At 40.9% G+C, this 121,896-nt stretch overlaps 3 protein-coding genes across 17 annotated transcripts; 2 read left to right on the forward strand and 1 right to left on the reverse strand.

Annotated features, from left to right (window-relative positions):
- Positions 1–15,371: 15,371 nt before the first annotated feature.
- atp11c (ATPase phospholipid transporting 11C) lies at positions 15,372–71,089 on the forward strand. Of its 12 annotated transcripts, none has more exons than XR_009769149.1 (32): positions 15,373–15,954; positions 36,753–36,872; positions 39,791–39,880; positions 42,855–43,007; positions 43,109–43,189; positions 44,638–44,745; positions 45,456–45,584; positions 46,560–46,648; positions 47,068–47,118; positions 47,499–47,563; positions 47,642–47,723; positions 47,814–47,964; positions 48,692–48,889; positions 50,794–50,964; positions 52,949–53,160; positions 53,238–53,309; positions 53,395–53,468; positions 53,621–53,724; positions 53,817–53,998; positions 55,165–55,431; positions 56,016–56,190; positions 56,697–56,799; positions 56,881–57,026; positions 57,109–57,168; positions 58,248–58,375; positions 58,746–58,881; positions 58,961–59,026; positions 59,115–59,218; positions 59,292–59,445; positions 65,553–65,702; positions 67,484–67,515; positions 68,031–68,087. XR_009769149.1 is itself a non-coding variant. In XM_061685046.1 (32 exons), the coding sequence occupies exons 1-30, from the start codon at positions 15,928–15,930 to the stop codon at positions 65,696–65,698; spliced, it is 3,603 nt and encodes a 1,200-aa protein (XP_061541030.1). In that variant the 5' UTR covers positions 15,373–15,927; the 3' UTR covers positions 65,699–65,702; positions 67,484–67,515; positions 68,031–68,087. The 12 variants fall into 12 exon arrangements, 10 of the variants coding, with proteins under 10 accessions (XP_061541027.1, XP_061541030.1, XP_061541028.1 ...); XM_061685046.1 differs by having other exon boundaries at positions 65,594–65,702; XR_009769150.1 differs by lacking the exons at positions 67,484–67,515; positions 68,031–68,087 and adding an exon at positions 60,548–62,394 and having other exon boundaries at positions 65,594–65,618.
- Positions 71,090–74,060: 2,971 nt separating this feature from the next.
- Positions 74,061–113,574, forward strand: mcf2a (MCF.2 cell line derived transforming sequence a). Of its 4 annotated transcripts, none has more exons than XM_061685406.1 (30): positions 74,061–74,390; positions 83,204–83,272; positions 83,375–83,489; positions 86,511–86,601; positions 90,301–90,420; positions 91,336–91,452; positions 91,719–91,868; positions 93,047–93,171; positions 93,259–93,373; positions 94,137–94,271; positions 94,404–94,595; positions 95,601–95,792; positions 95,878–96,049; positions 96,956–97,032; positions 97,104–97,189; positions 99,079–99,145; positions 99,225–99,340; positions 99,561–99,630; positions 99,735–99,827; positions 99,917–100,009; positions 100,669–100,794; positions 100,890–101,111; positions 101,608–101,700; positions 101,782–101,860; positions 103,663–103,726; positions 107,802–107,902; positions 108,180–108,286; positions 109,195–109,307; positions 110,074–110,240; positions 111,028–113,574. In XM_061685406.1, the coding sequence occupies exons 1-29, from the start codon at positions 74,279–74,281 to the stop codon at positions 110,237–110,239; spliced, it is 3,378 nt and encodes a 1,125-aa protein (XP_061541390.1). In that variant the 5' UTR covers positions 74,061–74,278; the 3' UTR covers position 110,240; positions 111,028–113,574. The 4 variants fall into 4 exon arrangements, with proteins under 4 accessions (XP_061541390.1, XP_061541393.1, XP_061541392.1 ...); XM_061685409.1 differs by having other exon boundaries at positions 110,074–110,177; positions 111,028–113,573; XM_061685408.1 differs by having other exon boundaries at positions 94,137–94,256; positions 111,028–113,573.
- Positions 113,575–114,644: 1,070 nt separating this feature from the next.
- f9a (coagulation factor IXa) lies at positions 114,645–121,309 on the reverse strand. Its single transcript, XM_061686597.1, has 8 exons — positions 121,204–121,309; positions 120,927–121,096; positions 120,789–120,813; positions 118,713–118,826; positions 117,525–117,659; positions 117,317–117,453; positions 116,405–116,528; positions 114,645–115,246 (listed from the first exon to the last, which is right to left on the reverse strand). The coding sequence occupies exons 1-8, from the start codon at positions 121,307–121,309 to the stop codon at positions 114,645–114,647; spliced, it is 1,413 nt and encodes a 470-aa protein (XP_061542581.1).
- Between the last annotated feature and the right edge of the window lie 587 nt (positions 121,310–121,896).

Raw genomic sequence — 121,896 nt, forward strand, 5'->3', positions numbered from 1 at the left:
TACTGCAGCTTAGTTGCGAAGGTTTTCTGAGTTTCGTCCTTAAAGCTGTAAAGTATGTCCGTATGTATTATAGTGCCTCCTGGTGGCCAAGGCATTCAGCACTCAGTTTTTCCCAACCTTGATTAAGGTCTTGACGTTAACTAACAAAGACTAAAAATATCCAGTTGATGGCGCGGGTAGTAATCATCAGTCTCTCTTATGAGTTGGTTTGTGCAAAAAAATTGGGTCAAGGTGTCAAAGAATTGGACATACAGTATAAACTGAAGGCTTGTCCACATGTAACCCGCTACCGGCACCAACGATTCGGGCCGCACGTGTGCAGTGTGTCGCGGCTTATTTTCAACTGTGACGTGTTTTGAGGTGTCAAAGATGAGCCTCCGGGTGGACCTATCTATACACACACGCACGCACGAACACACGCACACACCGTGAATGGTAGCAGCTGTTGGATTGTTTGTACACAGATGCGTGCATGCTTGATGATAATTGCCTCGCAGCTGCACTCAGGAGTCGGAACTGGGATCTTTTTTTTCTTCTTTCTTTTAAGCCCTCTCGTTAGCTCGGGGCAGGAATGTGGGAAACGGCAATCATCTAGTAACTCAATTAAGGACCACCGACCTGGCCTCCCCACCACACACACACTCATGCTACTGCTACCTTACACCTATCTGCCAACAGGGACATGACAGTGTCTTTATTAAAGCATTGTGGCCTTTGCAACATCTTTCCTGGCCTGGGGGGCCTTCAGAGTTTAACCAAGGTCATGACTGGATGGATTTTTGAAGTAATGAAGCAGGGTACACATACACTGATAATCAGGACAAATTTGACATCTCCCATCTTGTGATTTAATGCCCCCCCCCCCCTCCTATTATACTAAATCAAACAAAATAATCAAACTATCTATCTCAAGGCAGCTAAGGCCCGATTGTTGGGTGACTAAAAAATTATAGTGACGGATTATCCATTGGTCTGGGGTGTGTTAAAAGTGATTTTTCCTTCCTGAACTGCTGGGAAAATGGTCATGGTCGATCATCGTTGAGTAGTGTAAAAACACACAGATAATCAGTCCAAATTTGAAAAATGCTCCCCCGTTGCAAACAACGTTAGCAAAGGTCTAAGGTTTGGTGAAGTGTTTTCAACTGCATTGGAGTTGCCAGACAAGATAACAACAGAAAAGCTAGCTTCTTCTATTTCTTCTTCTACTACTATTCTTCCCGGATGTCCTGTGGTGCCATGCTGCCTCTCACAGGTCAGTCTCGGTACTACAACAGATATGGTTGGATATGTGTGTGTGTGTGTGTGTGTGTGTGTGTGCGCGTGTGTGCACTCTACACACTATAAAAGCAGTAAGAACAGCGGAAGTGATATTTTTCCTCATCATGTGGGGTCTCTCTCATTTTAATATTCAGTTAAAATGTTAAAAATCTATGAAATTGAATAAATGAATAAGAGGCTGTTCGTAGGAGTTGTCATTTTCACAGCACAGTCTTTGCACACAAGATTGGATGGGTGACATATACACACACAAAAACAGCACTTTTACACTTTATTTTATTACAGTTTTAAAATAGTAAGTAACAAAGAAGGAACCCGCTACCTTTAGAGGTGATGAAATGGATTGTGCTAATGTAAGGTAATGCATCAGAATACTCGGGGAACGATGACAGGCAACAATCAAGGTGCTCAATTAAGTGTGTAACGCTTAGGACGTCAATTACCAGCTGATTGATGAGGCCAAATGATCCAACTCATTTTCTCCACGCGGTGTGAAAATGAGAAGGAAATTTTATTGATGAATGATTTGAATTTGCAGCCATAGCCCATCGCTTATGTGCATTTTTTTTCTTAGCGATAGCGTGGGAGACAAATTCTGGAATATTTTAAAGAATCCGAGATAAAATGGCAAAAAAGAAATACACCCAATGGGTTTAAACCATATTTTAGGCATTGTGTAAAAGTAGTTAATGTATCAGCTGAGTTGTATTTCTTTTCTTTAATTCCATTGATGGCCGTGATGTTCATGCGGCCCACCAACAAAAGCCCAAACAATGTTTGAAGAGCGGCTTGAGAGCAGTTTGGACTAAAGCTATGGAGTTTTTTTATTCTGCGCATGTTGTCAATGTGTAGTGGGATAATTGAAGCGATCCTCCATGATGGGATCTTTTTATACGGAGCATAATTCCCTCTGTATTCAGGCATTATCATGGTGTCAGTACAAGCACAAAGACACAATAAGGTCAATATAATGAAACCTCAAAACAATATGGTGTTTTGCGCCCGAGAAAAAAAGGGAGCCGGACCAAATTGTGTGCTGAGGTTTTATTGAGACCTTTACAAAATGAGCATCATCATCATGTAATAAAAGTGTGGTTAAAATACAAGCGAAATTTTCTTTCACAAACAAATGCTTTGCTGACAAATTCAAAAGGTAATTTCAAAACCTTTGAAATGAAAATTTTAGGGCTTTAGTTTCATGTAGAAAAAAGTAAAATGTTTAGCTCTAAGCCTGTTGGGCTTGACAGAAATTTGAAATGGAAAAAGTCAAAGTCCACAAATCTTTTATGACAACATTTTGAAGTTAATTGCCACAATAGTCCAAACAATGCTTCGTTTTTATGTTATTATATCAACAGAAACATACATTTATGACATCGCTGCAATATAGCCTGAGTTTAACAGAAAATAAAAACTGAATAAAGAGTCAAAATGCACAAAAACATTCAGACCGTTTAGACCATTTAAAAAGGTTTAGTTCATATTTAGTGCAGTGATTACTCCAAAATAAATCTTACCTAATATTTCATTATACTGTAATAACATACCTTTATGTCATATTTGCAATATAGGCTGTTGGATTAAACAGGAAATAAGAATTGGAGTCAAAGTGCCCAAATAATTTCACACCACTTATAAAGGTTGATTTGGATTGTATTGCAGGAATACGCCAAATAAAGCTTAGTTACTATGTGATTACAGTGTACTGTTTTAATATAATTCATGCCATTGCTGTAATATCACCTGTTGAGTTTAACATAAAATGAGTTACAAAAAGAACAAAATGGCATCTAGACCACATAAAGGTTTATTTGAATTTCAATAATCTAAAAAGCTTAGTTATTATGTTATTATAATCCAATAACATACATTAAGTCATGTAACTACAATCTTAGCTAAAATCAACCTTCCTAAGTTATCTAAATAGTCTAAAATGATTTGTGCATTTAGACTGTTAATTATTCCTGAATTCCATTTTTTTTTTTATTAAACTCAGCATCTGCGTCTGGAAAAAAAAAAGACATCAGTTTATCCGCTTTTTTTCCCATTAGCGATTTGACAAACAGCCCTTTTATAACAGGCCCATATCATTCTGCTTGACTTTCCCCCTCCGAGGCTGAATTCAGTTATTGATTGCCTGTTCAGTTTCACTTGGAAAAGGTTGATAAAAGGAGGTTTTCACTTTCTCAATTCGATGTGACAGCTCCCCAACAAGAATAATGGACGGAGCCCATTCACAGGCAAATCAAGCTAATGCAGCGTGCCACCGCACTCTCAATGGAGAAGTCACAGTCCTTCCCGGCCCATTCCATCACAAGCCCCCCCTCTCTTCACAAGCCATCAAAGTTAACCCAACTCCTCCGAGAGACAACATTGCTCTTTGTGCACGCCGCTCACTCGCCAACAAACGGATAAATAGTTCCGTAAACGTGTACCGAGTCACAGCAGAGAGAAAAAGTCCCAACGCATAATCGGTTTGCTTTCGCTGTAATCTGCTTTCATTGCGCTTCGAGTTTGGTTTGTTTTCCACCTGTTGCTTTTTTATAGGAAATAATGGGAATAGTGTGTTAAATGCGCAATGTTTTTTTTGTCTAAACATATAAGTGTAAAAAAAATGAGTAAACAAAATAAAACACTATTAAATGACAGAAGTGTAAGATAATGATTTCTGTTAACCACTCATATTAGCATCTGAAGAACCCTCGCCATTTGCAAATTTTCCTCTTCACATATTTTTGAGGGTGAATCTATCCTCTGTTATTCAATGAAAAACTCCCCTATTTGCTGTTTTTAGGCGGTAGACAAAAAAAAAGAAAAACATATTGAATGCCAAAAGATGATGACTTTGCATAGCCGCGGTTTGGCATTTGCAAAATTTGCCCATTTGTCCATTTTTTTTGAGGGGCAGGGGGGGACAGTGGCCGAATGCGTCGGTGCCGTCGCCGAGGCAGTGGGCTACGTGTGCGTTAAGTAAAACTGGATTGTAATGCAAAAAAGATTGGGGATCGGCAATAAGTCTAAGTTCATCCAGTGAGGTCGGTGAGTCATGATAAAAATGAGCACCAATCAACAACCTTTGTTGTTCCTTTGAGAATGAGACCATAATTGTTAAGATATATACCATTGGTTATAACCCTTTAAGCACTGTATATTTGAACAGATGTGATGCATGTAGACAGATAGTTACAATACTCGCAGGCATATATTCTTTATCCTCTGCGAAGAATATTAGGGCATTTTACTGGGGACCTATTTCTGTACGTCTTGTGTTATACTGCCCCCAGGGCCCACAGGCCAATGAAAAGGGTAGTCAAACCCATGAGGCTAATTGAATGGTAGACAGACAAGCAAATTACTGATAAAACTCCACTTTAAGACTCATCACACAGGTTTGTGTACTATATCGTGAATGTGAACTTGACATAAATACATACTGTGTATTGCAGGGGTGTCAAACTCATTTTTGTCGTGGGCCACACAGGTTTCCCTCAGAGGGCCGTTATGAATGTGAAACCAAAAACATGTTTGATCACCTCATCATATTATTACATGCACACAACAAAATGATGGTTAACTAGTTTTGAAATCAGAAGTCAAATATAATATTTGTTCAACTGCTTTTCAAGTTACCATAAAAGGTGTTTGGTAACAAAACTTGTCATATTTAATAAATAATAATGTTGAGATATTGCCAAAAAAAATGGCAATATCTCAACATTATTATTTATTAAATATGACAATTTAAAATTTCGGTAGCGATTTTAGCAAGAATCGTGGAACTTGACGCACATGATTTGCCTTTGCGGGCCACATAAAATGATGTGGCGGGCCAGATCTGGCCCGCAGGCCTTGTGTTTGACACCTGAGGTGTATCGTGTCATCCAGAATAATAAATTGTCATAAAAGTGCTAGATCGGCATGAGTCACACATGCTTCGCTAATCCCTTTACAGTGTAGAAAACAGTCACTGTGGGTGTGTAAGCATGCACAATGACTGTGCATTTTTATTTAAGGCAACATCATCCAAACCCAGGCATCCTACTACATCTGAGGCACCGTGGACAATTCCACTTATCTAGAATGTAGCATCCAAATTGGATTCATTAGGGGAGTTTTTTTGGTCAACAACATAAACAAACTCGAGAACTTTACAAGGTGTCGTCCGTCTTGGGTCAGGAGACCACAGAAGTCTCATTCACGTTTGACTTTGCACGTCTTTGTTGTTAGCGTCTATTCTGGCTTTTCAGGTGAAAGAAAAGGGGGAGATTAACATGACTTTGCTTTATCCGCCGCATACAGTCCTCAAAACCATAAAACACGTCCCAAAGGCGACTCGGCCCCCGCTCTGAATGTGCACTTGTTCTTGCTCTCAATTCAGCTTTCAGCCCCCTCTAAGGAGACAAGGCCCAATCACAATATTGTCAAGGCTCTGTTGGTTTTCTGGTTCAAATCCTTGTTCACGCTGTTTGCTGAGTACTCATCTGCTGTGACAGCCTTCAGACAAACACTGATTCCTGAAAGAGGTCTCCCACAACCAGATCTTTCCTGCTGGGCAGTGGCTAAAACGCTTCTTTCTCTCCCCATCAAGTGGAACCCGGCCTATTGAGCCGGGCCCTGGGATCTCTCCATTGAGGTGGGCTACGGGCCAGTGCTTCGCCCCTCCTCGCCCTGGGCCACCCTCATTCTACAGGGACACCTGTACCCCCGAAACACCATCGTGGGAACCTCCCCGCGGGCCTTTGCCACCTGAGATCCGTCGGGAGTCAAAGGATGCCAGCTTGACCCGGCTCTTGGAACTTTGTTTACTGGCAAACGCTCACACAGATTGAAGCCAAGGGGATTAAGCACGCTGCCCACCGAGTGACGCGGCTGAACGGCACTGAACTAACGTGCGGTGTGCAGGATAGTGCAACTGGTTTTCATGAGTGGCCACCCGTTGGCCACTAGTTTTGCTGCAATTTTAAATGTTAACTGCAGGCAAACAGGCAGCACGGTGGCCGACTGGTTAGAGCGTCAGCCTCACAGTTCTGAGGACCCGGGTTCAATCCCTGGCCCCGACTGTGTGGAGTTTGCATGTTCTCCCCGTGCCTGCGTGGGTTTTCTCCGGGCACTCCGGTTTCCTCCCACATCCCAAAAACATGCATTAATTGGAGACTCTAAATTGCCCGTAGGCATGACTGTGAGTGCGAATGGTTGTCTGTTTGTATTTGCCCTGCGATTGGCTGGCAACCAGTTCAGGGTGTACCCCGCCTCCTGCCCGATGACAGCTGGGATAGGCTCCAGCACGCCCGCGACCCTAGTGAGGATAAGCGGCTCAGAAAATGGATGGATGGATGCAGGCAAACACTTGAGCTTTCACAACAAAATTGATGTTTGGGAATACGAAGTGAGATCTAGTCATAACTGTAACAAAACAGTCTATACAGTACATATATAGTGTTGTACAATCATACTTAAAGCCCCTTTTAACTGAAATTGAATGTCGTCTAAATTCCACACAAATAATATTGTTGTGCTAAATTTGAATGATTAAAAGAATTGTCAGGTCCATAAAATGAGTCTTCAAAATCATAGAAAAATCACGCCATTCTCTCAGCTCTCACACACTGTGGGTGTGTCCGCAAACGGTCAATTGTCAATCAACTACCACTACTACGATGACTTAAAAAAATGGATCCTAATTTGTCTAACATCTTTCTTTCCTACACATAATTACATGATAGAGCCATAAAAATATTTCCGCTTAAAGCCTGAACTGGCTGGAATATATCCCACACCACGACAACGAGTCAGTCAATGCAGCCCGGAGCACCAGTCACACGCTTGCTGTCACGTCGGACTGTTTTATTTCAACAACAACAAAAATCCCCCTCCTCACTACTGGGCCTTTCTCTGCTTGACATGCGCACACTCACGGCCACAACAGCGGACGATCCGAAATGGAGCTGCATTTTTGGGTTGTAGGCACAGTTGGCTAGCTAACTGCACGTCGAAACTGCGCCCGATAACCGATGATGAAGGCACCCAAGTTCTATAGTATAGTGGGGGAGGGGCGCCTTATACAGGATGCCCAAGTGCATTACTGGGCCCTGTTTTATATTTTCTTTTTTTTGTGATTTATTTAAATGTTTAGGATTACGATACAGTGTCACTGATGGTGTAGTGGTACACTCGCCTGACTTTGGTGCAGGCAGCGTGGGTTCAGTTCCCACTCAGTGACGGTGTGAATGTGAGTGCGAATGGTTGTCCGTGTCTATATGTGCCCTGTGACTGACTGGCGACCAGTTCAGGGTGTAGTCCGCCTTTCGCCCGAAGTCAGCTGGTATAGGCTCCAGCGTCCTGCGACTCTAACCAGGATAAGCGGTGTTGAAAATGGATGGATGGATTACGATACAGTAAGGCCAACCGAGGTTGAGATCTTGATTGACTGATTGATTGAGATGTTGGGGAGCTGGGGGAAACGGAAAATAATTAAAACTGCTATTGCATATCATGGACAGTACAAATGAATTGTTACTTTTATAGTTTTGTACTATAAAGTAAGTCTATTTCAGTCTGCACTGTATACTCAAGTAAAGTAGTTGAATCAATGCTTCTACTTTCAGTATTAGTTTACAAAAGCATCTGTACTTTATTCTCTGTACTTTCTTCTCAAAAATATTTTGGCATAAAAAGCCTTACAGATTTACTATTATGCGTAATCAAGGAGTCAAACAGAACAGGTTAAAAGAACAAAAATATATATCTGTACTTCTGCTTAAGTAGACAGTGTGAGTACTATTGCCAGTTCTGCAGTTGTATAACATTTGGATGGAAAGCTCACATCTCAGGGCACCCGGGTTCTCGCTGGGGCTACGCGGCCCCTCTCAATCTCCATGACACGCTGCAGAAAAATGGCAGCAATTAATCAACATTCATGGACCGTTTACTCGAGCTCCCCTTTGTGCGAGGCGGCAGGGTCTAATCCAGACAGAGACCAGGCTGTTCTGCAGCAGCGCAGACTGCGTCACTCCAGCTTTTGTGCGAGAAACCCATCAACTGGTGTTTCAGGGAAGTCTCCCCCCACTGAGAGCCTAACCTCCTCACCCCCTTCTTCCCCTTCCCCTCCCTCTTAGCCTCTTCCTCTCGTGCCCTCTCAGTACTCAGGGCAGGAAGCGCTGTCTCTTAGAGGAGGCCATCCATCCATCCATCTATCCTTCCTCTCCCAGTCCAATTGACAGCCATGTATGAAGAAGACATCTGTCCATATTTGAGCACATTTTGCTGCAAATGATCCCACCCTCCATCTATCCCCACCCATGCCGCTTCTCAATGTCCTGACACTTGGCCCGCATAATAACCTGCCAATTCTTTGGCGCGCAGAAGAAGCGCGTTTAATTGCCGCCTGCGTTTCGAGCTCCCCCACCCCTACAATTGCACAATCGGTTACGGCGGGGATGCGTTTCTGCACGTCTTGATGTTTGCCCCAATTTAGGGCACTTTTCATACACTTGTGTGACTGTGGCTCGCCCTTTTCACAGCATGCAAATTTGGCACATTTGGCTTGAAATGGCGCGTAATTGCCCATATTGAAATCTACACCTTTCTCCAAGAAGGTTCCTGCCAGTTAGTTCTCATTAACCCTAAGGCGTGCAAAAAAAAAAAAAAAAAAAATCTAATTGCGTCACGTCGCAGCATAAATACCATCTGTATCATCTGTGTTAAAAGCAGGGAAATTGGGGATGAAATGGATGCAGACCCGCGCCCCACAGAAAAAAATAAAATAAATCGGTGCAGAGTAAGACATTTGTTTTCCAACAAAATTACATTTGGAAATGTATATATGTTGTTACAAGTAACCATAACACGTTATGAAGCCATTCTGTCTTTTCTGTGACACACGTTGGCTTCAGAGTTGTTCTAAAATTTCTAATTTTGAAATGTTAAATTTAGGAAATAATATAAAGCAGTGATTCGTATTTCCCATTTCATGGCACCAGAACTTTCCACTTGCGTTTGGGAGATTTAAAGTGTTTTTGCCAAATGTTTAAATCAAGGTTGAACTTTTTGGGTATACTTACAAACAGTGTTTGGCACAAATATAAAACTGCTCATCATCACAAGAACGCCGTACCTGCACTGGAGCATGGTGGTGGCAGCATCATGCTTTGGCGCTGTTTATCTTCAGCTGGAACTTGGGCCTTAGTGACAGTTAAGGAGAGAATTATGAATAGTTCCAAATACAAGTCAGTGTTGGCACAAAACCTTCAGGCTTCTGCGAGAAAGAAATCAAATGTCTGGAAAAGCCTACCAGAACATCTGAACTTAATTTGGGCTTAATCAAAGGCACTTTAAATGGTGGCAGTTGTGTGCCAACTCCCATTTCACATGAGTTTGAATGTGATTGGTTAATTCGGAATACAGCCACATTCCCAGTTACAAGAGGGTGTGCATACTTGTGCAACCACATTCGTTTTTACTCCCCCTCTCAAAAAGATGCTTTTTTTTTTCAATTGAGTTGTACAGGTTGTAGGTCACATTAATGGTGAAAAAAAGTTTTTTTTGTCTCACAAAAACCTGGTATTTGAACAGGGGTGTGTAGACATTTTATACCCACTGTATACTTTGTGTCCTTTTTGTTTGGAGATGTGTCATAAGATTTGTCTAACAAAAAATACCACAAACCCAATGCCCAGTTAGTCCTTTTGGAAGTGTCTGCGACATGACCAGGCAGCCTTGCGCTCTTCTTTGCACAACGTAAGTGTCCATCACAGAGACGGAAGTTTTATCTGGTGTAACATCACACAACACAGCATCACAACTCCAAATTGGAGCTTTTGGAGCGCTGGATTTTTAGATATATATTTGTTTCTAATACACACTAGTGTATGCTGTGTGATTCATTAAACAAAAAACACAATGTAGTAAGTGTAGCCCAATTAGTTAAAAGGTCATGTCCAAAAAAAAAAAAAAAAAAAAAAGGAATGGTGTGTCGATCTCGACATGCGATCACCACTAAAGTGTTTTCCGCTCCTTCCTTTCCTTTTATCCCACCGTGTTGAACGTTATAGTGAAAGAAAGCAAAATTAGTCGATAGTGAAAGTCCCTGTGAAGCTGAAGTGCTGGCCCGAGCCCACTCCAGACAATGCCTTACAAGATACTGTTTAAATTCATATCCACTCCTCCTTTCTTTGAGGGGACACCTTAACAAACCGCTGACCCACTGATACACAATTAGAAGTGATGCGGCAGTTAAGGCGACAAGCAACTCTGTTTAACAGACAGTCTTTGACCCTCCGCCATTGAATAAATATAATGCCCCCAATGAGAGTAAGACACTGGATTGGAGTGAAAAGGGAGCCGGGGACAATTTTAAGCTAAGTAGTTAAAAGACCTTTATGGAGTATAACGCCATTATCCCCGCTGAATAAAAATAGGATTTAGTGTTTTTTTCCACTTAATTTAAATCAAAAGAGTCCCCACCTTACATATTGCACTGGTAATGTAATGGAGAGAGCGCCACAAAAAAGGCTTTGTGGCTCTGACACCTCCTATAGTTGGACCATGTTGTCCTGCAAGCAAAGGGAGAGAAAGAGATTTTCTTCCCGGCGTTGCTATCTACAAACACATTCTAATTGATGCTGCTGCATTCCTTCACTGGATGCATTCAGTGAATAACGAGCCTCGGACTGAATACCCATGAATTGGTCCCCAATAAGCAAAGCAGTAAAGCCTTTCGGGCCCCCTGTCCCTCAATCTCCCCACTCTGCTGTTGCAGCCAGCGAGCAGCACCTCCCCTCCTGAAAAAAAAAAAAAAAAAAACTTCACCAAAAGCTCTTCTCTTAGTTTTACCGCCCATTAAAGCATGACCATTGTGCGGGGATGCAGCCCACAAAGGCTGTCAATCTCTCCGGGTGCTCCGAAAAGCTTGGACTCACATCGACTGGAGTGACGGACCAACCCCCACGCTCCCGACCTACCCCCACCACCTCCTTCACCCCGCCGTACCCCTGAAAATCCTCTCCCAGAAACTTCTCAGCTAACTATCCTCCACCGCTACCGCCACCCCACTCTCTCCCTTGCTCGCTCGCTCTCTCCAGGCCCAGCGCACAAAGCATCAATCTGTCTTCGGCCTCAGCACCCTTGGCCCTTTGTCCCATGTGCAGGTGCCTCTGAAAGCGCCCACGGTCGCCCCGGCCTCCGCGCACGCCACGCCTAGACCGCGGACAGGAACTGCTGACAAAGGCCCAGTGTGGGAATGAGGGATGCGTGCCGGGCGGGAAAGGGAAGGAGGGGGCAGAGGGCTCCTCTAAGACAGATGGCTGGGGAAGTCTCCCAACTCCTCCACAGAGGCTGTCAGTTTAAATTCACAAGTACAACGGAGACACACGAGGGAGAGCCAGAGAGGGAATGCCCACCAAATTCGACTGCCAGTGTGCACTTTAAATCAACAGCCGAGGCCCCGTTTTATGTTATTTGACAAACTTCTATTCTATACATGCTTTTTGCATATGATTCAATGCAAAACGTGACTGACAAAAACGTTGCTTATCCGTGTATGTTCAAATTTGGTCAATTTCATATTTTTGGTCAAATCGATACTATTGGTCTGTCCACACGTCGTCTGATATTTTGGTGTATTACTAACCAATTGAAACTGTTAAAAATAGCTTGAGAACAAATCTATTAACTCTTGAACACTTGAACTATTTGTTACTGTGCAGGAGCCGTGCGGCATTGTGTCACCTCAAGATTGGAAGTCTGGATTTTTAACAATAATGTGTGAAAATAGTTAGGTCAGATACACTTGAGTAATCCGGTTTTGATAAAAATTGATAGCTGTAACGCTTCGGTGTAGAAGGAAGTGGTCAGCCGCGAAGGTAAGCTGCATGCAGATTCATTTTAGCCAGTTACACTGCTTAGTCAGCTCATGGTTTTAACACATTTTAAAAATAGTTCGGGAAGGTGATGTGACCACAGCCATTTTTTTTTTCATCCAAGTTCTCCGTGCAGCCCCACCACACCGCGACCCTTGCGGCCAGCGACGGCGTGGCGTGAGCCACTTCGGCGGCCAGCACGATGCTGTCCCCTCGGTTGGCCTGGTTTGAAGTTTTTTTTTTTTCATGTACAATCAATTATAACTATATATAAACGGTGATACAACTTACCCGACGACTGAGCGAAAACGGTGATGTGACGTATGCAGTGGTTTTCCAAGCTCAGCCATGTTGACATCTCAGCTCAAGAGAGAAAGGATTTGGTCATCTCTCAGTCTTGAGAGAGAGAGAGAGAGAGAGAGAGAGAGAGAGAGAGAGAGATAGAGAGAGAGAGAGAGAGAGAGAGAGAGAGAGAGAGAGAAAGATGACCAAATCCTTTTGTTGCTAACCGGAGTTAAATAATCCTGCCAAGAAACTACAATAGTCTCCTTTTGCAAGAGACTGCATGTGTCCCTGTGAGCCTCTGTGTACGCAGTCGGCGTGTGCAAATGATTGACAGGTCATGCGTCCTGTGAATACGCTATCTCATTGGCTATTCTTGTCCCACCGTGTCAAGTTTTTAAATAACAATTAAAATTAAATTACAGTCATTAGATAGGGCCAGAGAGGAATGATTTATCAAAAGATTATTTTAATAATGTTCTCCTGTCAGGTCACAGAGACAGTTTTAACATATGTGGCAAAATGTGTTTATTTAAACTGCAAACTTCGGCTTTTAAGGCTTTTTTTTCTGGTCGGGGGGGGGGGGGGGGAGTTAGCCGGCTGGCACAGGTGACATATTCTACCATTTCAACCAATGACAGTGTAATAAATGAGTGATTTTAGCATATTAAATAAGCAATTGAACTTGATTTTGGGGTGGTGTTGTGTTGATGTTAGGTACATGATAGCAATATAAGGTATTATACCGATGATGTTGTTGTTTGGTAACTAAAACAAGATGGTATTTTATTTGTATTTATTTTTTAATTTCCTGAAAAATAGCCATTTTGGAGATTCGATTCCGCCGGACAATGATGATATATATATATATATATATATATATTTTTTTTTTTACATGATTGTATGTGTTAAGGCTGCACGGTGGTATAGTGGTTAGCATATCTGCCTCACAATTCTGGGATGGGGGATTCAAATCACGGGTTTGCGTTTTTCTTTCCCATGCTTGTGTAAGTTTTCTGCGCGTGCTCCAGCTTCCCGCCTTACAAACACATGCATGCTAGGCTGAAGGATTAAACGTGTTTATTTGTCATTCCAATAGACGCCAGCAATAAATAATTAAATAGTCCAATGATGGATGGATGGATGGATGGATGGATGGATGGATGGATGGATGAACTGTTTATTAATCACCCAGACAAGAAACCAGATTGGTATTTTTTTTTCGAGGCAAGGTATAAAAGGATATAGTTTAATTTTAAATTATTCAGTATTAGAAATGTGAGCAAACACATATTTACTGTGGGCTAATGACATCCCACAATTCATACAGCTATAATGAGCCACACTACATAAAAAAATATATTCAACAAGAAATATTTTGTGCTATTAATCGCATAAAATTATTTATGAAATATCTGTAGCTTTGTAGCCTTTCTTGCCTGTGGTTTATTCTCCATGCAACAAGTTGAGGGAGTGCGTTATTTGTGTTGATCGACCGCCATCTCGTGGACAAGAACTTCAATTGCAGCTATTTATGGCACAACTGACAGTCTCCACTTTACGACCGTCTCAACATACGCAGTTTTGACGTTACGAAAGGTGCGCAATGATCTGTGTGAATAGGCATAAGTATAAATCGCCACGATGCGTAAGAAGAGACCAATGGTTGTTTGTTTATATGTGCCCAGCGATTGGCTGGCGACCAGTTCAGGGTGTACCCCGCCTCTCGCTCCACTCGGCTCCAACACGCCCGCGGTAAGGAGTGTGCAAAATGGATGGATGGACACTTCGGTTCGTAAGAACGACGTAAAGCGAGGACACACTGTATTAGGACTTAAAACGCATAATCGGCTCACTCACCCAAGCCGTTTTATTATTATAATAATATTCATAATCATCATCATAGCTTATAAAGATATATGTAGTGTTACACACTTGTATGTTATTTCCCACTTTACAACAAATACAACAAAAACAAAATAGCCAGCTAAAATTAACTGTCGTAAAACATTATGTTGTTTGTGTTCCCTGGCTACTTGTTGTCCTGGACCAGGACACTCTTGCTTTCCTGGTTGAACAATTTCAAACAAACAAACAAATAAATAAATGAATACATACAACTCAGCGTTTCTGTCGTGTGGACACTGGGTGGCAGTAGATGGTAACATTAAAGATTGTACGACTGCGTCAATTTGGAGGGATTGGTGGATTTTGTCTGAGTGAATTTGTTTGTCTAAAATAAATGGGGAGACTTACTAATTTAAATGGAAGTGAATTATTTCAACGGTGCAGCGCGGTTGCCTTGTAATTGTCATGTCTTGCATGTTCTTCCCCGTGCTGTTTGTCGATATGGGCCCTGTGACTGACTGGCGACCATTCCGCGATCCTAATGATTGAACAGACGATTTCAACAGCAAACAGAAATGTCGCAGATCTATCTTATTTCCTCAAATGATTGTGTGTATCCTATCCACTTGACAAACAAACAAGAGTCACGTGCAAATTGCTGCATGTAGGTGACAATTTTACATTCAACATCGACCAAAACTTTTAACACCCGAAATGCAATATTAACATCCATTCAGTATCATTTGTGTATGATGATTACATCCATTGCCATTGGGTTTAAAACAGTACTGCATATATATATACACACACACACACGCACGCGCACGCGCACGCGCACACACACACACACACACGCGCTCTCACGCTCTCTCTCTCTGTCTCTGTCTCTCTCTCTGTCTCTCGGTCTCTGTCTCTCTCTGTAAACGCCTGAAAGGTGTGAGACGCGTGACGGCATATATACGAAGCGTAACAAAGGTTCCGTGAATCATGGCGTCACATTGAAGCTCACGCACACATGGACGAGTTGGAAGTGGATTGCGGAAGCGCCTTTTGTCGTCCGCAAGACCACATTACCCAGAGCGCACCGGGGGACAAAGTTGCCGCACCTTCAGTCGGGAGGGGCGAGCTATCTTTTTACTGGAAGAAGACGCTGCCACCTCTCAGTCAGTCAGTCGGTCAGTCAGTGAGACTTCTTTCCGAGGGCGGCGACGCCACCGGAACGCGTCACCGGTTGTAATCACAAGTTAAACGACTCAAGTGGCAATTTCCGGTATCACTGTGAGGCAGGCGAAGAGGCGAGCTTACCGGGATCCTCGCAGCAGCAACAGGGCGCCCGAGGCAGCCAGCGAGATGTCCGTGTCGGCTCCAGCCTGGAGCCTCGAAGGGAAAAAGCGCGACGGCCGAACCGCGACGCCGAGCCTCCTGGCCGGCCGAGGATGCGAATGGTGACGAGGCGGCGGAGTCCACGACTACGACCCGAACAGAGAGGATGTAGCGTCGCCGTCGCGGCTTTTCCGACTAACGTCCGTAGAATAGAGGATAGATAGTGAAGCTAGCTAACGTTTACATGTAAACTTGCTCGCGGAGGAGCGGAGGGGGAACTGTGGAACCGAAGCCGCCGGCGTGGGAGTCTCTTCGGGGCAGGAGAGTTTTAGAAATCAAGATGCTACGAAGAAGCCTCAACCGACTGGTATGTATCAACGTGTGACTGACACGCACACGCACGCACGCACGCACGGTTAGCTCGTGACCCCCCCCCCCCCCCCAGTTTGGTTTTGACGGCAAACTAGCATTAACTGCTGTTTGCTCGCACACAGCGGAGCAGCTGTTGATCTCAATCGGACGTAATTGAGCCCCTTTGGCGGCTGCCTAACTGTGGGCAAGTTCACCCGAGTCAGGAAGTCACGACGCATTGGAAGTTAACACCCCTTTTCCTACTTTAAGGTCGCACACGGGCAAGGGATTCCATCAGCTGTCTTTGCTAAGATGCGCTGGAGTTACAAAGTTTTGTTTCATACATAACACAACTGGTGTGATTTAAAAGCCAAAAACTTGCTTCAGTTTTGGCTCATTTGCCCGAAGGACATTCGTCCACAAGTTTTGTGGTTTATAAAGGCTAGTACAGAGAAAGAGTGGACTCTGTTCTTCCACCAGAAAAAAACGTTTATATTTAGTCCCCCCCCCCTCCCCACCCCCTCGTTCTTCAGTAATCAGGTGGACAGCATGGGTTGGTTTCAGTCAAAACACCAAATCGTGTCAAGCAAAACAGTGACTGACAATCTGATGCTTACCTGTTTTTTTTTTTTGCTATTGTGACACCTCAAATTATTAAACAACACAAACATGAGTGAAAAGGGGCTTTTGATAGCAAATTTGATCGCAAAATAATTATTTATTTAGAGATAAGCAGATAAGCGCTGACACACTGCATGGCTTGACTGTGGCTTTTTTACATAGCTTTCCTCATTCACACCATCAACTGTCATCTTTACTCATGATCGCGACACACACTTTCTACTACCTACTGCAAAACATATTCTGTTTATACCATAACTATACATACTCTGTTCGAGTGTGAGAGATGCCTTAACTTGTCCGACTTTCAATGTTAGCATTTCTCTTCCTAATAATTGTTGTGACAAGTGAATATCCACTGCGTAATCTTTCTGTTCTACTCAAATGGTATGCTGATCTCAAATCCAAAGCGATGCAATGCTGCAATCTACAGGTGTTTGTTCGGGATTACTGTGGTATTCTGAACCTAAAATTTTCCAGATAAGATGGGCAAAACCCTCTTCCGTGCCTACCCGTTGAAAAACGTACTTGACAAATATATTCGTCAGTGGTAGTAAAACGGATGGGTTCCAAACAGTTGACGAATATAAACGTCCACGGCAGTGAATGAGTTTACAGGGGTTCACTAATTTTCCGTCATTTGTAACTCTTAACAAATTCTTAAAATAGTTGGAGGCGTTAGGACTGAGGAACATTTCTGATAATGGCTTGCCTTCATCGCTAAACTTATGTGTTGTTCTTTTTGTCTTGATATTTATAGTGTTTTTACACTTGTTTGACAATTAAGGGTGTTTAAACATTGCCTGAGTGTAGAGTTAAAACTTTTTGTCATGTTGGTGACGATTTGACCATGGAACAAATGGATTCAATTTCCATGATTTCCTAGGGGAAAAAAATGTTTCCAAATCTGAAGAAATTGGAGGTCAACCAGCGTTCTGGAATGAAATGTATTCAATCAAAGGTTCTGTCGATATCCAGCAGTTTGCTTAAATTTTTTGTGAACCATCGACCTCTAAGCACTTTATCCAGAACTCTTTGCTGCTTGACTGTCTTACTCAAAAACACATTGCACCTGTTTAAAAGTTCCGACTCTCGCTTCCTATCAGTTAAAGCTTGTTTCTGGCGTTGGAGCAGGCAACCTCACTGACATTTTGGAAGCGATAGTTTCTAACGCTGCCGGAGAAAACAAAATGCGACTTTTAGGCAGCGTTCCCGATGTATTGAAACCTACGAGAGGGTGCTGCAGTGTGACGGTGCGTCGGATGCTTTACATGGAGTGCTAAAGAGCAGCTTTGGATATTTTATTGCGTAGCCTTTTGTTCAACCATTGCTTTAATTGCCCTCCCCATGCTTGTAATCAGTCATGAGAGGGCTGCTTATGTGTGCAAGGCTAAAGCTAAGCCGCCTTTTTATCATCCTCTCATGCACCAGGAACCTGTTGTCACCAGCGGGCTGAATCGTGCGGTGTCTGAGAACGAGGATAGGTGATATAATAATGATAGCTTCTGACCCTCCTCCTGACCTCTCTCGAATCTTGCCAGGTCAGCTGAATGCGCTCCTTGTGGAGAGAATTGCTGCTGTACTTTCCCCTCGCCGTGAGCTGTAAATAATATTTGTCAAGAGACCTCAGACATGGATGCACACAGGGCTGTTATCTCGGGCTCCTAAATCTCACCACCCGGTGCTTACCCACGGGAAGGAGAAAGGATGAGGGTGGTGTTGGGGGGTACGTAAGTGCCTCTACTAAAAGCATCAGAGGAGGCATGCTGTGTCTTCACTTGACTTTCACTCCTTGATTCCCTTTGCCACCAAACCTTTTTCCTTTCAATAAACGTTAAGGATGGCTTCGAGAATGACAGGGCTGGTTTTTTTCTTTTTCTTCTTCTTCGCCAGGCAGTCAAAGGGGGGAAGCTCCAGAGGTTGTAATGCTCTGAAGGGAATGCAAAATCCCACAGTTGCCTTTGATGTTGGTTCAAGCACTCGAAGGCAGCACTGTGTTCTCGGAGAGGTGGAGCCTGGCGGAAATGCGATAGTAGTTCATTGCGGGGAAACCCGGAGTGATTGCACGGAGAACATGCGAAAACACACGACTGTGGTAAATCCAAGGTCAAATGCACTCTCTTTTAGGAGGCTTTATTTTTTATATGAAATCATCATCATTCAATTAATCTATTGCATAATCATAAAAAAGTTTATTCATATGGATTGGTATTTGGATACATTTACTTGATCTACTGCTGTTTTAAAAAAAAAAAAAAATATATATATATATATATATATATATATATATATATATATATATATATATTTTCAATGGATGGATCGCTGAATGTCCTAAACTCTTTCAATGCAGGTGATGAACTGACAAATTGAGTTGCCGTAGCATGGATATTGCTAAACTTCCCTCATCTGATGTGAACTTCCTCTTTAGACCAACTAGTTGAATCAAAGAGGAGTGACCATCACTAGTTTTAAGTAATTCTTAACGGCCACACAAGTCTAAGTAAGTTAACTAGGGCTGCAATGATTATTTTAATAACTTGAATAATTTGATAAAAAAAAAAAAAAAAAAGTCAAAGAAAAATCTATGCCTCAATGCTTCGCAGTGATCATTTTCCCACACGGACTAATGTTACTGCAGAATCAGGTAGTAGGATGGCGCTACGGCACCAAGCCAGAAGAAAAAAATGCATAAAAGTCAGAGAATGTCCGTAGTTTGGGATCATTTCACACTAAAAAAAAAAAAAAGAAGACAACAAAGTGCAACGCGTCTAATGCAATGCAGAACTGGCTTACACGACTCCAGGTCTAACAATTGCTGACACAAAATAACGTAAATGTCCTTAGATAATGTAGTATAACCTGCACAGCTAGTTATAAAGTATTGTAATACATCCAGGTTATCAAGGACAGACAGCCTAGCTGCTGGTGCACTTTTAATCGCTTTATTGAACAAACTGTCACAAAATACGTACGTCCATACACTAACGGCACGGCTGCAACTGGCACCCAATGACTCATGTCACATGGTTAACAGCCAGTTGACAGCCAGCCGCCAACCTGAGTTCACAATGGCCAACTGTACACTCTAATCCGTTGACTAACAAGTCACTCACCAGGCCAAGCTCCACCTTTTAAAGCGACACACATTCCAAGGCACAGATACTACAGTGTACCATGTGAGGACGGTCATCCCCAACTGGACAAAAATAATACTTCCATGTGATATGCATATTTTGTATTTAATGCAAAATAAATTTTTATGCGATTAGACAAATAGTCGATGGAATAATCAGGAGAATAATTGATTCTAAAAATATCCGATAGCTGGCCAGTCCTCGTCCAAATTTTCAAATGGGGCCGACTGTCACGTTCGGTTAAAAAAAAAAAAAAAAAAAATTATCTATCCATCTATTTATTTATTTATTTATTTTCAAAGATAAATTAAAGGTCCAGTATGCAGTTTTCAAACTGCTAGCAAGATGTATATTTAGCCTCAGCCACTCTCTACCCCAGCCCCCTCACGTCTCTGCCCAAAGAAACACCCCCAGCTCACTAATGCGTGTGCCAAACACAAATTATTACAGGTTTGATGTTGTATTTTTTGGAATGTACAATCAATCAAAAATATGATTTGATCAACTCACCTGACGACCTGATGAGAACAGTGACGTCACTGTTTATTTGTATTTCGGCGCCGGTGGTTTTCCAAGCCCAGCACTATGCAACTGTTATATATGTTTACCGTTGATTTGAAGTGGACAATTGTCCATTTCCTTCTTTTTAACTTTTGTTGCTAACCAGAGTTAAATAATCCAGCTAAGAAAATATAGTAGCATCATTTTGTGCCAAGGCTGCTCTGTCCGCCCCTGCGAGGCTGTGTGTGTGAGTACACATGACTGACACGTCATTATGTCACGCCTCCTGTCTCCACAGGCTCTGAATGGCTATTGTCCCACAGTGCCCCAGTTGTAAAATTATAATTAAAATTAGAGGTATTAGAGTCTACTGTCAGGTAAGGCTATGCATAAGCCGGTAGTGACTCAGATTGGGATTCGAGTGGACATTAAAACGCGATAAGTGAATCTGATTTTACTGACTCGAATAAGAACAAATCTTAGAATATCATACTACTTTACTCTGCCAAGAGCTGCAACAGTGCCACGCCGCATTCACGTCAAAAAATCCAAAATATTTCACGGTTTTTAGCGTGTGTTTACAACCGGCGCCATTTTAACTTACTGTGCATAGTTTCTGCACCATGTGGCTTTGGTCTGGGTGGCTGCAGTGGGGACGGCAATGAAGTCTATAACCCCCCACCGAGAAGATGATCTCAGTGGAATCAGGTGTCCTCTAGCCAATCCTGATCAGCTGCACGGATATTCATGGCAGCGCCACAACGAAAGCTGGAAACGAGCCATTGCGGTAGGGGGCGACCACGGCAGAATGAATGGGAGAAAGTTGATCCAATGCAGCATGGCAGATGATCCGAGCTAGCCGGCTACCCACCTAGCTAACTAGAAAGGATGCAGCTTGTCCCAGGCAGCAAGGATTTATGACACCGACAGGCGCAAAACCAACCTGGGTGGTTTTACCTTTTGCCACAGAAAGGCGACGGAACCTGGTTAAAGTAACCATAATTTTATGTTCAACAAACTCCTGGCATGTGAAATCCTCTAAAATCAAATAATTATGTTAGGCACCTCCTCCTTTGTCAGCAAGCAGAGGAAGCAGTCATACTTACCGTACACATCTTCATTTGTTCCAGTCCCTTTCTCACTACATTGCTGTGAAGCAACTTGCACACAGGTCACACGCAAACAAATTTTTGCATAGTGAGCTGATTGACACACACAAGTCATGCGTTTGTCCCGTATCACTCAGAGTGACCTCTTGGGCACTGTTATAGAGCAGAAACCTTTTTTTGCACCATTGACCAGTTTCATCGAAGAATCCAAACGTACGTACGCTGCTATGATCGATTGGCTGCCACAAGACGTCATGATAGCGGCAAGCACCAATCAGAGGAAAGCTGTTTTCCATATTTATATTAAGAATAACAGTGAGTCCATCAGAGCAAAGCTTATTTACTGTACATATCGAATATTAATGAGAAATCCGGCCAACTGAAGGGGGCACGGTGGCCGACTGGTTAGAGCATCAATTCTGAGGACTCGGGTTCAATCCCCAGCCCTGCCTGTGTGGCGTTTGCATGTTCTCCCCGTGCCTGCGTGGGTTTTCTCCAGGCACTCCGGTTTCTTCCCACATCCCAAAAACATGCATGAATTGGAGACTCTAAATTGCCCGTAGGTGTGACTGTGAGTGCGAATGGTTGTTTGTTTGTATGTGCCCTGCGATTGGCTGGCAACCAGTTCAGGGTGTACCCCGCCTCCTGCCCAATGACAGCTGGGATAGGCTCCAGCACGCCTGCGACCCTAGTGAGGATAAGCGGCTCAGAAAATGGATGGATGGATGGACGGACAGCTGAACTGCCAGGTGTTAAAAGACCAACTAGAATAGATTGAAGAATGGAATTCTGGGCATTTCCAACCCAAATTAACTTGCAAACCTAATGAAAGGACATCAGATTATGAAAAAAAAAAAAATTGATGGCATTGGACCTTTAATTTTATGCTATTATATACTGTCGCGACCCCTGCAGTTAGTGTTACGACTGTCTCCGAGACCCTGCCCATATGTGAATGTGACTGCAAGAGCGAGTGTTTAGATGTGATTAGAGCGAGTCTCTATGGCCAGTGCAACAGACAACTAAGTGGAGAGTGAGTGAGCGAGCCTGTGTTTGGAGACGGAAGCGAGCACAGCGACTTGACAACTGGAAAAAATATAGTGTGCACAGGTGAATTAACCTAATTTATTAAAATAAAATACATTCAGAGTCTAATGATCAATAAAATATAGAATTTGAGAAACTCCTACTTAAAAGAGATTCTCTTTTTTTTTTTTTTCCCCTCCCCTAAGTTGCTGTGCTATCTGTGACTCTTTCATGTGCTTGTGTGGGAAGCTAGTCTGTCTTGTCTAGCATCTCTCAGAAACACGTTGGGAATACTTTATTGACAGATGTGAGACAATCGTCCTTGAACAGAGTTGTCTCTTTGGTGAGCAGTTAAATTGTGAGTGTGGCTGAAGGCCACACACACATGCCGTGCGTGGTGCACAAGGGCCCATGTGATTTATTAGTGCCTTTTTGATCTTGCACTGTGAGTTAGCCGGCTGGTCGGCCTGCAAAAATCGCTCATTTGTTTCCCCTCCCTTCCTCCCACTTTGCGATCGCTTGCACTTGGCTACAGAGCACATCTGCAACAAACGGGAAGAAAATGTAATGTTATGGACCACAGGCAGTGTGAATGGCTGATTGTGCAGTGATGAAATATAGCGGTGGGCAGCCTCGACTCAACCCAGAACCTTGAGTGAAACCAGTGGGTGGATCTTTATCTTACTTGGATGGGCGTAAAAGAGGACCGTCTGTAGCTTTTTAAAAAAATGTTGTTGTTTTTTTTCTTCTATCCTGTGGCAGTCATCCATTACTGTTCAAAAAGTGAGGTTGAATTCTCAGTTTGTATGTCTTAATAATTCAGATATCTTCATTTATTTTGAATCATCTTGTCCATGGTTCCTCCTCCTGACCCGCCTGCCAGGCTTGTGGCACTCCAAATGCATCCTCATCATCCATATATGCATAAAGGCTCCTCCAGAGACTTTCTACTCCTCTCAGAGTGGTGTGAAGAGAATATAGAGACGTCTGTGTCTGCTTGAGACGTTGCTCATCATCCCCCACTTTTTGTTTTATTGTCACTTGAACTTGTAGGGTGTCCTGTGAGAAGAGATGTGGAACCGAAATGTCAATATGAGGATTTAATGAGCGTGTGGGAGATAGGAGTATGCCCCTCTCCTATGCACACACAAAACAGATAGTCAACACACCCTTTAAGCAACAGCCGACAATGATTATCGCCATCGTAAACTTACACCCGGGCAGGCAGTGTTGCGCCGTCAAGCCAAGTGCCATTTTAAGGTAGTCACACTTCATTGAGGGGAAACGATCTAAAAAAATATATATATATTCATCAGAGTTCATTGAACTTGAGCTGATTTCCTCAATTAGTGTCTCTGCATTGTCTACATATGAGTTATGGACAAGAAATAACAGAACATAGAGCTGGCTACATTATTATTAAAAACGATATAATGAATATTTTGGATGATAGCCACTATTTATCTGTTTTTACTATTAATTGACTTTTGTTCAGGGATTTATCTTCGAACCCATACACAAGAAGGGGGAAAGTGACAGGTTTAAGAACCTTCATCTTAAGTAGCTGAATGTGGCAATTTGTCACATACAGAAATAGTCCGGAGAGCACAGGCACTCGGCTAGAAAAAACATACTCCATTTATGGCCACACTACTTTAAATTCTCTTTAATTATAGATTAAAGTGTGACTAGACTGTAGCTTGAAGTCTCCTCACTTTTGCGCAAACGGGAACTTTTCCTCCCCGAGAACCGAGAATGTTTTCTCACTTTTGTCAGTTTCTCTTTAATTCCCAGGAAGCGTGTCAAGAGGGTGGCAGGAGAAGTCATACTAATTCCCAAACCAGGCCTGAAGCCCGCAGAAATGAATGCTTTAAAAAAACAAAACAAAAAAAACTTGTTAAAAGATAATTTGCCAGTGAATATAAAACCTTCCAGCTGAAACCTCAACTACATTGTCCCTTCGTTTGTTCTAGGCAGCTATTTAGTCTACGCTTCTATTTCAGGAACAGCATGCCTTCAGTCAAAGAACGCAAACACAGGCCCCTGTGAGCACACCATACTTTTCTTGTAGTTTAAGATGATGCACAACTTGTATGCTTTTCAATATCACAACTTTCTTTACAAATTATTCATTTTCTTTGAATCTTTTCCTCACTGGTATCACGGGTGAGTTGGAGCCTATCCAAGCTGACTTTGAGCGAGAGGCAGGGTACCCCCTTGACTGGTCACCAGCCAATCGTGGGGCACATAAGAAAGCTTTCTCATTCACACTCAAAACAAACAGTAGAAAGTCTAAGGTCCATTTCGTGACGGAAGTCAACTTCAGATTTGTTGGATTTCAAACCAAGGTCCATTTCGTGACGGAAGTCAACTTCAGATTTGTTGGATTTCAAACCATTTTTCCCATATAACATTTTGAAAATTGCCTTTATTTGGTGGTGGCATCACACACAAAAAAACAAAAGACAGAAAGCCAAAGAAAAAAATGAAACAAATTTGTAGATTTAATCCTTGAAATAATTACCCAGATGAATCTAAATTATTTCGTTTTTTGAGGAATACAGTGGACCGGATAGGATAGGCACTGGGCCGGACCTTGAAGAGCGAAAATCTGTGGATAAATGTCACCCATTATGTTTGCATTGGAGGGGGAAAAAATAAAAATTAAAACCCCACCAAAATTCTTGACTAAACAGGGATAAACAGCCAATAATAATTTTTGGAGTTGGTTTGCACCATCAAAAGAAAATAAAACATGAAAGGGGGCTTTGGGGGAAGGGGGAAAAAAAAATCTGCAACTAGGCGAAGCCGCAAGTGCCGAACTATGAAAATGTGGGGGTCTGCTGTATTTTCCTTGTAGTTCTTAAAGATTGTGACCTATCCGCCATTATTTTCATAAAGACTTGCCTATTCGCGATTTTCTGTAACATGGCAAAAAAAGTCATAATTTTTATTTTTTTTCTGTGGCAAAATATTGTCTACGTTTGATATTTATTGTATTGGAGCGTCTATTTATTTGAGACATTGAAATGTTACGGTCGTCCGTAACCACTTCAAAAAACAAAACAACCAGTTGTCCGCACAACCAAGCTTCAGCAGTGGAAGGCAGAAGGTCGTTTTGTGGTGGAAGTTCCATCTACACACATGCTCACTCGCTCCGCTTCCAGCCCGACACTCGCGCATCCAATCACTAATTTAAAAGAAACTGCGTTAGACAAACAGCGGCAGAGGATAAATAAGATTGCGTCACGGATGGCTGCTGTGGCCACTTTGGCTCACAATAGTTTTGCCAAACTAGGACTAAACATGGCGTCAAACCAGTTGAATCCGCAATAACAGTTCAGTGCAACATAACTAAACCTATCTATAACTGCCAGTTTGCGTTGTCACTGCATGAATCCAGCGTTTTCGGGTCAGTAAAGTGCTAACCATTCAAGCGCTAACTGCTACATTGCCTAGTACCATTACTGTAACTCTTGTGCTTTGCTCTCCAATCAAAGTTCACTGTTTTACTAACGGACTACACCGCTACAATAATTCATCGTCATCAGAATTGGTAACATACTTACTGTGCAATGTGTATTTGCATGCTTAGCTGTAAACTGTTTACTGTACAGCAATGTTTGAAGATGTTTGAAATGCTTTTAAAGTGTTTCGTGATCATAGTTTGTGGTACATTTATGATGTAAACTATTAATATAGACAATTATAATCACTTTTAGATTAGATTTTATTTGCGGATATTTTCTATTTGCGCTCTGACTCGATCCTTATCCCTTGTGAATAGCAGGTGTCCACTGTAATATAAAATTCCCTTCATAGTGTTGCCACCTGTTATGTTGTCACAAACAGCAGTGACATTTCCACAGTTGCCTTCCCACACGACGGGTGACTTGCTCAAGTGGCGTTAACACAACACGTACCACGTTTTGCGAGGCTTCGAAAAACAATTCGAGGAAGCAGCTCCTATCGCACGGTCTCGTCTTCCCCTCCCCCCATTGTCGAGGGACTTGGTGCGATGTAGGGCAGTACCAGCCCACGGTACAGAACACTGTGTCTTATGCTGCTGTGGGTATTCTCACAGAACAATGAGCCTTTGCCTTGGGATCAGTCCTCTGTTGAAGTTGTTACTCTGGTCATCAGTGTGTGCAAACAGCAGAGTAGTCTCTGATATGGGCTCGTCATGCAATGCCAATGGCCAAGTATGGGGGGGGATCCAGGATGGAGGTAAATCCTTTCTCACTGCTGGGTAGTGGCGTTGGCGTTTGATCAAATTCTTGATTAATATTAATGTGGATTATTTCAGATGGTGTGTCCATTAAATTGCAGTTACTTTATATTCCCCTGGCATTGATCCGTTCAACTGTCAAATTACTTTTTAATGCAGAGACAAGTACATTTGAAGAGACAAAAAAAGTAAAAAATTCTAGTAGCCTTCCAAACCAGTTTTTGCGCACGCACGCGCGCGCTCACACACACACATACCAATTGTAAGGGTTCTTTGATATTAATTTAAATTGTAATATATCTGGAATATTACATTTAACTATAGAAAGGATCTTAGCGGTGAAATGAGACAAATGAGCCCATGTTTAGAGCTTGTGTGTTTCACAGGAAAGACAACAAAGGGAGAATAATCTGGCGCAACAACAGCTTTCATATCGTTTGATGTTTTTGAGCTGCTGTATACAATCATCAAAAGACTGTCAAACCAGCAAGCATTTGGTTGTGTAATCCTAACTACTGAGAGGGTCACAAGACAAGACAACTGCATCTACTCAGGAAAAGAAATGGCACGATTGTCCCTGGTAATGCTTTTGTACCATTTGCGCCTCACTTTTGTCCCTTGTGGGCCACTTGGGTGTTGTACTGCAGTTACCATGGAGTGCAATAATTATCCCCATGGGGTTAAATTTGTGTTAGATGTACTCTTCAAAGGGCAAAACTTGACTCCTCTTTTACAACGGAATAAAATCTTCTAGGTGCTAGCAAGCAAAATTGTTAAAATATTGAGTTCAAGTGTTTTGGGTTTCTTTATTGCTATTAACATTGTTAAAATGTTAAATGTGTTTGGAAGGTATTTATTTGGTTCCGCTCAGATTAAAGAATCAAGTGTTGCACCCTAGAGCAGGGGTCGGCAACCTTAAATACGCTTAGAGCCATTTGGACAGTCTCCCACAGAAAAAAAGACCAGCAGTCACAAAACCCTTTTGAAATCTAAAGTGAGGATAACACCGCATATACCATTTTTTTGTAAATGTTATTTTATGAGTATATTTTTAAAAAACTTGTTTTTTAAATCAATGAACTGCTACACAGAACACAAAATGGTATTTCTGCATGTAACAAAAACATTTTGAACACTAAAAAAAAAACGCTAGGTTGACGCTTACTTGCAAATGAAATTGTCTGTATATTTGAGTCTTCCTTGTATTTATGGAATTTAAAGCCCAATTTAAATTAGCCACCTGCAGTGAAACAAAAATGCAAACCAAAAAAACCCGTCTGCTTCTGTGTTCCGTCATCATTGAATCGTGTGTGGCGTGTGCAGTCATTTATTCATTCATTCATTCATTCATTCATTCATTCATTCATCTTCCATCTTCCTCACTAGGGTTCGCGGGGTGCTGGAGCCAATCCCAGCTATCTTCGGGTGAAAAGCGGGGTACACCCTGAACTGGTCGCCAGCCAATCGCAGGGCACATATAAACAAACAACCATTCGCACTCACATTCACACCTATGGGCAATTTAGAATCTTCAATTAATGCATGTTCTTGGGATGTGGGAGGAAACCGGAGTGCCTGGAGAAAACCCACGCAGGCACGGGGAGAAAATGCAACGCCACAAAGGGGGGGGCGGGATTTGAAACCCGGTCCTCAGAACTGTGAGGCAGATGGCGTGCAGTCAGCAGTCAATTAAAAACGGCAATTGCACTTAACAGTGGAAAATATATTTTGCTAAATCTTTGCCAATTAAAATATTTATATTACCTGGCTAATTAGATTTTTGTTCCCTGAACCTCAGCGTAGCGCATCAGCACATCTGGGCTGTAAACATCACCTTAATTTTCATACAGGATTGTCAAATGGCATCTGTGAGGCATGAGTGATGCTTGTTTTTAATACAGTTGAAGTAGCACTTAGCGAGAAACCTTTTTTTTTCTTGAGAAACATTTCCATCTTGTTCAAAGTGCTGTAAGTAGTGCATGAGCAGGTCATAAAAAAGTCCGAGCTTAGTTCCCTAGTGCTGTGTCCACTTCCCTCAGACCCCTCACACCTCATTAAATGTTGAGTATACTTCACTAGTGGACTTTCTGTACATCTCTGTGGCGCGCTTTCTGCACTTTTGTGTTCCGTGTTACCGCCCGAAAACTTAACAAATGCACATTTGTTCGTGTCAAGGTACTTTATGCATGGACACTTTTACTCGCTAAACACTAGCAGAAGTAGCAGCTTTTATGAGTGACATCTTTCCCCCCCATCTTCCAAGCCAAAATTGCACTATGCCCATGAAAAAAAGGAATTTATAGTTTTTGACTACAGTGACTCACATAGTCACCTAATAAATGTTAGCTATTGTGTAACCTTGTGCAACTGTCCAAAACACTTCAACAAACAATAAGGCAGCAATGCTCAATTCCTTGATTGTCTTTGTCATAGGACTTGTCAGACGTTCAAATCTGAAAATAACATTTGCCCTGATTTGAAGCATGAGTTGAAATATGTCACCTTGAAAGCACATCGAAGTTCTGAAATTATTTAAACAAAGACTGATTCCAAACATTGTTCAGACGGTACATTTTTATTCCTTCAGTGATACCACACTAACGAAGAGTATTTAATACCCAAAGCGGTACATTTGGAAGAGTGGGTTATTGTGTGGTTGAAGTGACAAATACTCATCTGAAATGTCGGCCTACTTTCATCGGTGGTGCTGACACACTTCCAAGCTGACATGATACACCATCAAAAATAGGTTGTCTTACATCCTCACTGGATAAATTAGAAATGAAGGAAATTTACACACTTGATTGCCATACTGTACTATCATTTGACACATAATGATCATGTTTAAACTCTGGTTAGTACACAAGTACTTGAAATCTGGGAAAGGATTGTGCATTTGTATTATTTCCTTCTAACATAGTCATTTTTAAAGTAGGGCTTCAACAATTAATCAAATAATTCAATTACAATAAAGGTCAATGCAAAATCTCTGCCTCGGAGCTTAGCAGGGATAATTTTTTTCCACACGTACTAATGTTACTGCAGTAGCATGCACCACTCCGTCTAGAAATGAGTTGGCGCGATGGCGGCGAGCCAGGAGGAGAGAATCCATAAAAGACGGGGTGTGGGATCATTGCACACTTTAAAATGGAAGGTAAAGTGTAATGTGTACCATAGCAGCGCATCTACAATCAGTAACACAAAGGAACTTATCGATGTTAGCTACTTTAATAAAGCATACTTTCGCTAGTTAGAACGTATTGTAATGCCCCCGCCATTGGACAAGGAAAGACAAATCTGCTGATGTACTTTCAATCATTTTATTCCACAAACTGTAAGAATACAATCGTGAAATAAGCACATTTATACACACGCTGTCGATGGCCACACCTCACGCCAAGTCACTCAACATGTAAACTGCTAACGGGTTAGCCAATTAACAGCCAGCCAATTCTACGTTCCAAGCAAAGCCCCCACTTTTTAAAGCCATACGCACTCTAGTTACAGATACGACAGTAAAATGTTAGAATGGCACCCCCCACTAGACAAAAATAATACCTGCACCTCACATGCATGTTATTGTGTTAAATAATGCAAAATATTTTTTTCTCTTTGATTGGATAATCGGTAGAATACTCCATTCTAAAATTATTAGATCGCTGCAACCCTAGTTTAAAATGCATTTAAAAGAAAATAGGTCCAAACCATTTTAGTGTATTGTCTCTTCTTTTATGTAGAGAAACAAATATTTCAGAGACATCCTGTGTAATGCAGTTGGCTGAACAGCATGAATTGCACAAGTCCACTCAACATCTCTGATGCAGTATCAACATTCTTAATAACCTGCGTAACATTATTTCATCTGGTTTCAAATGAAGGCTGTAAAAGGGTGCTGAAATGTTGCTTGTGTAAATTTATTGTGATAGAACTACTTTTCTACTTACAGTGCATCTATTCAACTAAGAGTAAGGCAATTGTGACAAAGCACATTGTGAAATAAAGACCTAGTGTGGCAGGAGGCGTAGTCGTCAAGAGTCTGGGTAACTCTTGGAACTTCTTCACAATGTGTATGTCATTAAATCTAAACATAATTTGATTGACATTTTCAAGCTCACTCAATTCTGTAATGTACCATTCGTTTCTTAATTCAGCTCCATTAGGGGCTGGTTATGTGCTTTATTGATCTAATTGGTTTGTCGCTGATACCCTTTCATCAAGGAGCACGATCTACTTAGTATTGACATAGTAGCACTTGACTCTTGGCCATGCTTGCTAACTGTGTTGGCATTGAACGCAGCTTTTGACATCTAATGTCAAGGCAAATGCAATCAGTGATGTATTTCTTCGAGAGCAGCGTTTCGTGTGTGCCGGTGAGCTCACTATTTTTAAAGATTACGTTTGGCCCTGTGACCATCATATTTTACAACGAGCAGTCAGTCGAGCGCAGACCTTAGCCAAGGCTGACAAATACTGCAAAACAGTGGTAGTCACCCACTCTAATTAGTGGCCAGCTTAATACTGTACATAAGAGAAACGGCTAATCAGGACATGAATGAGCACTTAAAATGCCTCTAAAATCCTCCATAACAAATAAATTCAGGAAAAAAAACGATGATAATGATTGACGTACATGACCTATTCTACTGCTCTTCTCACAAGTAATGTACCATTTGTGCTATTTAAGTCCAGTTTTTAGTTTTTTTAAGTGATGCCGTCATGTCACAGTAATTTTGACAAATCAACTTTGAGAACCCCTTGGAATTTCGGCCCGTACGAGCTTACCGGTGAAAAGTTTTAACTGAAACTTGTCTGCCAATTGGAGAAGGGGTTCCCTGAGTTGCAGACGAAACCAAAGGGTTGAGCAGATATTTTGAAAAATAATCAACTTTTATACTGTTTTGCTCTAATTTGAAGATGTTTTTGGACCAGATTTCCTCTCTGTGATATCACACAAAAATGTTAAAAAGCTATTTTTTTTCCTGGCACAAACAAAATCAATTTCTCCAGAACCCAGTTTTGAAAATTCTTGGTGTGTTGTACTCAGGTTGAAGTGGCCACTCCAACCATACTCAGCATTTTTACATGACACGTCATTTTTATGACAAGTCTTGTTATGGCTAGTCATGTGCCTCAGTAGCAAGTCTATTTTATTTCACCTATTGTAGCCATGCTAACTCTTGTAGCTGGTTGCAAACATTAATTTCAAGACAGTGTTATAGTAATATATTAACATTACCTTGAATTTATCAAAGCGTGAGAGAAATTCTCAAACGAGATGACTTTACCGACAAAGGAAAAAGTCGTCGAGCCTCACTGACTGCTCGCACCAGCAACGGGTGGGGGAATGGTTGTCTCACTTTGTCTGCACTGATGACTCAAAAAAAAAAAACCAGCTCATTACCGCTAACGGAAAATGTTATCGCTTTGTAAAACCTTTACTTTTTAGAACCACTGGTACCTTGGAACTGGTAACCGTCCCATGCCTCGTATGTAATAATGTAGCGGAAGTTGCCCTGGTAGAAATCTGATTTGTGACTTTTATCAAATATGCTTGATTTCAATGTGAAGATACCTGATTCCAGGCGTCTTAGCCTTTTTCTCTTCATACTGCCATGCTGCATCTCTGAATTGTGCTACTTGAGAGAAAAACATCAGACTTGTCACTTGCAATGTATAACCAGCCTTCGAGCTCCCAACATTTCTTGGCGAATGTCATCAGCAAAGGTCAGAGTTTGCGCATACATCTTTTCAGCAATTGTGTTTAATCTACAGGTATATGGAAAAACCTGCAACAACCTTTCGTTACCATGGACATTAGCATGGCTCAAGGGCAAACTGCCCTCTAGAGATGACTGCAGGTGGAAGATGTATATCAGAAATCCCATTTCTTTTGTTTGTGAGGTTTTCAGATCACAGAGAGGAAGAATGATTCAGCCGTCTGATACTAATAAATATACAACTGTAGTCTGTTGGGATGCTGTAGTTTCTTCTAGGGGCTAGTTGTTGTTTTAATATAAAGAAGAAGGATCTGCCCATGTGGTTGGTTCCTTTTTGTACTTCCTCTCTCGCACTATTTCTTCCTCCCACTCTCCCACCTACATCCTCTGGCAGCCGGGTCCATCCGTTCCTGCGGAAGGGCTTATTAATGTGTGCCAACCAAGATGGAGATGGGAGATTTGACAGCCACACTGAGGTGTGAACATGGCTGCTTGTGCAAACAGAGGCCTTATGCAAACATTCTGGCTACTTAATCTTGTCTGCTATATGGGAAATGAGAAGTCTTGAAGAATGAATAAAAGCATTGTTACCTTTTGGTTCACATGTTACTTCACTCGTTATTCTGAGTAAATTGTTGCATAATCTGAAATTCTGAATGTTTTGTTGTTGTTGTTGTTCCAAGATTGGTTTGATACTGAAATCCTGTAAGATTGCTATCCAGGTTGCTCTAATACACAGTCACTGGCACCAGACCATGATGAAACGTTCATCGTAATTGGCTCCCTCAACCCAAATGCTGCTCAGCTTGTCTATAACAATTTTACAGGGACAGTGTTGCCAGGATATCTGGAAACGTGAAATATGAGTTACCAAAAGCAGCTTTGTAAGTTATTAGGTTTGTGGTTGGGTCTTCTCGGGCACGTATATGTTAACCTACCACCAATTATTTGATACCAGAAGAAAGATCTTAACTCATTCACTTGTGTGGATGTTTATAGGTCGTCACCTGGAATCCAACCATTTACGGCCCCTGACGTGTATATAATCATCAGGTGTTTTTTTTCAACAGGTACTGTAGGTGCGGAAGAGGGTTTCGCACAGCTTGTCTGTAGAATTCGGGTTTGTAAACAAATCTAATGACTAAAAGATCATTGTAGTCACTTTGATTTGGGAGAGAAATGCCACCATGTTGGAAGTGGGATAAGTTATTATGTACCTCACACTCTGAGTATATACTGTATAAGTATGTCATTAACAGAGTATGTGTGGCGGTAGCTAGTAGAAAGTGTGTCCCAATCGTGAGAAAAGATGACTCAGGTCATGGAGTGAATAGTGAACGCATTAAAAAAAGACACTGCTGTTCAACTCGAGGCCTGCTGTGAGTCAGCGTGACTCACGGTGCATTTCTTGGTTGTCTGTCTGTCTAAATAAATGATTATTTTGCCATCAGAAGTCCCTCCTCAGTCTTGTTTGTTGTTTTAAAGTTGATGCTTAAGACGTTTTATTCTCACAAATGCTTGTTTTTGCCGCTTTTTGGGGAGAAACCAGTGTTTTTGGTCAAACTAAACTCTTTTGCCGATTATTAAAGAACAGAAAAAGCTAGAAACAGGTTTTTTTTTCTGGTGAAAGAAGAGAGCCTACTGTTTTGGTAGATTTGGTGCTTATATTGTCACAGAACAGAATATTCTGTGGGTCTAGAAAGATTAGTCAAAATACTCTTAAGACAGCTGGCTGGCAGTATGGGAACTGCTTTTGAAAATGGCTGGCAGTGAATGTTAATAAAACTGTTGACTGGAATAGCTCACTTTATGTACTCATTTTCCTCAAAATAGCTGCTAGCTACAACATTAAAATATTTAGGCAGATTCTGTAAGTGCCCAAAGATCTTGTGTGTGTAAAGTTTTTTTTAAGTTGTTTTTGCTGCAAAAGGAACAAATCAATAAAACTACAAAAGAAAGCTTTTGCAGGTGAACGTCAGATCTGAACGTCAGATATGGCATTTGGAAGAAAGGAATACTGTTACGCCATTACTGGGTAACAAAGATAGCTTTGGAATGGAACATTGTATGACCTTTATGGAAGAATAATATGTATATATTTTTGTATACTGCATTAAATGTGAAAGGTACAGTAAGAAGCTCAAACTGAGAAAATGGTGCCTTGGGGAAATCCCTAAGCAGTTTAGACATTCAAAAAAAACAACACTTAAATCCTAAGACTTGAGCGTCTTCGGTCTCCCCACTCCTAGTGACAATTCCCAATTTAAATCCCGTAGTGTGCCTATAAAGTAAAAAAATATATATAGTGAATAAAATAACCTTTTGTTTGTCCCCTACATATCCTGAAATAGCATTTTTTCCCCCCCCTCAGATTTATGTGACTAGGATTTACTGTGAAATGAAATCTTCTATTATAGCTTGTCAAGTTGGTCTTAACACATGGATTATGTATTGAACACACAAAATGAAGGAAAATAAAATAACAGATTTGCTGTGGCCCAAAAAAATCCCAATCAAAATATGTGGTTGCATAACTGCTTTTTCAAGAAATACAGTAGAACGCAAATAATTAAAATAGCTGCAACAGAGCTGTAAGTAACATTTAGGATGGCGAACCAGAGTTTTAGGAACACAAGTTTCTCATCTTGTTCTATAGCTGCCATTTTATCCAACTGTGGTGTCTCACTCTGAACACGACGGGACAGCACGTAAATAGAGTAAGTCTATAACACAAGAAGAATTAAGACATGAAAAAGAAATATGGTGGCATGTTTGAATGGATACTGTTGCTGTGAAATGAGCTTTAAATAAAGTGAATAAAAAAGAAATGTGACTTTTTTGAAAATATCAAACCCGACGGTTTGGAACAAGTAGCCCAGACAGCGACGGTCGGCCCACTGTAAAAATTATTTGTGATGATTGGTCGCACAGCGCAGCTCCCAGCTAATGCTAGTGTGAATGCATGCGCCTGTTTGTGACACACTTTCTATCTCTCCAATGATTGGCATACTAGTACATTACAGTGGGGCTAAAAGGTATTTAGTCAGCCACCAATTGTGCAAGTTCTCCCACTTAAAAAGATGAGAGAGGCCTATATACCTCACCTATGAGACAAAATGAGAAAAGAAAATCTAGAAAATCAGTCTGATTTTAAAATAATTTATCAGCAAATTATGGTGGAAAATACGTATTTGGTCACCTACAAAGAAGCAAGATTTCTGGCTCTCACAGCCCTGTAACTTCTTCTTTAAGAGGCTCCCCTGTCCTCCATTCGTTACCTGTATTAATGGCACCTGTTTGAAATCGTTATCAGTATAAAAGACACCTGTCCCACACCTTCAAACAGTCACACTCCAAACTCCCACTATGGCCAAGACCAAAGAGCCGTCAAAAGACACCAGAAACAAAATTGTAGACCTGCACCAGGAGAATGAATTTGCAATAGGTAAGCAGCCAGGTGTGAAGAAATCAACTGTGGGAGCAAGGGCATTGAAGATGAAACGTGGCTGAGTCTTTCAGCATGACAATGATCCCAAACATAGCGCCCGGGCAACAAAGGAGTGGCTTCGTAAGAAGCATTTCAAGGTCCTGGAGTGGCCTAGCCAGTCTCCAGATCTCTTTGGAGGGAATTGAAAGTCTGTGTTTCCCAGCGACAGCCTCAAAACATCACTGCTCTAGAGGAGATCTGCATGGAGGAATTGGCCAAAATACCAGCAACAGTGTGTGAAAACCTCGGGAAGACTTACAGAAAATGTTTGACCTCTGTCATTGCCAACAAAGGGTTTATAGCAAAGTATTGAGTAATATTTTTTCCTCCTTTTGTCTCTCATAGGTGAAATTACAGGCCACTCGTCTTTTTAAGTGGGAGTACTTGCACAATTGGTGGCTATATACTTTTTTGCCCCACTGTATCTTGCAGTACAATTTCATTTATTTATTTTTTCCTCCATATCCGACCCAGGCCTCCTTCATATGTGGATATAAATGGGATATGTATCCAATGCGAGTGCAGTATTTCCATCAAAGACGATACATGTACACTACATTGAAAATAAGTCATAACTTGCTCATTTTGTCAACAGCCTCAATTTTCATGAGGTTTACTTTTTTTGTCACTACAGAGAACACAGCCCTGATTTATTTTTTGTTTTTTTTGTTTTGGGGGACGTTCATGCCATCCACAAACATGGAACGTGCCGACACATTGCTCTGTATCTACCTATTCTTCATATCTATGGTAATGAAGGTGAAGCCACACATTTAAAAAAAAAAGTCCAGTATGGCTGATTAACGCGGCCGGCCAATTAATCGGTCGGGCGCTACATAATACACAAGTCAGTTCATTAGCACATTTAATTATGTGCTTGATTTTAATTGGTATTCATTTATGATCTAGCTTTAATCTCTTATATCTTTGTCTTTATTGTCCCTATCTCCAACCACATCCATCCTTACTCCTTTGCTCCTCCCCGCAGTTTAAAGGCGATGAAAGAAGAGTAGACAGTAGGACAATCTACATTGGCCATCAGCCAGGTTCTGCCAGCGAGCCTTTCATCCCGCCAAAGTTTTGTGACAACAGAATTGTGTCGTCCAAGGTAAGGTGCCACTTTTTATGTACCCTTGCACCACAGCACATTTTAACTGCACAGTACCAGCTCAGGTAAATTTCTCTTTTCCCACCTCAGTGTGTGGTCAGTTTTTCACTTCAAGATTGTACTGCAGGAAACTGCAAATAAATAAATTAATGAATAAATAAAATACAATAAAATAAAGACATGTTGCATGTCGTGCTGCCATATGTGACTTTTTGATCCTTGCTGAAATGTCTGCCACGTACGTTTTGAGTGCTGAGTAAGTCTTTAGGAAAATGTTGGAAGATAAGTTTATTTTAGCAAATTGATCTGGTGAAAAGTGGCACACAACATTGCTCATTTGAGCCATCCACCATTTTATGGAATTTAAAAGTATCCCTCGCATTAATTTACTAATGTTTCTGGCAGTTGAAGCGCTCAAGGATTTATGTCCAATTTCCCGCTGTTGTGAAAGGAGCATGAAGTTAACCGGAAATGTAATTTGCTGAAACCGTATTTGCAGATCTCTGGTGAGATCAGAAGTGCATCACGGATCTGGTGCATGTAGTCCATTGAACGCCTGAGTTGCAAGGAGATACACTAACAACTAAAAACAAAGGTGCAAACCCAGGGTTAACTGACTTCTCGGAAGCGAAGAGAGCTTCCTTCTCTGGAGCACTGCAGCAAAATGGAGACTATGGAGTATAGTACTGCTGTGTCCAGTGCTCAGGTGCAGCAACATGGGCAAGCTAACAGTTGCTTTTGGCATTTCTTTAATAAGCAACATGACAAGTTGTCCGTTGCTTGGAATTCTACCTCTTGAACTGTCATTGGCATTCCCACTCCTGTGATATTTTTATTTATTTATTTTTTAATCCTCCTTTCCAGTGCCTCTCCAGATGCTCAACCTCTCTTTCAGCAAAAGATAATTATTAGTGTGTCAAGGGAGCTCTGGCTTTGACGGTGACATACACGTCTATTAATTTCCTGGCAGGTTGAGCAATACAATCATTCTGGGCCCTGATAGAATGCACCCTCCCCGACTGTAAATCTCAACCTCTTGCTTCTGATGCAGGTTCGGGCTAAATGTGGGTGGCGAGCTTATGGTTATAATGGGTGTTGGAGGGAAGGAACCCGGCAGTACAATGGCAGCTGGATATGCAGAGGGACCCCTGTGAGAATGGGCCCATCAATTGATTCTGCCCATATGTCAGGGTAAACAGACTTTAATTACCCTGGCTGCAGTCTTTATGCTCCCCCATACCTCGGCTCTGTCATGATTTTGCTTTCGCAGTATGCATTGGCCCGTTGCCACTTTATCCAACTCTTACTTGCTGTTGCACCATGCCGCTGAGACCACCACCACCACTCCCTGCCGCCCCTTTTTTCACCACTCCCGCCCTCTTTTCTCATGACTTCTCCCCCCTTTTCTCTGACAAAATGAGATGGACTGTTCTGCTGTGGCTGCATTTCAAACCTGCCACATGCCTGGTGTAGTATATTCATAAACACCATCTTATTGCTTTGTCTGTGTGTAAAGTATATATCTCAACATTCTTTCCCGTTTGTGTGTGAGTGTGTGCATGTTTTTTTGCCTTGGAGCTGGACCAATACTCTTTTTTCCCCACCCCTAGTTGTCTAGTTCGCTTGACTTTTGTGAATGTGTTAGCACAGATACTAGTTGTGACCGATTTGTGTGAGTATATGTTGTGACTCAGCGAGATTGTAAATTTATCTTCTTGGCTGATGGGCTTCGTTCTGCACCCAGACATTACGTCTATCCTTTATTTATTTATATTCTATACAGGCCTACTCAAATGTCTCAAGCCTCACTATTTTCACTGTCTATCAAAGATTTCTTACTCATTCCGACTTTCCATCTTGAGGAGATATAATGCCGCAAGGCTCCCATGACATTTGGAAGAGGTGGAGCTATGACACTTTACAGACAGTTGAAGTGTCCAGTAGGGTTAAGAGATTTGCGCTCAAGCTATTTTCAACACTTTAAATTGGTTATTAATATGTAAAATGTGGAGACTGACCAATAGTATCGATTTGTGAAAAGAATATGGAATTGATCAAATTTGAACATACAAGGTTTCCTTCTGTCCAACAGCAACAATAACAATATGACTTACTCCCACCTCTGACTACCATCCATTCATCCATCCATTTTCTGAACCGCTTATTTTTTTCCTCCTCTCATGCTGACTGATAACATGACTGTAGTACTGGAGGGGCTCCTACTGCCGCAGAAAAATTCCTTTTGTGTTAAACATACCTTGGACAATAATTATGATTCTGATGGTTAATGTAAACCACTGCTGGTCAGTCATTGGTAAAGGAGCTTTGTCAGGGCCACCTCTCTAACTTTTGTACTTGACTAGAAATGACAAAAATAAACCTGGTAACATTAGTTTAACATGTTGCTGTGACTGTTGCTATACTCTAAAGTCTCCACTCTGACGCAGCAGTTTTGCATTTTCTTACTGTGTGAAAATGGCCTCCTGACCATGGCAAACAGCCACGTCAAGAATTTAAAAAAGGAGACTGGTCCTGCGCATTAGATGTCCAGTGCCAAGTTACCAGCAGGGCTTGGGTGAGCTTTCTGTTCGCTGATAATGACATACACAGCAGTTATTTTCACTTCCAAATTGCAAAATACCCTGAAACAGTTGCCAATGTCATTGGTTCATTGGCACTTTTCAAGGGTATTTAAATTAAAGATTATAAATCTCCAGTTTTAATCAATGCAAAACATGTCGCTCTCATGGTTTGCATCTCTAGACAAAGTCAAATGTATTGGAAATTGCCGTTGCTCTTTTTCCTCCTCCCAGACTGAATGCACATGCCTGTAAATCTTAAATGGTGATCTGTACATTATATTATGTGTAAAAGACATGGAACAGAGTTATTAATCTATTTGTTTTTCATTCCCATAGTATACCGTGTGGAACTTTTTACCAAAGAACTTGTTTGAACAGTTCAGAAGAATTGCCAATTTCTACTTCCTTATCATCTTCCTGGTGCAGGTGAGTAATCATTCACTGAGCACCCTCTTGTCACACAGTGTTGTTGTACACTTCAAATATTAAATTGCTCTACAAAGGCCCTCCAGTTGCTGCAGTCCTTCCCTTCCGTTTTGTGCTTTTAGTGACAAGTCTTAAAAATAAAAGGGCACTTGTTGCCTAACCTCCCATCATGCCATACTTTCTGTCTGTCCTCCTTTCTCATCCACACAAATCTTCTCCCCCTGCAGCTGTTACCGCAACGGTAGCTACAAACAGGTCCTAGTGTAAACAGTTGCTCTGGTGCGTCCTCCCTCTCATTACATTTTGGCTGAATGAGCCTCCAGAGTGACTGCCTCCCAAAGCTGAGTGCTAAACTAGGAAACGTCTTCAGGCCACAAAGGAAATTCTGTCATTATCTAGTGTTGTTGACTCTTTCCTCCATGCTCCTAAAGTTGACAGGACAGCCTGAATATTCCAGTCTGTCTGGTTTGACTCTGCTAATGGATCCGAATGAGTCTAAACACTTGCGAGCACTCACCCTGGAGGCTGTTAGTTTTGCTAACCAGCTTAGTGTGCGTGTGTGTTTACATGCTGCAGAAGAAACAGTGGAAGATGAGGGATGGATCACTTACCAGACAAAATTAAAAAGAAACTTCCATTTCTTTATGTAATAAATACAATCATGTTCACTTGTTCGCTTCGTTTTGTACTGCTATGGAGTTACTCATTTTACATTTCTTATTGAGGTTGTCATTAGCAATGGTGCAGAACTGCACAAATGTAACTGTTGCCATTCAAAGAGGTTTGGCTTTGAGCTGCAAAGTATTCTGTTGATTGTGTTTAGTAACTAATCATGTTACGTATTTTTATTTATTTTTATAAATTATAAAAACTATTTAAAGAAATGGAAATATTAAACTTAAAGTGAGAGTCACTTTTATGTGAGAGCCAGCATAATGCAGTGCAGTTCTACACCACTGCAAACTACACCCAATGATAAGCACTGTTAATATTGTGCCTCTTCAACATGTGTAATCAAGTTCTCTCTTGATTTTGCCACTGGTACGGTGTTGTGGGAGGGAATGCCAAGCACGTATGGCTTCACGGGTGTCCTGGGTTTGCTGAAAACCGTTTATCCAAGCTGCAGCCTGGCTGGCATTTCTCCACTAATCCAAACTCTCTTGAGGGGCTTCTTATTTCTAAACACTCCTTTTTTCCCCCATGCGGGATTCTAACATATCAGAGAAAGCAAAGAGGGGAGATAAACAGTATAGAGACCTTATGTGCACTCCTCCTTTTTTGCCCTGACATCTCTTGGACAGAAATAAACCTTTTCACTCCCCCGTGAGAGCGGTTGTCATGCAAGTGCTGAACCATCAAGCAAATGTCATAGTTCCTCCAAACTGTTCTTTTCGTCTCTTGCCCTTTTGTCAATTGGCGTCTTCCCCCTTTTTGCTTCTCTCTTCTACCCCCCACACCTTCAACTTATCTCTGCAGCCCTGCACTGCTAGCGTCAGCAGCCAGGAAGCCCTCTGTGTGATTCTGAGCACCACAAATAGGAACAGGCTGATAAAAAAAAAAAAGCACCACTTTCCTATAAATAGCAATGCGTGTCTTTGCACGAATTTGATCAAATGGAAATAGAATGCCGTGAGAGAGTAAGAGACATGGCAATGAAAGCTCAAGAGAGGAAAAAGGCGGAAGAACAAGGGAAAAACAGGGTGTGGGGTTAGAAAGGGAGAGAATTGGGAAGTGAAGGAGGGAGACACAAGCAAAAACATGCATGCATGCATACACGTTCTCTCTGTCACTCTGACACACTTCCAGGCTGATACGAGGAGATTTCTGCTGGGCTGCTATCACACCAGCACATCGACAACAGCACTGAGAAGAGGGTTTTTTTTTTTTTTTTTTTTTTTTTTTTGCATTTTGGTGCAGAGGGGGAAACATACCTGGCTGTTTGCTTGGAGGTTGTAAGATTTTGCCTGTGGTCTGTTTAATAGAAGAACCAATGTTTTGTCAATTCAATTGATGTTTGCGGTTTGCATTTTTAGCTGTACTGTTAAAACCACAAAGAGCGTTGACACCCTCCTATTCCAAATATGGTTGTTGTGCTGAAGATAGTACATCCCGGACTATTTTGAGGAACAGAGATTGCTTTTTATAGTCTGCATTCACCATTACATTTGTCACAGAGATGACAAATGATGAATCAAACAACAGCTTGGGCTGAAAAGTAGGCTTTGTTGTGCATTCTCTCTATCTCGTTTCCTCCGTGCTGCGGTTTGACAATCTGGCTGGTGCATCACAGGCACATGCTGTCCCCAGTCCTTGGTGTTGTTTTTGTTAAAGCTTCCTCTAATCAGTCAATCCTCCTTTCCAAACATGTGACCAAATGTTTGCTGTAACTTTTTTTAGGAGGATGGACAGTGCTTCAATCGCCCTCTAACATTACTCGCATCAATGCTGAGGGCAGTGTCTCCCCTTACCCCTTGTCTTCAACCATGGTTAATGACGTTTATGGCCTAGTTCTAGTTTAAAAATGCTTATGCGTTGCACATCATTTTAAATTTAATTTAATTTTTTTTTTTTTTCACTAACTTGCGAGCAAAAATTTGAAATACGAGCACTGTAATTTGGCAGTGGACTCAACATACCATGTTCTGACTTACTGAGTGAGACCGGGATCATAAATTCCAGTGTAAATCTCATGATGGTTATAGAAGGCCATTTGTGTGGTTTTAGCGGAAAGCTTTGGTCAGGTGGTGCACCACAATGGGCTGTTTGCGATTACCTGATTACTGATCCAAATTATCAAACTGTCCCGTTAGTGCAAGGGAAAACTCACATGCTTCAGCTTTTGTGCACACAAACGTTAAACCGGTGAGTCTGACAATGTTTTGGGATTGCCCTCGGCACGATGGTGCTGACAGATTAAGCTAACTCATCCAAAACATCAGTTAATCCATGTGTTTTTGTCTTTTTCACGCTTCAGGGGAGTAATTGTAATTTCTTAAAAACACGGACTGCACCCTGCATTTCCTGGAAGAAGGCTTGTCACACCAAACCACTTCCTCTCTCATTCCTCCCACAACAACCATACCGACACACATCTGCCGCTTATCAACTCTGCAATGTGTTGATAATGGTTAGGTTCTCAATCTGAAGGTTACATGTGTAACAGTCTTGATTTGTTTTTATTTTATTTTTTTCTCTCTCTCTCTCTCTCTCCCCCACCCCCCTCAAAAGGTGATAGTGGACACCCCCACCAGCCCAGTCACCAGTGGCCTACCTTTATGTTTTGTGATTACAGTGACAGCGATCAAGCAGGTAGGACCCTGCCTATCAAGCCTAGTGTGTGTGTTGATAATATACTTATCATGCAATCATAGACCTCCTTGTCATTCTAACAAGTCACCATTTGTCCTTTTTCCTGTAATGTACATGACTAATGCTCTCCTGGACTTTGTAATAATGTAATGCTGTTGAATTCTGATTAGGGAAGATGGAAAATTGGGCCTCTGAAGGAATGACCACTGGGAACTTTTCAATAAGCGTAACTGTCTTTGTTGCTGCCGTGTCCTCTCATCAGATGTATTGTTTAAGGACTGACTTTTTAGTTGGTCTACCGCTGGGGCTTTGAAATGCAGAACAGTGGGTGGACTTCCTTCTGTATATGTATGGGAACCACTGATAGAGCTGGATGGCCTTTTGTATGGCTTTTAAATGGAACAATGTGGCCCGCTTCATGACTCTTTTAATCAAATGTCTTATTAAACTACTGGCCACTGACTGATGTTTCAAAGGAGATATGGAGATACGAAAACGATGTTTTTTAGGTGTCAAAATATGTCCCAAGTAATGTTTGCAAAGCATTTACGGCACATTTGTTTAAAGTCCCTGTCAAGTGAAAGTAAATAGTCTTCTCAATTGGATACACCACAGAGAAAAATGTTAACAACCCTGCCAAATTGTAATGATTTAAAAAAATTGACAAGTACTATAAAATTCGGCTTTTAAAATTATGAAAAATCAAGCCAGTCTTCGCTCTCGAATGCTCAGATACCTATACTACAATCTGGAAAAATGGATGCTCTCTATGTTGACTTCTATTCTGCTTGATACTCTAAGAAGGTCATCTTTAAGCAATGGGTACCTTTTTCTTGACTTTAACTACTTGGCAGCACAAACACATTTACAATTGCAGTCGTAATGTGTTTTATACATAGGAGAACCATCCACTAGTTTATACTACAGGATAATGCCTCACATAGAAATTGTATAATACTGTATGTTCTGTATTTCATTGATAAGACTGTATTGTGTTTAACCATGTAGTTTCCAAGTACAGTTTGTTTTTCCTGTCAAAGTGCATGTAAATAAGATGCTCTGATACCCTTTAGGTTTTTTTTTTTCTTTTTCAATTTTGCCTTTCAACCACCTGGCATCATCACACTCCTTTCACCTTTCCCTGTAATTCTACTTTCTGGCTCAGGCCCTGCCTTGGCTCACCTTCGGATTTGTCTCTTTACCTTCTTTATCGCTGCACCATTCCATCAGTCTCCATCCTTGAGTATTTTTTTGAATACACCTACTCTAGTCTCTGCAAGCGCTTAACTTTGCACCTGATACACGTAACACTGAAAGTACTAAATGCTGATCACATGCACCTTCCTTTATTCCTTAGTTCCCTTGTGATTGCTGAGAAAAATAAAGTGCCGGAATGTCTGAATTTCTTTGTTGTATAATCAAAATGTGCCATTCTGAATACGGCACAGGGCTATGAGGACTGGCTACGACACAAGGCTGACAATGAGGTGAACAAGTACCCTGTGACAGTGCTTGAAAATGGTCGGAGGCTACGGAAGGAGAGTGAGAAGATCAAGGTAGCTTACAGCATCTCCGCTAGGCTTTTGAGAAATATAGATTTTCCCAGGATGTGTAGTTCCAGAAGAGAAGATATTAGAACATGCGCTGACTGCTAAACAGATGACATATTTCACTTTTATTATGATGTCTGTCTAGAACAGGGGTGTCACAAACAAATTTTTGTGGTGGGCCGCAACGTAGGTATGGTTTACCTCTGAGGACCATTATGACTGAACTAGGGATGGGCTCGTGCCGATACCGGGTGTCGGCATCGTGCCGATACCGGGTGTCGGCATCGTGCCGATACCGGGTGTCGGCATCGTGCCGACACCAGGTGTCATTTCAAGGTAGAAGGGTACTTGCGAAGGCTGCCGATACCAGCCACAGACACTTAAGACAAAGAAAAAAAATCTGACAAAGTCCTACTTGGCAATAGTTGGCACAACACAGCGACGTTTGACACATTGGTGAATTATTATGTGGGTCAGAAAATTTAAAACACAACAAATTAACAAATTAACGCATATTATTTGCTTTCGCGGGCCACATGAAATGATGCGGTGGGCCCCCGGGCCATGAACTTGATACGTGTGGTCTAGAATGTTGTCTGCTAGTATTTTTGTAAGTCTGCTAATATATTAAGTACAACAATAATGTTATGATATTCAAGATGGATATGGCTCCATTTTTGAGATGTGGTGTGATGGCCAAAAAATCTCTTGTTTAGGTGGGAGATGTTTTAGAGGTGGAAGAAGATGAGACCTTTCCCTGTGATTTAATCCTGCTCGCATCCAGCAGGGGTGACGACACCTGTTTTGTTACCACTGCTAGTCTGGATGGAGAGTCCAACCATAAAGTAAGTTTAATTGTTTTCAGGCGTATAGCTCAAGGGGAGGGATGTAACACAGAGGAACAGTATCTAATTACAGTACAGTGGACCCTCAGTTTTCATAATTAATCCGTTCAAGAAAGTCTGACAAAAACCAAAGCAATATTTCTCCTTAGGAAGGCATGTGAATCCAATGAATCCGTTCCGGACACCCAAAAATAGGTTTTATAGAGAATGACTACAGTTTTAGATACAGAAAGCTGTAAAATAAATATTAATGTGTAATGAAGTGGATAAATGAATGTTTAACATCACTTTTTTTTCTTTTTGATATCTCTTGATGGCATATGCAGCAAGGAAGGGAGAGAGGAGAGCCATTTTCGTACTTTGCTACGAGTTCTTAAATTCTACTGTCTTCTTTGCCTTTTTTATCAATAGGCTCGGCAACGCTCAGACAAGTTGGGGCAACATCGGCATAACATCCAGTCAAAAGTCAGGCCTTCAAAATCAAATATCAATATACAGTAATAACAGTCTCACTACACCTTCTCTGGCCCATGGAGAAAAACTGTTATTATAATGTGTGCTTTTATTTTGAAGGTCTGACATTTGACAGGATGTGTTACGCCGATGTTGCCGAGCAGACCGGGAGGGTTATTGCCTTCAGTTAATAAAAACTTGCATTGAGGACTAGGCCTTGCAGTCTGTTGAACCCTTTTTGCACAACTTACGAAATGCCTCGGACGAACTCTCATCAATTCTGGGAAATGAATAGCCAAGTCACGTTTTATTTTTTTATTTTTACTGTACGGAAACTAAGTGGATATACAAAAATTATATATAAATATATTCATTAATTTTCATTGAAAATCGAAACGTACAAAAACTGAGGTTCCACTGTATTACGAGTATTTTTCTTAATTGTTTTTACCCATATCAAGGTGTTTAGGTGCTTTTATCCATTGTGTTTCATTCATGATACTGCCTTTTCCGCTTCTTCAGACGCACTACACTGTTCCAGACATAGAAAAGGATCTGGAATCCCTCAGTGCCACTTTGGAGTGTGAACAGCCTCAGCCTGACCTTTATAAGTAGGTATTCAACAGATTCACCCTACAAGTCTGCATCATTGCATCTTGGTGTTGAAATGTGCAGAATCATTTAAATCATGGTATTTATGGGTTACCCAAAATTATTTTTAACAATGATGGTATCCTGTTTGAAAGAAAAACCCACAATGATCACTAAAACAACATGAAACTGACAAAAGTAATACAAATCAGGCATTGTTTACCTACAATCCAAACTGATGCTTGGAATTTTCTTAAATGCATATTGACAAGCCATAGTATTTTATTGTTACCTTTTTCAGTTTCAAGTTATTTTATTATATTTATAAAAGTTTTTGGTAATTGTGGGTTTTTCTTTCTTCAGTGGAAGGATAGCAAATTGTGTCCATGTCTGTAGTTATGCTTAGCAAGTCATTAACGCGTGTGCGTTTTTCTACTAGGTTTGTCGGCCGTATGCACATCTACAAAAGCAATCAAGAGCCTGCAGTGAGGTGAGAGCACTCATTATAGTCCACCGAGCTCACTTTTCAGTGAGAGCCTGATCAAAACACACTTTGCTTAAGCACCCGTTCATTTGCGTTGCCAGCAAATCATTCTTTTATTGATCCTTTATCGTAGCGCGCTGGTAAAATTAAAAAAGGGTGGCTTGGATTCAGAAACTTCTTCCAAAGCATTCCTTTAATGTAGACATTTATCACTGGCTACCTTCGTAATGGCTGTTTAAACAAATGCCAGTGTCTCTCCCAGAAAGCCCAGACTGCAGTCATACGGGCATACAATTCCAGCTGGGCTGCCAGGTTTCCATTAAATGAAAGGAGAAGTATGTGGAATTCACTGCCACTGCTTGACTTTTACCGATGTTCCTTTGCAGGTCTTTGGGCCCGGAGAATTTGCTGCTAAAAGGGGCAACTTTAAAGAATACTCAGAAGATCTCTGGTGGGTCGATAGTCACTTGCATCAAGCTTTATTACCAAAAGTAACAAAGTAACTATTCTGCTTCTTATCTTTTTTAAGGTGTTGCTATTTACACTGGCATGGAGACCAAAATGGCTCTCAATTATCAAGGCAAGTCTCAGAAACGCTCTGCTGTGGAGAAGTAAGTTTACACCAGGGTGCCAGTATGTTCCTCCATGTGTGATGCCAACCTTTTGGGTAACCGACATATTTTTTATGTCCTCACTCTCAGGTCCATCAATGCCTTCCTTTTGGTGTACCTTTGCATTTTGGTGAGCAAGGCCCTGGTGTGCACTACGCTCAAGTATTTGTGGCAAAGCAAGCTTGGGCAGGATGATCCTTGGTACAATGAGAAAACCCAGAAAGAGAAGGACACCAATCTGGTGAGTAGATACAGAACCTCAGTCGAAAGATACGTCTACCTCAGATCCCATTAGTGGTTTACATTTTGCACAGGTGTCAAACTCAGACCCGGCGGCCAGATCCGGCCCGCCACATCATTTTATGCGGCCCGCGAAAGCAAATCATGTGTGTCAACTTCCATGATTCTTGCCAAAATCTGTTCCAAACTTCATATTCACATGTAATAAATAGTAATGAGCTATTGTAAGCATGTTTTGCCTCCAAACCCCTTTTACAGTTACTTGAACAATCGCTGAACAAACCATTGTCCTTGACTTATGATTTCAAAACCAGTTATCCATCAATTTGTTGTCTATGTGTAATAATATGATGAGGCGATTAAACATTGATATGGTTTTACAATCAGAATGGCCCTCTGAGGAAAACCGTATCTAAAATGTGGCCTGCGACAAAAATGAGTTTGACACCCCTGCTCTTAGGCAACAAATTCATGCACCGTATTTTTAATCTTATTTTACAAGCCTTACCCTTTACTGATTGCTCTAGTAAAGTTATGTGGTGTGAAAACAGCACCACAGACCAACACTGTGAAATTGCCCATTTTATTGACTGTTAACCTTCTGCACCAATCAACTATAAACATTTCAATCCTAACAACATGGTTTATTACCCCAGCACTGCAGCAGAATGGTTGTTGGTACACAAAAGTAAGATTTATGTTGTCTCCCCCTGCTGCCTTCTCACCAGTATCTAAAGATGTTCACTGACTTCCTGTCATTCATGGTGCTCTTCAACTTCATAATTCCCGTGTCCATGTATGTGACGGTTGAGATGCAAAAGTTTTTGGGATCCTTTTTCATCACCTGGGACAAGGACTTTTTTGACCCTGAAATCAAGGAGGGGGCGCTGGTCAACACCTCCGACCTCAATGAGGAACTCGGTCAGGTCAGTCTTTAACAGAAATTTTTGGGTTTAGCTTATTTACACATAACGCACAATTAGGTTGTCATGTGCACAACCGGTCAAATGTTTTAGAACACCCCAATTTTTCCAGCTTTTAAAAAAAATATATATATATGTTTTTATTGAAAGTCAAGTAGTTCAAGTCCAATGAATAACTTCAAATAGTACAAAGGTAACTGGGTGAACTGCCAGAGGTTAGAGGAGAGCAGGCATGGTTACCCAAAACGGAAAAATAGAATTAGACAATAAGGCAAATGAGCTGGTTTGGGATGAACTGGACAGAAGAGTGAAAACAAAGCACTTACTGAAGAATATTTGATTTTCATTGAAGAAAGAATGCCACAAGTGTGTTTAGCTGTTATATCAGCCTAGGGTGGGTACTTTGAGTCAAAGGTTCGGAGTACATTCTGGTTTAAGGATTGATGCAATGATTTCTTTTTTAACCTAAATAATTTTTTCGGTGCGTGAATTTCAGAGTACAATGAGACATTGAATTGCATGAATTTCAATTAAAAATACAAAAAAATGTTGGTGGCGGCACGGTGGAAGACTCGTTAGAGCGTCAGCCTCACAGTTCTGAGGACCCGCGTTCAATCCCCGGTCCTGCCTGTGTGGAGTTTGCATGTTCTCCCCGTGCCTGCGTGGGTTTTCTCCGGGCACTCCCACATCCCAAAAACATGCATTAATTGGAGACTTTAAATTGCCCGTAGGTGTGAATGTGATTGTGAATGGTTGTTTGTTTGTATGTGCCCTGCGATTGGCTGGCAACCAGTTCAGGATGTACCCCGCCTCCTGCCCGATGACAGCTGGGATAGGCTCCAGCACGCCCGCGACCCTAGTGAGGAGAAGCGACTCAGAAAATGGATGGATGGATGGAAAATGTTGGTGTTGTAAAACCAGTAGTGTAGATGGTGACTGATCCCAAAATGTCTTGGCCACAACATTAGGCACACTTGCACATTCTAATGAGATTGGTTAGGTTGAGTTGCCTTTAAAAAGGATAATACTGTTTGCTTTTTATTGACCCTGTCAATTTTAGACTGCATTTAACACTGGTTGGTAACCCACTGTTTTTGAAACACTTTACAGTGTATAATTCAGTACTTAATAATGTATTTTTTTAAAGCCGCGTTTTAGGTACAGCCATTAGATTGTGCATGTTTAACAAAATAAGCGGCCAGTGTAATACTATTGAATCCATCCATCCATTTTTCGTACTGCTTATCCTCACTAGGGTCGCGGGTGAGCTGTGGAGCCTATCTCAGCTGACTCTGGGCAAGAGGCGGGGTACAGCCTAAACTGGTCGCCAGCCAATTGCAGGGCACATATAAACAAACTCGCACTCACATTCACACCTACGGCAATTTAGATTTTTCAATTAACCGACCATGCATGTTTTTGGGATGTGGGAGGAAACCGCAGTACCCGGGAAAAACCCACACACGCACGGGCAGAACATACAAAGTCCATATAGGCGAGGCCGGATTTGAACCCGCGTCCCCAGAACTGTGAGGCAAATGTGCTAAAGAGTTGTCCACTGTTCTGCCCAACTATTAGATTATTCCAGAAAATGATGAAACATTAACTGGCAAAATGTGATCTCCCCTCTGATTACAACAGATGTACTTTTAAATGCTAATAGGTGACCCCGAGCACTGTGTGTCATTTTGACTTATTTAGTTTTATGGCACTTTTAATTGCAGTCAGTTGCCATTGACATTTGGATTTGCCCGGTGATTGAGATGAGAGAGATGCAAATGTATTGCTGTGTGGAAGGTTAATGATCAATCCAGTGATATTCTCTCATTGTGCCTCACTGTTCAAATTGACAACACGTTTTTTTAAATGACCATGGCATTGTGTTTTTTTATGTGTGCTGCCTGCAGGTGGAGTATGTCTTCACAGACAAGACGGGTACCCTCACTCAGAATAACATGGAGTTCATCGAGTGCTGCATCGATGGATTCCAGTACAAGCATCAAGACGCAAACTCAGAGTTAGATGGATTTTGTGTCACAGATGGCCCCGTGAGCAGACTAAAGGAAAAAGCTGGCAGGGTAGGTGTTTGGCAGTGTCACCCCATCTGTTGTACACAAAAAAAAGAAAAATTCATGCAAGCGGCAACATATGGCTGCAACATCGCTCAGAGCTCCGGAAGGCCCTTCACAGGTCACCCACATACAGTCTAGTTGCCATGTCAGCATATGTATTCAGCAGCCTGATGACTCTTTTATAGACTGTTGTACAACATGTATGTTGATAAGAAGTCTGTTCTGACAATCTAATTATCTAATCAATCGATTTATCTAATCTCTAGCTACTGTATATGACATTGGATCTGCAAACTTGCACACTTTTGTGACTGTCACCCCACAAGTTCCCAGTGGAGGCTTAAGTAATCACACAGGAATCATTACAGCAAATGTAGGTTCTTTAAGGTTCAACTATTTTAAAATTATGTATCTTCGCTCCCTCCTGTGGGGAGTCTGACAACAACTGTATACACCTTGAGACCACCAACAGTCCGCTGGTGGAACAAAAGTCTGAGAAAGCTGACTCGAAAGTACTTGGAGGAAAGGTTGTTGGAATTCTAAAAACTAGGGGTGTCCCGATCCGATCACCCTGAGACCACCAGCAGGCACCCAACATAAGGACTGTGGGCCTGTTTGGATTCTGATAGAAACTTTCCATATCTTTCGTATCTGAGAAAGCTGACTCGGAGGTCCTTGGAGTAAAGGTTGTTGGAATTGTAAAAACTAAGGGTGTCCCAATCCGATCTTTGAGATCGAAATCGGTCTGATGTCATTAAAAAAATGTACATTGGTTCGGATTGGACTGTTGCTGATTATTGTTCTCTGTTTGAGTAACATCACTTGATCAAGCCTTTTCCAACATCCCATACTACACAATAAGTAATGTATGTATGATTATTTATGATATTGGATCAGACCGATATCGATATATGCCAAAACTGAAGGCTGCAATATCTGTATTGGGTTAGTGAAAAAGTTGGATCGGGGTACCCCTAATAATGAGGGAGCATTAATTCATTACATTCATTCATTTTCCACGCCGCTTATCCTCACTAGGGTCGTGGGCATGCTTGGAGCCTATCCCAGCTATCTTCAGGCGAGAGGCGAGGTAGACCCTGAACCGGTTGCCAACCAATCGCAAGGCACATATAAACAAACAACCATTCGCACTTACATTCACACCTACGGACAATTTAGAGTCTTCAAATAACCTACCATGCATGTTTTTTGGGATGTGGGAGGAAACCGGAATACCCGGAGAAAACCCACGCAGGTACGAGGAGAACATGCAAACTCCACATAGGTGAGGCCAGATTTGAACCCGGGTCCTCAGCACTGTGAGGCAGATGTGCTAACCAGACGCTCACGTGCCAGGGAGCATTCATTATTTGCAGATTTTTACTCTTTGTGGTTGAGCTAGATCCATAAAGAAATAAATTTTAATTAGAAAATATTTTATTTATTTAATTAATGGATCTGTTTTATTTTCATTATTCTGTATGTCTGTTCGATCTTTATGTGCAGCCCTTTGTTACAGCTGCGGTTGTTTTTTAAAGTACCTGCTCCAGAAATAAAATTCAGCTGAGTATGTATTTGTTAATTTGGAAGTTAAACATGATGTACATATCTATCAGAGAGCTAAAGGAAAATTCCAGATTTAAAACCTAAGGACAACACAAAGATGAGTACAGAGTAATTTAAAAATGTTTGTTGTTGTAATTTGCTATGGTGTAAAACTGCACTGCATCATCATAACAGCTGTTTCTTTCTAATATTTTGGTTACCATAGCAACATGACCCTTTATAGTACAAAACCACTGCAAACAAGTTCTAAACACAATCATAGACATATGAGATGTTTTTTTTCCACTCACAATTTTTCATACAACTATTTACTGCATTTGGTAAGCTTATGCAAATGTACCCAATGTTGTGGCCAATTAGTGTTTTATCTTAAATACAGACTTTTGGCTCAAATAATTTGTATTCAATGTGATTGAATCGCTAGGAGCGTGAGGAGCTGTTTCTGCGCGCCCTTTGTCTGTGCCACACGGTCCAGGTGAAGGAGTCACCTGAGCCGAGTCAGGTCCAAGACGGCAGGATGGCCGACCAGGTGGATTCCCTCGGAGTGGATGCCATCGTGTTCCGTGTCCCCCTGGATGAGAGGGGCTTGATAGCGTCCTCCCCTGATGAGGTCGCCCTGGTCAAGGGGGCCATGAGGTACGGTGCCAGCTGCGGGATTAATTTCTCACTGAACATATGGAATGACTTTTTCGGTGATTTGTCTCCACCTGCAGGTATGGCTTCACCTTTCTGGGTCTCGAAAGTAAAGCCATGAAAATCCTCAACAGGAGCCATGAAGTTGAAGTGTAAGTTAGCACATAAAAAAAAACCACATCAGTCTGTCCTCATTGGTGTCTTAGTGGAATGTTTTTTGTTTTTTTTTCTTTTCAGTTATGAACTACTTCATGTGCTGAATTTTGACCCAGTGAGAAGACGGATGAGTGTAATTGTCAAATGCAAATCAGGTGAATGAGTTCAATGGTTTATTTGAATTTGATTTATTTGCCACCAAGTAGCACCGCGACCCTAGTGAGGAGAAGCGGTACAGAAAATGGAATGGAACCACAAAGTAGCAATGTCCTAACAATGTGTTGTTGTGCTTATCAATGTCATACAGGTGATATTGTGCTCTTCTGCAAGGGAGCAGACTCCTCAATTTTCCCCCGCGTCAGACAGGAAGAAGTGGGACCGATACGTGTGCACGTGGAGCGGAATGCAAAGGTGAGTGGATGACACATCCTTGCACATCACTGTAATCATTTCACAACAGATTTATATTAGGCTCTCTTGACGCGGTGTGCTTTGCGATGCAGGAGGGCTACAGAACGCTGTGTGTGGCTTACAAACTACTCAGCACGGAGGAGTATGCCCGGGCGGATGCACACTTGAGGGAAGCCAGGCTGGCTTTGCAGGACAGAGAGGAGAAACTCATGGCTGTTTATAATGAGGTGGAGACTGGCATGAGTCTCATCGGTGCGACTGCAGTTGAAGATCGGTGGGTGTTTTTTTTTTTTTTTGTGTGATACTTAAACTTTATGCAGCTGTTTTTTCACACTTACATATTCCTCCTCAGTACATCGTCACCTCTTCATATTTTAGTGGCGGTACTTGGCTTTTTTGTTAGACGATACTGCCATCTGGCGGTTCACATAATGTACATACAGTACACACTAAAGGTTGGGGATGCTGGGCTTTGCTTAGATTCAACTCAGCTCAGTTTAGAGAAGGTCAAGATTAAGTTCACCTGTAAATGTTATCGTGCATTTTATCTTATCGGTAATCCTGAAATTTCACCTATAAACCCCATATTTTTGTGAGTAGTGTATCTTCAATCATACTACAAGTGATATACCTCAATTTGCAGCCTGCATTCTTATTTGTACTTTTTTAAAGTTATTCATTTATATTTTTTTATTTTGGCGGCACATAATGTAGTGGTTAGTACGTCTGCCTCACAGTTAGGAGGTTTCAGGTTCGAATCTCAGTACCAGCCTACCTGTGTGGAGTTTGTATGTGTCACACGACACACCAAAATGTGCGTGTTAGGTCTGTTGAAGACTCCAAGTTGTCTGTAGGGGTGGATGTGAGCGTGGATTTTTGTTTGTCTACATTTTCACTGCGATTGACTGGCATCCAGGGTCTACCCCACCTCTTGCCCAAAGTCAGCCAGGATGGACTCTAAGCTCACCCATGACCCTAATGAGGAAAATGGAGGGATGGCAGTATTTTCTTTCAGATGTTCTGAGGATATTTCCATTCAACTAGGTGAAAATCCACATCATAAAAAATTATGAAAAACTTTGATATAATTATTATTATTATTATTATTTTACGATTGGAAGAAGATTAATACAACAAATCTAAACCATCTCTCAAATCATATCCAATTTCAGCATGTGTATGCAAAGTCAGAAGGTGTCAAAACAATTTTTATCAAATTTTGTTTTGCGCCAGCAACTGGTCCAATTTAACATATCCAGATGCTTAAATAGTCCCGTCAGGTCAGGTTGAAATTCTTGTGCTGGGATCCAAGTAGCTAAAAAGAGGTAAAGTTTGATCTACTAGAATTTACAGAGATTAATCCACATAGCCAAACTGAAACGGTTTGATTTCGCAGCTTTGATTTGATTTAGTTAATGTAGTAAAATTCGTCTTTTGCAGACTTCAAGAAGAGGCTGCAGAAACAATGGAGGCTCTGCAGGGGGCAGGCATTAAGATCTGGGTCCTGACGGGGGACAAAATGGAGACAGCAAAGTCCACCTGTTTCGCCTGTCGCCTGTTTCAGAGGTCCACTGAGCTGTTTGAGCTAACAGTGCGCACTCTTGAAGAAGGAGGTCGGAAGCGCGAGGAACGACTGCACGAGCTCTTACTCGAGTATCACAAGAAAGCGGTGCAGGATGCGCCATCCTTAGAAAATAGTGTCAGCAGGTTGGCGTCTCATTTTGTGATATGTGCTGTATCTCACCCAAAAAAAACTCATCCCTTACATTTTTTGATTTTTTTTTCGTTTTCTTTTAATGCAATAATAATGAAGAAATTACTTTGCTGCTATGTAAAGTAGTCAGTGTGCGTCTTACTTTACTGTACCCTAACTATTTCTCAATCCACAGTGATTAAATTGTAAGTAAAAACGGCAAATTTAACACATTCCCCATTCACACCTGGGACCTTGTAACACCAACTAGTCACATGATACAGGGAAAGGAAAATGGTTAATTTGGCCCACTTTGGGCATTTTCACATAGGGGGGTAGTGCACAGTTTAGACTGATTGTTGTTATTTTAAGAGGACAGTAAATTCGCACTGTTATACAAGGTGCACACTGGTTACATTGTAGCAAAGTGTCATTTCTTCACTGTTCTCCCATGAAAATACACAGTAAAGTCTTTACAAAAATGTGAGGGGTGTACTAATTCTGTGAGCTATTATATCAACACAGTGGAGTAAAAAATTGAAGTGCATGAAAGTCTTTCCTCAAGTGCTTAAAGCCTCATTGTTTTTTTTCCAAACAGGAACTGGTCAGTTACCAACCATGAATACGGTTTTATTATTGATGGAGCCACTCTGTCAATGGTGCTCAACTCCACCGATTCCAACTCCAGCCACTACAAGAATCTCTTCCTACAGATTTGCCAAAATTGCACCGCTGTGCTGTGCTGCCGCATGGCTCCATTGCAAAAGGCCCAGGTCAGGAAAAATGTCCACGTATCCATTGTATGTTGCCCTTATCCTCATTGGAGTCATGGGTGAGTTGGAGCCTATCTGAGCTGACTTTGGGCAAGAGGCAAACTACACCCTGGACTGGTTAGCAGTCAATCAGTGCATATATAGACAACCAACCACCCATCTATCCATCCATGAATTTCTGTACTGCTTGCCCTTAGTCACATGTGAGCTGGAGCCGATCCCAGCTGGTGTCAGGTGAGAAGTGGGCTACACCCTGGACTGGTTGGCAGCCACAGGGTGTAAATAGACAAATTACCATTCACACTCAGCTTGACAATTTATTGTCTTTAATGAACCTTATGTGCTTGTTTTGGGGGATTTAGGGAGGAACCCAGATTGCCCAGAGAAATCCCACATAAAATGTGCTAACCACTATTTTACTGTACTGCCACAAAAACATTCACTTGTAAATGAATAAATTAAAAAATCTGTCAGATTTCTCATTTGCTGCCTTATTCTTTCTTCAGATAGTAAAACTGGTAAAGAACTCAAAAGGTAACCCGATTACACTCTCCATTGGTGATGGCGCGAATGATGTCAGCATGATTTTGGAAGCTCATGTTGGCATTGGTGAGAAATCTCGTGCTAAATCTGACAAATGCCCAAGTACCCAAACGTCCTTTGACGAATGATCCATTGTTGGTATTTCAGGCATCAAGGGTAAAGAAGGTCGACAGGCAGTGAGGAACAGTGACTACGCCATTCCCAAACTAAAGCACCTGAAGAAACTCCTGCTGGCCCATGGACATCTGTACTATGTTCGCATTGCACACTTGGTGCAGTATTTCTTTTACAAGGTAGGATAGCAAAACACTACCCCACCCTGCCCCAAACAGGCTAAGAATATGCTTTTGTGTCAATCATCTCATTTGTCTGCAGAACCTGTGCTTCATCTTACCTCAGTTTTTGTACCAGTTCTTCTGTGGCCATTCCCAGCAGGTGAGTATGCTTTGGGAACTGTTTAAAATGTTTAAAAATGTTGTGATCATAAAAGTAGGCCCTCAAACTCCCTCCCTGTCCCCCATCTTCTTCCCTCAGATTAACCCTCTTTTATTGCCCCTCAGATGTCTGAAATTCTATGCAAGATTCAGACATATTTTGCATCCCTCAGAGTACAAATGTCTGATCTGTATGTGTAGTGGCAGTATAGACTGTAACTGGAGTTCAAGAATTAATTATACACTATCAATATCAAATGGCCTCTTATAAATGGGTATTTCCCTGATTGAAATCTTTCATGAACTTTTGAAAGATTTAAATCAACTTGGTCTAGCAGGGCTCATATGACTTAATATTGTTTAAGTCTATATATGTTTTTTTTTTTTTTTTTTTTTTAAGTCGGTGATGACATCATTGATATTTTTACAGTTCTGTAATAAGAAAATCAAAGGAGGGAGGGAATGCTTGGCAATCTTTATTCACTGATGTGACATATGGGTGAAATTTATTCAGTACACATATGTTAAAACACAAGCACATGGATGATTTCCAGCCTGAGAAAAAAATCCTCTCACGCGGTGGGCTTACCACTCGGACAGACTCGTCGTTCCGGGCCCACCACAACAGCGAGTTCTGCATGGCGATATTTTCTAGCGCTTTCAAATAATCACATACCTCGTCATCTGTGGTGGAATAGTTCCCCCTTCTCCTTCCATTTTGCTAGTGCAGGCTGAAAAGTTCTTCAGCCTGGCTTTTGCCCCTTTACTGGTTCACCCTCACTTCCAAAAGCTGCACATTCATAAATAGAAGACAGTATAAATCAATTAAGGTGACAGACTAACTTCATTCATTGTACTCATCTGTTTCTGCAAACAGCTATGCCTCCTCAAGCCAAAAACAAATACTTGAAACATTGTGGAGTAGTAAAGTCGATAAATTAACTAGTTGTCTAGTTTGTACAACCTGTGTGTGTTAGCTTTTTCCGCTCCATGATATTAACCCCTGGTGTCCCTATCCCTTCCAAACCTCTTTCTCCGTTCACATCCCCAACCTCCTTCCATCTTGCCCATCTTGCCTAGCCCCTCTATGATGCAGCCTATCTGACGATGTACAACATCTGCTTCACCTCTATGCCCATCCTGGCTTACAGCCTCTTGGAGCAGCACATCAGCATTCAGGCTCTGCTGAGCAATGCTCCCCTATACAGGTAAACCCTGGAACCTTATCAGATCTGCAAAGTTGTTGTTTTATGTAGCTGAACCTGAGAGGTTGTATGCATATATATATTTTTTTTGTTAACTCATTCCCTGCCAGCCCTTTTCATACCATTTTGATTGATCTTTCAAGTACACAGCTATCGAAGTTATTTACAGAACATACTGTTGTTCACATTTGAGAGAATGACCATATTATATGTATAATAATAGTACTAATAATAGTTGTGTAATTATTTACATTTGGGTATTTGCACAGATTTTTTTGATCAGACACTACTGCACACTTCTTGCTTGTATAGCAAATAAAAAATGTCTCATCATTTTAATGAAATGTGTCATTTTATTCTTGCCCATCTTAAGAGAGATTCGTAAGAATGCCATGTTGCGATGGCAACCCTTCCTCTACTGGACATTACTGGGGGTCTTCCATGGTTTGGTCTTCTTCTTCGGTGTCCGATGTATGTTTAGGAACTCGGCCTTGCAGGATGACGGCCAGGTTTGTTTCAGTTCATCCCTTGCCTTGTTGTACTCTGTGAATTTGAGCTCATGTGCTTTGCGTGTATCTTTATGTCCAGGTTTATGGAAACTGGTCGTATGGCACAATTGTCTTCACTGTCCTTGTCTTCACTGTCACACTAAAGGTGAGCAGCAGCTTAGATGAATACATACTGAATAAGTTTAGCAGGAAAATATGAAGATGTCTCATTTTTTTACTAATTTTTTCACTAGCTTGCTCTGGACACTCGACACTGGACATGGATCAACCACTTTGTAATATGGGGCTCTCTTGCGTTTTACATGCTATTCAGCTTCTTCTGGGGAGGAATTATTTGGTGAGTAAACAGTAGATCTTACTCGTGTTTCTCGCAGCTAGTGTCAACCATTGTTTTCGCTACACTGCTGCAGGCCGTTCCTGAGGCAGCAGCGTTTGTATTTTGTGTTTGCCACCATGCTGAGTTCTGTGTCAGCCTGGCTGGTCATCATCCTGCTCATCGGGCTCAGCCTACTGCCAGAGATCCTTCTGGCCGTCTTCCGCAAGCGCTGCAGTCCCTGTTCTCAGGTAGCGCTTGCACACACACACTCATGCATGCAAACGCTTGGCCGTATAATATTTATTTTATGTTTTTACATTAATCCTGCTAAATCCCTAAGTCTCTCTGATACTTGCTTTTTGTTGGATTTAACCACATTAAGAGACATGTTACTACTGTACATACTTAGCTAGTCTGGTAGGCAGTACTGGGGGGGAGGGCAGCATTAGGTACACCTGTATACACACTTGTTTCTCAAACCTTTTTCATCAGGTACCACTTTAAAAAAATGCTTTCAAAGTACCACCATCATGACTAACATGAAAATACAATAGCGTACTAGAGGCAAACGAGAGAGATTTTATTCCTAAAATATATATTTAGTATCATTGTAAGCCACGGTAACATCACGCAGTTTCAGAATCAGAATCATCTTTATTTGCCAAGTATGTCCAAAAAACACACAAGGAATTTGTCTCCTGGTAGTTGGAGCCGCTCTAGTACGACAACAGACAGTCAATTTACAGAACACTTTGGAGACATAAAGACATTGACAAAAAACAATTGTGCAAAAAGATGCAGTCCTCTAGCACTTAAACAGGAAGAAAAAACTACTTGAATGATTCAATGAAAATATATCTTGAAAATGTAAACTAATAAGTTAAATACAGCTCTACACTCTTTCGCTGTCACCCAAGTCACACGCCAGGCCCCACACTGTCACAGACACGACAGTAGTGAATGCAAGTATGGCGACCCTAAGTGAACAACAACAATACCTGCACCTCACATGCACATTTTGTTGTTTGATCATGCAAAATATATATTTTTTATCTAAGTATTCAATGGGATAATTGGTAGAATAGTAATTTCTAATCATATTTGATAGCTACACACCCTGCTAGAAACCCAATGATAAATATTTTGTTAAATTAAATTATGCAGGTGTACCTAATATTATGACTAGTGTGCATATGTATAGACCGTGCTTTCTGATGTAGATTGCCTATTGTTTTTGGAACTAATTTTCCTTCCTAGAACCGCTTTCAGCACTTAACACTTTCTCCTCACTCTACTTCACTGTCTCTGCTCTCGCTTCCTCCGTGGACCCCCGCCCCGGTCTTCTTAAAGATGAAGCACCGCCTTCCTTCCTCGGGGACTTCTACCATCTTCATGTTGTCGCAGACCGCTAGCACGCACAGCTTCTCATGGAGTGACTGAGGTCTCTTTCTCTTTCTGTTAGTCTCTCTGCCCTTTCTGTGTCTGCACTTTTTCATTCCTTTCTCCACTGGAGTCTCCTCGTTTCCCACCCTTCACATAATCACTTAATCAAAATTTGGAAAAAGCTTGATTGAATCAACCGGCACCTTCAAACCTTAATTTTAGGACTTAAAAAGGAGGAGCAGAGTGAAGGAGGGCTGAAAGTCTGTGCCAAAAACAAAACCCAAGAAAAAAACATAAATTGATCAAGTGTCTCATTATTTTGTGCGCGTTTGTGTCGGTCAGGCGTGTGTCTCCCTGCTGCCACAGCATGTGCAGTGCAGTCTGGTCAATTCAGCACACCCAAGCATCCCAGTCTGCATGAGGCTCAAGTCAGCAACCAGATAATTGACACACACCGCAAAACCCCCTTCTGGCCACTCCATTCTGTTTGTCTATGTGTGTGTATGTTTTGTGTGCTTCAGAGTTCAGGGCAGGAGTGGGAGAACTTTTGATTTTTGGACATTTGATTTTTAAAATGGACAGATGGGCCAAATCGTTTGGCATTTTCTTATTTGTAATTGCAGTAATTATGGCTAACCAATTGTGTCGTAAAAAATGTTAAATGTGCAGTGTTCCTCGCATAATCGCAGACTTTAAATATTGCTTTGGCGCCATTTTCTGGCATCTACAGCAATTCTTAACATTTTTGGGGGGATTTCAATTACGCGCGGTGTTCGCTATAACCCCCGGAACACTATGTAAAAAATTTCCTTACAATAGTTGGTTTTACTTACAACATAATGTAATATATAAATTAAAGTGTTAAATACAACATTATTAAATACTGTACATTTTAATTACCCACTTGTTAGGGCAAATGACTTAATAATGGCCGAAACGTATTTGCAGGATTTTCTGATTGCCGGATTTCACCTTGACGAATAACATTCTGCAAGAAAACTTTTTCAAAATAAGTGCACTTTTCAGATAGGTTTTGCTTTTCAGCCTTTACATGATAATGGATCATACAGGATTTTCATAATGCAAATGCTTGGTAGGCCGGACAAAATAACAGAGTAGGCTGTACGTGTCTCACGAGCCTTACTTTGCCCATCCCTGATATAGGTGCTGGACCTATAATTATATTGTATGTCATGTTAAATGTTCAAATAGAGTAGCTACATGAGTCTCAAACAATTGAGTCAAAAATTGTAACTAACGGAGGTAAGCAAAGAAGGAGCAGGTATTGTATTTGTCTGATTTACTGTTGAAAGAGGTGTTTTAAAAACCCTGTCAATGTTCATGTGTCTCGCTGTATCAAGTCCTCTTTTGTATAGTTCTACTGCTTGTGTCTGACAGCAATCATAAAACAGAGTAAGGCCTGGTACACACAAGGATTTTTCAAATCTTTATGGATTTTTGGATCTGTCTGACAGACCCCACACACAAAGATAAAAATCGGCATTTAACAGTTTTGGTCATATTGTGTGTAGTGTGTTCCTTTAATCGCAACACATAACACCACACGCTTAAGGATTCTGTTCCTCCACTGATCTACAAACAAGTCAGCGAAGGCAGGTACAGTATATCACATGATCACACGTGATCTCACAAAAACGAAGAGGGGCAGACACTTCCGGTTATGTGCAGAGTGTTGTCGAAGGGACTGGAGGCGAGAGTGTTGCAGAATGGCGACGTCATCAAAAAAAATAAATAAAACTTTGGAAAATACTTATCGTCTGGGGAACCCACTTTTACACAAAAAACAACATCGGGTAAGATATGTTTGTTTTTATTTACGGTCATTTCCTTGTTCGTCACTAAGGGCACTTCTTGATTGGCTACATTCCATTTCACGTCACAATTCCCGGAGTCATGACTTGGGGAGACGTCTGCTTTCCCCAAACACACGCACAAAGATTTTTGGTCGTCGTACATATTGAACTCGTTAAATATTTAAGATTTTCGGCCCCGACCCATTTCTTACTCTAGAGTCGGGACAAATTACTCTCAACACACCTCAGACGTAAGGATAATCTTATAAGACATACGATTGCCTGGCGTTTGACGTCCTTTGTTGGGAAGGAGCAAAATCGAGACGAAACCAGCCCGATTGTCTTTGTGTGTACTAGGCCTAAGGCCATGTATGTGTGTGCTTGTATGACGGGGCCATAAGGAACCTAATTCAGGATTACCTCTCATACACACTATTGAAGCACTCTCACATTCAACTCATGTTTTTCACTCACACAAGTGAAAACGCTCTTACACTAGTGAAACACTTAAGCACTAGTGAAATGCCCTTATAGACACTAGTGAAACACTCATACACAGTTTTTTTTTCACTCACATCCACTAGTGAAACGTACTTACTGGTGAAACACACAATAGTGAAATGCTCAAACACTAAGCTCTCATACAGACAGCTGAATTTTTATTTTTCATATTGATTTCTTTTTTTGCTCACATTCAGTGGTAAAACACCCTCAGACACACTACTAATAGTCTCATACACACTACTGGAATGCTCTCACACACTAGTGAAATGCTTTGATACACACAACCTTTTTTTTTTCCGCACACACCACTGCTAAAACGCTCTTATACAGACTGCTGAAACACCCTCACACACAGGACAGTGAAACGCTCTTTAGACCATGTGTCAAACTGGTGGCCCGGGGGCCATATTCGGCCCGCCACATCATTTTAAGTGGCCAGCCAAAGCAAATCATGTGCGGCGACTTAAATGTTTTTGCTGAAATACTAAAATTGCAAATGGCCTTCCCTTTCAATAACGTTGCGATATTAAGGATTATTTTGTTACCAAGCCACCAAGCCCCCTCTTGAAGTAAATTGCATACGAGTGTTTTTTTTTACTGGCGTCTGATTTCAAAACTAGCTATCCAACAATTTGTTGTTTATATGTACAACCCCAATTCCAATGAAGTTGGGACATTGTCTTAAACATAAATAAAAACAGAATACAATGATTTGCAAATCATGTTCAACCTATATTTAATTGTATAGACTACAAAGACTAGATATTTAATGTTCCAACTGATACACTTTATTGTTTTTAGCAAATAACACATTCCAAAAAAGCTGTGACAGGTGGCAAAAAAGACTGAGAAAGTTGAGGAATGCTCATCAAACACCTGTTTGGAACATCCCACAGGTGAACAGGCTAATTGGGAACAGGTGGGTGCCATGATTGGGTATAAAAGGAGCTTCCCTGAATTACTCAGTCATTCACAAGCAAAGATGGGCAAGGTTCACCTCTTTGTGAACAAGTGCCTGAGAAAAAAGTCGAACAGTTTAAGGACAATGTTCCTCAATGTACAATTGCAAGGAATTTAGGGATTTCATTATATACGGTCCATAATATCATCAAAAGGTTCAGCGAATCTGGAGAAATCACTGGATGTAAGCGGCAACACCGAAAACCAACATTGAATGCCCGTGACATTCGATCCCTCAGGCGGCACTGCATCAAAAACCGACATAAATGTGTAAAGGATATCACCACATGGGCTCAGGAACACTTCAGAAAACCAATGTCAGTAAATATGGTTAGGCGCTACATCCGTAAATGCAACTTGAAACTCTACTATGCAAAGCAAAAGCCATTTATCAACAAAATCCAGAAACGCCGCCAGCTTCTCTGGGTCCAAGCTCATCTAAGATGGACTGATGAAAAGTGTTCTGTGGTCCAACGAGTCCACATTTCAAATTGTTTTTGGAAATTTTGGACGTCGTGCCCTGCCGAGCCAAAGAGATAAACGATCCATCCGGACTGTTAGGGACGCAAAGTTCAAAAGCCAGCATCTGTGATGGTATGGGGCTGTGTTAGTGCCAATGGCACGGGTAACTTACACATCTGTGAAGGAACCATTAATGGTAAACGGTACATACAGGTTTTGGAGAAACATATGCTGCCATCCAAGCAACGTCTTTTTCTTGGACATCCCTGCTTATTTCAACAAGACAATGCCAAACCACATTCTGCACGTTACAACAGCGTGGCTTCATAGTAAAAGAGTGCGGGTACTAGACTGGCCTGCCTGTAGTCCAGACCTGTCTCCCATTTGATAATGTGTGGTGCATTATGAAGCGTAAAATACGACAACGGAGACCCTGGACTGTTGAACAGCTGAAGCTGTAAATCAAGCAAGAATGGGAAAGAATTCCACCTACAAAGTTTCAACAATTTGTGTCCTCAGTTCCCAAACGTTTCTTGAATGTTGTTAAAAGAAAAGCTGATGTAACACAGTGGTAAACATGACCCTGTCCCAGCATTTTTTGGAATGTGTTGCAGCCATAAAATTCTAAGTTAATGATTGTTTGCTAAAAACAATAGTTTATCAGTTTGAACATTGAATATGTTGTCTTTGTAGTGTATTCAATTAAATATAGGTTGAACATGATTTTAAAATCATTGTATTCTGTTTTTATTTGTTTAACACAACATCCCAACTTCATTGGATTTGGGGTTGTCATAATATGAGACGATCCTACATTTATATAGGTTCATAGTCAAAACGGCCTTCAGAGGGAAACCATACGATGTGGCTCACGACAAAAATCAGTTTGACACCCCTGTATAGACACTAGTAAAACGCTCTCATACACTACTACAGAAATGGTCTTACATTCAGACCAGTCAAACGCTGTTATACACTCTATTGAATATGCGTATTTCAGTTTATTATGAGTGCCTTTCAGAATGTGTGAAAGGATTTCAGTGGTGTGTGAGAAGAAAATGTAGTTGTGTGTGTGTGTGTGAGCATTTTAATAGTGTACGTAAGAGCGTTTCACTTGTATATATGTATGTGAGAGGGAAAAAAATAATCTGTTATGTTTCAGATTGTTTCATTTGTGTGCATGAGAGGTAATCCTGAATAATGTCCCTGACAGCCCCTCATTTGCTTGGCAGCTTAGTTACGTCTATGGTGTCCTCTTGCCTCACCCTTCCAGAAGAATCCAGTTGAGTCGAATGCGGGGAGTGTCCCATCCCCGCGGTCATCAGCCAGGCCCCTGCTCATGAGAACCTTTACAGATGAGTCCAATACTGTCATTTAAACAGGTACCAGTCCACCTTCGGCCCTTTTAAGCCAATCCAAGACTGGCTTCCAACCCTACCGCCTCAGCCCGTATCTTCACAGTCCTGGGTCCTAATTTAGTCTTACAAGGCACCAAATCCAAACAAGACGTCGTGTGTGGCTTTGTGTTGTGCAATCTGAAATTGGTTGGCTGAAGAGATGCATGATTTCTAGCAAATTTGTGTTCACTTTTCAATAAAACTGAAAAACTAAAAGTGCATTTTTAAATACTATTTTATGACCAAATTGCTCCTTTCAGCCTCCCTTTTGATGCCTCCCCGCTCTCACCCCACAGCACGTGCTTTGAAAAATCGAAATGTGTCTTTTGAGTGTGACTGTTTCCAGCATTGTTGTGTTTACCCACCACTCAGTGTATCAATACATCTGATGCGTTTGATACTGCGTTTGCTATTTTAGTGCAATGAGGTGGTCATGTGTGCATGTTGGAACTCTGCCTTTATTGTTAGTTTTAACCTCTAACAGAATGCAGCTGCAATACATTATATCGGCACAGTGGAAACGTCATGATTTAAAGAGTGGCCTGTCACTATAGTACTCATCCTGGTTCTTTCTTAATCAAACTTTATCAGTCCCTATTTCTTTTTAGTAATATTTGGATATGCAGTGGTGCCTTGAGATTTGAGTTACCAGGCTTTCGATTTTTGTTTTGTTTTGTTTTGTTTGTTTTTAGGTTTTTTTGTGTGTGTGAGAAGCAAGACGTAGACAGAACACTCACAGGCATATATATTTATCCTCTGTGAAGAACGACTAATATTACTACATCTTATTGAGCATACATGACGATCTCCTTCATTTGCATCCGTATGTTAGTATTAGTCTGCCTCCTGGTGGCTAAGGCACGCACACCGGAAGGAGCAGCACAATATCCATTGAATTGAGGCAAAAAAACTGTGGCAAATGTATTTACATTCTCTTTAAATAGGTCATTACTGTATGTCTTTAATAAAGCACATTATTATAGTGCTAGTTCTCATTAAAAAAAATAAGTTAACATTTTCTTTTATTGTATTTGGAGGAGTAGTTGATAGTTGTAGCTATAATAGTAGGTGATAGATTAATGGCATTTACATTCATTTCAATTGGGCAAGATGATTTCTGATATGAGTGTTTTGATGACCATGTAACTCATGCCTGTATTTCACGGCACCACTGTATTTGACAAACTATTCATTTTGTAGTATGTTTGCTAATTTTGACCAAAGCAAAACAACCAATCACAACTTTTCAATATGGAATCAGGGTTGAAAAAATTATAAAAAAATTTTACGTAAAAGTTGATTAATTAAAATATTTGTGAAAAGAAACTGGATGACTATGTTTTAACATGTATCAGACATTTTTGGTGTTACGGTGACTAACCATTAATGATACAGAGGCTTTTCTACTGTCAACATTTGGTTTTCAGTGTCCAAAATGTTCATATTGCAGCTGATTCAAATGACCTTGTAACTGCTCAGTGATATTTTTGGCAACATTTTTGAGAAACAATGTGAGCAAAGTCCTATCTCACGCTTCCCTCGGAAGCTGCAAACTTCCACCAATTCTCTCTGCAATGTGAACATCCAAAGCAGCAGCTGTGTGGTCGGAGGGCGTAGCTATTTTGTTCATAGTAGTTTTGGTTTTGTGTGCGTGTGTTTTGACCACGTCCTGTAGCTAGAGCGAAGTGTGACCGCCCCGTGACTTCTGAATGTGTTGTTGAACAATGGCATCAGGTGCTTAACCTTCATTTGTGTTCTCCAACTAGCTGCCCGACGATGACTGCCAGTGAGCACCCAGGTAAAGCAAAAGGAGAAAGACTAATATTCATTGTTGGGAAGTATCCAAAGTACAAATACTTCCTGACTGTACTGAAGTAGATTTTGCAGGTATCAGTACTTGAATTTGCAATTTTCTGATGAATTTTCACTTTTTTCCCCACATTTGAAAACATCTGCACGTTTGTTCTCCTTACTTTGTCAAATTCTCCATCAATGGCCTCATTTATGAGAATTGTTTGTTGATGGGTACAAAAATAATTTGTGGTTGAAAAATGTCTTATGCCATCTTAAATACTGGTGTTAAAAAATTGTCCTAAAACAAACAAAAAAAAAAAACACATTTGCTACCTCTGACTGTTTCTCTTACAGCCTTCCTTCAATCAAGAGAATTTGCCCCACTAATTTCTCTGTACATCTAGTTGCAGTGTATTCTCTCTGTGACTGACTTTTTTTTGTATTATTGTTTTTGCCCTTTCAGCACTTTGCTGGTGCATACATTAACCACCACCCCCTACCCCCCCACCCTCCCTCCAGGCTGCAGATGTGACACCCATCTCATACAAGCAGCTGAAGGAACGCCAGTGAAGCGACACACAGCAAGAGTGGCAGCAGCAAAAGCAGCCACATTTCAGGGTTCCATGCCAATCAGGTCAGATGCGTGACCATCACGGGAGAAGGCAAAACGGCACTTCTGACTCTGGGTTGAGGGGGGGGGGGGGAACTCAATTCTCTGTCCTCCCTTGTCCAATTTTGACAGTCCAACACACACACACACACACACACACACACACACACAGGCGCGCTGCTCTTACATGCCTGCAGGCCAGTGCCCTGCATTATTTTTAAACCTATCTACTCAGAAGACGGACCACTATTTTGTCTTTTACCTACAAATGAATGCATACACAGCTGCCTTGTCCCAATCTCTGACTGCTATGTTTTAACAAGCAGTTACAATGTTACCACTCACACCCAACGCTCGTCTGCATGGGGAATAATAGTAATAATAATTTTAAAAATCAGTCTTTGTGAAGCAATGTTTTAAAGATGACATGGCCAAGGTCTGTTTAATGGTTATTTTTTTTCATTTCCAACATGGATATCACTTTACTCATTTTTCTTTCCTCAATCAATGGTCTGGAAACCTGTCGCTCAAGTCAGAGAGTTAGTGGAAACCTGTCGCTCAAGTCGGAGAGTTAGCGGATACCCGTCCATGCGCTCTAAAAAGTCCAAAATGTGTGTGCCTGTGTGTCTGCGTAAGATTAAGGAATAGATTAGCGATTTAGGGGCACTGTGGCAAAGCTCGTAGCGTGACCTAGATAGTCACGCATCAACTGTTTGTGTTTAATTTAAAGAGTCCAATTAAGAGGAGAGAAATAATATATGTGCTATTCCGTACTGATCTCAGATGCTGAAAGCCAAAAAACACGTATGTGACCTAAGTGGTTTTTTTTGTTTGTTTGCTATCCACAAAATTCTGTAACGGGACAAAAGACGCTACAAATATCTTTGTGACTACTTGAATATATGTTCTTATGACCATTTACTTGGTAATCGAGTTAGATTAGTTTGCCACATAAAGTGGTGCCTTGACTTACGAGTTTAATTTGTTCCGAGACCGCATTCTTAACTCAAATTATCCTTGATGAATTATCCAACTGTCAAGTTTGTGGCTTGGTCAAAGGCGAGGAATGCAAGGCAAGAACATGGAGGACCCAAGTGCAGGGAGGCAACGCAGGAGTATATAAAGTAAATTTAATTCCAAAAACAAAGGAAAACAAAGATCATGAAAAAGTCTAAATGCTAAATTAACAAAGCCCAAAATCTAAACACAAAGTAAAAAAATCACTTGAGTAAGCCCAAAACAAGAAACAAGACATGATTGGTGAAATAACTGAGCGACAACTGGCAACTATGACATGGCACAGACAGAGACAAATACACCTGACAATAACAAGAACTGAACGAAACCAGGGAACTAAATACAAACAGATTGACGTGACAACGAGTAAAACCTGGACAAGACACGAGTGGCTGGAGAGAGCTGATTGGTCGACACAAGGTAGACGAGAACAGGTGGACGCAACAACCTACTGAGCACACGACAAACATGGAACACAGGACAACATGGAAGAAAACTAAACACAACCCAAGCCAAAACACAGACCAAGACATTTGAAATGAATTGACGTGCCATTAATTTGTTCCAGCCTCCCAAACAAAATGGTTAAAATCAGTTTTTATCAAAGAAAGATAACACTAATATTGTGCTTAAAAACATACACCAATGACAGAATTAAATCGAATGTTTATGAACGGTTTTTGCCACATTTTTGGGTTCAGTTTAGTGGACATTGCTGTTCTTTCGTGTGGTGGGCACCACTTGGCTTCCTGGCAGTATAAAAGGAGACGGTCACAACTCCTCACTAGTAATAATCGTCATTCTTCACAGAGGATAAAGAATAAGCCTGTGATTATTATGTTAGCCGTCTGTGACACTGATGCTATTCATTAGCCTGTCTATGGCATTTCCCATTATGTGTTAGCATTAAGAGAAGTGGACTTTTGTTTTAATTGCAGAACTTGTAATTCTCTTAGTTTGACAGTAAACCTCAATTGGGAGTGGCAATAAACCACTGCTGCTGCATGTGAGTTGAGTTGAGTTCACTGCCACTACGCATCTAAAATTTTTGTTCGCAAGTCAAATAAAAAAATCAGCCAAACGACAACTTGAAAACCTCTTAAGTTGGGTCACTCGTATCTCAAGGCACTACTGTATTTGAAGAAGAAGAAAAAAAAACAGCACCTCCAAATACATGGCAGACATGCTGCTCAATAATTTAAGCTAGATTTACCCAAATAAGAAGTGACTTAGGTCAATGTTACTTTTCGGAATCCTAGTAAATTCTTCAACCACTCCTGCACTGTTGGTGAAACGTCAGGAACGAAATGTTAATGGTTCACCAAGGCACATGGACCTCTGTATGTACAGTGTGACCCACTGTGTGGTTATATAATGCATATGATACATTCCATTCAATCATGCAAATACTTTGAGTTACACTATATCAAGGCTTTGTTTTTCAACGAGGATATTGTTACATATTTATTACCATTGTACTCACAAATGTTCTATTTTTAAGTCTTTTATTATGGTGGGTTAGCCTGTGTTGATATTCTTACCAAAAAAAAAATGCTTTCAGGCTTTTTTGTTACCTCCACACTGCACTGTGTTGGCAACAAAAGTCGAGCCTGCTTTGTTAAAAAAACTTTACAACCTTTAAGTGGCATATGTGATGCCGGTTTCCTTTTTTCCAGTGCTTAAAATCTTTGTGGAACCTAATGTTTTGCTTGTCTAAACCAGAGAATAAATCAAAAGAGTGGATTGTATTTTTAACTTTTTTCTTTCTTTCCCTCGTCACTTTTTTGTAAGAAAATCAAAATGTACCAAAAACCAAGAGGTTATGGACACTGTACCATCTCGTGCCCTTTTGGCTCGCCGGCCTCAAACACTCCTAAACCTCTAAGGTGAATGTATTGAAATCATATTTAAATCCTGAAGGTTTTACTGTAATAAAGACCATCTTGAAGAAATCGCCCCGTGCTCTTTTTTTGTGTTTGTGCGTGTGGTTAGTTGAGCACACTAAGCATACGCTGTGCAGTAATGACATGGCACGCAGGTTAAGCTGGATCAACTGTGTGGCTGAGGCCTTCCATGTACAGCAGAAGGGTCCAAACAACAAAGGCTGCAATGGCCATTTTCACATTCTTCACCTGTAATTTATTAAACACGCTAAAACCAATCTGTAAGTGGAGGCAAAGATAAACACACAAAGGTAAGGCAAATAGCATAAAGTCGAACGAACAGTTGCGATTCACACTACTTTCCTCTAAAATTAAATGACTAGTTATCTAGGATATTATGTATTTTAGTTGTAAATTGTTTTGTTGAATCTTTCCATGTTGAGGAAACGTCTGCAATTATTTGTAGTGGTAGTTGTCGTGGGTATCGCAACCCCCAGTCATACTGCCCTCCCGCCCACCTTTTAATTTTTTTATTTTTATTTTATTTTTATTTTTTTTTTAAAGTGTCAAATTTTATTTTCAGTACTGCTGGTATATACAGCAGGCAGTCTTTTATAAGGTACCTGAAATCAATACCTGAGTAAAAGTACAAGTATCATCATAAAATAACTGGTAGAAGTTGGTAACCTTGTAGAATATTACTTGAGTAAAAGTCAAAGTATCTGGCATTTGCTGTACAGGTAAGTTTGTAATTTTCAAAGAAAGAAAAAGATAATTATGATCTTCCACTACTGACCTGCTACGTTGTCATCCCAGAAAAGCACCTTATTCATAACTATTATACTACTATACCACCACTTTGAAGTTTAGTTTTTTTTGTGAGGCCACAAGGGTGTGCCTGCGTGTTTGTGACATGGTTGATGCCTCCTAAGTCACGCCATCTGCCTCTGATTGGTTGTTTGTCCTTGGGCATGGTGGTTTCTTGTATATCACAGTAGATCTCTACTGTGATATACAAGAAAGATATACAAGGCTGATTATTTTTCACAGATCCTTTTTATCATGTACTTCTGTCAAGTTATGACAGTTTTAACAAATGTGACAAAAAAGTTATTTTTTTTATTATTACTAACTCCCGCTTTAAGTATCAAATGTGCTTTTTTTTTAATGAGTGGTTCGAGTTTCAAAAATATAAAAACCTAATGGATACATGTTGGCTACTACGCATGTATAAAATACAATGTATGTTATGAACTCCAGTTTGAAATATATTTAATTCACCCCAATTCAAGATATAAACTTGTCCTTTTTCAGATTTAAGTTTAACTAGGCAAAATGAGATGTATACTGGAATTAGCACAAAAGTTAGGTACAGTGGGAGGAAAACGTGACATAACCTCGAGAGCTATTCACAGGAATCTTGATAAACTGTAAGAGTTTTGTAAAGAGGAATTGTTCAAAATTCTTCCCGGTTATGCACATCTGATCCGCAACTACAGGAAATGTTTGGTTGAGGTTATTGCTTCCAAAGGAGGGTCAACTAGTTATTAAATCCAAGGGTTACTTATTGCTTAGAGATGCACTAAACAAGCCCAAAGAAAATGGCATCTAAATTCGACACACCACTGAGAAGAGTAATGTTAATAAGCTTACCAAATGTGAATGAAAAGAATTATAAAAAATCGCTAAGTATATAAAATCAGCTTTCAAAGGCCACCTCTCAGCTCTCAGATGCTGTGGATGGTATCAAACATATTGAGGGGCGTGATAGCTTATACGATGTAAAATCACATTAGGAGGCTTAACTTCAAAATGGAATACTTTAATCATAAAAATAAGCACACAACTCAACTTACCATTGTCGGTGGTGATGTAACGTCACAGCTGAACGCGGCACCTGGTGACTGCGGGACGGTAGGAGGAAGCCCAGGTGGTTAGACAGTTGGCACTGCCCCATTCACTCGTATCAAGTTACCCACGAAGCCATATTGTCTGGTGAAAGTTTACAAAACTCTCCGCCATAAAATGTGCACTGGAGAGTCGGGTGGTGGTGTTGATGTTCAGCTCGCCATCTATGTGTGTCTTTAAAAAGTCAATTTCATCACTCTTTTATTTCCTCATGTTTTGGGGAGCTTGAAAAACATCATAGAACTCTTTCTTTAAATTGAGACATCCAGCAAAGACGGATTTTCGGGGTGTAGCTGTCATTAGCTTGCTAACTGCACGCTGGAGTTGTAAATGGGCCTTGTTATGGCAGCTAACCACAGCTAACTCACAACTGAGCAGCATAACCAAACAAAATGACATCACTTTGTATTTATAGTGAGGGAGGGAACTTGAGCTAGAAAGTATACGCCCCAGCCTTGTGATGTCATTTAGCCCCAGCCACAAAATCAGGAAAATTCAATTGGTGAAAAAGATGCTTAAGCTATATCTCATCAATTCAGCACAATATTTTGTTTTTAGTCTTTGCATACGTTGTCAGCACTTCAAACATATCAGTGTTTTGTTTCTAAATACATTAAATATCTGCTTAGAGCCTTTTTAATGGACGATTTTGCACTAGCGGGGCCGCAAATGGCCGCTGCGCCATAGTTTGGACACCCCTGACATACAGGAAACGTGTCTGCATCCGTCATGTCGTAGGCCTCGCAGCCCTCGACTGGATCTAAGAAAAGATTCAGTGTGGGTCACTTATGTGCACAATGACACACTTGTTCCCTTTGAATGTGATTGCTGTGCGGCAAATTGCCGACTAAGGGTGTGTTGGGACTTTCTTGTGCTCTCACAAAAGCACTCTCTTCCACAGCTGCTTCATGTCGGTGACTCCAAGAATGCTCGGGGCCAAACAATTCTCCCCACTGTATAGCTTTCAGAGCACTACACCGAAGCCATAAAACATGGGAGCATGAATTACAGTGAGGAGTTGGCTTGCTGTCAGGACTTTTTAGTGCAGAGGCGACACACGAAAGCCCAAAGAGAGGGAGCCAGGGAGGGAGGGAAGCTGGAGGAGGGGCAACACACAGGCAGTAAGTGGTCAGACGGAAGGAATCATGTTTGTTGTGAGTGAGGAAACAGCTGATCGAACGTTTGCTTTCTCTTGCGCAGAGGCGCCGCGTGCAGCTCTCGGTCAGCAAGTTCCAGCAGCATGAATGAAGCCTGGCTGGAGATGCATACGTACACTCACAAACTGTGTATGTAGAACTGGGAAGAGGATGTGAGAGGCTCTGGATTACTCTTCTCGTCAGCGAGGTGGAATGGGCCCGGCCTCGATGCAGGAGGAGTCCAGCATGGCCGAGACCGAGGAAGAGATGGAGAGCTATGGCTGCCTCCTGCAGGCCGGATCCCAACTGGAGAGCACACTGCAGCGTGAGTACATTTAACGCATTTAACAGAATTGGTGCTGTAAAATAATGCACTGGTAATGTATAAATACAGTGAATTTGCTGAAGTCTACACACACCCCTTCAAATGCCAGGTTTTTGCTGATGTGAAAACAAATTAGAGAGGTGAATGGTTTCATAACTTTTTCCGCCTACAACCTGTTATAATGACCTATAATACGTACAGGGGGAGTGAAAATAAATGAATGGCAATGTGGTGGCACAAGTGTGCACACCCTGTTAACTGGGGATGTGGCTGTGGTCATTCAGAATAAACCATTTAAACCCATCTTCAATGAGACTCAGCACACACCTGCCATAATTTATAGTGCGTTGATTAAAAACAAATAAAGTTCAGTTCTAGTAGGTATTTTTTTCTCTTTTGTTAATTACTCAGTTAAAAGTTAAATTTACTTAGTTACAGTTTCTTAGTTACAGTGTCTTATTTACAGTTGGTTACAGTTACCCACTTGGTTAGAAACTTCAGAATTAGCCAATCAATCCTATCTCGTGTTAAATGGGAGTAGTGGTGGGAAGCCACAAATTGTACTCAAGTAAGAGTACTTTAGAATAATATGACTCGAGAAAAAGTAAAAAGTCGTCCTCCAAATAATTACTCATGAAACTTCCTTGAAAAAAGTACTCGAGTACTGAGTATACTATACTTTTGTATTGGTCCGATGAAATCAAGGTATACCAAAAGAGTGAAGCATGGTGGTGGTGGCGGCATCATGCTTTAGGGGTTTTATTACATTTTTTATTTTTATTTTTTTTCCAGCTGCAAGTGGGGCTTTAGTCAAGGTGGAGGGAATTATGGACAGTTTGAAATAGCAGTCAATATAAGCACAAAACCATGAAAAAGCAACAAAAATGCCAGGAAAAAGCCCACTAGAACAGCTAAAGTGTGTCTGGGGTTATTTAGAGGCCCTTAAATGATGGCAGGTGTGTGCTTACTCACTTCCTTTTAATGAGTTTGAATACGAATTTGTTTGAATTTTTTCAATTGAGTTGTACAGGTTATAGGTCACACTGGTGGAGAAAGTTATGAAAAGATTTACAACCCCAATTAAAATGAAGTTGGGACGTTGTGTTAAAGGTAAATAAAAACAGAATACAATGATTTAATGTTCACACTGATAAACTTCATTGTTTTTAGCAAATAATCATTGACTTAGAATTTTATGGCTTCAACACGTTTAAAAAAAGATGGGACAGGGTCCTGTTTACCACTGTGTTACATCAGCTTTTCTTTTAACAACATTCAATAAACGTTTGGTAACTGAGGACACTAATTGTTGAAGCTTTGTAGGTGGAATTCTTTCCCATTCTTGCTTGATGTACAGCTTCAGCTGTTCAACAGTCCGGGGTCTCCTTTGTCGTATTTTACGCTTCATAATGCGCCACACATTTTCAATGGGAGATTGACAGGCAGGCCATTCTAGTACCCGCACTCTTTTACTACGAAGCCACGCTGTTTTAACACATGCAGAATGTGCTTTGGCATTGTCTTGCTGAAATAAGCAGGGACGTCCATGAAAAGGACGCTGCTTGGATGGCAGCATATGTTTCTCCAAAACCTGTATGTACCTTTCAGCATTAATTGTGCCTTCACAGATGTGTAAGTTACCCATGCCATTGGCACTAACACAGCCCCATACCATCACAGATGCTGGCTTTTGAACTTTGCGTCCATAACAGCCCGGATAGGTTGTTTTCCTCTTTGGCCCGGAGGACACGACGTCCACAATTTCCAAAAACAATTTGAAATGTGGACTCGTCGGACCACAGAACACTTTTCATCAGTCCATCTTAGATGAGCTCGGGCCCAGAGAAGCCGGCGGCGTTTCTGGGTGTTGTTGATAAATGGCTTTTGCTTTGCAAAGTAGAGTTTTAAGTTGCACTTACGGATGTAGCACCCAACTGTATTTACTGACATTGTTTTCTGAAGTGTTCCTGAGCCCATGTGGTGATATCCTTTACACATTGATGTCGGTTTTTGATGCATTGCCGCCTGAGGGATCGAAGGTCACAAGCATTCAATGTTGGTTTTCGGCCTTGTCGCTTACATGCAGTGATTTCTCCAGATTCTCTAAACCTTTTGATGATGATATGGACCGTAGATGATGAAATCCCTAAATTCCTTGCAATTGTACGTTGAGGAACATTGTCCTTAAACTGTTCGACTATTTTATCACGCACTTGTTCACAGAGGTGAACTACGCCCCATCTTTGCTTGTGATTGACTGAGCAATTCAGGGAAGCTCCTTTTATACCCAATCATGGCACGCACCTGTTCCCAATTAGCCTGTTCACCTGTGGGATGTTCCAAACAGGTGTTTGATGAGGATTCCTTAACTTTTTTGCCACCGGTCACAGCTTTTTTGGAACGTGTTGCAGCCATAAAATTCCAAGTTAATGATTATTTGCTAAAAACAATAAAGTTTATCAGTTTGAACATTAAATATATTGTCTTTGTAGTGTATTCAATTAACTATAGGTTGAACATGATTTGCAAATCATTGTATTCTGTTTTTATTTAGGTTTAACACAACGTCCCAACTTCATTGGAATTGGGGGTTGTATCTTGCTCATTTTTTTTTTATTGTTTTTTTTTTTTCCCTCACAAAAACTTGCCATTTAAACAGGGGCGTGTGGACTATTTTTATCCACTGAATGTGCAACTTCCAGGCTATGGAAGAAGTGAACACTGTATGTTTTGCTCAGTATCATTCATGTTCCACTTCCCTGCGGTTAGAGGGATTAAGTTTCCCATTTGAAGCTCTTCACAGATGGTTTCCTAATTTTCCTTCCTAAAAATTTGTCATGCAGTCGCATACTCATTCGCCACAGCAATTTGGAAAATGTGCCTTTTATAAACATAATAATGCTCACTTTTCAGACAGGCTTGTAGTTTGCATTGTCTAAAGCACACTGTGTTTGTAGGGACTATGCTGCTGGTGTACCTAAAGTCACCAGTGAGTTTATAGTAGAGGAAAACTGCTGTAAACACTGAAAATGTTTACATGATGTGTGACATCTAAAATCTGTTACTAATGAAACTGCTCTGTCATAATACAATGTTAACTTGTACATTTTAGAATGTTTTATTCATGCAATTTGGGTAGGAGGTGCTGTATGAGTGTCATGGAGACTCTCACCTCCCCCCAGAAGCTAATAGGATTACCTTGGCAGGCTCATCTCATTGTTTAATTAACGGTCCTTTGCCTTTTCCGTCTACGTTTTGGTGTGTGTAAACTGAGAGCACAAGGGAAAAATCCTTAGCAAATTTGTTTTTGTATATGTGCAGATTAGGTTAATTTTACAAGTGATCAATTCAGTGGTAAACATAAACACAAATTCATGGTGTGATACTGTAACCTGAGATTGATGGTTATCATGCATGTGCCTTATCTGTAATAGCTAAATGAGAAACTTGTATTGGGGGGGGAAAAAAAAAAAAAAAGATCAAGAATAAAAATGAAAATAGAAAACGAAAAGCATGAAATCAAGATTTGTGACAGTTGATGGCTTAATCCGTATTGGTACTGTTGTCATGGAGATAATCCCTTTTTGAGGCATTATTTATTTATGTAGATCATTTTTGGGGTATGATATCATGTTATGTCATTTAGTAAGTGTAAAGTCAATTCTACCCTTAATTTAAAGTAATTATTGTCACCATTTCAAACAAAAGAGCAGGCCTTAATTATCCTAATCAAAAACACAATGAACTTTGCTATGCTGTTTTTATTTACGAATCTGAAATTACTTTGTGATCACTGTAAGAAGTTTCATTCTTTTTTATATACTGTACTATATGAAAATAGTTTCGTAAAATACAGTAACATTTAATGAAGGAGAGGACATAGATTCGATCTGTTTTACTCTACTATAGTGATTCCAGTCCACTGTGTTAATATACCGTAAAATATCAGCAGGTGTGCCGCGGGAAATTTGGCTTAAAATTATTCTTTATTTACTACCAAAAAATTTATCTTTATTTATTTATGCCAGTGATGTATAGCTACAGGCAGAACAATTAAATGTGCTTCCAACTAAACAGACCCACATTTCACACTAAGTAAATAATTTGTAATTGAGACGAGATCATCATTATTTCAGAATGTACGGTACTTTTTGTAACATTTTTGTTTGGGGGTGTGCCCTGAGATTCAGGAAGTCAGCAGCACACACCTCAGACCATTTTCTGATTAACTCCAAATAAAGTTCAGATGTTCGAGAAGGCTTTTCCTGACATTTTTGTTGTTACAGCCATGATCTTCCACAGCATCAGAGGGATCTCGTTGTTCAAAGGTATGAGTTAAGAGAGAGGTACAAAAGATTTTCCGAGGCATTAAATATACCACAGAATACAGTAAAGACAGTGGAGAAAATATGGCATAACAGTGACATTAGTGAAAACTGGACGTCCCTCCAACATCTACGAAAAGACGAGAATAAAACTCTTTGTGGAGGCTTCCGAGAGGCCCACAGCAACATTGAAGGAGCTGCAGGAAATGTCAAGAAAAGCCAACGAGAACAACTGAGCTCTGTTTGCCGTTTATCCGAGGCACTTTAAATGGTGGCAGGTGTGTGCTGACTACTATTAAACATGAATTTCAGTGTGATTGCGTAATTGTGAACACAGCTGCATCCCAGTTATGAGAGAGTTTGCACACCAAATTATTTCATTGGTTAATTTGTAGTTACTCTCTTGTAAAAAAAAAAAAATTAAAGGTTTTTCTCTTTTTGAGTTTTAAAGTTGAGAGGTTCATTAAATTTTGAAATCTACTGTATCTTGGTCTCATTTTTTAATATCACTAAAACTTGGCATTTGAACAGGGGTGTGTAGATTTTTATATCCACCATCGATAACTAAAAACCGAAGTTTTTTTTTAGTATATATAAACAGGCAGTTGTGTAAATGTGTGGTGTTATGACACAACACAGGTGCCCTGATCCTTGTTGTAAAATAGTACAAAAACACAAACCGCACTTACGTTTTTGTCCAATTTCCCACTAAATTCTGCTTTCAAGTAGAATGCATTCACCTCCTAATCTTTTCCTGTTGGCACACAAAGCGTGTTGGCATATTCTCTTGACCCAGAAAGTGCTGCAGCACGAGGTTACCTCTCTCTCTCTCGATGTGTATTAGAAATGTATTTGCACGTTCATGAAGGGGATTTTTGTGCTCGGGGATTAAAGGTGTTTGCTCTTTTTCTTTTTAAAAAAAAAAAGAATAAATCTTGTGCTATTTCTACAGGTTACATCTTTTACAAACGTTCACAGATTATTCATCCATGTTTGCGTCAAAACTGATCATTATGTGTATCATAAAAATCTCAGTGTTTAGTCAACACGGAAAAGTGCCACCATGTCAGATTACTTTGCCAGATTTGAGGGATTTGTAAGGGGGTGACAACTAAACCTTGTTTTCTCCAACATTCCTCTACTCAGGATTATTTCATTCCCACCTCTGCAAAACCTGGAAAGGTTGTGACAAATCTCTGAGGAACGCGAAAACAATTGGCCTACCGGAGATCTTGGATGATTGTTTATCTGGGTCAAGCTTCTTGTGTGACGTCAGTCTGCTGTAAAATGTGACGCTTGCTCAACCATTAGAGGCCCTATCAAGTAACACCATTATTATGTATTATTATTATTATTATTAACACCCTTTTTTGGAATTCTTGTCCTTCCAAATTTCTCAACTGATTGTAACCATTCCAACTTCAAAATTTCCGGCTCATTCAGGACATCATGTGAACTATTTTCCTCATTCCAATAATTATCTTTTTAAAAAAAAATTATTCCACACTTTCACAGTGAAACTTCCAAATGAAGAAACATTTTACATGCATACTGTATTCATCTCCTCGTTCCACACTTCTCGACCGGTTGTAACCACTCCAACTTCAAAATGTTCACTTCATTTGGGCCATCTTGGGAACTATCCATTTAACATTACAGAATTCCACACTTTTCACAATTAAATTCCAGAATAAAGAGACATTTTGCAAATTTACCTCCTCCTTGCAAATTTCTCGACTACCATTCCTACTTCAAACTTTTACATTCCAAAAATATTGCTCCCTGTCATTGTTCTACTAGTTCTATATAAACCCCAATTCCACTGAAATGTTGATGTCTAAAACGTAATTAAAAACAGAATACAATGATTTGCAAATCAATTTCAACCTATATTCAATTCAATACACTACAAAGACAAGATATTTAACTTTCAAACTGATGGTTATTTTTTTTGCAAATATTCTCTCATTTTGAATTGGATGTCTGCAGCACGTTCCAAAAAAACTGGGACAGGGGCAACACAAGGGGAAACTTCACAAATGCTCCAAAAACAACTGTTTGGAACATTTCACAGGTGAAGGTTAATTGGACACAGGTGAGTGTCATGATTGGGTATAAAAGGAGCATTCCCCGAAAGGCTTCAGTTGTTCACAAGCAAGAATGGGGTGAGATTCACCACTGTGTGAACAACTGCATGAGCAAATAGTAATAATAATATCACCAAAAGATTCAGAGAATTTGGAGAAATCTTTTCACGTAAGCAGGAAGGTGGAAAACCAAAATTGAATGCCCGTGACCTTCGATCCCTCAGGTAGCACTGAGTTAAAAACCGCCATCGTTGTCTAAAGGATATAGCCACGTGGGCTCAGGAACACCTTAGAAAACCATTGTCAGTTAACACAGTTCGTCATCTACAAATGCAAGTTAAAACACTACCGCACAAAGTGAAAACCGTATATCAATGACACACAGAAACGGTGCCGGCTTCTCTGGGCTCAAGCTCATCTGAGATGGACTGACGGAAAGAGGAAAATTGTGCTGTGGTCTGACGGGTCCATATTTCAAATTGTTTTTGAAAATCATGGACGTCGTGTCCTCCGGACCATCCGGATTGTTATCAGCGCAAAGTAAGCCAGCATCTGTGATGTTATGGGGGTGTTAGCAGGGGTTACTTGCACATCTGTAAAGGTGCCATTTATGCTGAAAGGTACATACAGGTTTTGGAGCAACATACTCTTTACCGACATCCAAGCAACATCTTTTTCAGGGACGTCCCTGCTTATTTCAGCAAGACAATGCATTAAATATCTTGTCTTTTTTAGAGTATTCACTTGAATATATGTTGAAAAGGATTTGCAAATCATTGTATTCTGTTTTTAGTTTTACACAATGTCCCAACTTCAATGGAATTGAGATTTGTATTTTATAAATGTTCAGCGATTGCTTCTCTGTCAGAGCAAGCAAACTAAAGTGATCAATATTCCTTGTCACGTTGTACCTTTTACCCTTTTTATTTTGAATGATATTCAGCACATGGTAATGGAGCTGTAGCTGAGGTAACATTTACAGTAACTTTTCTCCTCATTACATTCTACAAATGTTCACAGATTATTTTAGAGCCGGCTATTGATACGATATTTGAATCGTATTTATTTATTCACTGTCTTGATGGTAGAGTTCTCTCCTGGTTGTGACATTTCCTACCTCGCCAGTGGGCTGGAAATGCACTGTCCATGACCTTGTGAAGGCATCTTAAATTCTCTCTCATGTTCCTGAAGTGCAGCACAGTGTAAATGTCAATTTATCCCAGGTAACTTCATTCCGCCTCTCCCTGTGGCCTGGCTCGGGGCTCAGACGCTCTCAGTTACACACACTCGCATCAAATATTCAGCAGGTAGGATCAGAGCTCATTACATGCTCCCCCAGCAGCCCGACAAACTCCATTACAGCATTCAGTGCAGCCAAACGCACACCTTACTCGCTCCATTGCTCGCTATCTCTCATCTTTTTTCCGGCGTTCTGCTCAAATTAATTTTTTATTTCGCTCCATTAAATATGATCAAATACTTCATAGGGATCAATGCCATCTTCTTGCATGAATCACAAGTATTAGTCTTAGTTTGTGTTGTTTTCCGTATTTTGGTTTCAGAGAAAAGGCATAGAGGTGTATTTTGGCCACTTTGGCCGGCAATGCATCATTCTAATGTATTCTAATTTAAAAAGAGGCTACAAATGTGAAGAAAACAGTTCATCTTGTGTTTTTTTATTGTTGAAATAAGTCGGCTGTAAAAAAAAATAATGACTGTGAAATATAGAAATACGTGAAAACACAATTTATGATGATGAAATAACAGTGTACTGGCCTTTCCGGGTACAGTAATGTTTACATTCACTGTGGTTACTGCTAGCCCAGCATCTCGCAGAATGCAGCGTAGCTTTAGCATTGCATTTTGGGGTGTGGTGGCCATTTTAGGCAAAAAAACAATGATACCTGAAGCACAGAAGCAATGATATTTATGCATCGCAAGAAAAAACGCAAAGTTCTGAGCCTCCAGCACCCATGCCAAGACTGGTTGTAAAAACAAAATAGTCCCCAACCTGAGGTCATTTTTCTTTTAAAAATTTGTTCATAAACCAAATTGTTCATAAACCGGGTCATTCATAAACCGAGGTTCTGCTATATCTGTATACTGTATATGACTAATTATAATTACCAGTATTTACATTAACATATGAATCAAACCAAATTTTAAAAAATTCTAATTAGTAATATTTTACCTTCATTTTTTTTCAAATGTATTTAATTTACTTGCTCAAAGGCAGCACAATCGGTTGAAGTTCATTTTTATGTTATTGCATTATTAATTTAGAATGTACTTATTTATTTCCACCTTTCCCCATGATTTAATCTGTGGTGGTAATCTTTTATTGTTTTCCACCTTGATGTAATAAAAAAAATAGCTTTGTGCTTTTTCTATTTTCTTGCAGAGGTGAATGTACCCTTGAACATGAAAGAAGTCAGAGGCTACATTGAGAAACAGGTTGCATACCTGTCAGGTGAGGTCTTTTTCTTATTAAAATGAGTAACCACGTGTGTATTGACTCCCCAGAGAAGCCCACAGAGCACATACTGTATTTTATGTATGTCCACCACCCCAGGTGGCCGTGGAGAAGACTCCAGCGTCATCATCACGCTCCCGGAAAGCTCAGCCTTCAGGGACATACCAGAGGAGGCCTTGGCTAAAGTCTTCACGTACCTCACTCTAATCCCTCGGTTTGTCCTCACGTCATATTCTTTTTTTTTTTTTTCTCTCTCTCTCTTCCTCTCTCTCTCTCTCTCTCACTCACTCACTCACTCACTCTCTCTCTCACTCACTCACTCACTCACTCACTCACTCACTCTCAGCCCCAGACATACGAGGAGAAAAATAATAATATATAATTGTGGCCATAGCATACAGTAAAAATAGATTAAGATAGATTTTACATATTTACCTGCTCCTCCTTGCACATTTCTTGACTGATTCAAACCATCCAGGGAATTGTTAATCACCTTTTCAAAATCCCCACATTTTCCAGTACAATATTCCATGTTTCATTACAAAATTAACACAAATGCTGATTTCTTTTCCTCCCCATATTTACATTCTACATTTGACTGATTCAGACTATTTCAACTTCGAGTCTCGCATTCTACAATTAATTAATTCTGCAGCATTTAAGCTCACATCTTCAATAATTGTGCAGATATTGCATTCTGTAGTTATTTCTCTACATCAAAACAAGAATGTATTGGTTTTCAATGAGCCAGCAGTTGACAGCACAGTGCATTAAATGATGAATACTAATACTAATTTGCGGACACAATTTAGGTATAGTTTGAGCATGAAAGATGACTTTGCGCCCATGAAGTAGGTATAATGAAATAAAAGTTAAGAATATTATCATTTCTGGACAGTTGGCTAAGCAAACAAATTGAGCACAACTTCTCTAGCTAGAAACGATAGTGTTTCCAAGTTTTTATTGAGCCACGGTGCAAATTTTACACTCAAAATAATCTCACTGCACACCACTAAAGTGAAAAGAATGTCACAAAAAGTATGTATATTGAAATAATGGCAATTTTATATACAAATTTACTGACTCAGTGTGAAATTTCTCTGTTTAATGAATGACAACAGGTGGCTACACCGGTTAATGTACCTTCTGCCGTCAAGTGGAAGAGCGTTTAATTGTTCTGCCTGTCTCTATACGTCAATGGCTTAGAAAGGGTAGATGAACAACACAAAACGTTCCCAAAAAGCTGGGACAGGTTCATGTTTACCACTGTGTTACATCATCTTTTCTTTTAACAGCATTCAATAATGTATGGGAACTGAGGACACTAATTGATGAAGCTTTGTAGGTAGAATTCTTTCCCATTCTTGCTTGATATACAGCTTCAGCTGTTCAACAGTCCGGCGTCTCCGTTGTATTTTACGCTTCATATTGTGCCACACATTTTCAATGGGAGACAGGTCTGGACTGCAGGCAGGCCAGTCTAGTACCCGCACTCTTTTACTACGAAGCCACGCTGTTGTAACACGTGCAGAATGTGGTTTAGCATTGTCTTGCTGAAATAAGCAGGGGCGTCCATGAAAAAGACGTTGCTTGGATGGCAGCATATGTTTCTCCAAAACCTGTATCTACCTTTCAGCATTAATAGTGCCTTCACAGATGTGTAAGTTACTCATGCCATTGGCACTAACATAGCCCCATACCATCACAGATGCTTTTGAACTTTGCGTCCATAACAGTCCGGATGGTTCGTTTCCTCTTTGGCCCAGAGGACACGACATCCACAATTTCCAAAAACAATTTGAAATGTGGACTCGTCGGACCACAGAACACTTTTTCACTTTGCATCAGTCCATCTTAGATGAGCTCGGGCCCAGAGAAGTCGGCGCCATTTCTGGGTGTTGTTGATAAATGGCTTTTGCTTTGCAAAGTAGAGTTTTAAGTTGCACTTATGGATGTAGCGCTGAACTGTATTTACTGACATTGGTTTTCTGAAGTGTTCCTGAGCCCATGTGGTGATATCCTTTACACATTGATGCCGTTTTTTGATGCAGTGCTGCCTGAGGGATCGAAGGTTACGGGCATTCAATGTTGGTTTTCGGCCTTGCCGCTCTGATTTCTCCAGATTATCTGAACCTTTTGATGGTTTTATGGACCGTAGATGATGAAATCCCTAAATTCCTTGCAATTGTACGTTGAGGAACATTGTCCTTAAACTGTTCGACTTTTTTCTCAGGCACTTGTTCACAAAGAGGTGAACCTTGCCCATCTTTGCTTGTGAATGACTGAGCAATTCAGGGAAGCTCCTTTTATACCCAATCATGGTACCCACCTGTTCCCAATTAGCCTGTTCACCTGTGGGATGTTCCAAACAGGTGTTTGATAAGCATTCCTCAACTTTCTCAGTCTTTTTTTGCCACCTGTCCCAGCTTTTTTGTAACGTGTTGCAGCCATAAAATTCTAAGTTAATGATTATTTGCTAAAAATAATAAAGTTTATTAGTTTGAACATTAAATATCTTGTCTTTGTAGTGTATTCAATTAAATATAGGTTGAACATGATTTTCAAATCATTGTATTCTGTTTTTATTTATGTTTAACATGTCCCAACTTCATTGGAATTGGGGTTGCACATTGTGGCCACAATATGCTGCAGTGCACCAAATGTGTTCTGTTTACATTCTGGGCACAGCCTCACCAGGGCCTCACCAGACAGTGTTTCAGAAGTATTGCAGATGCCAGCACATACAATGATTCAGGGAATTCTCACATTGTCTCTTGACAAATCTACAGCGGCAGTTGTCAGACGTTTGGGCCTAGGGACCTCTTACAGGGCAGAATTGTTTTCCCTCAGATCTGCAAATTAAAACATAAGTGTCATGTGCACCCCTAAATATAATTGGAATAACTTATTTTTTTTAAACAATTAAATTCATGATCTGTTTAATAGAAAGAAACATAACCAATTTCAAATAAATTAAATTCAATATTTATCCATCATAGCTAGCTGATGTGCATTGCTTCCACTAACAACATGGTTGCGAACAGGTCGGTGATTGTTTGCAAAAGCGGTCAGTGGTGCCAACTTAGCCATTTTATCATGACTTTTTTGACCACAAAGCAACTGTTTTTTAAAAAAGTCATTAGTGTTTTTATTTAGAAACAGACAACTTGAGCAGGGCCATGTTCACGTAGCTTTGATGTGAATCGTCCCCCCCACCCCCCCCCCCCCCCCACAGAACGAGGCAACCGGGAGTAAAGTTCATCATCATTTTAGACCGGAGACTGGACACCTGGGCTTCTATCAAGACTGCATTGGCCAGAATAGCAGTGAGTTTTTGTGTCTTATGTTTCTTTTGATTACGTTTGAATGTTTTAACCTGGTCCTGTACGGCTGCTTAGTCACTCATTGTGGTTTATCTGTATGCCTTTTCATGATGGTACAGCTTTGCTGTGCCAGAGGAGAGTTTGATATATATTACTCCCCCTCTCTTGTAAATTGCATCATGGACAGGACAGGACAGGATGTGGCTCGTGGTAAACAGGCCTGGACTGGACAGGACACAACAACACATGACAAATAGGACCAGACAGAGCAGGACGGGGCATTGGTGGACTCAAGAAGTAGCAAATATGACAGGACTAAATTGGACTGGACGTGACTAGGAGCAAACAGGACAGGTCAGGGCTGGACAAGATGAGTAGCAAATACGTCAGAACAGGACTGAACCTGACTGGACATGACTAGGACCAAACAGAGTAGGACAGGACAAGATGAGTAGCAAATATGACAGAAAAAGACTGAATTGGATTGGACAGGACACAACAAGTAGCAAACAGATAGGACAGGACAGGATGTGGCTAGTAATAAACAGGACTGGACAGGAACAGAAGCAAATAGACAGGACAGGGCATTACATAACGAGTAGCAAATAGGACAGGATGTGACAAGTAGCAATTAGGAGAGGCTGTAACGTGTAACAAATAGGACAGGACAGGTTGTGACTAAGTACAGGGCTAGACTGGGCTAAACTGAACTGTACAGAGTAGGCCAGGACACAACGAGTTGCAAACAGGAAAGGACAGGACATGATGAGTAGCCAATTTGGCTGGGTTGGACAGGGCAGGATACGATGACTAGCAAATAGGACAGGACACTATGTGGATGGTTTTCAACTTTCTGCTCTCAACATTAGGTATAGCTAAAAAAAATAGATTATTAGAAATATTCTCCCTTTGCAAAGAAAATAATTCACTGAACATTATGTTTATTATTGCTAGCTTGTGGTGGTGCACAACTGCAATGCTGCATCATACTGAGAGCGGTTTCAAATATTTTGGAATGACCTAACACTGATTGAAATGCAAAACAATCCCCCCCCCCCCCCCCCCACACACACACACAAAAAGTGTGATGACGCGGGACTCTGCAGAGAGGATGAAGATGAGGATGAGGAGGCAGACACAGAGTGTTAGCCTGCATCCTTCCTTCTTCCTTGTGTGAGCGAGGCAGCTGCTGCTTGCTGCATCCTAATGGAGCTGTAAAATATTCAAGCCAAATAGATGTGCTGTTATCGCAACATGGCTGAGACATGTTGCCGGAGAGGATTCACAAAGATCCGGACCAGCCCGGTAACGACTAGTTCAATGTTTTATTCCCTCGCTGCAGGAGTTTGGGTGAAGTTTGAGGGTGGGAATGCGGCAGTGAGTTGAGCGCTGTTCTGTGTACGTGTGTGTAGCGCTCGTCTGCTTAGTCATGCAAGAGTCTCTGCGTGGAAGGAAAGGAAGACCCAAGTGGGCAGAGTGTGCCATGCATGTTCGCCAACATGCGTGCGTCAATGACGTCAGTCGCTCAGTGACAAGGAGGGCGTGTCAGGACAAATCAATGTCAACAATTATTTCACATTCAAACACGTCACCCTGCAACGGGAAAATAGAAAATCATGAATACAGGTTAAATCATGAATACAGGTTAACGTTGAATGGGTTTAAAAGAAGTGTTTGCATTTTTTTAACATAGCAGTATACTTTAGTAGATACACGAGTGCCTTGTATTATTTTTTTTTATAATGGGGAAAATAATAACACAATTGCATAGAACGTAAAGAATCAAACAGTGTTTGCATCATGATGATTCAATGGGCGTTGCGCTGCCTTATTCTGGTGTACACACCTTGGACACAAGGGGGAAGTATAAATCATACAGTCATGGAAAAAATTATTTCCACCCTTGTTTCTTCAGTTTCGTGTTAATTTTTAATGCTTGGTACAAGTCAAGATACATTTGTTTGGACAAATATGATGATGACTACAAAAAGAGTTTAATTTAAGAGCTGATATCTAGTCATTTTTGGGGGGGTTTCTTGATAACCAAAATCACTGGGAATACAGTTAAACTTTAGCATGTCAAATAGTTTTATGGAATCAGCTGCATTTCTGTCATACTGATTGTATTCTTCAAGTAATGTACCTTTGTCGTAACAGGCATTAGAACAACACATTGAAGAAGAAAAAAAGGCCTAATAATTTTTTCCCCTTGACTGTACGGACTTACTGTGCTATGTGTCGATTTGATAATGAAACACAGAAGACAGTCACAAATAAGCTTCAATAATATTAGCCATTTTTCACAGAGGATAAATAATATATGCCTGTGAGAATTGTTGTATGCGCTGTCTGCAAGTGTTGCTACTGTTGGTGTTCATACAGTATATATGTTGTTGATGAAAGGTTAAAATTATCGCAACATCAATGCTAGTTCTGTTAGCCTGCTCGTGATGTTTTGCATTGTGTGTTAGCATTAAGCTAGTGCTTAAAGAAAGTCCCAATTCCGAATCAAGTCTACGCGTTTGCCTGCTTGATGTCAGGTGCTAAATAACTTATGTGGCGTGTCGTGATGATTCATGAGAGGAGAAACATAGATCTACTGCTTTAAAAAAGCAAAAAAGCTGTAGCTAGCTTAAAGTAGCTGTCTGGTGGGTGCATATGCTAATTAAATACAGTTAAGAATTTTAAGATAAAAATGCAGCATGTGAGGCGGATATGGCAAGCTATTTGAGAATTTATTCCAGATCCTACTTGTGCGCTGAAGTGTCCATGTACTAGTACACTCGTTGTCCTCACAAGTAAGACTATTTAGTGCACTAATAGAACGACTAGGGGCACTATTACAATGACTATATGTTACTAGTGAAGCGAAACTGTGCACTAGTTGATATTTTCACACGACTAGCACTAGAAGTGAAGCGCTAGATGTTAACTACTAGAATTTTATGACACTAACAGTACTAGGTGCACGCAGTTGGCAACTAGTGCACAGTTTTGCCTGACTTGTAACATGAATTAGTCGTTCGACTAGTGCGCAGAAATGTCACACTGTAGTGGAAAGTAGTAGTGTAGAACAACTTCACTAGTAAGACAGTTGTTCTACTAATGCAAACCTAGTCTTTCTACTAGTGCACAGAAATATCATACGGTGACGTAAAAAGTTATTAGTAAGACAGTCAGTCTACTAGTGCTAACCTGTTTTACTATTGTGCAGAAATGTTCAAACAATAGTGGAAGGCATTATTGTAAAAAAATTCACTATTAAGATGGTCATTCTACTAGTGTGCCCTAGTCGTTTTACTAGTGTGAAAAATGTCATACAATCGTGAAGGGAAGAGGTGGAAAAAATGTCACAAGTGCACCCTCGTGGTCCTACTAGTGCGCTGAATGGTCTTACAAGTGAGAACAAAAGAGCAGACTAGTCTTGTACATCAGTGGTCCCCAATCCCCGGTCGACAGCCGGTCTGTGAAAAAAAGCCTACTCTAAACCGGTCCGTGGTGCAAAAAAGGTTGGGGACCGCAATTCAGCGCACTAGTAGGATATGGAATAAATGCTCAAACGGCTTCCCACAGGCTGACGATATCACACGACACCTGTAAAGCCGTAACCCTCTTTTCTGTTGTTCAGAATCAGATTCTTCTTGAATCATGTGATTCGAGTGGATCTTGTGAATGTTGTTCTGTCCCATTGTGAAATTGTAGGCCTCCTTTCCCGGGAACCTCCACCTGGTCCTGGTCCTCCGACCCACCAGCTTCTTCCATCGCACCGTCACCGACATCGGCTTTCGCTTCAGCCAAGAAAACTTCATGCTCAAAATGCCGGTCAGGCAACCTAACTTATATTATATTGTAATTATATTATTATTATTAAATTATAGCCGGTTGGCTCTTAATATTGAACTTAAATATGGTTAGGGAAATATATTTTGGCATAATCATGACTAAAAATAACCAGATTTCATGCAAGTACAGCAGTACCTTGAGTTACAAGTGCCCCTACTTACAAGTTTTTAGTTACAAGATGTCACTTGGTCATTTGTTTTGCTTTGTGCTGTGAGCGCTGTAATGCCCTTGTATGTGGGAAAGGAGAGTTTTCTATGTATGTCTGCATATGACAAAACAAAATAATGTACTACCCTAAATTCCCAGCTAATTCACTTCTCATGCAAAGTTTCCAATTGGGAATTTTGCAAATATTTTCCCAGTTTAACTTCCTATTGTAATTTTCCAGAGATTTACCATTAAGTTTGCAATGCTAGTCATAGGCTTAACTTCAAAAGAGTTTGATTTGGTAGAATCCTGTTGCTCATGCGATGCCATAAATACAAATACTGTATATCTATCTATTGTTTTTGTATGTTTAATGTAAAAGGTTATTATACCTTTACAGGGCAGGTGATCACTCACTCTTTTTCTTTACATTTCATATAGTTATCACTTGGTTTTACGGTTCATGACTCAAGTTAGGTTTTGAGAATTATTATGCACACGTAGAAAAATTGAGTTGATTTAATTTTAAAGGGCAATCCCACAGTATCATTTTAAATTCCAAATGCCTGGCACTTGAAATGTTGTGCTTTTCTATACAGGCACTGTGATCACTTATAATGCGCGCATGTGGATGATAAACTAAGGAAAACTGCATGTTTTGTAACAGGATACTTCATAAGATTTTCACAATGCATTTGTATTGCTATGGTAAATATATGACTTTATGTTTTGGATGTGACCAATCAGGTGGTGATGCTGAGCTCCGTCACAGATCTGCTGAAGTACATCAACGAAAACCAGCTGACATCAGAGTTCGGAGGCACTCTAGACTACTGTCATAGCGACTGGATTGTTTTAAGAACGGTATTCTAGTCTGTTGTATGTGCCCAGAACATTAGGTACACCATTGTTTGGCACAACAAATCTGTCAGTGTCTTCCACCAATGAGGGATTTGATGTGTTTAGTTAGTATAATTACGCCCTTACTAAAACTGATTTGAGCAAAACCTTAACCCTGTAGGTCTTGAAAAAAAAGTAAAAATAAAATCATCATCATAACCATAACTCCTGATTTAGAAAATAAATGTTCAAATTTTTTTCTGTTTGTACCCACTCTGGTTCTATTGCAGGCAATTGAAAGTTTTGCCGTCACAGTCAAAGACGTGGCACACATGCTGCAGGCCTTCGGCACTGAACTGGCCGAGACGGTCATACCCAGCGAGGGCGACGCCATCCACAGTCTCCTGGAGTCTCACAGTGAAAAATACAGGAAGCTTAAAGTACCTTTTGTTAACATGATATTTGTTTGTGTCGTTCCAGAATTGGAGGATATTTTCTGCCCCCAATGAAATATCAAATAATCCATGCAGAAAATACAGGAAAAAAATGCAACTGTAACTGTAGTAAAAACTTTCCCTATATATTGTTTAGAATAAAATAGCTCTTGATAAAAACATTTCTCTTCGAGATGATTCAAGGATTCAAGAACTTTGTCATACCAACACACATTTACACATGATATGGGACAAAATGTTATACCCAAGGTCACATATTAGCCCAATAATTCTTAAGACTCGCTAAACAAAGAGAATAAAAAATGAGGTCAAGACAGCAGCAATGATATTAATGTAGCAAAAATACAAATGCCAGAGGCTTGAATTGGACATATTGATCAACTTACATATCAAATATAACAGATAAAATATTTTTTCAATATTTTTTTGTATAATTTTCTTGATATTTCTTCCTTGTAATTGTTAACAAAATTTTTAACACATACATATAATTAATAGTGGTGATTCCACGCTAAAGTTGTCTCAACATACAGAACAGGAAAAAAAATTGTGAGCTACATGACTCATCAGAAATGTCATCATCAAGCTAATTGCTCTGACCATGGGTAGAGCCAAGTGCGCTTCTATTTATAATATTTTACATAAATCTCAGTGTTTCTTTTTTGGAGTACAGCTAAGTTTGTTCTTGGCGAGTTAGCACAGCAGCTAAAACTGCTACGATGTACTATAGCGCAAAAACTCCAACATTAGCATTGATTTGCAAACCTATTACTTTATATACAGTAATACTCAAATTAAATTAGTATTCAAATTAAATTTAAATGTATTTAATTGTAAAGCAATATTTTTGTAATATTTATTTTTCAGGTAACGGAGTATCTGTAACAGGTTTTATGCCAAACATAGCAAAATATATGATATGACAAATGAAATATAAAAAGTGTGCCATTGATAGCTGAGCTGTACAAATCAACATATAGGATGGTTTAATACCAGTTTTATCTTGAAAAGATAAAATATTAAAAAATAAATACTGTACATAGTCTTCTTGTCAAAAATCTTGTTGCCTAAATTGTCCTTCAATTCTGCACTAACTAGTTTTTTCTCACAAGTACTATTGTAGCTCATGATTCATTGCAATAAACACTGTTCACCTGTGACAGGAGGCTATTCGATCTTTGTCAAAAGAGGGGCAACATCTTCTCTCAAGCCTGGAGACCACCACCAGCACCAGGGACAACGATGACCCTGACTGGGACGTCCAGCTGGACCGGGAGACGGTTCAACGGTGAGAGATCTTCAAGCAGCACTCAACTCAATGAAATGACTTGTAAATAACCACAATTGCTCTTCATTGTCTTCTTTTATTTTGTAGGCTCCTGGCTCAACTCCGAGACATGGAGTTGGCCTTCGACGGCTACTTTGAGAAGCACCGTCTAAAACTGCACCAATACCTGCAGTTGCTCACATATGAGCAAAGCTTTCAAGAGGTAAACATATAAATGTCATGTATTTGTGCTGTTAAAAAAGAAAAAAATATTAATTTTTCTATCAGTCACAAAATAAATTTTTGTGAGATTAAGGTTGTATATTTTTGCTAAAATAGTTGTCTATTTTTTGAGACAGAAACTCCAAATATTATGAGCATAAGGTTTTGCATTTTCCAGAATAAAAATTATATTTTTAAAATAATAATTGTAATGATCAATGATAACTTTGAAAGAAAAAGGGTAATTATTTTTTTTTAGATAAAAACTAATATTATAAGAATGAAGTTGTATATTTTTACCACCAGAAATTATATATTTCTTTTAGATTTTCAATTAATGTTGTAATATTGTGAGTATAAAGTCTTGTTTTTATTTTATGCAAAAAAGTGGTTATTTTTAAGAAAAAAATAACATATTTTCAAGCTAAAATTTTTAATATTTTTCGAGATTGCAGTAAAGCTGCGTTATTAACAGAATAAAGTATAATTTCAATTTATATAAATATTCGAAATAATATTTTTTTTCGAAATTAAAATCATAATACCGTATAATTACATAGTATTTTTTTTTCCCTCTTGAGTTCACTACTCCTTCATAAAAAAACAAGTCTAAGGGCTTCTTTCATAATCTTGTCTCATAGGATTAATTTCAGTCATCCGTGAAACAGCGCTTACTGGTCCCAGTTGTCATTTAATTGTCTTCAAACTGCATTTCTCTATGTCAGACCACAAACCCTCCTAATTTTGCGTCGCTGACTTTTCAGATGGAGTCGTGTCTGTCGCGTGTGTCGTCTCAGCAGAGCGAGCTGTCCACGACCGTCGACACGCTGGCTCAAGTCGAGCAGGCTCTCAAACAGCTGGACACTTTGGAAACATTTGCTCAGGTTTGTCACGTGACGGTGAGTCAGCTGCGGGAGGCTCCAGCTCCCTTTGACCCTGAACAGGCTAAGCGCTATGGGAAATGGAATGATGGAAGTTTTGTCACTGCCATCCATTGTAAAACTCGCAATCTGCTGCTTTTGCCCCGACAGGAAGTGATGTCACACGCCCAGATCATCATCCTCCACGGGCACCAGCTGTCAGCGGGCCACCATTACGCCACCGCTCTTATCATGCAACGTTGCAACGAGCTGCGGCATCACTGCGATGGCCTCAGTGCTGCTCTGGGGAGCAAACGCTGTCATCTCCTCCAAGCGCAGCAGCTGCTGATGTCTCTGGACCAGGTAGCTCCATGAATGGACTTGAACCTGTGTTGTGAAGTCATGAAGTACAAATACTTTGTTACTGTACTTAAGTAGAATTTTCAGGTATCTTTACTTGACTTGAGTATTTATTTTTCTCACTACTTTTTACTTTTGCTCCCTACATTTGAAAACAGACATCTGTACTTTCTACTCCTTATTTTGTCAAATACGCTTATTACTTTTTCAACCATGGTAGACTGGTAATTTTGATTTAATTTAGCATTTTTTTTGGACTTATTTTACAATGTTAGTAAAGCTATGGAAACGTCGTTTTGATACAATAATGTTTTGTTTGTTATCAAAATGGGTATTTTATATAATTGTCAGTGAAAATACGTATTTCCTTTTGTATTTAAGTACATAAGTACTAAGTAAAGGTGCTGAATTGCTACGTCTACATCATAGGTGTCAAACGCAAGGCCCAGGGACCAGATCCGGCCTGCCACATCCTTTGATGTCCCCGGCGAAAGCAAATCATGTTTCTCGATAAAGTTCCACAATGGATTGGGAATTGCAGGCATTTTTGTTACCAGTCCCCCTTTTAAAATTAAATGAATAAGAGTTGAACAGTTTTCATTAGTTTCTGATTTCAAAACTAGTTACTGGTATCCATGAATTTGTTGTGTGTTTGTAATAATATAATACATTTATATGGTTTCACACTCATAGCAGACCTCTGCAAACCATAACTACGATGTCGCCTGCACCAAAAAAATGAGTTTGAATTTTTTAAGTGCAGGAGTTGAATCAGTAGTTAAATTTTACCAGGGTCTTTTTTTATGTATTTATTTATTTTTTTATAACACAAGTACCTTTAGTTCTACTGTACTGTGCTTGTGCTTGAGCAGATGAATGCGAGAATATAGGTGATCATTTGCTCATGAAAGTTTGATTCTGAACAATTTATCCTCCCCGCTTTTAAAATAATGGCTTCACCCTTCATCTGCACATACATAGGTATATCCTTATCTTCACCCGCTTTAGGCCCAGACCTGGTGTGATGATGGAGCCTATCTGCTGGCCAATCAGCTCGTGGAGAAGTTCCAGTCCAAGGAGGGGGCTCAGACTGCTTTGAAGGCCATCGAGAGCTTTCTGGAGGGCTCGCCGTCCGTAATGACATCTGGACCTGACGTTCTGGCTCTGGAGTATGAAGCTGTCATTACCCCTCAACTGCAGGTCCGGTATATTTAGGTCTGTTGCAAAATGCTCCAGAATAAAGAGTCTGAACGGGGACTTATGCATCGTTATCCTCATCCGGTAGGGGAAGATAAGTAAAACGTTTGAGAAGCACGCAGCCGTGCAGCAGATGATCCAGAACAGACGGGCTGGTCTGAGGAAGCTTGCCGACAAACACGTCCGACCGATCCAGTTGGTGGCCCCCCGTGCTGAGAACCCACCTCGCTCTAAATCGCCAATCTTCTCTCCCAAGCATTGTACAGTCTAAGCACATTATTTTAAAAAAAGATCTATATACACTATTGTTCAACAGTTTGGGGCCATTTAGGAATGTCCTTATTTTCGAAAGTAAGCACAGTACATATTCAGTTTCTCACAAAAGTGAGCCCACCCCTCACATTTTGGTGAATATTTATTTGTTTTTTTCATGGGACAACATTGAAGAAATGACACTTTGCTACAATGTAAAGTATGTTTACTTCAGTTTAGTGTATTCACATGTTAAGTAATACAGCTGCACACACACAAGCATTGATCCCAGTCAGTAGATTTAAGCAAATTATAAATACATAGACAGTAATACAATTTGTAGTTTCCTCTTGAAGATTGAGAGGGATTGGATAGTTTTTTTTAGATGATCATGAAGCTGGTTCCAAATCTGTGGACCGTGGCACACAACACGTAGGCTGGGGTTTTGTAGCCTTAGCTTTTTCCCAGTGATAATATCTTTATGCCTGCTGTTGTGTGCATGTAGAGAAGAGCTAGTTAAGATAAGATAAGATAAAACTTTTTTGGAATGTGTTGCAGCCATAAAATTCCAAGTTAATGATTATTATATTTTTATTATTATATTAATGATAGTGTATTCAATTAAAAATAGGTTGAACATGATTTGCAAATCATTGTATTCTGTTTTTATTTATGTTTAACACAACGTCCCAACTTCATTGGAATTGGGGTTGTAATAAATAACAAATACGAACTAGTACGTTGTACAAACGCGACTAAATGATTATTAAACTCACTTTTTGGCATTTACACCAGAACTTCAGAGCAAAAGCCGACACATACATGACCCCCATTTGTGCATATTATGAAAATAGACTGCACTGTATCACACAAACATATTTCAATAAGTTGACGATCTGATCTTCTTTTTACAGCTGATGCTTTAAAATTCACATTTGATCTCCCTCTGCCCGGAAAGAGGGCGTCCAGAAAAGGCCCCAATGCTCGCAAAGTAAGACATTTTCACACACACTCCTGGTTTTTGGACGAGTAAACATGACTTAAGGAGATGCGTGTGTCCAGATCGAGGTGATTCACGACTACCAGGACAGCCGCAGCTGTGTGTCGTACGGCGCGGAGGGAGAGGACAGCCCGGATGTCCTCAAGCGGTGAGGACAACAAGCCCTTTTGTCCATCTTCATGTTGTACTCTCTGATTTTATTTGATGTATTTTTTTGTACTGCAGGGGTGGGCAAAGTATGGTTCTTGAATACGTTCCAATGAGCATTTACATTATTGAGTTGTGTTCAATTTGTTGCATTCATTTAGCTGTTTTGGCTAAAAGTGGTTCATTAAAATGTATTCATTTTTATTTGTATTCATTCACTGCAGTAAATAATTTGTTAGTTGATTTATTGTACAGAGTAAAAGAAACAAATTGTAAAATAACATTTTATTTAATTATTCATTCATTCATTCATTTTCCGAGCCGGTTCTCCTCACTAGGGTTGCGGGCGTGCTGGAGCCTATCCCAGCTGTCATCGGGCAGGAGGCGGGGTCCACCCTGAACTGGTTGCCAGCCAATCGCAGGGCGCATAGGAACAAACAACCATTCGCACTCACAGTCATGCCTACGGGCAATTTAGAGTCTCCAATTCATGCATGTTTTTGGGATGTGGGAGGAAACCGGAGTGCCCGGAGAAAACCCACGCAGGCACGGGGAGAGCATGCAAACTCCACACAGGTGGGGCCGGGGATTGAACCCGGGTCCTCAGAACTGTGAGGCTGACGCTCTAACCAGTCGTCCACCGTGCTGCTTTATTTAATTAATTAATTTATTTTAGGTGGCAGGTGGATGACTGGTTAGCACATCTGCCTCACAGTTCTGAGGACCGGGATTCAAATCCCGGTCCCGCCTGTGTAGAGTTTGCATGTTCTCCCCGAACCTGCGTGGGTTTTCTCTGGGCACTCCGGTTTCCTCCCTCATCCCAAAAACACGCATGGTAGGTTGATTGAGGACTCTAAATTGCCCGTAGGTGTGAATGTGTGCGCAAATGGTTGTTTGTTTATATGTCCCCTGCGATTGGCTGGCGACCAGTTCAGGGTGGACCCCGCCTCTCGCCCGAAGATGGCTGGGATAGGCTCTAGCACGCCCGCGACCCCTGTGAGGATCAAGTGGCACTGAAAATGGATTATTTATTTTATAAAATAATTGGTCATTTGATTATAGTTACATTAATTATGCATAATGGAGATAAATAATGAGAATGAGAGACAGAACTGGTTTCGCGGATTTCTGTGGCAGCCTATCTGCCCTTATTTGGCAAAAAAAAATCTAATTTATTTGGTAAAAAGTCTAATTATGAAATAGCTTATACACGTTACTTATTGTGTGTATGTTACAAACAGACAACCGCTTTGCACTAATAAAGCCAATGTAAACAGTGATGCGTTGAAATACGACATAGCAGTACACTAATAGTCTTGTGGCATATTGGTGCCAGGGAACTGTGTTGAAGTAAGTTGAGGAGCTTCATTTAGACATGAGCATTGCTTTGCTGCCATCTTTTTGCCAAGTAACTATGTTGAAGTGAGTTGAAGAGCTTCATTTAGATGTAAGTAGTGCTTTGCCACCACTTGCGGCATCTTGGCGCTAAGGAACCATTTGAAATGAGTTGAGAAATTTCATTTAGACAAAAGTAGCGATTTGTCACCATCTTGTGTCATCTATAGGCAATTATAAATCTTTTTAGGGGGGCTGTCAGTTACTCATGAATTTTGGCTATTAGTGGCAGGGTTTTATCTATATCACACTATGTATAAAATAAATAAGTAATATAAATATTTATATAGTATGTTAATGTGTTATTTAAAATAACTATATGACATATTGTTTAAGCATCTTTTTAACTTCTCTTTTTTTAAGCTTCATCTCCATTTGAAAAATCAAATGTGGCCCACCGCTGCTCTAATGACAGCATTGTGTCTCCCTCCCTTAGTCTAACGTGTTTATTTTTACCTTCTTTTGCATGTTTGTGTGCGCATGTGTGTGTCACAGTCATGTGATAAGGGAGCTCATCGAGACGGAGAGGATCTACGTGGAAGAGCTGCTGTCGGTCCTCCTCGTGAGAACAAACGTCCTCCTGCTCCTCCTCACCGTATGCGATGCGGTCATGAGGCCGGCTGACTGTGATGCCGTTACAGGGCTACAAAGCGGAGATGGACAACCCGCTTCTGGCGGCTCTCCTGCCGCCCGTCCTGCGGGCCCAGAGAGGTGTCCTCTTCGGAAACATGCCCGACATCTACAACTTTCACAGCAGGCAGGTCCTACATGGCTTCGACCACGTGTGGAGAATACAAGCCTGAATGGTCAAGCTAATTGCTATTAAAAAAAAACAAGTTTCCTTTCTTTTAGATGTAATGGCCAGGTGTCTCGATATTTTTGTCCCTTTCGAGTTCTATGTGTCAGTGTCTATATACAGTATATGCATCTAAATTGATGTTTATTTGTTTGTCCCTGACCTTTTTTGGCCAACCCAGCATGTTTCTCCAGGACCTTGAAGGATGTCTGGATACTCCTGAAGGTGTGGGAGTTTGCTTTCTTGCCAGGGTGAGAAGGCAATTACAGTATTCTAAAATATGGTTTGGTTATTGTATGAAAATGTTTCTTTTGTCAAACAAATACAATTAAAAATACGATTCATGTGACAACAGAAGGAGAACTTCCAAATGTACGAATGCTACTGTCAGAATAAACCCCGTTCAGACGCTCTGTGGCGACAGTTCTCTGATCGCCCCTTCTTCCAGGTAATTTCACCACATGATAATCCACATGTGCAAATATGTCTACAATCACAACGCCCGTTTAACTCGTAATAATCTTTGTATTCATTCAGGTGTGCCAGAAGAAGCTCGGCCACAAGCTGGGCCTGGACTCTTACCTGCTGAAACCAGTTCAACGCCTCACCAAGTATCAACTGCTCCTCAAGGTATGACTAAAGTTGGAAACGTGCACAAGCTACACAGACAACACAACCAATGGTGGTAGTAGCTTGAATGGCGCCCTGTGTGAGACCCCCCCACCATAATTATTGTACCATGTAAATGAACTAAAATTATGTTGTTAACGTGTAATTAATTAAACTATCAATACACAAATGGTATTGATAAATGGTAAAAGAAAAAAAGGGCCCATTTAAATGCAATTTGTGTACATTTACTTTCCATAAACCTACACATTACCATCAACATTTGTTTAAGAATGATAACCTTACTTTTATGCAATTATTTGAATACAAAAAGTAATAATAACAGGGTTAGGGTTAAAATAATAGTAATTTTATGTAATGAAGTCATTACTGTATATTTTTATAAAGTACATTATCGAGTGCTATTTTTCTCTTTAAAAAAAAAAAAATACTACGAAAATATTTTATTTTTGGGCATTTCCAAAGAAAGATCATTTGCGTGTTTTGAGCTACGATCGTGGTCACGGAAGGGGTTCAATCTGTATCTCAAGGTACCACTATTTGTTAAATGAGTGCCAAATATTTGGGTGAACACTGTATTGTATACAAGCCATTAAATAGTCATTTTTACACATTACGTTACATATTAAATGTTGTTATCTGTGTGTTTGTGCTCCCAGGAACTGCTGAAACACAGCACTGACTGCGATGGATCGTCTGAGCTGCAGGGGGCGCTAACAGCCATGCTGGACCTGCTCAAATCAGTCAATGACTCCATGCATCAGATCGCAATCACAGGATATGAGGCGAGGCCCATAAAACAGGCTTTATTTATTTATTTTAAACATACCGTTTCCAGATAAATAAGCAACTTCCCGCCCGTGTTCTTACACTGCGTCAGGGGGACATTTGCGAGCTGGGCCGTGTGCTGATGCAAGGCTCTTTCAGTGTGTGGATCAGCCACAAGAAAGGGCCCACGCGCATGAAAGAGCTGGCCCGCTTCAAGCCCATGCAGCGCCACCTCTTCCTCTACGAGAGCGTGCTGCTCTTCTGCAAGAGGAGGGAGGAGCACGGCGACGGCTGCGATAAGACGCCCTCGTACGGCTTCAAGCACTGCATAAAGGTGGGCCATTTACTTCCATCCCTCCATTTTATATACTGTAGTCATCCCCGACATCCCCTTTTCCAAATAGGAAAATTGTACACTAATGAGGGAGTACTGGGTTAGAAAACAAATGCCTGACAAACAACCAACAAAATCCACAATAAGAAACATACTGAGTTGTTAAATGAATACTGATACTTTCAGTCAAAACTGAGCATAATTATCACGACAGAATTTTTCATCTAGCTGTCTGATTGGATCTCATTATAATCTAAATTTGGCTTTCAGAAATCCTACCCATATTTCTTGAACAATCCTAGAACATCTGGTAATGGGCTATTAAAAGTGTTGACATCATCTGATGGATTTCTACTTTTATGAAATGATGATATCAGACAAATTCCGATTCATTACTCAGGTAGATGTGACAAATGTGATAGCTGATGTAAGCCCTGTTTATGATGATGATGAGGATGTTTTCGCTATTCATGTGTGTGTGTATGTGTCTTGGCAGATGACTGCTGTGGGGATCACAGAGAATGTCAAAGGAGATCCAAGGAAGTTTGAGATCTGGTACAGCGGCAGGGAGGAGGTGTATGTGGTTCAGGTAAGGAGTCTGTAAAACAAGTGATTGGTCACTAAACTGCAAACAGGTCACAAATAGAACGCACATGTTGCTCTGTTGCAGGCTTCGAGCGTGGGGGTGAAGACGTCGTGGCTCAGCGAGCTGCGGCGAATCTTGACCAACCAGCAGAAGTTGCTCAGAGGTCAGTGGTGGACTCGTGGACGAATAAATTAATAGACAATACGAAGTCGGGTTTGGGACAATTCAAAACAATTTGATTGTTAGTGCAGCTAACTAGCGCAAGTACAGATATAGCGGCGTCTTGAGATACTAGTTTAATTTGTGGAAATGGAATGAAAAAGGCCATTAGTCCAGCCTTCCTAGCTCGCTATAATATTGATATGATATAATGAAATCGAATGTCGAGAATTACAACATTTTTGCTTCAATTCAGTGGTCAATATGCTTCTTCTTCTGGTGTGCTTACCTTGGCCACATAGTGGGTAGTATAATACAGACATGCGGATACATGAAGATGGTCACTCCTGAGTAAGCTGCTGTAATTAAGGCAATATAGGAATTGGTGGTGACTCAAATAGGGGTTTGAGTGGGTGTGGAAAAGTGATGAGCGAATCTGAATGTTCAGACTCGAATCAGAACGACTCTTAGAATATCATACTACTTTATTCTGACAAGAGCTACAACTGCTGCCATGCCGCATTTACCTAAAAAAAACAAACAAACAAAGTATTCCACGATTATTAGCCTGTTTTCATGGCCGATGGCATTTGGACTTACTGTGCACAGTTTCAGGGCATGTGTGCATTTGGCCACGGTGGCTGCAGTGGCAACGTCGATGAAGTCCACTAAGAGAATGATCTCCGCAGAAGTATGCATTCGATAGCCGAGCCCGAGGAGCTGCACGGATATTCATTGCAACGCCACAACCAAAGCCGGAAAGCAGCCGTCGCTGGTCGGGGGGCAGCTACAGCAGAATGAATAGGAGAACTTTGACCAAACACAGCGTGGCAAGATGACGAAAGCTAGCCGCCTAACCGGCCAGTTTGCTAGCCAGCTAGCTGAAAAGGAGGCAGCTGGTTCCAGTCAGCAAGACTTTACGGGACTGAGAGGCGTAAAACCAATCCGGGTTGTACTTTTAGCCACGGGTTAGCGGTACAGTGAGGGATCCTGGTTCAAGTAAGCCATTTTAAACTAAAAAGAAAAAAAATTCCAGAGGGAGAAGTGGCAGCCAATACGTGTTAGCATACTCGCTTTCCGGTTGAATAGATAGATTTAAAATAATCCAATTAGATTTTTCATTTGTTGGATTATGACTTGCCTGAATTTCGGAATAGTACAAGGAGTCATTCGTTACTGTCAACGCAAATAATGAATCAGGATTTACAGGGTGGATCCCAGCCCAAGCTGTAATATTAGTTAGAGATCAAAGAATATACCATATGCATATAATAGTATTGTTAGGTTACCTGTCTCCTGTACGTGTTGCTCCCGTTTGTGTTCCGATATTCGTTGTTTTAAGGGTTATAATGCCACAACACCAATGCTATCATTTTGCATTTTATTCTTCGTGTTAAGCTAAATGGACTTATCTAAACCAAAGCTATGTGGTTGTTTTAAATACACAATGCGCTATTGTCTTTTTATCTCACACAACTCAAAGCAAAAAGTCGGACGAAGGATGGAGCTTGTATATTAAAAAATAAAAAAATAATTAATTCGGGTCACTTGTATCTAAGGCACCACTGCATAAAAAGTGGCTAACGTGAGAATACATGTTTTGACTGAGCAAGATTGTGTGACTTGACTTACGTATGACTTGCTGAACTCAAGCAATGACTTGACTCGACAAATAAATGAAGAATCAAGATATGCAAGTTTTTTGCTCAGTCTCAACAATTGAGCCCTGAGACTTACTTATGACTTGAGCATATGTGACTTACTCCAAATAGTCACCAGGTGCATAACTGTCTGTTCTCCTTCCAGACGAGGCTCATCAAAACGGACAACTGGTAGAGCACATGCATCTTTCTCCACCACCTTGTGAGAGGTCAGCGCCGCTCTTTTTCTTAAAATGGACCTTTTCACAATGTTTGTAAATAATCTGCGCCAGGCTACTTCAGGGTAGCAAAATGATTGACTTCCACTGACTTGAACTGAAATCCGATACCTCGGCAATGCCTTAAGAAAAAAGACAGCACGTTCAAAATGTCTCAACTTTCTTAATTTTTATTTATAAGAAAGAAATATCCTAACATGATACCTTTTTATGTATAAAATGTTTGGTTGGGTTGTCTTTGAGTAATTAGGCAAAACACAATGGCTAGCTTTCCATTTCAGTGTCAAAACAGCACATCTGTGCCATTAATAAGAGGAACAGAAAAGTCAATTAATTAGCCAGTCTCGACCAAGATTTCTCATGTATAATACACTCTTGAGTATAAAACTAATAGGCCCTGGGACAGTTGTCCCCCCCCCCCCCCCCCCAGTTCGACACCCCTGGGGGGTGCCCGCGAGGACATCATGATTCTCGGGTAAGCATCGAAAATGTACCTTATTATACTGTATATTAATTTGTAACATTAGAAATTACATATTTTGGAATCAAAGTACACCTATTTCACAACCCCTAGGTACAGGTATACTTTTATACAATGTGGTAAAAAAATATCCTTTTATCTTTGTATAATACGCTCTATCGACATTTGATGAATTTTCTAGGGGAAAAAAAGTGTATCATGCATGAGAAATTACGGTATGTCTGAATTATGTCCACCACATAACATCTTTTCAGCTGAAGGATTTGTTTACTAATGGGTTTGTTTACTAAAGATGAAATTGGAGTTTTTGCCACCCGAAAGTATGTGTGACGTCATGTTGAAAAGGTCTATTGTTTTTCAAATACTGTACATACAGACACACGTTGCCAGGTGGTGTTACAAATTGCATAGTTTCACATACATAGATACGATCAATGCAGATTGGGTCAAAGAGACATCACATAGACAGAGTCCACGGCTTTGTGTGGGCGCAGCAGCCACTTATGTCCAACTGTGTCTGGTTGACACCCCCCCCTCCCCCATACACCCACCCCTCACTGCAGGGGCATGCGGCCATCCAGAGGGGCTCCGAGGGGCTGTCTGCCGGGGCTGCACTTGATCTCTGCAACATCTGACGTGTTTATGTGCCTGCGCTCCCAAAGCCCCCGTCACCGAAGCCCCCGGCAACGGCCCCGTCTTCGCCCCCAGTGCCACTGACCTGCCGTAAAAGCTCAGTGGTAAACTTAGCCCATGTGTTTCCATAGCGGCCATTACTTTGCAATCTTATTTGCATATTACACAAAATCTGTTTTTGCATGCTGAAGCAAACATGAGTTTTGGGCTCTTTTCCAATATTTTGGAAGTGCATCGAGCCATTCTGGGTGAAAACAACATGAGGTACAAAAAACATAATCCATCTATCCATCCATTTTCTATAGCACTTGTCCTCATTCGGGTTTAAATGGCTCAACTTCCTAACTGCCCTTGCTAGACACAGCCTACCAAGTGAATATCTAGTGACAGGAGGGAATGGGCAGCCATGGTACTGCTCCAAGACATAGAAAGAAAAAATGCCACCCATTATACACTATATTAAATCCTTCTCAACCTTTATTCAATTGAATACACTACAAAGACACGATATTTAATTTTGTAATTAATGAATGTTAGTATTATTATTTTTTAAAATATTCTCTTATTTTGAATTGGATGCCTGGAACACATTCCAAAAAAGCTGGGACAGGGGTAATAACAAAACTTATCAAGTTGAGTAATGGTAAAAAAGCATCATCTACAGTCCTTAGTATCATCAAAAGATTCGCAGAATCTGGAGAAATCTCTGCATGTAAGCAGCAATGCTGAAAACCAACTTTGAATGCCCATGACCTTCGATCCCTCAGGCGACAATGCATTAAAAACTGGCATCATTGTGTAAAGGATATTGCTTCGTGGGCAACACTTCAGAAAACCATTGTCAGTTAACACAGTTCGTTGCAACATCCTACAAAAGCAAGTTAAAACTCTACCAAGCAAAGTGAAAGCCATATTTCATTGATACACAGAAACACCGGCAGTTTTCTAAGTTTATGGAGACCACAGCTGTGTCACAAATTGTGAATGCTTAGACTGTTGATGAACTTTTGAATAGATTCACCTGGAAAACCTCAAGTGTCATGAATGCTGTCGCTCCTATTAAAACTAAGACAATCGATCTAGAACACCGTGGAGGAGCACTATGATGGAAAAGACCTCTAAATCAAAGTGTAGGAAATCAGAACGTAATTAGAGATAAACTAAACTCCAAATTGATTATGACCTCTACAGACAAAGTCTGTCAGCAGATAAATGCAATGAATTTGTTTATTTTAGTGTGAAAATACAATCCATCAAGTTAAATATCAGCAAAATGACAAAATTATGCTATAGCTGAAGCTACCCAGGAACAACTCTATTACCATGTCAGAATTTGATACACTTGGCCAAAACACTGTAGAGAAAACGATTTAGTAGCTGAAACCATCAACGAACTGTCTTGACTCAAATACCAGCTGACTTTTTTAAAGCTATTGCGAAGTGTGTGCTCGCTGATTTGCAACAAATAATCAATTGTTCACTTCAGTCAGGCGAGTTTCCTAAAGCTCTTAAAGTAGCTGCCATTAAGCCACTTCTAAAAAAATAAAAAACGCTCGATGCTTCCATGTTAGCAAACTATAGACCCATCTCAAATCTCCGCTTCATAGCCAAGATTGTCAAGAAAGTTAGTTTGAATTCAACTTAAATTGACTTTTTGACCAATTTCAATCAGGTTTCAGAAGTCATCACCGTTCAGAATCAGCTCTTATTAAAGTGCTGAATGATATAAGGTTGAATACTGACTCGGGAAAGGTGTCAATTCTGGTCTTGTTCGATCTCAGTGCAGCTTTTGTTACGGTAGATCAAAATATACTGCTGAACAGGTTGGAAATGTCGGTAGTCCTTAAGTTGTTCAGGTCTTACCTGGAGTAAATGAGTTATTTCATAACCGTTGGAAGTGTTCAATCTCATCGAATGGCAATGGCCAATGGGGTCCCTCAAGGGTCAGTTCTTGGACCCTTCCTGTTCAGTCTGTATATGCTACCCTTTGGTCAAATTCTTCAGAACCTTAAAGTTTGACTATCATAGCTATGCAGATGACACTGTTAAATGTAGCAGTGTCTCCAGATGACTACAGTTCAATTGAGTTGTTGTGTCACTGTCTAAAACAGATGACAAATCCACTGAAATCTTTTATTACCCGGCAGTGAATTGCATTAGACTGGGAAGTATTTTTTGGGAAGCGGGGAGTTAAATAAAATAACGCATGCTGCTAATGTACACAAGGTGGCATGGTGCATTTTTTCCTCCCACATTCCAAAAACATGCATGTTAGGGTAAGTGAAGACTGTAAATTGTCCGTAAGTGTGAATACGAGCGGAAAGGATTGTTTGTCTGTATGTGCCTTGTGATTGGGTGGTGACACATCCAGGGTGTAGCCTGCCTCTCAACCAAATTCAGCTCGGATGGGCTGCAGCTCACAGGCAACTAATGGGGACAAGCGCTATAGAAAACGAACAAATGAATAAATCAAAAACAAAGTATCATTGAGCAAGTGTACCTGATTTTGTCTCCGCTGAATGTTGCACATTTGAGCTGACATGCTTTCAGTTTCCACCTGAACAGGGCTTTGGTGTCACTCCATGCATTCTCCTTCTTTTGTCATGATGACCACTTTTTAAGGTGGCTATCATCTGCTTTCTAAATAAAATATAATTGAATTTACTTATCCCCCCCCCCCCCCCCCCCCCCCCGCCCCTAAATTCGGATCTCGTCTGAAGCTTTTCCTCATGCTAGCTAAACACACAAACGCAGTTAATCCTCTATCTATAGAGAAGCTTGCACACATCTGCTCCAATGTCCCATCATGCCGTCTGGCTGCCTGAATGCTCATACTTTACATGTACAGGTAGCAGCGCATATGTTGTTCCATGACATTAAACCACGCACCAGCTTGACTGCAGTGTTTTCCGAACAAATGACTCAATTTGTTTTGTGTGTCATTCTTACCAGTAAGCAGCAGAGAGAGTCAGTGAGCTCTGAGGACACCGAGTCGGGAAAGAGCAGTCCGGACGCCCAGCAACGTGCCCCCAAATACCAGCTCAACCGCAGGAGTGCGTACAACTCACAATCTGTGCGTCAAATGCAACATAATCAAGATTGCTTTTATCACAATAATACTGCAACGGTTACTTAGCTCCAGTACGCTTATTTCTCCTTTGATGAAATATTTATTCAATACTGGAAGTGGGGGGAAAAAAAGTGTCTGAAAAATAAGTGCTCAAGCACAGATCCCTGAAAAAAAATCTACTTAACTAAAGTAATCAAGTATTTACAATATATTTTGTTACTTCCCACCACTGTTCAGCACTAAAGAGAAAGTTTGTCCAGGTTGGCCGGGAGCTCATCATCAGTCGGTGAACACCTGCAAGGGTCTGGATGAGAAAAGTGGCAGTCAAGACACTTTCCACCAGTCTGACACACAACTGGTGAAACTGGTGAGCCCTATTAAAAGCCGTACACTTTGGTTTTTATATAACCATTTTGTTTTTGTTTTTTTCACTTCCATTGTTAAAAGTTGAGACATTCATAGTTCCTTTAGAATATCACCCCTTACTACAACTGCTGGTGTTTGTCTCTGGTGGGTGAAGTAAATAGCGGGACTTCACACCTAAAATTTAGAACTGAAGAAGGCTTTTGGATTAAAGGTGAAATGTCTTCAACAAACAACAAGAGTCCAGTTGCCTTCATTTACTTTTATATTTTTGGTTAGAAGAGACTGTTACAAATGATGTCTTCATACATTCTCAATCACCCAGGTCATCCGTACCTTCTGCCATGTAGTGAAATAGCATATATAGTAATTGTTCTGCCTGTCACTATGTGTTGCTGGTATAGATAGATGAACAAATATACATTATTTGTAGTAAACAAATACAGTAATACATTTTGGACCATCCATCCATCCATTTTCTGAGCCGCTTATCCTCACTAGGGTCGCGGGCGTGCTGGAGCCTATCCCAGCTGTCAGCGGGCAGGAGGCGGGGTACACCCTGAACTGGTTGCCAGCCAATCGCAGGGCACATACAAACACACAACCATTTGCACTCACAGTCACACCTACGGGCAATTTAGAGTATCCAATTTATGCATGTTTTTGGGATGTGGGAAGAAACCGGAGTGCCCGGAGAAAACCCACGCAGGCACGGGGAGAACACGCAAACTCCACACAATCGGGGCCGGGGATTGAACCCGGGTCCTCAGAACTGTGAGGCTGACGCTCTAACCAATTAAGTAAAATCCCACGCACACCTGATGATCTCTTACTGCACATTACAGTGGTTGGGAATCACTGAACTAGGTCATCCTCACTAATGGAATCTGTTTGCCCGTATGTCTGCGTCAGTCTCGAGGCAGATATCGAGCCTTGGCCGACTGCCTTCAAAACGGACTGGACAGTGTCCTCATCAAATGCGGCGATGTCATCCAGTTGATGTGGGAAGACGACAAAGGCCGCTGGTGAGTCTGCCAGCCTGTCACCACTAACGAGGCCACATGTGAACACACAATGTATGGATTGACACATGTAGCAATACTAGGAAGGGCCTCCAGGGACAAAATTCAGGATTACCTCTCACATACATTACTGAAACGCATTGTAAGTGAAAAGAAAAAAATCTGTACTGTGTGTGTGAGCATTTTAGTTGTGTGAGAGAGCGTTTCAGTACTGCATATGAGCAAAAATAAAAATACAGTAAAGTGTGAGAGCATTTCAGTCGTGTGTGTGTGAAAGCTTTGTAGTAGTCCTAATGAGAGCCTTTTCAGTAGTGTGCTTGAGAGCACTTCAGTAGTTTGTATGAGAGTGTTTCAGTATTGATAATGAGAGCATTTCAGTCGTACGTATGAGTGTTTCTGTCGTGTGTCTGAGAGCATTTCAGTAGCATGTATGAAAGCGTTTCAGTAGTGTGAATTAGTGTTTCAGTCATGAGTATGAGAGTGTTTCAGTTTTGTGTGAGAGTATTCAGCAGAGCATGTGAGTGAAAAAAATTCTGTACTGTATGAGAGCGATTTAATGTTGAATGCGAGATCAATATTTATTGCAATAACTGCTGTGTTAATAAGGCTACACTTTTGATAATTACAATACTGATAATTACAGTACTGTATGTTAGCAAAACAAATATTTCAGTAGAGTGTGAGAGGTAATCTTAAATTATGTCCCTGATGTCCACTCATATGTATTTGTCAACTTTTTCCTTCTCCCACATGTTACCCGCCCGGTCAGGCTGGTGAAGAATCTGAGTCGACACCAAGATGGCTTCATTGCGTCTGCTAGCCTGCAAGTGACCGTAAGGGGGAGCAGTCGAGCAGCCTCCTCCAGACTCAGGGGTAAAAGGATTTTGGATTTCAGCAGAGGTGGCAAAATTATTCTCACACCGTATTTGAGTTGAGGTACAGGCTCTGAAATCGTACTTAACTCATTCACTGCTGTGGATGTTGATATTTGTCAACTGGAATACAACAATGTGTTGCCACACAGGAGACAAAAAGTATAAAGTGAATTTTTCTCACATCGATTAAGAGGGAGAGAAATGCCAGCACGTTGGAAGTCGGACAAGTTTAGGCACCTCACACTTGAATGTATGGTAAAAATATATGAGAAATGGTAACGCATTTTTATGTACTGAATGATGATGATGAACGCCATGTAAAAAAGCCACTGACGTTCAACTCCGACGAGTCAACATCGCTCACGAGACATTTCTTATTTCTATATCTGTGAACTCATTATTTTTCACTTTCTCAGTCTTGTTTTTGTTGTCTTATAGTTTGAGGTGTCACAAAAGCAAATATTAGTAGTGTCAGAGTCACTGTTCTGCTTATCGTTTTTTCACAGTAAGCTCATTTTCTCTGCTTTTGGCTGAAACCCACCAATGCGCGACTACTGATTATGAATCAAATTAGAAATTCAAATCAAATTAGAAATAAACTTTAGCGTTCACTCATTCTTTTAGGAGGTTCGGTTCTTATATTGTCACAGAATACAATATTCTGTGGGTCTTTAAAGAACAGCCAAAATGCTCTAAAGCAGCCGACAATATGGGGAACTCTGCTTTGAAACGCCTGGCAATGAATGAGTTAAGTACTGGAAAGTATTTATACTTTGTAACTTCCTACAACTGGATTTGAGCATCTGTGACGATGACTCTGATCTCATTCCGCTATGTTTTCCTTGCAGAAATGGGCAACGTCAGGGCGAGAAAGCTTAGTTCTCCTTAGAGAGAAGGAGATCAGACCAAAGAAACAGGTCCAGTCCTCGCTTTGTGGCACTTTGTCTCATTCCCTGCCATTGACGGCTATATCAGTCAAAGTATCCATGTTTACTGGGATGGCTTGCAGTGAATGTTAAGGAGTTGGATTTCATATCCCTACATGTTCGGATTGACAATCCGGATTCCACTGGTGTTTTCTCATCACGCTGACATATTGTCAACGTATGCCGAGGACAAAGACTGTGGGAGAGGTGCGTGCTTTCCTACGATTCCAAAGTGCGGATATGACTCTCAATTGGACGTGTGTGTTAGGCTTTACTGAATGGATGCTCAAGTCCAGGACTGCAATGGATTTTCTACAGCATATTCATGTTTGACTGCAAGCAATCTTCATAGACAAAATGGCTTGAAGAAAATCATGGACCTGCACGTCATAGCACATACTAATCAGATTGCGCTGATCTAATTCCAGTCCTCCTCGGAGACACCAGGAAGCATTCTGTACTTTCATGGTATCTGAGGGCTGCTACAATACTCTTTTAGACACTTTCTAAGGGAATGTCTTGCCCTTTGTATCAGTCCTTCTGTTTTCTGCCTCATGTGCTCTTCTGTGTGAAAGTGCCAAAATAGGGTTTTCACTGGGGTTTTTCCTTTTGTTTTAAGGTTTTAATAAGTAAGAATCACCACGACAATCTCTGTAACAAAGAAGGAGTGTGGCCTTTGTGTGCCATCTGCCTGACTGTTTATTCCTGTGTTAGCATGTATGAGGTATATGAATGGGATGCACAAGACCAGACTTCACCAGGGTTCATGTAATATAGTGAACCCCCATTTATTGTGAGCGACACGTTTCAGACGCACCAGTGATAAGTGAAAAAGACGTGACAGAGAGACCTTATAATTGTTTATATTATATAATAGACTCCCGCCGCATAAGGCCCGCTGCACACCGAATGACACAACCGAACGCGACAGAACTGGATAATCGTGAAAAACATAGCCGCTCACTGCCGCACAGCGCAATTGACCCTTGCACACCACCAACTCCCTGCAGTGAAAACACTTCTGGTGTTCTTATCGGGAAACAATGTTTTGAAGCACCACATATACTACTGTATTCTTTTTTTTTTTTTTTTTTTTTTTTAATTAAAACCACGAACATGGCATGATTGTCAAGGAAGAAACCGATTGCCCTGGCCAACGTGTCTATATTATAGCAATACAAAAAGAGGAAAAAGGCGAGAAATAAAGGAAAGGGTGTGCATATTGAGCAGCTATTGGCAATGATCACACCATTAACTAATTGCACTCATGTATTTCAGTGACAGAGACTCTTCACACTTTGTTTTGTTAGCTACAGTTACATAATGAAATTATAAATATAGTTGTCCCTCACGATATTGCGATTCCCTATTTGCAGCTTTGCTACATTGCAGATTTTTTAAATCGTATTTTTATCGCAGATCAGTCGCTATATCGCAGGATTTTGTGGTGATCATTTTTCCACACGGGCTGTTACTGCAGAGCAATAATCACGCTGCATCTTATGTTCAGTAGCGCCCAGTGATGGCATCAGTAGCGCCCAGTGATAGCATCTTGTGGCACAATGTGGTACTACACTGAAATCACGCAACTCTAAATTCGGAACATGTTTGCTTAAAAACCCGCAATATAGTGGCGGCATGAAAGATGAACCGATATACCAGGGGTTCGCTTCGCTGTCCACATGATGAAGATGAATACAACCGACCAATGGTAAGGGAGCGGTGCGCCTTACTTCCTGTTGTTAGCCCCGCCCTCCACACTTCCCAAGTAGGCTGACTTTAATGAGAGGGGATCATGATAGATCAATGTGTGTTCAACACTTCATGAAATATTGATGGCATATCTAAATAAATTTACCAAAACCGATTGAGCGCTCCCACCGAGGAGCAGTTTTGGAATGGCCGCGGCGTTTGATATGTAAATGTATCTTGGAAGCAGTAAGAGCCTGGTCACATGACATATTTCCGTTGTTCAAATATGTATTTTGCCTTCACTTTGCATGCCGTCTCCCCTCCCCAAGTGAAATCCTGTCTCCGTTTATTCATAAGAGCCACGATTGCTTGAATGCTTATACGCAACAAAATGAGCTGATATTTTGTTGCTGCAGATTTTGCACAGATTTTCCAAACACGGAAAACATTCTCAAATAAAAGCTTGAAGCTTTTATTCATCCAGTTGAGCCAAGAAGCCTAAACCTGGCTATGAATGTTGCTTTAATCCAACTAAACAATAGATAGATTTGTATTGTTAGGTTTGTTTTCACATTTTTAGCCACGAATTTGCAATCTGATTATTGAATAGATCAATATTTATTGCAATAACTCCTGTGTTAATAAGGCTACACTTTTGATAATGACAATGTTTTAGAAAACAGTCCATAAACTCCAATTGAATCAATTTGCCCCTTTTGCAGGGTTTTGATTAAAGCCTATGAAAACAATAAAGTGGTGCAGATGTTCTCTTTGTGGCTTTTTTTTGCCCAGAAAACAACACTGTTGAATGTACCTCTGCATGGAAAACTGTTTTTTTTCTTCCTTTTTACCAGCAGATGGCAGCAAGTTGATGCGGTCAAGTGGTTTCCTTCCCCCCCCCATTTCTTTTTTTTTTTGAGGGGGGGGGGGGGGGGGCTGAAGCCTTTACCCTTTGGCTCGCAAGTTGACATTGGAGCATATTGTTGATCATCATGATAATCTTCCACTTGAAGCTTTTGAACAACCTGAAATACGAACGGGTAAACATTTATCACCCTCCGAAGCATCCGCTGTACTGAGCTTTTATTGATACCGATCAGGTTCCAGTAGCAGTGTGACACGATTTGGCAAAAGTGAAAATATTGTATGTCAAAATGCTGGGTCTGTCGGAATGGCCACTTGACCAAGAATTTACGAAACTGTGTGATGGGTTTTGGAGAAATTGAGTTTTTTTTTGTGGGGGAAGGGAGAGGGGGGGAACGTTTTTGTGCGATATCGCCACGAGAAAATCTATTAAAAAAAAAAAAAAAAAAAAAATCTTTCAAATGACAGTAAAACGGTATAACTTGATTACTTCTTAACATATCTCCTCAACCCTTTCGTTTCGTCCGCCCTTTTCCGATTGTCTGACAAATTTCTGATAAAAGCATCCACCAATAAGATCATATGGGCAGGGGCGGACCTACGTGGTGGCAAGGGGTGGCCCCGTCCCCCACAGTCGAAGAAAAAGAGCAAAAAGAGTGCGAAGTGACTTTTGAGACACCTCGTACATGAGAATTTCCAGAAATTATTTGGAATAAATCCTCAAGGTAACATTTTTATTTCATTGAAGATATAAATCAAGTTATATCCACAAATCTGGCCTGTATTGTAATTTCTATAAATCCAATCCAAGGAAAAGATTATATTTGACACTTCTAGCCTACAAGTATTACCTACTGTATAAGAATTGGAAGCAATTATGGCAAACTTGAATTTAGTTGTAATTCCAAACTGTCCTTTTCAAAGTTGGTTCTCACTTCTTAATGCGATGCAAATTCTTCAACTAACAACTATCAAGTTTATTGCTACGGCAGAAGACCCATGTCATCTTCAGGCCTTGGCGTGACCTCGTGGTGGTCCAACCCATGGATCATGTTATGGATCCATTTGGAGTAAGTAGACACGCGGGTGTACACCCCGTATTTGCCATCCTTTGCACACTCTTCCCCCCAGCTCACGATGCCCGTCAGGAACCACGTGTTGTGGCGCCTGTTGGAGTGAGGACCCCCGCTGTCGCCCTGGCACGCGTCTTTGGACTCGTCGTAGTATCCGGCGCAGAACATGGCGGGCGTGATCCTGGCGCTGCTGGTGAACTTGCAGTCGGTCCGGCTCGTGAAGGGAACCTCCACCTTTTTTAACGTGTTGGACGGGAGTCCGAGGTAGCGCGTTCTGCCCCAGCCGCTGACCGTGGCGGGTGAGGCGCTCTTCACCAAGGCTTCGGTGAAGGCCTGGGGCCCGATGCAGATGGGCCGCACGTCTGTGGAGAAGTTGATGGGTGTTTGGAGGTGGAGCAGGGCGATGTCGTGATCGTGCAAGCTCACGCTGGCATTGTACAGCGGGAACATGTGCTGCTGGGAAACTTGGATATCCTGCTCTGTGTCCTCTTTGACTTTAATGTTGTATTCGCCTGTGGGAAGACGGGACGCAGTCACATCAAACAGAGTTACGAAAAGACGTCTGGCCATATTCTCCCATTCGTGCGAAAATACATTACAGCAACAGACATTCCTTCGGTCCTTTTCTGACTTATGTACACGTGAGGATATGGGCCTTAGTCCATTGTCTTAAGGTCCATGTAGGCTACTAGTATGCGCTTGACAATTCAGTGTAGTAGTGCCTCTTTTATCCAAATAGTGAGCAGTTCATCTTTCCTAGCATGACGGTACATGGACCCTAAAAGGCTCGTTCATTGAGCAGGCGGCAGTCAATAGAGTACTCGAAACTATCTTAACGACAGTCCAACGAACAGAGGAGTCCCTAAACAGAACAACGACTTAAGGTACCGTGAAACGTACAACATGCGAGTGCTATTAACTAAGAGGGAAACGCACAACTACTAACATTAATGATAAAAGATGTGATGAGCTGCAACTGTCAGCAAAATTCCACCAGGTCGCCTATGCTGGCATGTTTGCATCAATTTCCGCGACGCTACCGTATTGAATAAATGATCAAATGGCAGTTTGAGCATGCATTTTATTAGCACAGAGGACCCCCACAAACAGTATTTGTAGTTGTCTGTCCCCCAGGTTTTTTCGGAAACCCCTGCGAGCATCAATTTTTCACAGTTTTTCCATATCCCAGTCCATATCCCCCACGCATAGCAGGTGTCCACTGTAGTAGTAGTAGCAGCAGCACACAGATGTCAACTAGAGCACATTTTTGCCTTATCAGTAAAATGTAGTTCTCCTACTAGCAAGCCAAAGAGGACAAACAGTACTCGTACATGGACCTTATATGGATATCAATGATATCATATCCTTGATAAGCAGGTGCGTTGATACATGTTTCCTAGTTGGGAAAAATAGTGTTACTAGTGCAGCACAATAGTTTACTAGTAAGGTTTGACTGCATACTAGAGTAGAACAAATGTTCCACTTGTCGTGGAAAAACGGTACTAGCAAGACCTCGTTGTACTAGTGCACCCTAGTCATTTTACTATTGCACTAAATTGTCCCACGAGTGAGGATAAAGTTGATACCAACACAGAGACCTTAAACTAGATATCAATGATATTGAATACTGTAAATGTTTTGTATTGTGAGGAGCTAAAAAGGGGTCGTACCCACTCTCACGTAGAAGGGGCCCAGCGCCTCGGCCAGACAGTGGGCGGCGGTGATGACCCACTGCTCTCGCAGAATGGAGCCCCCGCAGAACACCGCACCAGATTTACTATCTACCAAGGCCGCCTGGATGGGCAGAAAGAAAGGTGAGCTTGTGGTGAAGACGAAAACGTTGTGCTGTTTGTGGATGTATTTTGCATGTTGTTGTTTTTTTTGGGGTTTTTTTTGGTCCCGTTCGGCTGTTGGGTCAAGCAGAATGGAGGATCTTGTATCCCTTGTATGCCGGAACAGTTTTACTGTGTCACAATGGAGTTTTTAAGCTTCCGCTGTGTCTTATTAGTATTGTAATTGATGTTTATTGAGAATCAGAATCGATCAGTCGAACAGCACAAAGTTTCTAGAGCGGAGAGAGAGACGAAGACAAAAGACAAAGCACTAATTGTAATTGTAAATGTTTTCAACGTGATGTGTGGGCCAGTTTAGTTGTACACAAATGTATTATTCTGTTGTATGAATGGCAACAGGTGGATGCATACACAGATTAATTTAGTGTTTCTGAACTGTTGTCAACCTGGGACCCGTATTTCCCTATTCTTGAAAACTCATGACCCACTTTTTAACCACAAAGTTACGAAAAATAAAGATAATATATAGTTTTTGTTACTTGCTGTCCGTGACCCACCCGTATTGGCTCTGCGACCCACCTTTGGTTCCTGAACGCACCAGTTGAGAATTACTGGGTTAATTGTACTTTCTATCATCATGTGCAAAGCATTTAAATGTTCTGCCTGTCATTTAATGTCATTGGCATGGAAAGATGAACAAGTATACATTATTTGTGGTAAATAAATAATAATATTCAGACAAATCAAGAAAAATTTGATCATTAGTGCACATGGTCCATATGTAAATACCTGCCAGGGGATCTCTGCTGGGGTGACGAAATCTCCACCAACAATTCGCGTCAGGGTTTCCGGCCCAGTTGTGTTGGAGGTGAGGACGAGAGACCGAGGTGTTCTCATCAGAGCAGTCCTACCGCATGCGAACTCGACTTGTAAGGCAAATTATTATGATTTATAAAATGCAGAATTATTGTGATTTTTCATAGCGTGGCTGATGTACCTTCTGGTTCACAGCTGATCCCATCCTGCATCAGCTTGTATCCTTCCGCACAGTAACATTTGCCTCCGGCATGGCCCATTGATTTACAAAAATGCCCACAGTCTCCATTGTTGAGATCACACCTTTTCTGTAAATCTGAGGAGAGATTATTTTTTTTCTGTACACATGGCCATAAAATCCTAGCATTGTACAAAAAAAAAACAGTCTAACCCTCTCTCTCAACTCACTGCTGGCCATTTGTGTCCACCACGCTTTCCCTATTTGGAATCATTTTAGCTGTGTTGAGAATTATTGTCTGATTCTTCCCCGACTTCAGCTCTTTAAGTAAATCGATAATATACTCTAAACATGAAATTGTACCCTTTAGCCCTATTGTGGCCACTTTGGCTAATTGAAACCCATGGAAATTATTAAAATGTTTTAGTACGGCGGAACAGTGGACGACTTGTTCGAGAATCTGGCTCACAGTTCAGAGGTCCGGGGTTCCCGCCTGTGTGGAGTTTGCATGTTCTCCCCGTGCCTGCGTGGGTTTTCTCCGGGCACTCCGGTTTCTTCCCACATCCCGCAAAACATGCATGTTAGGTTAATTGAAGACTCTAAATTGCCCGTAGGTGTGAATGTGAGTGCGAATGGTTGTTTGTTCGTATGTGTCCTGCGATTGGCTGGCAACCAGTTCAGGGTGTACCCCGTCTCATGCCCGATGATAGCTGGGATAGGCTCCAGCGCTCCTGTGATCCCCGTGAGGATAAGTGGCTCAGAAAATGGATGGATGGATGGATGGATGGATGGGTTTCATTCTAGACTCAACACTTGATGAAATGTTAGTTTAAAAAAAAAATAAAATAATTCTCTACTAGATTACATTATCGATTTTTGGACAATAGAGCTCTTTCATGTAACAGTTTTAGTTTCCAAAACAGGCTAAAATGGCCTACAGCACTCCATCCGATTGACTCAGAATATGAAAAAATGGAGAGGTTGAAAAAGTCACTCAACAAGTGATGTTAGTTAAAAAAATCATGTATTAACAGAAGCAATGAAAACATATGGCTGTGTGCTCGCGGCCAAAAATGGCCATGAACAAGCTTTAGGGGTAGTAAAATACAACAAGTTCTGGTGGTTAAACGAGTGCTAGTTATTGCCGTTTTCTGTACATTCAAATAGACAGCTGGATGATTTGTCCCTTACCGATCTCACAGTTGACGCCGCTGAAGCCGTTTCGACACTTACACGTGTAGGAGCCGATGCCGTCATTGCAAGTGGCCTTGTGGAGGCATGGTTTCAACTTACACTGGTCACCATCTGAGGACATTTCAGGTACATCAACGCATATCACCAGGTTTTACATGCCATACCAGCCAATCACCACCAAGCATCATTATGCAACTGACTCCCCTTTCTTCCTTAAACATTCATGAACATGACGCGAGACTGCTCTTAAAGCAACAAAAGATCGAGAAGGCTCCAGGCCCGGATGGTATGTCTTCCTCAAAGTCCATGCTGATCAGCTGGCTTAAGTATTCACTCAAAAATTCAATCGATCTTTGGAACTCTTTGAAGTCCCATCCTGCTTCAAATGCTCCACTAATATACTATGATAATTCCAGTCCCTAAGAAACCAGCAATTCCAAGCCCGAATGACTGCAGGCCTGTCGTTTTGACACCTGGGGTCATGAAGTCCTTTGAACGCCTCGTGTTGAACCACCTGAAGAGTGTCACAAGCCCATTGTTGGACCCCCTGCAGCTTGTCACTGTAGAGAAAAGGTCAATGGATGATGCAGTCACTAAGCACTCCAACCTGGAACATCTTGACGGCGCAGAAACCTATGCGAGAATCCTGTTCGTGGACTTGAACTCCACCAAGTTCCTCCAGCTCAGCCTCTCTTCAGCCATCTGCCAGTGGATTTATAGCTTCCTGACAGGCAGGAGACAGGCAGGTGAGGCTAGTGGAAACCACCTCATCCACACGCACCGTCACCACTGGGGCGCCCCAAGGGTGCGTCCTCTCGCTGCTGCTGTTCACTCTCTACATGAACGACAATACTTCGACGCTCCCAGCTGTCAAACTCCTGAAGTTTGCAGATGAAACCACAGTCATCGGCCTTATTAACAATGGCAACTGGTCTGCGTATCAACAGGAAGTGGAGCGACTGGTGCTCTAGTGTCAATCTTCGAGACCTTCAAGTTCCTGGGAAAATAATCTCTCGGGACCTGAAGTGGGAGACCAACATCAACTTCATCCTCAAAGAGCATGAATCATTCATCACAGTCTGGTTTGGTCCTACTATAAAGAGGGACAAAATCTGGCTGCCACGGACACGGACAGTCAGGACCGCTGAGAGGATCATCGCCCACTCTTGAGGACTTGCACGCAGCAAGAAGACTTGCACGCGCAGGTAAAATTCTCTCGGCGTCACCATACCCCGGACAGCTCCGTCACTCTTGTAGGCGCTACCAAACAATGCACATTAAAACCAGCAGACAGTCCAATAGCTTCTTTCTCCATGCTATTAACCTCTTTAACAGTTGACTCATAATTTCATAGGGACAACTTGCAATTTTTGCACATCTCTTTACTGCCATTACTACTGTAATCACTTGCAAAACTGTTGTTGTATCAGTATTACTGCACTACTAGACAATTTATATCGTTTCATGACCCTCTACTTTTATGTTCATGTCCGATATATTTTGTTTTCGTAGATTGTTTGCTTTAGTACTAGAGTGGCACCAACTACCGGAGACAAATTCCCTGTATGTTTTAACAACTCATAAATATGATTTTCTGATTCTGGAGCATGGTGTCAAAGTGTGACGATTCTTCCGAGGATGCTCTGTGAAACCTTCACACACCAGTTTCACCGATTGATGCGGAATTTGGTGGACATGTTTATTGTAACAAGACACAAAAACGTCTCAAGAACCCATAAACCAAACTGAACAGGAAGTTCAGTTTGGTTGAAGCGGCCATTTTGGTGGAGTTCCGCGGCTTGTACTTTAACAAACTCCTACTAGGGAATCTCCAAATGAATGTATTCTTTGACAGATGGGTGACGCTGCATTGCAAAACCTTTGTGCCTACACCATTGATAGTGACGTCAAAGTTTGATGATCATTTTAAGGATTTGGGACCTGTTTCTTGCTGCTTTCAGTCTTGGTATTATTTTCAACATACACAGTTTCTGCAAACTATGCCTGTGACATAGTTGAGTGATGCGCTCTGACAAAATGAAGTACATACTATATGGGTTTTGTCATCCTTACCCATGTACGCATTCCAGAACTCCACCTGAAACAACAGTGATGCTGCTTTCAATGACCACGGGAAAAAAAAACAAGCTGTGCATCAATGGAGAAAATGGTGGAGGAAACAAATCAAGTCAATATAGGGGAAAGACGCACTGTTTTTTCTGTATTCTCAAAGATCTCCCTGGCCTCCTCAAAGTCACATATTTCCTCCACACATTCTCTCTCCAGGTTGCCCTCCAGCAGTTCCTCAAACACGCCCCTGTTTTCACGCTTGTGTCTCCACAGGACGCCATGAGCCGCTTTGCCGGACACGAACACTGGGCCTGCAGCCAAACGTGTCAATGGGAGTTATCTTTCAAAAACCAAATTCATAAAATAAGTAACACATGACAACTGATGAGGAGAAACGTTTCACATATTTCCTTCATACCTGCAAGACTCAGTTGAAAGGACGACAACAGCGCACAAGCGAGAAAGAAGTTCGCCATCACAAACAAACACAAACTCCAAAGTGCACAATGATTGTGTTTGCACATGCAGACTACACTCGCTGTGGGTCATGTGACCCATTTGGAAAGTTTGGGAAAGCCTGACTGTGCCAACACTGGGTGTTTTAACGGAGCCAAACAGTGAAATTTCTTTTAAATACAATACATACTGTGACCCCCATGTATTTTATATCCTGGTTAAAAAAATAATAATAATAATAAATGAAAAAATCTGCAAAAAGCCAAATTCGTGAATGACTAAATTGTCCATAGGTGTGAATGCTACTGTGAATGTGTGTTTGTCTACATACTGTATGTGTCCAGCAATTGGCTGGCGGCCAGCCCAAAGTGTAACCCTAACTCTTGCCCAAAGTCACCCGCGACCTTAATAACCTCAAGAAGGATAAACACTATCGAAAGTAAATGAGGGGACGTTAGATGCACCCGCATAATACAACACTGCCTTCACAATGGAATGCTCAGTTTTAGTAACAACAACCATAATGAAGGAGGATTATTTTTAAAAGATTAATGAATTTTACCTTCTACTAGAGGTTCTTAAACCCAAAGTACCACCTTGAAAAAATATTCAGCGCTTCGATTTTCAATTCAATTCAATATTTTATGAAAAACAC

Source organism: Phycodurus eques, chromosome 9 (assembly GCF_024500275.1).
Source record: "Phycodurus eques isolate BA_2022a chromosome 9, UOR_Pequ_1.1, whole genome shotgun sequence".
NCBI lineage: Eukaryota > Metazoa > Chordata > Actinopteri > Syngnathiformes > Syngnathidae > Phycodurus > Phycodurus eques.

Bases quoted from the DNA above. Each gene is read 5' to 3' on its own strand.
- atp11c (XM_061685043.1), top strand. From the start codon at position 15,928: ATGCTACGAAGAAGCCTCAACCGACTG. The intron at 58,376-58,745 runs GTAAACCCTGGA...GCCCATCTTAAG, and splicing joins AGCAATGCTCCCCTATACAG to AGAGATTCGTAAGAATGCCA. The intron at 59,027-59,114 runs GTGAGCAGCAGC...TTTTTTCACTAG, and splicing joins TCTTCACTGTCACACTAAAG to CTTGCTCTGGACACTCGACA.
- mcf2a (XM_061685406.1), top strand. From the start codon at position 74,279: ATGGGCCCGGCCTCGATGCAGGAGGAGTCCAGCATGGCCGAGACCGAG. The intron at 74,391-83,203 runs GTGAGTACATTT...ATTTTCTTGCAG, and splicing joins ACTGGAGAGCACACTGCAGC to AGGTGAATGTACCCTTGAAC. The intron at 107,903-108,179 runs GTGCGTACAACT...AAGTTTGTCCAG, and splicing joins ATACCAGCTCAACCGCAGGA to GTTGGCCGGGAGCTCATCAT.
- f9a (XM_061686597.1), bottom strand. From the start codon at position 121,309: ATGTGCAAACACAATCATTGTGCACTTTGGAGTTTGTGTTTGTTTGTG. The intron at 118,827-120,788 runs GTAAGGATGACA...AAATGTCCTCAG, and splicing joins GTTCTGGAATGCGTACATGG to ATGGTGACCAGTGTAAGTTG. The intron at 117,660-118,712 runs GTAAGGGACAAA...ATCTCTCCTCAG, and splicing joins CGGCGTCAACTGTGAGATCG to ATTTACAGAAAAGGTGTGAT.